Source organism: Tachypleus tridentatus, chromosome 10 (genome assembly GCF_004210375.1).
Source record: "Tachypleus tridentatus isolate NWPU-2018 chromosome 10, ASM421037v1, whole genome shotgun sequence".
In the NCBI taxonomy this organism is placed as follows: Eukaryota; Metazoa; Arthropoda; class Merostomata; order Xiphosura; family Limulidae; genus Tachypleus; species Tachypleus tridentatus.
The window spans coordinates 191,558,616-191,695,202 of NC_134834.1; the positions used below are offsets into that span (position 1 = coordinate 191,558,616).

Here is a 136,587-nt window from a genome sequence, read left to right on the forward strand (position 1 = left end):
TATCACAACGGTTAAATGCATGTATTGTTTTTTGAATCTCGCGCAAAGCTACACGAGGGCTATCTGTGCTAGCCGTCCCTAATATAGCAGTGTAAGAATAGAGGGAAGGCAGATAGTCATCACCACCCACCGACAACTCTTGGGCTACTCTTTCACCAACGAATAGTGGGATTGACTGTCATATTATAACGCCCCCAGCTGGGAGGGCGAGCATATTTGGTGCGACCGGGATTCAAACCCGCGACCCTCGGATTACGAGTCGAACGCCTTAACACTCTCGGCATGGCCTTAAATGTATGGATAAATATTTCATGAAGGCCCAGGCCTCTATCAAGGCAATGTCCAAGTACTATTCACCAATACATTTGGTGCAAATATACTCTTCGAAAAAAGAAACGCAAAATGGATATTTTTGTTATTTTAAAGATAAATATATGTAATAACGTTACAAGCTCAGAGTATGTGATGTTACACGTGTTAAGGCACTGATTGTCAGACCAAAATGACAATAAAGTTGTGCACTTTGAAAACGGAGGAAAACATCGGATTTTTCGCCAAAACGCATTCGTGTCCAATAAATTTGTTTGAGAGATCTGCATGTTCTGCAAGTGCAACATGTGCAAAATCACTATAAAAGTGACGGGTTCTCGGTTTCCACAGCTCAGTGTTAAGCCACCGACACGCAATACAGTTACGCCAAGTCTAACTGAAGCACAACGCAACAACGCTATTGGTCGCTTGGAAGCAGGCGAATCTCGATCAGATGTTGCCAGAGCTGTGAATGTCCACCCAAGCACCATCACAAGGCTATGGAATCGTCACCAACAACATGAATCAACTTGTGACCGTCCACGATCTAGCAGACCTCGTGTGACCACGCCCGCACAAGATCGCTACATCCGGTTACGTCACCTTCGGGATAGGACCACCACTACGACGTCTATTGCTTCAACCATACCAGGGCTGCGTATGATTTCCGATCAGACCGTACGCAACCGTCGACGAGATTCTTAGGCCCCATGTGCAACCATCATGGTGAACGTCAACGACGTTTTTCAACATGACAACGCCCGTCCTCACACAGCCCGACTCACCACTGTCTTCTTGAGACACCACAACATCAACGTTTTTCCATGGCTCTCCAGATCACCAGATTTAAACCCCATCGAACATCTTTGGGACGAGTTGGACCGACGTCTGCGACGGCGACAACCTCAACCGCAGACTCTACCTCAGCTTGCAGCAGCTTTGCAGGCTGAGTGGATAGCCATTCCACAGGAAGTGATTCGTCATCTCATCGCTTCCATGGGCAGGAGATGCCAAGCAGTTATTGATGCTCACGGGGGGCATACTCGTTATTGACGTTGAGTGACGTTAAACTTCAACTAGTGAGCGTGGACTTCACCTTTGGAGACTTTGGATGTTCAGCAATGAATGTGCAAAGTTTCACACATGTCATACAGAATTACCCGGAATAAACTTGTTAACAATATGTCTCAAATTTTGCCTTTTGCGTTTCTTTTTTTTGAAGAGTATATATTATTTCTCTCTAAAGTTCCATAATAAGTCCACCTTCAATGTTTATTAGTGAGTTACTGACTAATGTGATGGCTACTTTGTAGGTGGTATTTTTTTTAATACTATTTATTTTTTTAACGAATAAGCCGAAAGAGAGAGAGGAAAACGTTCGTGAAGATAGCCCTAAACACCTCTCTCCTGTCAAAGAGCACCTGACCTCTTCATCCTTCCTTTACTTATACAGTCATGCAGTGTTGGATGGTGTTAGGTACTGCTTTTGGGTCAGAGTGGTCTGAATTTACTCCGACCCTTTTCAGGGCAATGTCCATGTACTGGTATACACGTATAGACATTCTTTTGCCCTATCAGTAAGATGTCTTGTTTGATGGTGGGCTTTATATATATATATTACTTTATTATTTGTATATTTTTTCATTTATTTAGTTTTATGTTTAAAATACATGTTGATCGGGGATAGATGTTTAGGACTATCTTCATCATGTATGAGGTACCTGTCTAGTTCGCATAATAATTTATTTTCTTCCAATTTTTATCAAAATACGTTATTGTACTATGTAGGAGTCTATCTGGTATGGTTGAATATTTATGTATAAATTGAGATGATGTTGCTCTGGGAACTCTGTATACTGTTATGAGGAATGTGTTTTGTATTGTTTGCAACTTGGTTTTGATAACTTTGTCACTTAACAGTAATCTAAGCCGGAGCTGAATTGTCAGTTACTGTTCTAATGTATGTTTTGTAAATTTTAGTATGTTGTCTGTAGATGCTCCACTATTCTTGCCAGTTAGACTCCTAGCATAGTTGATTCTTCAACAGACTTTATTTTTAATTTCTTTTACATGGTTAATCAATGTTAATTTTGAGTCATAGGTTAGACCAAGAAATTTTGCCCATGTGACAGTCTGAAGTAGTGTTCCATTCATATACATTTCAGCCTGTAGTTTTTGTATTTTGTCAATTTTGCAAAGAAGACGACAAGTTGTGTTTTATTATTCTGTATTTTTGACAGTATTCGCTTATTCTATTTAGTTGTGGCTGCTATTGTTGGTGTTGTGACACTTTTCCAGATTGTCACATCATCAGTAAACTGTGAGGATAATACATGATTAGGATCCTTCAGGCATATTGTTTACATACATGTTGAAGAGTATAGGGCTAACCACTCCTCCGTGAGGGACGCCAGCTTCCGGAGTAAAGTAGTCAGGAAAGGTACCCTCTACATTTTCTATTTTCCAAAAAGTTAGATAACCAAATAACAAAATAGTCCCATTTCATTCATACGGATCCGTAGACCATTGTATCATACAGTGTCGAATGCTTTCTCATTGTCAAGAAAACAATTACATTGTTTTTTGTTAAAGTTATATATTATTTCTTCAGTTAGTCTGGTTAAGTGATCTGTTGTTTGTCTAAATTTTCTGAATCCATTTTGTTCTTTTGGTAATTTTGATGTTGTCTCCAGGAATGTGGAGAGTCTATTACTGATTATTCTTTCAAGAATTTTGTCTACACAGCTGGTCAGGCTGATTGGTCGGTAGCTATCAGGTTTATTGGCTGACTTTCCTTCCTTATGGAACATTAATAAATTAGCATGCTTCCAAGAAACTGGTATGTATCCATAGAATAGAGATAAGTTGAAAAGTGCTTTTAGGTGGTCAAACAATTTCAAAGTGCCTTTTTTTTTTCTTTTAGAAGGGATGGCTTGTATCTCGTCTTTACCTGGAGCTTTGTTTTTTTGTGTTTTTCATTGCTTTATGGAGTTCATGTATAAATATTTCTTTCGTTAGCATTGTATCTTCGTAGTTTGTTTTGTGTCTTGTATTTGTCTCAGATACACTTGTTGGAAAAACTGGTCAAATTGTTCTTTACTGTACGTTTCCCGCTTCTTCTTTGTGGGTATTTGGGTATGTTGAATTTTAAATACCAAAGAGGGTCAGGTGCACAAGACCTCTTCCTCCATCCCTAGCTTTCATGTCGGCTACTACTATGTTGTAGTTGTAGTACTTTTGGGCTAAAGTATCCCACAGTACTCCGGCCCTTTTCAGGGCAATGTCCATGTATTGTCTTCATTTGCCCTTTTTTATTTGTTTTACTTTTTATTTTTTTTCATTATTACTTTTATGTTTTTATTTTTTATTTTACTTTATATTTTAATATATATATTTAACGGTAAAAGAGAAAGAAGGAGGAAAATTAATAATAATAATACACACATAAAAAAGTATGAATATTATACTAGCTTTAACTGTCTACCGCATGGTGGCCAGCTTGATTTATATTTATTAAATATACATTCATGGGAGAGAGGTACTTAGGACTATGTTCATCATGTATGTAGTATTTGTCGAGATCAAATAATAAATCATTTTTATGCCAATTTTTATAATAATAATTTAGTACATTATGTAGAGTCTTACAGATATTGTTTCTATGTTTGCATACTTTAATGTGGATGAAGTACTTCGTGGTACTTTATAGGCTGAAGTTAAAATTGAATTTTGTATTTTCTGTAGTTTCTGTAATTGTTTATCTAGGCAGGAGATACGTATTCTATTATAGGTCTAATGTATGTTTTGTAGATTTTTATTACATTATCAGGTGATGTGCCTTGATTTTTACCTGACAGACGTCTTGCATAATTTGCTCTTTTCCAGATTCTAGTCAGGATATTGTTAGTATGGCTGTATCCACGTTAATTTGGTGTCGTAAGTTAATCTTAAAAATTTAATCGAAGTAGCAGTCTGTAAAAGTGATCCGTTCATGTACGTTTTCCATGGGTTCCTAAAGTTTATATTTGAATTTCGCGCAAAGCTATGCGAGGGCTATCTGCGCTAGTCGTCCCAAATTCAGCAGTGTAAGACTAGGGGGAAGACAGCTAGTGATCATCATCCACCACCAACTCTTAGACTACTCTTTTACCAACTAATTGTAGGATTGACCGTAACATGATAACGCCCCCACGACTGGGAGGGCGAGCATGTTTGGTGCGACCGGGATTCGAACCCGCGACTCTCAGATTACGAGTCGAGTGCCTTAACACACTTGGCCACGCCGGGCCAACAAGGGTGTTTTAAACTAGTACACACACACACACACACACACACACACACACACACACACACACACACACACACACACATATATGTTTTTAGTCATATTTTATTTAAATGCCATAAATAATTAAAGTAATAAAACAAAACATATTTAAATCAGTTATACATAATTATACAACGGGATGCTACAGGCAACTCACTTTAACAAAGAGTTCGTCGACGCTATGTGCATCTCGCAACTTGTGTTGGTCGACGGAAGAACCGTAAGACGGTGGCAGACTTTCTTCGGGTTGTCAGCTGGAATATTTATCCTAATTACCAACATTAAAAACGCTGAATATACACATAATGCCACAATAATTTATAAGGTGTTTCCAATCTGTACATATCATTTATTATTATCAATAAATGACTGAATTACACGTTTTTGTTTCATTATTTTACTTTTATTATTTAAAATACGTTTTACAAAACGTTCCATTTTTTTGTACACTCATGTATGTGTGATGCTATCACACGTAATTTGTGTTGTCAGTGTGTAGAAGTAGTACACTGACAGTTAATAACTGATTTAAAATATTGTCCTTTGTTTTATTACTTTAATTAACATTTAAATAAAATGTGACTTCATTTCCTTTCACCCGGTAAACATGTGGATCGTTAAGCCTAATCTGTACACGTGCTCCAGTTAGTGTTATAATTTTTTCCCCTGTTATTGTTGCAAACAGACGTTACTACAGTATTTAAGTCGTCGTCATTGTCACACAGCAGGTACATAGTGGTATAGAATGATTTATCTTTTCCAATAATAGGCAGCGGCACAAATTATTAATATTATTTTTTGGTGTGGGGGCACTTTATTTGCTATGTTAACCCTGACCATTGAATTCAGCACCTTTCACTTATCTCTATGTCCCATTTAAAGGGGCACGTGCTCCCCATTTCCCGTTCCGTCTCTTATGTTTAGAGTTTAAATAAAATGTGATATACTAAAATGTTTAATCAACCCATTCACAGTTTATGGAAAATACGTGATTTGTTATACTATTTTATTCATTTCAGTAAAATAAACGAGATATTTACATAAAACTGTTGGACATTCTTATTAATACGTAACTATAGGCAACGCAGTAAAGTAGAGACGGTGATAGGTTGATGTACGTTTGTTTTACGTAGGACGATATCGATTGATTCATTTTATCATATTCGTTGCCGTCTAGCGGGCGTTACTTGAAACCTATGAAAAGCACCGTCAACAGGGCGTTAGTTAGCTGATTTCTGAAGTTGTTGAACGGCTTCTAATCTTCCTTCAGAGAATATTTGATTGTCGAACTCTACGGTCTTCACTGTTTTATGTAAGTTGGTACATTTTTTGTTAGCACTGTATTTCAAAAGTTAAAATATTCGCTTGTTAAAAAGTTTTACAAAATGTAAACAATGTCTGATACGACATAGTTTACAACGGCAGTACTAGCTGATACAGAGCTATACAGAATTTGTTGTTCAGAACGATTATGTAATTTTAGTAACGTTGAGACCCAGAGTTTGTTGTTTGTTTTGATTTCTCCAAGTTATATCTCTGTTTCAAATGATACTTAGCTTTAGTTTTTAATTGTGTACTTGATCTGTCCGCAGTATAGTTTCGAGGGAGAATCCAGAAGAAATGTAAAACACATACGTCGCCTTAATTAGCCAAAAAGATGAAATCTATATTGAAATCCGACAATACAGACATTTTTGAGCCTGCTTTTAGTTCATTCGTCTCTGGAATTCAGAAAGAAGGAGAAGGTAAGTTAAAAAAAGCATAATTAACAATTGTTTCCCGTTTACAATTAAAACAAATCATAAATGTTAAAAAGTAAATTGATAATTTTGACACAATGCCTGAATTAATTAGTTTTAGAATTATATACACGCCTTTTTATAAATATTAAGAGCTCATGGTGCATAAATATTTGTGATTGGTATACCACTGGTACGAAAATATAATATTTATTGCGCTTTAGTTGTAGATTTCAGTTTCACCTGTGATGTTGCCGATGACATATGATCCAGGATCTTTAGTTAGGAAACGTTTTTTTGTTTGCTTTTTTCTTCCATCAGCTCATGACACTTTGAGAAAAATTCGCTTTCCGTTAGGCCTAAAGATATCTATGTTTGTTTGTCTATTTGAAGGGGGAGCATTCTTTGGATCATTTCTCTCTTTTGTATGATTTCACCAATGCATATTTTAAAAAAATGACAACTAGTTTCATAAATTAATCGTTAAAACTTTGCTCACAATTATCTTCTAAATTCGATCTTTGAAAAATCTAGCCATTCTATTGGTTCTTAGATCACTAGGGACATTAGTATTCGCTGATAAGGTAACATAAACATGACAGGAAACTTAATATTAAATTATGACTATTTAGAAATATGGAAAGTTTAACTTAAATAACATATATGAATACACAATAGTTATATATTTATATATATATCGAGCAGGAGACACAGTTAAATAACTTTAACCGTTAAATTAAAGAAAATCATTAAAAACTGCCTGGTCAAACCTTTAAAGATAAAGAATTACTAATTTAACAAAAACCTGTTTTTATAGAAAAAATAAAACAAAGAAACAGTAGCAACAGAATAAGAAATAACCGTACAGATCACAAGTCTATCCTAGTGTACGGAAGTAGGATCCCCATGACGCTGGAGATATACTGTCTACTAGACTGTCAATCCCCACAGCTACCTCACAAACTGTAACAATAAAATAAGTAAAAATGAGTGAACAGATGTTGTGAGCTTAAAGGTCAGGATGTCTTATGTCCTTGCCACCATTCGTCTAGGAGTCTTCTGTTGTGTTTTTTTAAGGGGGGGGGTTTAGAGCGACAGGAGAGGTCCCCCAAGCTGTACGTGTGTGGCATATGACAGTTTTTGAAAGCGATAGCCGTGTTAACACACAAATGCAAATTACGCCATAACGTAGGGGAACCCACGCTGTTGCAGCTTGTGTAACTCTACCTCTCAGTCCTTTTGTGAAATAATGCTCCAGTTTTTACTGTCTTAATCATTTCTCAGAAGGTGGAAGCTCTCAGAAGGAACACAAGAATATCGTTATTAGTAGTAGGAGGGGGGTAGGTAAAATATTATCTCTCCAGGTTGATATTCCAGGACATGTATATTACATATAAAATACTGTACATAAGTAGAGTTGTCGAATCATTCAAATTGTTTTGTTTGTTTGTTTTTGAATTTCGCGCAAAGCTGTATGAGGGCTATCTGCGCTAAATTTGTTTTGTAAAATGTACTATTCATTAACTAGATACATTCGCTTTTAATTATATCAGCGTCATATACAAATTATTATACATGTATTTCATAATAAACAAACACGTAATTTTAACAGATCTCGCCTCGCAGTTTGAAAAGTACTGACTTTCCATAAGAGGGATTGGTATATTTAGCGTTACGTCACAGTAATAACCAACACAGAAAATGTGTGTTATTTTTCACTGTTTTATTTTATTATTCAAATATATTAAAAACAAACACACATAAAAGGTAATCTGGAGGGATTTGTAAGCTTAGTACGAGAGCTCCATTTCTGTGAAGGCGCAACGTAAGTGAACTGTCGTGCGAAACACAAAGAAGCTACGGCACTGGAATTTATTACTTTTATTTCAAAATAATCATAAAGCTCTGTACTGACACTTTCCTTATAAGCGCGAGATTTCTGCGTGCACTGTCTATCAGTGACGAAAAACGTCTAGCGGCCTGCGAACCTTACTGTGGTTTTGTTACATAATGAATGATAATTGAATGCTGTGGGGTTGATTCAAAATTTGTCTAATATTTCATTACAGTTTGCGCAAACTTTAGCATTTATTTATTTATAATATATGCCAGTAAAAGCGTTCATTCACAGCAGTGTCACATGTCAGTTTGACGTGGTATAGACAAATGTTAAAGTTGAAATAAGTGCTCAGTCGGGTTTCTACACGAACTATAAAAACTATTATCAGGTTCTAAGTAATGATATTTTAAGTGTATTATCGTCAATTGTTAAAATATAAATATTACATTCGAAATAATTTTTTTTTCTGTACTTATGAACAGTTACATTTCCGAGTAGCTAGCGCAAGAACTTTTATAAATAATTAAAATCAATGTTGATTATGTAATTTTACGATATACGATATTTTTTTCATGCTTTTAATATAAGTGACACCTGATTTACTGGCGATAATACGAAGGCAGAACACTGATGTTTTATTATTTAATCGGCAGAGAAAGACCCGTAGAACATTTGCGGTCAAATTAATATCTATATTTTAACAGTTCTTTATTGAATACAGGATTTATATATGTAATAAGATGATATAAAATTACAGACACCGAAATCAGCGGCAGACTTTGCCTTTAGATAGAAAAGCTATAGCTTCTAACCTTACCCTACAGTGAAGTTGGAGTTAGGTTCAAAAATAGTTTAATTTCTTCTTTTTAATTGTGGGTAGGCCCCTCAAGCTAGGCTAAGCTTACGGCTTCAGCATGTCTAAGTCCGTGATGACGAGAAACCCACTTGTTGAGAAATTTATATGCAAAAACGGCTCGTTTGGGCTGAGAAAACACTTTACATAGAAGAGCGAACAACGTTTCGACCTTCTTCGGTCATCGTCAGGTTCACAGTTACTCGTCAGTTACCTCTTTCTTTGTGAACCTGACGATGACCGAAGAAGGTCGAAACGTTGTTCGCTCTTCTATGTAAAGTGTTTTCTCAGCCCAAACATGTCTAAGTCCGCCACTGACTGAAATTTGCAAGCTCACTTGTCTTAGGCCTAATGTTAAATAGTTAAGCCTTTATTATGTATGACATATATCCGTTAGATATAAGTTAACTAAGTCATTTGTGTATGTTTTTTTTTTTGTTTTTTTTTTAGTTTAGTCAGGGTTAAACTTTACCGTACTTAGTACTGTAAAGATATAGACTTACAATCTAATGTTAGAATTTTTAGATGTTTTTGATAAGCTTTCAACGAGTCGTTATACAAAGTACATATTAAAGAATATTTGCATTACGTTTTGATTACATCCGCTGAAAATTAATAAACACGCATGCATATTTAAATACGAATGTGTGCGCGCATTTTCAGAACAAAAAAAAAATTCTGTGTGTAATTATAACACATCTATATAAATATTATAGTACTGTATGTTGTATGTCTATGTAACTATTTCGCAAGGTTTGGATGGATCGTCACCAAAACTGGTATGGAAGTTCATTATGTCCATTAGTGGGTACATGCAAAAATTCGGTTTTGCGTTTTTTACCACAAATTCATCTCCTATGGATAGATCTTTATGAAATTTAGCATGAAGGTTTGTTAGGTCAATGTGTTAGCTGACTCGCTTGCTTTACACAAGTTGATTTGGTTTACACTAAGGCCCCGGCATGGCCAAGCGTGTTAAGGCGTGCGACTCGTAATTTGAGGGTCGCGGGTTCGCATCCCGGTCGCGCCAAACATGCTCGCCCTTTCAGCCGTGGGGGTGCTATAATGTAACGGTCAATCCCACTATTCGTTGGTAAAAGAGTAACCCAAGAGTTGGCGGTGGGTGGTGATGACTAGCTTCCTTCCCTCTAGTCTTACACTGCTAAATTAGGGATGGCTAGCACAGATAGCCCTCGAGTAGCTTTGTACGAAATTCAAAAACAAACAAACAAACATCTGCCGTAGCTCCACTGTTTTTGTCAGTTAGACTCCCAGCATAGTTTGTTCTTCGCCAAATTTTCAAGGGGGACCACTTTTTCATTCACTCCCTGTATCTGTTTTTTCCATCAAGGGGAATCTAACCCAAGGTTTTAGCGATGTTAATCTGAAAAACTCATCTAGTGACGATTTCAAGATTTCTGTTTCTGCACCAGGATTGTCATTCTATTGTATGAGTGATTCATAAGATCCGTTTATCAGTTCTACTGTTATTAATAACAGGGGTTAAAACCAGAGCCAGTGCTAGTGGTGGGAGGTTTAAAATGTCGTTACACCCCAAGCTGATTCTGTCAATTAAACTAATCTTAGATTTGGTCATATTATATGTCTTATTGTCCCCCTCCACCTCGCTCTTCTTCAAGTAAGAAAAACTGGAGTCAGGATTTGGAAAAATCCAACAAAAAGACATTATACATTAAATGAAAAAAATTACAAAATACGAACCTACCGTTTTGTTAATATATATATATGAAGTTCACAGTTATTCACAGACGCTGAAATTTTGCTCGAGTTAAGAAAAAGTCACACTGCCCTCTACAGCATTTTACTATAACTACAAGTTAATCACCTCGCACACGTACTAGGCTTAGGAGACTTACTAAAGTTATCTCTCCTGTTCAGTTTATTGTAAGTAATCAGTTTTGTAGGTAAAAACCAGTTAACTCTTAAAACACCCTTATAGATTTTGCGACACTCTTACCACCCAGTACTAGATTAATACAGCCACGCAGGGAGCGAGAACAAGGAATAAAATATGCACAGTTAGAAATAAAATAATAAATGTATTTGTTTCACCATTTTGATTACCTGTTTCGACTAGTCGCAGAGTTTAATCTGAGTGGCTAAAGCTAGAAACTTGTCACATCGTTACAAGGGAAAGCAGTTTAATAAAATCTTCCAGTGAATGAAAGCACGCAAGGTGCATTTAAACGAAAATATTTAAGTTTGAGTCTTTGAAAAAGAAAATTGTTAGAGAGTGAAAGTATTGGGAAATTACCATTGTGAAGAGCATATGTGTTCGTTGAATGAAAGCCTACAGTTCTCAGAAGTCACTGTGTGACGGCTGTCTCTTTCAGCTGAATCCATCATACTTAGTCTGACCCAACAGTATACAGGTTCTGAACAAAGTGTTAACATCTGGACGTGTCACTTCACTTGTAGTATGTTTCAACTTGCTGGTGAATTTCTACATGATTTTTATTCTACCTAGGAACGCAACTTTAAGAAACAAGACAGCGTTTTATCCAGTAAAAAGTTTATACAAAATGTGACTTTATCCGTTTCAAGGTTTATACCAAATGTGAATTTATCAGTTACAAGGTTCATACTAAATGTGCATATAACAGTTACAAGATTCATACTAAATGTGACTTTATCCATTGAAAAGTTTATACAAAATGTGACTTTATCCGTTTCAAGGTTCATACTAAATGTGACTTTATCCATTGAAAAGTTTATACAAAATGTGACTTTATCCGTTTCAAGGTTCATACTAAATGTGAGTTTATCTGTTGCAAAGTTCATATTAAATGTGATTTATCCGTTGCAAGGTTCATACTAAATGTGACTATATCCGTTGCAAAGTTTATACTAAATGTAACTTTATCCGTTGCAAGGTTCATACTAAATGTGATTTTGTCCGTTGCAAGGCTCATATTAAATGTAACTTTATCCGTTGCAAGGTTCATACTAAATGTGATTTTATCCGTTGCAAGGCTCATATTAAATGTAACTTTATAATTGCAAGGTTCATACTAAATGTGACTTTATAATTGCAAGGTTCATACTAAATGTGGCTATATCCGTTTCAAGGTTTATACTAAATGTGATTTTATCCGTTGGAAGGTTTATACTAAATGTGATTTTATCCGTTGGAAGGTTCATACTAAACGTGACATTATCCGTTGCAAGGTTTATACTAAAGTGACTTTATCAATTGCAAGGTTTATACTAAATGTCACTTTATCCGTTGAAAAGTTTATACAAAATGTGACTTTATCCATTGCAAAGTTTATACATAATGTGACTTTATCCATTGCAAAGTTTATACATAATGTGACTTTATCCATTGCAAAGTTTATACAACATGTGAATTTGCCTTTTGCAGATTGAATATGTAGCTGTATATGTGTGTGTGTGTGTATATATATATACATATATATATATGTATATATTTCTCACAATATCTTCAAAATATTTTGTTTTGTTTTACATCAGTATAGATGGTCAGGTGTGGACTAACAGTTCACGTAATCGGATTGTGAGTCCAATGCGCATGGCTGCTTCGTGTTTTGTTTTGAAAAAACATGCTCCGCACTTTGGGACTGTGATTACATTAGAAAAATGACCGCCAAAATCTCAGATGAGAGCAGCTTAAGAGTTGGCGGTGGGTGTTGTTGACTGCCTGCTTTTTTTTTTTTTTTGGTAGCGTACTATTTCATAATTAATGACGGCTGTGCAGAGATACGACCGTGTATAGTTTTACGCGAAACTGTAAATAAACAAACACACAAATCTTATTTATGTTCAGTTACATATAAATTTTACAGTCATGTTGTTGAAACCATATGTAGTAATGACTTACCTATCTATAGCATAGATGCTAATACAAAAACGGCATGGATGATGTGTCTCTCTCTATATATATATGAATTATTCAGTTGTTTGTGTGTGTGTGTAAGAGAGAGAGAGGGGTTTTTGGTTTAAATTTTGCGCAAAGCTACACGAAGGCTATCTGCGCTAGCAGTCCCTACTTTAGCAGTGTAAGACCACAGGGAAGGCAGCTAGTCATCACCACCCACCGTCATCTCTTGGGCTACTCTTTTGCCAATGAATAGTGGAATTGACCGTAACATTTTAAAGCCTCCACGGCTGAAAAGGCGAGAATGTTTGGTGCGACGTGGATTCGAACCTGCCACTCTCGGATTACGAGTCGAGTGCCTTAACCCACCTGGCCATGCCGGAGATAGAGAGACTGACAAACAATTACAAACCTTGACTTAATAGTATATAATAGAATACTATACAGACATAATGGAAAAAAAAAACTAATATGATAAAATAAAGTAAAAATACATTTTTAAACTCCTCAGAAATCTGGTACTTTAACTAAAACTCTAGATCGAATAATTGAGGTTCCATAAAAATTAAAACTAACAAAATAGAGTCCCTCGTTGGAATAGCAATAAGTTTGCAGATTTACAATTTCAAAATATGCTTTTTAATTCTTCGCATTGGACACGGCAGATAGCCCAATGTGGCTTTGCTCTAAAAACGAACAAGTAAAACATATATCATTTTTATGGTTACAAAGGTCATTCAGTTATGTGATCACAGACGATGGAACTGTCTGTTCAAGCTTTGGCCTAATTGAAACTCAAAACCAAAATTTCAATTGATATTTGCGACTTGTTTGTACGTGAACTGAAATATCTTTTGTAATTAGGTTTAGATTTTATGATTTGGAAGATGAACGATAGAAAGAGACGGTTGACTGAGTGATATGTTTCGTACAAAATTTGTAATTTGTTCTATACAGAAGCTATCTGTCTAAGTATCCATGTCTGTCTTGTATCTATTTGTGTATATTGTATGTACTCCAATTGATCTGATATTGGGGGACGACCTCTTCAACACATAGATGCAGCAGATATAACGTGACTGATATTCACTTTTATTTAGACTCACAAATGATTAGAATATCTAGCTATTCATAGTTTATTTTTTAATTTGATTTTATCTTTTTGAGATAATCGAGTTTTGATTGTGACAGGTTTACTATCCTATATTTATTTTAATGCCTATATTTGTTTCAGTTAAATACATATTTAGAAATGTGTGTAATTTATATTGTTAAATGTTTATTGTGAAATTCTATCCTATTCACTAAAGTCGAAGAAGATTCTCGAGTGTAAGAATCAACAATATGTATGTGTACATAAACACTAGTGTATAGTCAGTATTGTTGTACAGGCTGAAATTTCTAAAATTTTTCCTCACGTCTATAAATGTAAACAACACGGCGCTCCAAGAGGTAGTACATATTATTTGTTTGCTATAGTTGGTGTACTATAAACCTCGGAAGCTATAACTGTGACCATCGCTTATAAATCGTGAACTTTAGATATTTGACCAGGAATATTTATTGATTTCGAACATTATAAATCATTTAACTTCAGAGGATTCACAACAGACATTAGTATTTGTACAAAGACATTATATAACCTCAGCGGGGAAAATTCGACGTTTAGCGAGAAGCAAAGAATGCAGAGCTAGCTAGCTCCATGCTAAGTGAATTGTACCTATATCAACTCAAAATTAACTCGCTCATCATGAACCCTCGATAAAACATCAAGGAAGTTCCAGTTCAGATAGAATGCTTGATATTGTTTGTAACTTTGTAAACCTTTTGTACATAGATCATTATTTTTAATAGTCGTTGCCGTAAATTATGTTATTGTTACATATTAAAATATATTTGTATTAAAAAAAAGAAAGTGTGTGTATCAGGCTTAGCAGCAAGTATCATAAACTGAATATATATCGACATCTATTTTACTTCTAAATTTAAATTATCATGTAACTCAGTTTCAATTGTAATACGTCGATCAAACGTTGTTTAGTTAACATTAATATTCAACTGTGTTTTTCTTTCACATAAGCAACAGATAACCTATTGTCGACCACCAGTAAAGAAGAAGACGCAATAAAATTGTCGCTGAAAGCTCTAAAGTATGAATTGGACACCAGAGTTGAGGTAAATAACTTATGCATTACTTTAGGCTTAATGCCTTAACTACTCTCAGTTACATTTCTGTTATTAATTAATACCGCTTCAAGACTCGTTACTTACATCGATGCATGATAAGTTACCCAAATTGACCAGCTTTTTTAGTTACCATTGTATTATGATTGTCTTTTATTGGATTTTATTTTTCTTATAATAATTTTTAGGTTAACATTTTGCCCCTGACACTGTTAGTAGGTAAGTATAGTCTTTCCTTTCCAAATGCCATCCATTCTAATGCCCCCCGCTAGTACAGCGGTATGTCTTCGGATTTACAACGCTAAAATCAGGGGTTCGATTCCCCTCGGTGGGCTGAGTAGATAGCCCTTTGTGGCTTTGCTATACGAAAAACACACACACTCCATTCTAATTGTACAGCCCTTGTAGGTCTTCGGTCCTGGAAGATTACCTCTAACATTGTCTCTCGTTTCATCTTTGTTTTATTCATCATAAATGTACTGCCTAAACCATCTATGACAGCACAAAAATTTTCTCAACCCAAACGAGCCGTTTTTACATATATATTATCTCGACAAGTGGGTTTTCTCGACATCACTGATTATTGTGACAGCACTGTTGATCGTATGTTAGGAAAAAAGATAGACGCTTTTCAATAACCCGAAATGTAATTAAATATACGATTCCTTTACAGGAAAGAGTTTTTCAAATGTAACATTTTGGAATGTTACAATGACACCAACAAAAAAAGGGTTTTTCTGGTATTTATTAAGACGTGTTCTTTGAAATCATTGACATCCAATATAATAAAATACCAGGTGGCGTATCGTTGCTGCCCATATCTGTAGAATTGACAAAGACAGCTTTCAAAAAATGATGTTGAGAAACTATGACAACCACTGAGCTGACGTTTTTTTGATTCATTTCAATCTAAACCTAAACATCCACGTTTTGTTATTTGTTTCTCTTCTCTTGTTTTGTGTGAAATCAAAACGGGAAATAAATCTGCTTAGCCTTGCTGACCGGAAATTAAACGTTTTATTTGTTGCGTTGTTTAAAGCTTTGGTTGGACGAATAAAGTTTATTCATCGCAGCAATGGGACGATTTATTAATAACTTTCGGAGAGAGGTAAGCTATACTCTCAACAAAATCGAAACTGTTTGTGATAAAATTTAACGAAACCAGTTATGATGAGTTTAGTATGTTTGTTTCGAAATGTAAATGATGTTCGTATTGTCACGAATAAGACAAAATGTTTAAATAACCCGAAAAACTTGGAAATTAAAATTCTTTGAATTATCAGTTACAGCTATACTCCTATCTTGTGTTGTTGTTGTTGTTTGTTTTTAATTTCGCGCAAAGCTACTCGAGGGCTATCTGCGCTAGCCGTCCCTAATTTAGCAGTGTAAGACTAGAGGGAAGGCAGCTATTCGTCATCACCGACCCTCAATACTTGGCCAATTCGTTTTACCAACGAATAGTGAGATTGACCGACACATTATAACTCCCCCACGGCTGAAAGGGCGAGCATGTTTGGTGCGACGGGGATTCGAACCCACGACCCTCGGATTACAGAGCAGATGAATTCAGGGAAACAATTAATATTAATATTGTGTTAAAATCTACTGTTCAAAAATCCTTACACTAAATTGTTTGGGTTATGAAATAAACAAAAAATGATGAAAAACAACATATAATGTATTTTACACCGTAACGGTTGTAAAGCGGTTAGCTAACATAAATAACGTTTCACTCACTACTGTAACTGTTGTAATTCCAGCTGGCCTGAAAAGCCCTGGGTATTGGCGAAAGGCCTCGTCGGCATCAGGTGTATCAGGTATTGTGTCATTGACATATTATAACACACTCGTCTTTACTGCCTCACCCTCATCACAACGGCATGTCTGCGGACTCACATTGCTAGAAACCAGGTTTAGATACCTGTGATGGACAGAGCACAGATAGCCTGTTGTGCAGTTTTGTGTTTAATTATAAACAATGAATCAGTTCTCTTTACTTTCATTCGTAAATTATTATTGATAATTACGAATAATAAGAATTCTGAGAAAGAAACATTGAAGTGATGCAAAATCAGATATTTTTATTTATAAATTTCATCTGTACTTGGCCCGGCATGACCAGGTGAGTAAGGCACTCGACTCATAATCTCAGGGTCGCGGGTTCGAATCCATGTCACACTACAAATGCTCGCCATTTCAGCCGTGAGGGCGTTATAATATGACGGTCAATCCCACTATTCGTTGGTAAAAGAGTAGCCCAAGAGTTGGCGATGCGTGGTGATGACTAGCTGCCTTCCCTCTAGTCTTACACTGCTAAATTAGGGACGACTGGCGCAGGTAGTCCTCGTGCTGCTTTGAGCGAAATTTAAAACAAACCATCTGTACTTGTGTTCTTTTTAGTGTTTATTTCCCCTTGGTCTGGAGCCTCACATAATCACAATCCTGAGATGGCTTGGTGGGTCAGATAGAACAATACGTGCTTCTGTACTTTATTTTAATTAAAGTACTAATACCCATACCAGCCATCTTGAGAATACATCACTATACGCTTCTACACGGCCTAATTTTTAATTAAATCCAGCGTTAATATTTTAGCCCTATAAAAAAAACAGCTTAAAGCCTAACAACAGACATCTTAAGAAAATGCCTGAGAAAAAAAATACAGTGGTCTAGTTCATAATAAATTTTGGTCAACTGGTCTTATCTTTCCTTCCTGATTCCTTAACCATCGAAGATGTTTCCCACTTCTTTTCCTACATCATATCATGTGTATCAATCCTCTTTCAGATGCCTCGCATTAGATACCATCGATTAATCTTCATGAGTGAAGGTACTCAGTTTACTGAAAATCGACTTTATAGGCATCATACAGAACTACTTTAAAGGAGTGGTTCCCAATCTATTTCTAACGTTAAACCAACTAATTCGGATCCCAAAATATTCACGGAACACCTCGCACAATATTAGTTTTTAAAGTAATTTTAAGTCACATTGTGTAGCAATGTAATTCTGTGGATATACTTTAAAAGAGATATATTTTTGTTTTGTTTTTTTACAACCACTTGAGGTCTCTTTGTGGACCAGAAGTTAGGAAACAGATTCTGTTATCACACGCTATACCCTTTATTATAGAACGTCTACTGTTTTTTTACCCATGATCGAAGGTAACACTAATTTGTTAAAAGGTTTTTTTCCCTGAGCTTATTGATTCGTGTATCATTTTTCAATAAATCTTCCAGTAATTGTAATTCTTCTTAAGCTGATTACGTTTATTATTTTTATTGCGTGGTAACAAGTTCACTCCGATTGTGTTACATGCTAACAATTAAACCAAAGTTTCACGCTCGGCTTCATATCCGTATTACGAAACAATATTTTGTTACGGTTCAGAAACAGCTGTAATAAACTGTTTATGCTTTAGTGGAATTTTATGGGCACGTTTAATCGATAAACCAAATCTGATAAGAATGAGATATAATATGTTCTAGTCGGTTGCTTTCTCAGTTTGAGATCCAGTAAATCCAGCGACTTATGACTCTAAAAGCGTGTTTCAGTATATAGGCATTACAGAGATATCCCATTGTGCAGCTTTGTGTTGAACATGAACAAACTAACTCATCTTATGTTGTGGCTCAACGGAAATGGTAACGTTCTTAGAAGACCATGGTCAGGTGGTTAAGGCACTCGACATTGTAGCTTGTGTCCTAGGTTGTTGTTGTTTTTAATTCAGCGTATTTTTTTTAAATTTTAATGTGTTTTGTTTTGGCTTTTAAAAAATTATGGTCACGTGTGTATACAATTAATTGATAAAGTTCTTGTTGTTTGTAATTGATCACAAACAGTATAAGTTTTGTGCCACGGAGGAGTGATCGAGAAAGACCTTGGTTATCCTTCTTGGATTTTTCTTCATCCAACACTTCAGATTTAGTTCAACAAAACAATTTTTTATTGCTACTCACGTCAGCGATGTTAAATTTTCACCACGCATTTGCAATAACTTAAGGATTTAAGTGCTGCAGATATTTAGAATACCAAACAATAATTTGATTAGGAGTGAAATTCCTAATCCTTATTCCCTAGTGACTGTTTTTTCTAACTTTGAAACTTTTGACAGTTTATTATAAACATTACAGTTTGTTAAACTACAGTTATAACTTACAAGCTACTTATCCTCCTTATAAAATGGACGTAACATGTATGTCAGTATCTATGTATGTAACCAAAACTCTTTCGCTATCTATTGAATGACACCACAAACAAAATTCTATTAAAACTTTCACACTTTGGGTTTTAAGATTTAAAAAATCTTGAATATATTTATTAATATAGGTGTAAAGGGTTGACTTTTTGATTGATTTATATCAATGCATTGTTAGCAGGTTTGACTTCCTGATTGAGTTATATCAATGCGTTGTTAGCATATATATTTAAACATCTAATACCGCCCTCTACATTCTGACACTCAGTTACACAACCCCTTTCAAACATGTGGTCAGCTTCCGGTCAGTTACCTCTTTCTTTGTGAACCTGACGATGACCGAAGAAGGTCGAAACGTTGTTCGCTCCTCTATGTAAAATATTTTCTCAACCCAAACGAGCCGTTTTTGCATACAGATTGGAAATTAGTTAATATCACTCCTATCTTCAAGGGAGGTAATAGAAGTTATCCCAGTAATTATAGGGCTATCAGACTTACATCAGTTGTAGGAAATGTTTTGGAAAGTCTGGTAAACGATACTTTGCAAAATCATTTAATGAAGTTCAGAATTTTACCAGGTAGTCAACATGGTTTGAGTAAGGGAAAATTTTGTCTTACAGATCTTTTGACATTCTTTGAAAATACATATGTAGGTGAGGGTAAGGCTGTAGATTTGGTATATCTGGATTATCAGAAAGCATTTGACAAAGCACCACATAAAAGGCTTGTAAAGAAACTTATCTCTCTAGATGTGGAGGATAAGTTAACAAACTGGTTAGAAGAGTGGGTCGATGGAAGAAAGCAGGGTGTTATTGTAAATGAAGTTTAGTCAAACTGGATTAATGCTGCCTTGGTCTACCTCAAGACTCAGTCATTTACATCAATAACACAGATGAAAGAATGGTCAATATATTACTTAGAGTTGCAGATGATATTAAGATCTTCGGTGTTGCTGGCTGTGAAAATGATGCTGTTGCTTTACAAAAGGATTTAGATCATTTAGTGAGTTGGTCAAATAAATAACAGATGGGTTTTAATTATAATAAATGTATGTGGGTTATCATCATTAAAATTATAAGTGTAATTTGGATGGGAATAACCTTAACAGTGTCATAACAGAAAGAAATCTTGGTTGATCAATATCTTAGGTCATCCAAGCAGTGTGACGTTGCTGGTGGTAGAACAAATAGGATTTTAGGTTGTATCTACAGAACTATTAAAGACAAGTCTAAAGGGGTTATAATTTTATTTTATAGGTCACTGATTAGGCTACATTTGAAGTATTGTGTTCAGTCTTGGGATCCTTACCTTAAGAAAGACATTAAATTGTTGGAAAGGTTTCATTTAAGGGTTAATAAAATGGTACTTGGGATGGAGAGTTATCAAAATCCTTAAAACTGTTTTCTCTTGAAAAAGAAAAGATGCGGGATCTGGTTGAAGTGTTTAATATTGTAAAAGGAATTAATAATGTTTATGCATCAACATTTTTCATACTTAACAGCGAGAATTATAGAACTAGGGGACACAAATATTGATTTGTGGAAGGTAGAAGCCGTCTTCAGCTTAGACAATTTTATTTTTCAAATAGAGTGCTTGGTCTATGGAATGGATTATCTTCATATTTTGTGGAGATAGTAAATTTTAGTAAGTTTAAACGAAAGCTTGATAGATATATTAATGACAAGGGCTGGATTTAATTTTGTAAATGAATTAATTTATTTAGTTTAGAGGATGGGACAACCGAGATGGACCACCAGGTCCCTTGTTGTCCCCAAACATTATATTTTGTTAAATAAAACGAAGCTATGTTATGTGTCTGTTGAAGTATCTCGTTCTTCGAGTCTTATCTCTTAGATTTCGTGTATATTGAATATTCGTATTACCCAAGATCTGCCACTTTTTAACTTGGTGTCTACTGAAAGTTTGTTTTTCCGACATCTTGTTTAGGGGAAGCGGAAGATGAAGGGGCTGAAAGCATGGTAGATAATTGGAGTTGGGGGCAAACTTTTTATTTTAGTTTTAAAGATAAACACTTGAATGTAAAATTGTTCTTGTATTCTTAAGACAGCTGGTATGGTCATCTTCAGGTTCAGAAGGTCCGGCTGGTATGGTCATCGTCAGGTTCAGAAGGTCGAAACGCTGTTTTGTAGGTTATTTTAATTAAAGTTTTAATACCCATACCAGCCGTCTTGAGAACACATTTTTATTTCAAGTGGGTTTCTCGTCATTATAAAATTATTTTTATTGTCGAATATTTTCACGGATTTTTTTTATGAATTTATTTTAAATGAAACACTCATAACCAGTTCCTCCGAAACAAACTTTATCACACCAGTTTTTATAATATATCTTAGAACAGCGATTTGAAAGTGGTTTTCTCTAATTCCGTGAAATTATTGTGCATCTGACAAAGATGTTTTTACCGTTCTTTGATCAAAACTTCTCCTAATTGTTAAGGTAATGTTGGCTGTTGAAATTTGCTTCAATGGTTGGTTTCAAGAACTGATCATAGAAGATCGATAACATTTAAATCTGATAAGCGTAGTGGTCAAGTTAGGTGTCTAGACTATCCCTCGAATTCTCTGACAGTTTCGGTAGTGTGAATTGTTCTTACGGAAATATATCAGCTACATTTATGAATAAAGTGAACCTGCTCTCCGGTGAAGGTTTGTTTAATAATTTGCCGTCACTTAACCTTTCATTAAAAACATAGGCCCTAAACTATTTCAACGTAAAACTACCAATGTAATTACTGTCTCCATCATTCTTAGCTGATGGCATTAAACATTCTGTATAATAGGTTTATTTTGGTTTTCGTCACAAATTCGTTTAATGTTAAAAATATAAAATAAAAGTCAGACAAAACCATTCTTCTATTGATCTTTGGTTCAATTTCATTCGAGTCTTTGCATTTCTTGTTGTTTTTTAAGCTTTTCTCAATGCTAAATCCACCGTAGTAATACATCTTGCGTAGTTACCTTCGAACTGTTAACCTCTGCGCACACTTTTAACGCCACAGTATTTTGTTTTCGTCTCATGATCGTGTTCGTGTTAGTTATTCGCGATTTATCAACCTGGATTCTCTACGACTGTTACGTTTGCCTGATGTAGTTTCACTTTTCTATATCCACGCTGGTATCACTTTTAACATTGACCCTTGGGTGCTTCTATAATCATGGGTATCTATGTCACTAAGAGTCCAGATAGATGTTTACCAACAATATCGCTTTCGATATGTGACATCTTTTAAACCCATTAGAACCCATTTCTGAAAAACAAACAAACGAATACGCGTTAATCCACTACATGTCTACATACAGTTCTAATAACATAGAATATTAATTTAATAATACACAGTTAAATCATTATTTTTACATTTCACTTCTTAAAGATACCAGAATTTGGAATTAAACAGTGAAGTTTTTAATTTATTTTCTAAACAGATAGTTGTGGAGTTTTACTCTCTTATTTAGCCGTATAAACTTACGAAGTTATTTCAAACAAGTTAAATAATATTCGAAGTAAATATAAATTGATAGTATTGTTCAAACAATAACATATTTTTCGCTTAATTTTACAACCTCGGCAGGATGACAGTATTACTTAGCATAATTATTTTACTACAGTAAACAGTTTTCATCCATACTCGTTTCTCCCGGCCGAATAAAATTAAGATTTGTATGCGTTTAAAATTCTAAAATCCTAGATTCGATTCCCAGCGAAAGACAGGGCAAATAACCTGATCTGGCTTTCCTGTAAGAAATAAACAAACGATTCCTATTCTCCATATAAATAAATCAATAATTTTTGTAACAATACTTACTCATTAATTACAATAACAATACTTGCGTATTGGTTAACACTATTGACAGACTAATTATACAGGCCAGTGAATTTATAATTCATAAAAATTATTTTGTTTTAATAACGGATTTTCCATAATTCAGCTACGCAGGCTTCGAAAATAATATTATTATTTTTCTATCATGTACAATTTTTTTTACAAAACGGGAAGCAATAAAAAACCTTTTACTTAGATAAAATCATAATTTCGTTAACATGAATGTACACGTAAATCGTACGTTTTTTAATTACTACATTTAAATATTACTTATTTCTTTGCAATAAGTAGTCAAGTTACTTGGAAAGGAAAATATGTTCTTTATTACTTGGTGGTTCTCATATTTTATTGCATTTTTTTCCTTAATGATTAGGGTGGTTTCTCTGTCATCATTTCTCTACTAGATGGTACAACACTTCACGTCACAAGTGCTATTACCGAGGCTTTGGGATATCCAAAGGTATGGCTTTACTGGTGTTAACAGAGTTTTAGTTATTTGATTTATATGGGTGTGTGTGTATTACAGTACAGAAAAACAACTTCAGAATTAGATGCTGTTCGCAATTTAGTGGTAAGAAGAGTCACAGGAAAATGATATCCTTCCAATTATCTTTGAACAGCAGAATCGACTACAGTACACTCGAGATGTAATGCACTGTATTAATTTTGTCATCTGAAGATGTTTTTTTTTTTCTCTCTAAAATGCTGTAGAAAATGCGTTGAGCGATTTCAGAATAAAAGTCTTCATAGAAGGAAAGATATTTTGCAAATTGTTGCGCAAAGAGCGGTTATTACATTTTTGCTGTAAATAACTGCATGAGACTTTTGTACGCAACTTGTACTCTCTATCTTGACCTAAAAAAGAGGGGGGTGAAATTTCCAAAGAGTATGTCCTCTGCTGGTACAGCGGTAAGTCTTCGGATTTACAACGTTAAAATCAGGTGCTCGATTCCCCTCGGTGGATAGAACGGATAACCGTTAAGTATCTCATAATTTGCCTCCCGTGTACACAACAGTATGATTGCAGACTTAAAACGCCAGAAACAGGGTTTCGATACCCGTGGTAAAATTACTTGCACATATTTTAGCTGAAGAAGTTGTTCAATTAAAGATTTTTATACCAACTGGTTGCGGGTTCGCATCCCCCTCGTGCCAAACATGCTCGCCCTTTCAGCCGTGGGGGCGTTAACATGTGACGGTCAATCCCACTATTCGTTGGTAAAAGAGTAGCCCAAGAGTTGGCGGTGGTGGTGATGACTAGCTGCTTTCCTCTAGTCTTACACTGCTAAATTAGGGACGGCTAGCATAGATAGCCCTCGAGTAGCTTTGTGCAAAATTCAAAAAACAACTAAACAAAACAAACCAACTGGTATCCAATTTCTAAGTGTGAAGCAGTGGGACATTCACTGGTATATATATTTAGGTCGAGTTTCATTTATACAGATGCAAAATATGTGTAATTTGGTGGTCAGAACAAGAAAAGTATATATAAATCACATTTTCAAAATTCCAACAAGTGATGAATTAGATTATATACCTTTAACTCCTGCAGGTTTTTTTTTTTATATTAAAACAACATGTCCGACTCTAACGCATAAAATACCAGTTCATAGGAAGTAAAATAAAACCAGTTCCTCCCTCATAAATGGCTAACATGTGTTTTAATAGCGACCATAGTCTGTGGTTTTTATAATTCTTTATTTTACGTTCAGTTACATTTCCCGATAGGTCAATCCTAACATCTATGGCTCGATTCCCCGTGGTGGTCGCAAATACACAGGAAGTTTAGAGAAGAACCATATCGTTAACCTTTTTTTATTATTTGACGGTATTAACAAAAAGGGCATAACCTCCAAAAACGTATTAAATATTGATTGAACAACGGTTAAGTAATTTGTATTTATTGACCATGAATTATATTGGTCCTACTATTTCTGTTTTTTGTTTAATATTTTAAAGAGTACAATGTTGAATCAGCGTCAAAATGAACAAAATAAACGTATTCGTAAAATATGAAACTTAAAGTGAATAGATGTTAAATGGGAAACATGTTGGTCTGATTAACATAACGCATTATCTCATAATGCTGATGATCTACGAGACTGAATAGTAAGTAAAGTACTGAATGTCTCTGTTCTAGGACTTCCTAATTGGACAATGTCTTACGAACTTCATTCATCCCCGAGATCGGGTAACGTTCCTCAGTCACTTGACCGAAGGACTAAATGTTCGTTTTATCAAAGAAAACAAAGGTAAGATATCCCACAGTTTAATACGTTTTATAGTATCGCAGGATAGTCGTTTTTTGCATGATCGTTTTGTAATATGTTAACATTTCACTGTCAGGAAACTAATTTTTTATAGTTTTGTATATAGTAAGTATATATAGGCGTGTCGGGCTAAGGATTCTTCTACAGTAGGTGTATGTGATGCTTTGACGATAAATTAAACAATCAACGAAAAGCACTCACTTCATTTTTTTCTAACAATAATGTATATAGTCGGAACTAGTTAAACGTATGTATAACAATGATTTACTCTATAGAGGTCATGGGCATATTATAAACACTATATAGTTTTCTTCTTGTTGTCAAAAGTCAGTGTAGGTCTATTTAATTACTTTAGAATTTCAGTTGATAAGCCAAACGATTCTTCTCTACTTACTTGCTTTATTGTCGGGCCCGGCATGGCCAAGCGTGTTAAGGCGTGCGACTCGTAATCTGAGGGTCGCGGGTTCGCATCCCCGTCGCGCTAAACATGCCCTTTAGCTGTGGGGGCGTTATAATGTGACGGTGAATCCCACTATTCATTGGTAAAAGAGTAGCCCAAGAGTTAGCAGTGGGTGGTGATGACTAGCTGCCTTCCCTCTAGTCTTACACTGCTAAATTAGGGACGGCTAGCACAGATAGCCCTCGAGTAGCTTTGTGCGAAATTAAAAAAAAAACCAAAACCAAAAAAATATTTTATCGTCGAGTTACCACGGTTGTATCCTGTACTTTTAAAATCGTCTTCTCTTTTTTTTCTCTCTTTCTTTGCATTTTCGAGGATCTTATGAGAGTAGTTTAGATGAAATAAACTATTGTTCCTATGTCTTTCAACATCACTAGTCTAACTCTAAAATATAGAACGTTAAGCCTTCCACTCCTACGACGATACACGTTGCGTTTAACTTTACTTTGGTCTGATTCATCACTCGAGGTTGATTACTATACGTAATGAGGAGACCACCCAGAGAAGGTTCTGTACTTTCACTTTGCCTCCTCTGGGATCTGAACATCCACATACATGTTTGTCATGCGTAGCGACCAGTGGAAGGGCGGAGAAGATGCTGGTGGATCACTTTGGCCTTGAATTCTTATAGACAGGTGGCCTTGGAGTGGTCCAACCAGAATAAATCGGCTGGTTCTCTTGGGCTATGGTCAACGAAGTACCAGTGTTGGACGTTCTCAAGAGGTATTGAGGACATTGTGTCTGATGCTGGTACTTGGGTATAGTGTTCACAAAACCCTTTTGTAGGGCTTAAAGGTGGGTAGGGACAGTTAGCACTGAAATGTGTATTATATTTATTAATGATACCCTGATCCAAGAAAAAAGGAAAAAAAACAGAATAAAAAACAGATAATTGGAAAACGACCACGTATGGACGACTCCGTTCAACAGTTACCATCATAGCCTGACTCAACACCTCGATTTATCATTCTGCATTCATTCTCTAAGAAATTATTAAAGCAGATGTTGCCCTTTTTTTATTGAAAAGGGATTAGAAGGGCTTGCTAGCTCCCCCAAGTTAATAAGGAAGCTGCACTCAGGAGACATTTTGATGGAAACCTCTTCACCACAAAATACAAAACTCCTCTTGAAATCAAAGGCCATGGGGAATATACCCATTAAGGTTACTCCCATGCTACTCTGAATTTTCAAGAGGAATTATTGTTATTGAGAGGGATTTAAAGAACATTTCCGAGTCGCATATCTTTATTGGTTTCTCCAATCAAGGCATTTCTGTGGAGTTATCTCTACCTGGAGGGATGGAACAGTGATACTTACAAATGTACCTATTTTGACGTTTTCATCGCAACGTCTACCTGCCACCATCAACACAGTTTAGTTAAACTGTAAGGTATGAACATATATTCCCCACCTTCTCCAATGTTTCAGTTCCAGCTGTTTGGACATTCAAAGACCTCTTGTCATGGAACTTTAACGTGTGCTTGTTGTGATAGCAAAGACTATGACGCCGACGAGAGCGAACTGGAACCACACTGTATTAATTATACTGGTTCATACCCCTTGTACTTTCGATCTTGCCCTAAATAGGTGAAGGAGAAAGAGGTGCAACATTTAAAAACTGTAAACAATATTTCGTATCTCGAGACTTAGAAGTTACTGTCTCCAACTCCATCTCGGACATATGCTAATTTACTCTGTTCCAATGCTACAGTGGAAGTGCAGACAGATCTTTCCATGCCTGGACCAGAGTCATTCTCCAACTACGTGAAGAGGATTTTGCCCTCCGTGGTTAAGAGAGTGTAAGAGTCTATGTCTACTTCAATCTCTGTTCCCACCAAGCCTTCCAGAGACTGCTCGGGTCTACTTACTTCATTCCTGGCTTCTGGTGTATGCTCGGGCTAATCTTCTTTGGCTCCGAGATATTTAACGATTATTCGATCTCTACCTCAGTCACTGGACTCTACAGTTACTAACAGAGACTTGCTCACTCCATCCAGGGCAGAATCCATGGAGATCAAAAGACTTCCTTCTACTAAGGAAAAACAACGTGGTCGTAAATCGAAAGGCTCTCCACCTAAATAAAAATGGCCACATTGATACAGTGGAACTGTCGAGGTTTCCATTTGATTATAGGTGATATTAAGATTTTGGTTGACTCTTATCATCCTGTGTATCTTTCTTTACAGGAAGCGTTTCTGAAACCTGCCGACACAGTCACATTTCAGCATCTTCCTTTATATCAAAATAACAGGTTATGTGATGGACGAGTACATGGCAGTGTGGCACTGCTGGTCAGCCAGCGCGTGCCTTCCCTATCTTTGCCACTCGATGCACCCTTGGAGGCTGTAGCCACCTGTGTTTCCCTGGATCATGCCATCACTGTTTGTTTTCTTTATCTGTCTCCTGGATAGACCTATGATTAATCAGGCCTTTATGTTCTCATTGAACAGTTATTGTCTCCCTTTGTAATTCTGGGGAACTTTACTGGACATAATTCCCACTCAGGAGGTCCTGATATTAATGTGAGGGGTCGCTCCATAATGTATGCTCTTAGTTCATTACTTTTCTCTCTTCACTACCAGTGTTTATAGTTATTTTCATGCGTATAATCAGTCTTTTAATGCTAGTGATCTCTCTGTCTTTTCCACTTCACTTTGCTTGGAGGGTTGACAGGGACCCACGGGGCAGTGATCATTTTCCTATAATTTAGAGAGAGACTGGCCGTGATCGATACCATCCAACTCGCGTGCCTCAATGGAAACTGGAATAGGTCAGCTGGCCCTCTTCCACTATTCTCTTGGAACTTGATGCTGTCACTGTCTGTAAGCCATCGATAAATGCATCCTTTAGGCAGCTGCTTAATGCACTCCTAAACCTCGACACGTTTTTCTTGGTATCCTCATCCGTGGTGGAATACTGCCTGGAATACCGTTTGTACGTATTCCACATTTTCAAACTTCACCGTTTGTCAATGGGTCCGTGCATTTGCTCGGCAGGTGAGACTAGAATGAGTTTTGAATTAAGTTTACAACCAACATCTCTTCTACCACCAGTTTGAAAGTCATACGTAAAAGCTTCAGAAGGTCCTTGGGCATTATACTTCTGCCCCTTTTTTATCTTGGTCTTCAATGGCCAGGAAGTTGCTGATGCCCAAAACATCGTCTCTACTCTCAAGAAAAGCTTTTTCCAGGCGTATACCACTTCTGTTTCATTCCCCACCTTCTCGGACATCAGTCAGACCTGATCATATTCACTATGAGATATTGTGCCATCTCTTTCTTACCTCTCTTGCTATTCTTCTGGTTGTTTTAACTGGATCTGACAAGATAATGCTCTTCCTGATGCTTGGCGCTGATTTATTGTCCTCCCTTTCTCTAAGCCTGTGAAGTGGTATCTTAAGATTCTTTCAAATTACCATCCAATTGTTTTGACGAGCTGTCTCTGTAAGATGTTAGAGAGGATGGTTAATGCTCGTCTTGTTTGGTTCCTGGAATTAAACAACTACCTCTCGCCTCCCTGATTCGGCTTGAAATATCAGTTAGGAAAGTCTTTCTCAAGCAATAACATTCTGCTTCTGCATTTTTGACCTTGGGAAGGCTTATGATACTACGTGGAGGTATGGCATTTTGCGAGACCTTCACTCATATGGGTTGTGTGGTTAGTTGTCCATTTTTATCAAAATATATTTAAAGGACTGGTAATTCCAAGTTCTTGTGGGTTCAACACTTTCCCATTCTTTTCCATAGAGACTTGAAGTCCCTCAGGACTTTATCATGAGTGTCACACTTTCCAGGATAAAGATTAATGCTGTCACTGAACAACTCTCTCCTACAGTTGCAAATGAACTCTATGTTGATAACTTTACATCTCGTGTCAGTCGTCAAGCAGGAGGTTTCTTGAGCGACAGCTACTGACTGTCCTCAATCTCTTACTGAAGTGGACCACAGCAACGGGTTTTATGTTATTTTCTCTTGAAAACCGTTTGCATGCTCTTTTGCCACCAATGGAGTATTCACCTCAATCCCGAGGTCTGTCTCAGTGAAGTTATGCTTCCTGTGGAAGTACCATCTTCTATTTGCCGAACATCTTTCGAACCATCCTTCCATTTCCATTTATAAGGATGATTCAAAATCAGATGACTCTGTGGGCTCTGCCATGGTTTGTTGTGGTTTAGCGGTTGCACACAGTTTCTCTGTTCACTGCCAAACTGTATGCCATTTATCTTTCCCTGGATCATGTAGAAGTTATGTAGTACATGAATTGTACTGTTTATACCGATTCGCTTAGCTCTTTACTGGCCCTGGAATCGCTTCACATTAGTTCTCTCCCTATTCATGTCAATATTCAAAACCGACTGACCTATTTCTCTTTATCAATCTTTCTGTTGTTCTTTGGCTGTCTTCTTTCTTGATGCACCAATGTATGGTCTGTGTGACACTGAAGTCACGATATCCCATATTTTATTGCCGTGTCGTTGTTACAACCATGTGCGACGGCACCATTTTAGACATGTTTTTACCATGGGTTCATCCCTCACATTGGACAGTGTCATCGCCAATGACACTGTCCACATCAGTTGTGTTTTTAAACTTTTAAGGGCCATTGATATTTTTAATTTGAAAATTGGCGTTTGTTTTGTTTTAATGTAGTTCCTTTTTATTAATTTTAATAATTTTATTTTTATTTTTTTACCAGTTGTTTGGCGCAGACAGACTTATTGTTTTACGCCAGTGAACCCCAAACAACCAACCAGCCTAATTCATTCTCGTAACTTTACTTTACTACTCGTCTGCTCTGTTTTTGTCTATCTGTTTACTTTCCCGCTCATCTCACACTATTCATATATTAATTATTTGATCATCTCCTTGCTATATCCTCGACACCAGTAAATTTCATGCGACATTTTATAATATCTACGTCAGTGAGTTACAAAAACAACGTACGGCTCTTATGGAGTAACGTAACTACACTTTTCATAACCTTTACTTTAAAATCAATGTTTCTAACTCTCTTGTTATGTGTGTGTGTGTGTTTTCTCATAGCAAAGCCACATTGGGCTATCTGCTGAGCCCACCGAGGGCTCTCTTGTTATAAACAAAACTAAACAGTCGTAAAATATTCACTCACAAAATAAATAAAATAATAATATCTACATTAAGCAGTCATTAATATTATTACATTCACTTTATTCAAAATGCCTTAATCAGATATCTTAGTGTTAAGAATCACAGTAACAGTATGCAAGAGTCGATGTGTATCTTATGTCGAATTATCTTTCTCAAGAATGAAAGAGGGCCTCACATGATTAAGTGATTCTGAATTTGGAAATTCATTATTTGGACTTAATTGTGTAAAACAAACAAAAAATAAAACTGCACTTTGCATTTGGAAGCCGTAAGTGCATTATAAGAGTGACAGTCAAATCGCACTATTCGATCAGACAGGAATACCCAAAAAGCTAGTAATGGTTACTGTTGACTGTGTGCTCTCTGTCTGATCCGTCTATTTAGAATAGGGGATAAAAACTATCTACAGTATGTATTTAATTCAGCCAATATTTACCTGTAATTCTTTACGTGTAGGTCAGGAAACAGAAAAAAAACCCAACAAACCCAAAACAATTTGAAAATGCTTATAAATATCACGAAAATTGTGCCACCTATTACTATTAACTAGTCATAGATACACTTTACCGAAAGCTCCACGAAAGAGTTGACCTACAAGTTGACCTTCGATTTCGAGGTCAATAATATGAGAGAATATGTACACCCCTTCTTGTAATGCCTTTTCGCCTTGTCTTCACGTTTCGTTTCTCACCCGTAACGCCATCTTGCTTTCCATTACGTCTCATCATGTTTTTCTTGCCCATACATTTCTCTTGTCATCACGTTTCGGTTCTCGCCTAAAACGCTTTATTGTTTTACCACCGCGTTTCGCTTTTCGACCATTATGCCTTTTCGCTTCTTCTTTTGACCTCGTTTCATTTCATTTTTCGATACTTGTTCATAACACCTGTTCTTCCCTGTCTTCATGTTTTGTTTACAATATCTATGGGCTTTTTTTTTTTCCTCTGTGCCATCAGAAAATAAATCTATTTTAGAATAGTTTGTCTTAATGCGATCAAAACTGATTTAGAAGCACCGCTTACAAATAGAAAGAAACGCTGAATCAACAAATAATAATAATGCGAATGATGTACATATATATATTTATTGGTCCATCGTTTCTTCACCTCTTTCTTTAAATGAGTTTCGATGTATGAATCTTAGTTTCTTGAGAACAAAGCCGCCACATTCGACCGCCAGCTGTGTGTAGACCTCGGAGAATCTAACCCCAGCTTTTAACGTCTAAATCCGTAAAATGTTTAACTCAATGTACGAGAAATGTTTGTGCACGACCAGCTCGGTTATTGAATTTCTATGTAACAAAATACTTTATAGAGAGAACTTTCCAAAGCCCATCTCACGATCTTTATTTTTGAATTTCCACATCTATTTTTCACTAAGATTTCAATTTTCTTTCTTTAAGTTCATTTGCCCCTGTTGGCTCAGCGTTAAAACTGAAGGCTTACAACGCGAACATCATGGTTCGACAAACCATTCTGTATCTGTTGAAAACTAAACAATCAAATCAAACAAAGCTTTAAGCTATTTAAAAGACGGATCCGGATTCCTTCTTTTGTTGAACTAAAATAAATCAAAATCGTTATTTTACGTGAATCCTAAGTTAACGAGATTCGAAGCAAGAGACGAAAATCTTTGAAAATTGTTTGAATTGAAAGTGCTCTTAGTAATACTGTTTATTATCCAATCATACTATTCATAAAAGCAAAGCTTTGACCATAAATAGACTTGCATCTAGAGAGCTTGTAAGACCTACAGTCTCACGTTGCTATATTTTCATTAGTAGTTTACAAAAATAAAATTTTCATGTTTACAGGATGTACGTTTACAAAAAAAATCATCTTTTTCCTTTCCTGCTTTCCACAGGGAAACACTGTGTTGGTGTTGAACTTCCAAAATGTGATATTATAATATATAATATTATTTATTATAAATGTCAAATCGCGAAAAAGTCAAATTCTATCCACTTTTATTTTAATTTCGCGTTTTAAAAACTTTTTTTACTTGTAGACAGTAACATAGTGATTTTCACTTATTTTTTATTATTACAAAATAAATCAAATTGAGCATGATATTTTCAACTTCAGGAAAACTCACGATAAAACGTTTGCTTGTTTGTTTCCTGAATTTCACGCAAAGTTACACGAGGGTGATCTGCGATGTCCATCCCTAATTTAGTAGTGTAAGATTAGATGGAAAGCAATAATTCAACCTCACCCACCGCCAACTCTTTTAACAACGAATAATGGGATTGATCGTTATATTATAATGCCCCTACGGCTAAAAGGACAAGCATGATTGTTGGGACGGGGATTCGAACCTGCGTTCCTCGAAGGTTAGATTTCACATGGCGATGGTAGTCTGTTTTGTAGATAAATAAACAAACAAATAATTATCCTAAAAACACGGACTATGCGCCACTTCAGAATGTCACACGAGAGCCAATAATAGTAAACATATTGAGCAAATTTTTGTTTGGCCCGACATGGCTAGGTGGGTTAAGACGTTCGACTCGTAATTTGAGGGTCGCGGGTTCGAATTTCCGTTTCACCATATATGCTCACCCTTTCACGTCTTACGGCCTGGCATGGTCAGGTGGTTAAGGCACTTGACTCGTAATCTGAGGGTCGTGGGTTCGAATCCCCGTCACACCTAACATGCTCGTCCTCTCAGCCGTGGGGACGTTATAATTTAACAATCAATCCCACTAGTCGTTGATAAAAAAGTAGCTCAAGAGTTGGCGGTGGGTGGTAATGATTAGCTACCTTCCCTCTTGTCTTACACTGCTAAATTAGGGACGGTGAGCGCAGATAGCCCTCTATTAGCTTTGCGCGAAATTAAAAAAAATGCTGTTTTTTATTTCAATTTTTTTGTGTTATCTTAATTTTTAAGTATTATGACTTTTTGTGATTCGTGTCTCACAAAATTATTTTGATTGCTTTCTATTTCGTGAAATAAGATCGTGGCAGTATTTACATTGTGTTAAACTCAGTTTATTTTTCATTAGAGAAGATTTGTCATACTGCTTTTATAGCTACATCCATAATTTGCCTAAATATAATTTCTAGCATAAAATAATTGGTTTCAACATTACACATATCACATTGCGAATAAAATTACTGAAATCTGCTATTGATAACTGAATATATATTTAAAATTAAGCAAATATTTTTGTGAGAATCAATTTTGTGGATATTGTGTACTCATCCTCTACATTTGATTTTTAAAGACGATTTCTCTAAATTGTGCACTGATTGTTAACTTACAGAAATCAATAGCATAGTCTAGAAAAACTCTGTGTGTCTTTATTAATTGATTTGGTTTGTTTGGAATTTCGCGCAAAGCTACACGAGGGATATCTGCGCTAGCCGTCCCTAATTTAGCAGTGTAAGACTAGAGGGAAGGTGGCTAGTCACCACCACCCATCGCCAACTCTTGGGCTACTCTTTTATCAACGAATAGTGGGATTGACCGTAACATTATAACGCTATCACGGCTGAAAGGGCGAACATGTTTGGTGCGACGGGGATTCGAACCTGCGACTCTCAGATTACGAGTCGAGTGCCTTAGTCACCTGGCCATGCCCGGCCTTATTAATTGATCAAAACACATTAAATGATAAATTAGAATTATTAAAACCAGTACATTGTGAATAATTCCGTTGCAACAATGGTCGTTTCTAAACGTTAGATGGGCTGAGTACTTACGCGTAACCAGTTATTGAAGAAACTTTCTGGACTTCGCCACCATACAAGTTTGTTTTGTCTCGTAGGTGTATCACTAGTAGGATTGCTTCATTATACTTGTAGGAAGTTTTATAAATGAAAGGTTTGGCCGTCTAAATTTAGCAATACGTGGGTGTTTATACTGTAATTGTATTTTCTTATATGTTTCAAGTATATATTGCGCGGACGTCATTGCAATAACCTTAAGGTCGCTACTGCTTACGTCTCGTAGTGACACTAATGGAGTGGATTCACTATTTACACAGTACGTCACAACGTATGTGACTTAATGAGATCTGTCGGCAGTATTACTTCCATAATGAAAAAGGATCTATAATGGAAAATTACTTGAGTAGCGACAAAGAATAAACGTATCGAAATATGAAAAGGCACGTGCTTCGTGAAGTTATTTTCGCCACATCACATCGATGACAAAACAAAGTTTCTCAAGCGTCCGCCTGGGTAGCTCTGACCATAGATTGTGAACATCTTTCGAAACATTGGAAAGTTTTTTTCGAAAGCGAGGTTTGAAACTTTACGTTTCAAAATATTCTACTTTTATTGGTCACTGAAGCTTTTAACAACCAATGTAAACTTACATAATATTTTAAAATGAGATTGGAATTAGAAATGATATTAATTTTATCGGTAGTGATTTTTGGTTTTCAGTTATTAGCCACTTTCTGCAGTAAATGAAATTTTAAAGTGTTTGTATTTTCGAAATATTATTTGTTAGCCTGTTGAATTTTGCGCAAATTTCTCGAAAACATTTAGCACATAAAGTTCAAATTTCCCAAACGTTTTATGCAAAAACTATGAGCAGTGCCCAGTGTTTCATTATGTGACTTTTTCATGAAGTTTTAGTTGACTATTGTACCAGTTGGTTCATAGTTTATTATTCCATTTGTAGGTGAATATGGGAATCAAGGCCAAGCTACTTTTTATTGTCGAATTAGGTGAGTGTTATTCTTATTTATGTAATTAGATTGTTTGTTTGTTTTTTGAATTTCGCACAAAGCTACACGAGGGATATCTGCGCTAGCCGTCCCTAATTTAGCAGTGTAAGACTAGAGGGAAGGTAGCTAGTCATCACCACCCACCGCCAACTCTTAAGCTACTCTTTTACCAACGAATAGTGGGATTGACCGTCACATTATAATGCCCCCTCCTCGGCTGAAAGGGTGAGCATGTTTGGTGTGGCGTGGATTCGAACCCGCGGCCCTCAGATTACCAGTCGAGAGCCTTCACCACTTGGCCATGCTGGGCCTTTGGATAGAGAACTGTTGCTAATCGCACATACACAGTATCCAGAAAGAAATTCTTGAAAGAGAGCTCGTTTTTAACATTCGTTCAATACCCTATAAGTAAAAGGCCTGTCTTTGACGTTACGTTAGATAAAAACTTTCTAAAGGTTTCAATATAAGTTGTGAAGTCAATATGTGGTATCATTTTTTTCTTCTTTTCTGCGACACTATTTTAGAGTACCGTAGGATATTAATATTTCCACCAATTTGTTTACTAACCATAATAAAAATAAATAAATAAAGATATTTCAAACCATTAGCAATCAAATTTCCAATGATACATTTCACTTGTGAAAGCCCCCCAGTGGCTCAGCGGTATGTTCGTGGACTTACAACGCTAAAAACTGGGTTTTGATACCCGTGGTGGGCAGAGCACAGATAGCCCAATGTGTAGCTTTGTGCTTAATTCAAAACAACATTAACACTTGTGAAGTGTTAAAGGGTTATATTAACAGTAAGACAGAAACTGTCAAAAAATATTGTATGCAAAAATCTGTTTTCATCTCGCAACTTCATTCTGGGAAACCTACACCCTTCTAAGTACAGGCAGATTGATTTTCACTGGTATATAAATAACTTGTGAGGTAAGGGTCAGAACGGTTTTTCAGTACAGAATTGCTTGAAATAACCCCAACAAATTTTCTATATATTTTCAACTTACATAGATGTAAGCACTTACGTTCCTGACACATTACTCTATAATCAGAAATCTGTATTCTAATCAAATTAACAATACACCCCCCCCCGTCGAGGTGGATTCTTGTACGTGGGGAGTCAACCTCTCAGAGAAGGTTCTGTAATTTTAGTTTACCTCTTCTGGAATCTAAACATCCACCCACATGTTTGCTGTGCATGTAAACCTGTGAAGGGGAAGAGATGACCTAATGGTTGAAGGGTCCAACCCTCACACACCATTTTGGCCTTGAATTCCTGTAGACGGGCGGCCTTGGGGTGATTCCCCTAAATCAAGTGTCCACTTGGGCTAGGGTCAACTAAGTACCAGTGTTGGATCTCCTCAACAGGTGTTATCGACATTGTGTCTGATGCTAGTGTTTGGGTATAGTGCTCATGAAACCCTGGCGTTGCTGCAATGTTCTTGTTTGGCAGTGTAGTATGTCCCCTTGTAGGGCTCCGTAGTGGGTGGGAACAGTGGGCACTGAAAAGTTCTTGTTTTATTATGGATACCACCTATTCATGAACAAAAAAAAACAGACAAAAGAAACCAGATTATCGGCAAACGATGACGTATGGACGAGACTGTCATACAGTCACTACCAAAGTTGGACTCAATACCTCAATTTCTCATTCTGCAATCATTATCTGAGAAATCTTAAGGGCAGATGTCCCCCTTTTTCATTTAAAATGGATTAGAGGGGCTTGCTGACTCCCTCAAGTCAGTAAGGAAGCTGTGCTCAAGAGATATCTTTGTGGAAACATCTTCACCATAACACACCAAACTCCTCTTGAAGTCGAAGGTTCACGTTACTTCTCATACAAGTTTGAATTATTTCAGGTGATTAATAGTTGAGAGGAATTTAAAGAACACATCCGAGTCGGAGGTCCTCGCTGGTTTCTCCAACCAAGATGTTTCTGTGGTGCGCTGTCTCTCCACTCGGAAGGACGGAATAATGCTACCTCTTTTGACGTTTACGTTGCCACGTCCACCTGTCACTATCAAGGCAAGATACTTAAATTACACGTAAGGTAGGGCCATATATTCCTAACCCTCTCTGGTGTTTCTAGTACCAGTGGTTCGGACATTCACAGACCTCTTGTCGTGTATCTTTAACGTATGCTCGTTGTTGTAGCAAAGACCGTGACATCTATGAGTTCAAATTCGAAGCACACTGTGTTAACTGTAATGGTTCACACCCCGTCGTATTTTCAGTCTTGCCCTAAATGATTGGAAGAGAAAGAGTTGCAACGTTTAGATAGTGTAAACAATATTCCTTACCCCCAAGGCTTAGAAGTTACTATCCCCAACTCCATCTCGAACATATGCTGCTGTACTCCATTCTGCCACTACAGTTGGAATGCAGGAAGATCTTTACGTGTCTCCAACGGAGTCGTCCTCCAATCATATGAAGAGTATTTTGCCCTCCGTGGTTAAGAGAGTAGATGAGTTAACGTCTACGCCAAAATTTGTACCCACCAATCCTTCCAGTGACTACTCGGGTACACTTCCTTTGGCCCCAGGATGTCAAACGATTATTTGTTCTCCACCTGGGTCCAATCCAAAGAAGTCGAAAGACCTCCTTCCAATAAGGAAATATGACGTGGTTGTAAACAAAAAGGTTCTCCACCCATATCTTCATCTAAACAAATATAGCCACATTGATACAATGAAACTGTTGAGGTTTTCTTTCGAATACAGATAACATTCAAGATTAGATTGATTCTTATCATCCTGTGTGTCTCTCCATACAGGAAACGTTTCTAAAACCTGCCAATACAGTCAACTTTCAGGAGTTTTCTGTGTACAAAAATGACAAGTTGTGTGATGGATATGTGCATAGAGGGATGGCACTGCTGGCATGTGCTCACCCTATCTTTGCCACTCGATACACTCTTAAAGGCCATAGCCATCCGTGTTTCCTTGGGTCGTACCATTACTGTATGCTCTCTCTACCTGTTTCCTGGAGAGACCTACGATCAATCAGACCTTGATGCTCTCATTGAGAAGTTGCCGTTTCCCTTTTTAATCCTGGGGAACTTTAATGAACATAATCCACACTGGGGAAGTGCTGATAGGAGGGGTCACTGTGAAGAGCGTAAGCTCTCTGGTCACAACCTTTCTCTTTTCAATACTTTTCTTCTACTTATTTTCATGCACCTAGTCAGTCCTTTACTGCTACTGATCTCTCAGTTTGCTCCCCTTCACTATTCTCCCATTTTTCATGGTGGTTTCACAATATTCCATGAGGCAGTGATCATTTTCCTATAATTTTGAGAGCGACTGGCCGTGCTCGATGCCACCCGACCCACGTGTCCCAGTGGAAAATGGATCACGCAAACTGTCCCTCTTTCACTGCTTTCTCAGAACTTGACCCTGCCGTCGTCTGTAAGCCATCAATTGACAACAGTGTGGCAGCAGTAACTGAGTGTGTTATCCAAGCAGATTTCTAAAATATCAACATGTTTTTCACAGTGTCCTCGTCTGTGGTGGAATCTTGCCTGTCACATGACATGGAAGGTTCAAATATTACCTAGGATACCTTTCATAGGTATCCCACACTTTCAAACTGCATCACTTACCAACAGGCCAGTGCACATGCTCGGCAGATAAGATGTCAAAGCCAGAAGGAATATTGGATTTAGTTCATAATTAGCATCTCTTCTACCATTAGTTCCAAAGTCATATGGGAAGAACTTCAAAAGTTCATGGATAATATATTTCTGCCCCATTTCGAAAAATGATTTTGCTCTCTGATGGCCAGGAAGTTGCTGATGCCCAGTGCATTGCCAATACTCTTGATAAAACCTTTTCTCGTATATCTAGCGCTTTTGCTTCATCTCCCATCTTTTTAGCCATCAAGACTCGGGCAGAGCAGTTGCCTCTTTCCTTTTGGGCTGATTGCCTCTGTGACAATAATTACCCCTTTACACTGGTGGATCCCCATGTTAGCTCTTCATTGGTCTGGTAGTACGTCATTCAGACCTGATGATATTCACTAAGAGATGCTTTGTGGTTGTTTTTAACTGGATCTGTCAGGAGAATGCTTTCCTGGTGCTTGGCACTGATCTATCGTCCTCGCTTTTTCTAAGCCGTCCAAATGATCCCAATATTCCTTCAAACTACCGTTCAACTGCTTTGACGAGTTGTCGATGTAAGATCTTAGAGAGGATGGTTAATGCTCATCTTGTTTGGTTCCTTGAATCAAACAACCTTCCCTCGCCCACCCAGTGTGGATTTCACTGACAGCTTTCCTCTGTAAACCACATGATTTAACTTGAAACATCAATCAGGAAAGCTGTTCTTAAGCGACAACATCTTGTTTCTGTAATGTTTTACCTTGAGAAAGCTTGTGGTACCACATGGAGGTATGGCATTCTGCGAGACCTCCACTCATATGGGTTGTGCAGTCTTTTGTTCATTTTTATTATACAGTGCTAATGGACTGGCGATTCTAAGTCCGTTTGGGTTTGACACTTTCTTATTCTTTTCCACAGGAACTTGGAGTTCTTCAGGGCTGTGTTTTGAGTGTCATACTTTTAATTATAAAGATTAATGCCATCACTGGACAACTCCCTCCTACAGTTGCAAGTGGACTCTATGTTGATAATTTCCACATCTTGTGTCAGTCGTCGAGCATGAGGTTTATTGAGTAGCATCTACAGACTGCCCTCAATCATTGATTGAATTTGATAACAGCAAACGGTTTTACTTTCTCTTTCGCTAAAACTATTTGCATGTAATTTTGCCACAAATGGGGTATTCACTCCAAACCTGAGCTACGTTTCAGTGAAGTTATGCTTTCTGTGGTCCCTGAGGCAGTGTTTTTGGGGGCTTATATTTGACTGTAAGCTGACTTTCATTCCACACATCTAGCAGCTACATGTCAATTGTACAAGTGTACCGAACATCCTCTGTACCCTCTATTTAATCTTTTGGGGAGTGGATCGATGTTCTATGCTAAAGATCTCTGGTCCTCATTCACCGAAACTGGACAATGGATCTCTGGTCTGTGGCTCTGCCAGAACCTCAGCCTTGAAGATGTTGGACCCCATTTACCATCTGGGGCTTCAGTTCTGCACGTGGGTTTTTCGTGCTTCTCATGTCCAGAGTTTATACACTGAATCTCATGAACCTCATTTACACCTCTGCCATATACAGCTGACTTTACTGTAAATTCAAACTTCAATCCTTACCATAACACCCCACCTGAGGTTGTGTTTTTCTTCCTCAGTGGGCCATGCATGCTTTTTCATAATAGACAGCCTGCCATTGTTTCTTTGAGCCCTCGTATCCAGATTCGGCTGGTTGAAATGGGTTTGACCTTGGATAACGTTGCTTCCCCCACTGGTGAGCCGATCCAACCATCGCTTATTAACATCCCAAAATGAAACTTTTGTTTAAGTCATTTGAGGAAGGCAGATATTCCTATTTGGAAGTACTGTCTTCTATTTGCCAAACATTTTTGAACCATCATTCCATTCCCATTTATACCAATGGTTTGAAATCAGGTCGCTCTGTGGGTTCTGCCATGGTATGTGTGATTTGGTGGTTGCACACGAGATCCCCTCTACAGTTTCTGTGTTCACTGACGCGTTGTACACCGTTTCTCTTGCTCTAGATCACGAAGAAGCTGTGCAATACACGAATTGTATTATTTATACCAGCTTGCTTAGCTTTCTACTGGCCCTGGAATCGCTTTACGTCAGTTTTCACACTATTCTATTCTCGTTGATATTAAAAACTAACTGGCACATTTTTCTTCATTATCCATTTCTATTCAGGTATTCTGGATGTCATGCCACATGTATTCGCGGGAAAAAGCTCGCTGACACTGCAGCTAAGTCTGTCTGCTCTGGTGCTATCACAGACTTGCCTGTCCCATACATAAACTATGGTTTACACCTCTGTACAAAATTATTCCTCACTGTGTGAGGTCTTACACTAGTAAGACAAGTATTTGGAGTGTCTCATGAATGTACCTATTCATGAACATATATATATATATATATACATATTTACATTATTATTATTATTTGAGCTTAGTGTGCTATATATTTGGAATGATCTGATACTGTGAGCACATATTGGTTGCTCTTGTCAGAAACATATGCTTAGTGGTTTCATCAAGTCCATAGCTACTCTACTAAATGGCTCTTGTATAAAAGACATCTTAGCTACCTTACCTCTAAATATTGTCCTTTAGCAGATGTCACATGAACTGCAGAAGATGATCATATCTCTAATTACCCCACCCAATGGAAGTTGCTGGTGATTCTGTCTGCCATTTTCTTTTCTCCTAGGTGTCACCCCACAATTGACTCGTGAATTAGTCAGTTTAACTACCATGAGAAATCCAGTACAACACCATCTTCCAGTCCTCTATTCTGAAAATCTTTTCCCCCTTTGTCTTGTACTCAGCTTTTTCCCATGAACTGTCCCAAAGTGTTTGCAGTGGAGGATTTTTATTCTGGGCTTCTGTCAGTTCCCATAAACCTACATTTGGAGTGTCTCATTTTGATACTTGCAGGGGATTGATGTCTTGCTGGTTTTTCTTTGCTTGAGCACTAGAAATGACTGCATATGCCTCATCAGTCTTGTTGTTGTCTGGTTCTTCCAAACGTCTACTACTTGATATAATTATAATCACCGAGTTATGGATGGTTGTCATTATACACATGGTCTCATGGACTCTCATTTGTTATAGAGTACCTACCTTTATTTTTGCTCCAAGAAACGTTCTCACTGTTCCATGAATCAGTGTACAAAGGTGTACTTTGCCTATCATCTGGTCATCAGGTATTAGATTGGTTCTCACTGCTGCTACCAGCATCTCAAAGAACCTTCACTTTCTTAGTCTTCTTCCTATTGGCATGTAGTGATTTGTTGGCACCTCTTAATTTTTCTCACTTACTCCAATCACCACTGTCACTGTTGATCCATTAGCTGACCACCTGACGTTCACTGTTTAATCATTGAGATAGCATTTCCTTCATGTTGTCTCTATTCTGGCAGCAGCATTCATGGTGAGGTTTTTATAGGGTAGGATTTTTTACAGTAGATGCTTGTGACTATTTGATGATAAATTTCTACATTAAACACACAGCACACATTCCATTTATTTTAAAATAATATACATTCAAAACAACTCAAATGTATGCATAAAAATTTGTTACACATAGATTATCACAGTTGTGTTCAGAGCTTTAAATAATTCTCTTTTTTGTACCATCAATGTTCATACAAGTGAATTCAATTATTTCAGTATATCCTTTGTCAAGACAGTTTTTCTTCTCTGTCTCTGTTATTAGAGTATAATGTGTGAAACTCACTTTATAAATTACCAAAATATGTTCTTTATAGCTAAATTTAGAATTATACGTTTTCCACTTTTACTGACCTACATACATATTTGCCTGCCTGAGGCCTAGAAATTTCCACAGACTACAAGACGTTATGATGTAACAGTACTCACTTGAAGCAACAAGAAAAATTCATAAGGTTTAAGTAACATGACTTCTATTGACAACAATTCACCCATGCAACAAACGATTCATAATCAGTGATGTAAGCAAACTTGAGATAAATTATAGCTTCAAAAAATACTAATTTTAACATTCATGCTTCAAAACTACCTAACTACTTAAATCCTATTACTCGGTAATATATTTAAATTAAATAGTTGTGTATATCTAACAGTGTCAAATGATTGATTTATTGTTCAGCTTGGTGAAGTGCAACACCTTTTAACACCTTCAACTACCACACTACATGCCAAATTAACATAAGTCAAAGTATATCTATAGTAAGACAAGTTTAATCTTTGAAGGCGTGTTGGGCCTGGCATGGCCTAGCTCGTTAAGGCGTGCGCTTCGTAATCTGAGGGTCGCGGGTTCGAATCCCCGTCGCACCAAACATGCTCGCCCTTTCAGCCGTGGGGGCGTTATAATGTGACAGTCAATCCCACTATTTGTTGGTAAAAGAGTAGCCCAAGAGTTGGCAGTGGGTGGTGATGACTAGCTGCCTTCCCTCTAGTCTTACACTGCTAAATTAGGGACGGCTAGCACAGATAGCCCTCGAGTAGCTTTGTGCGAAATTTCAAAACAAACAAACAAACAAAGAAGGCGTGTTATCATAAATAAATATAAATAGTTTTATAATCATTGAAAAAAAACACTTGTGGTTTTGTATAAAATAAAGTGATTTACCTTTCATGCTGATATTCTGTGTTATTGTGGTATGAACGAGAGACAGAAGCTATTCATTTTACACACATTTATAAAGTGGACTTCCTAATTCCACTTATTTTCACATACTGATATAGTGTGTTGTTCTTATTAAGTATTCATTCTCAAGTTATTTGTTTTCTTGTTCCATGGCTTTGCACTTAGTTAAACTCAAAGTTAGGCTATTATGCTTCTTTCATTGCAGACAGTACAACAGTCTGAAGATGGGGTTTGAGATCTCAAACAAGAAACCACAGTACAAACCTTTCAGCTTCACTTTTCACCTGAAAGACTTGGTGAATGATGATACCAGTGTTGAGGAAAGCAATCACAGTAGTTGTTTGATAGCCACAATTGTTCCCATCTGCTCTGCATACAAAGGTGGGTATCTTATTTGATGTTTACATTATCATATTAGTTTTAACATTTTGAATTTAGTATATATATATATATTTCAAATTACCATGTGGTAATAATACATAGTATTGTGATATTAGAATGTGAGTCAAAGTTGGGAATTCTTCCCCATACTGAAAGATATTTCTGTGGTTGTGAAAGTATCGTTAATATGCTGTTGTTAATTACCAGAAATAATCACAGATTTTACAGAACCAACATTTTTTTGAAATTGAATTTTTAAAGTGAATTTTAACACTAGCTCCAAATAAAATTAACCTGTCTTTTGTAGCAGTTAATTTATAGAATTGTGAAGCATCATTCAAAACATATTTTTAACCAAAGAGAATGTTTCTTACACAAATCTTAAGCACAAACTGCATGACAGTGCTATTTATTAACTGAAGTATAATTTCTCTAAATTAGTGTTTCAACTGAAATGTGTAATTTGACAGTGTTTCTTTGTGTGTATATTAATCTTACAGTTATTCTTTACAGTACCAGAAGAGGTTCCTGCTATGACAACTTTCTCCACTCGCCACACTTCTTCTTGTCACTTCAGTTATATTGATGAGAGGTAAAAACCACATTTATTAACAGTGATTAGAAAGTTTGTCAATTTTAATGGGGGTGAGCAAATACAACTACTGTAATCATAGAATTACATTTACACCATTATTATTACTATATTTTTATGATGTAGCTGCCTTGTACATATTGCATTTTCATCTGTCTAGCATTTAAAACTATAATGTGTGGTTTGAATTTTTTGTTGCTATGAGCGTTATGTAATATATACACACCCTGTACCTATTTAATTATTTTTAAAACACTTTGAAAAGCAATTTTCTTGTAAATGTACACATCATACACAAATAGTTTATGATATTTACTGAAACAAAGAGTTGTTTCATTGGAAAAACTCTTTATTTTTATTTTGTGTTTTTAAAGTTTTGCTGAATGTATTCATTAAGCCTTTTCTTTTATATAGAGCTCTACCTTTTATTGGTTACCTTCCTCAGGATATTATTGGCAATTCCATTTTTGAATTTTACCATTCTCAAGATCTGTCACAGCTGAGAGATGTCTATGAATTAGGTTTGTGATGGTAGCTTGTATCTTTAACTATGAGAAACAAAGGAAGAGACTGGGAATTAGGTTTGTGACGGTAGCTTGTATCTTTAACTATGAGAAACAAAGGAAGAGACTGGGAATTAGGTTTGTGATGGTAGCTTGTATCTTTAACTATGAGAAACAAAGGAAGAGACTGGGAATTAGGTTTGTGACGGTAGCTTGTATCTTTAACTATGAGAAACAAAGGAAGAGACTGGGAATTAGGTTTGTGACGGTAGCTTGTATCTTTAACTATGAGAAACAAAGGAAGAGACTGGGAATTAGGTTTGTGATGGTAGCTTGTATCTTTAACTATGAGAAACTAAGGAAGAGACTGGGAATTAGGTTTGTGATGGTAGCTTGTATCTTTAACTATGAGAAACAAAGGAAGAGACTGGGAATTAGGTTTGTGATGGTAGCTTGTATCTTTAACTATGAGAAACAAAGGAAGAGACTGGGAATTAGGTTTGTGATGGTAGCTTGTATCTTTAACTATGAGAAACAAAGGAAGAGACTGGGAATTAGGTTTGTGATGGTAGCTTGTATCTTTAACTATGAGAAACAAAGGAAGAGACTGGGAATTAGGTTTGTGACGGTAGCTTGTATCTTTAACTATGAGAAACTAAGGAAGAGACTGGGAATTAGGTTTGTGATGGTAGCTTGTATCTTTAACTATGAGAAACAAAGGAAGAGACTGGGAATTAGGTTTGTGATGGTAGCTTGTATCTTTAACTATGAGAAACAAAGGAAGAGACTGGGAATTAGGTTTGTGATGGTAGCTTGTATCTTTAACTATGAGAAACAAAGGAAGAGACTGGGAATTAGGTTTGTGACGGTAGCTTGTATCTTTAACTATGAGAAACAAAGGAAGAGACTGGGAATTAGGTTTGTGATGGTAGCTTGTATCTTTAACTATGAGAAACTAAGGAAGAGACTGGGAATTAGGTTTGTGATGGTAGCTTGTATCTTTAACTATGAGAAACAAAGGAAGAGACTGGGAATTAGGTTTGTGATGGTAGCTTGTATCTTTAACTATGAGAAACAAAGGAAGAGACTGGGAATTAGGTTTGTGATGGTAGCTTGTATCTTTAACTATGAGAAACAAAGGAAGAGACTGGGAATTAGGTTTGTGATGGTAGCTTGTATCTTTAACTATGAGAAACAAAGGAAGAGACTGGGAATTAGGTTTGTGATGGTAGCTTGTATCTTTAACTATGAGAAACAAAGGAAGAGACTGGGAATTAGGTTTGTGATGGTAGCTTGTATCTTTAACTATGAGAAACAAAGGAAGAGACTGGGAATTAGGTTTGTGATGGTAGCTTGTATCTTTAACTATGAGAAACAAAGGAAGAGACTGGGAATTAGGTTTGTGACGGTAGCTTGTATCTTTAACTATGAGAAACAAAGGAAGAGACTGGGAATTAGGTTTGTGATGGTAGCTTGTATCTTTAACTATGAGAAACTAAGGAAGAGACTGGGAATTAGGTTTGTGATGGTAGCTTGTATCTTTAACTATGAGAAACAAAGGAAGAGACTGGGAATTAGGTTTGTGATGGTAGCTTGTATCTTTAACTATGAGAAACAAAGGAAGAGACTGGGAATTAGGTTTGTGATGGTAGCTTGTATCTTTAACTATGAGAAACAAAGGAAGAGACTGGGAATTAGGTTTGTGATGGTAGCTTGTATCTTTAACTATGAGAAACAAAGGAAGAGACTGGGAATTAGGTTTGTGATGGTAGCTTGTATCTTTAACTATGAGAAACAAAGGAAGAGACTGGGAATTAGGTTTGTGACGGTAGCTTGTATCTTTAACTATGAGAAACAAAGGAAGAGACTGGGAATTAGGTTTGTGATGGTAGCTTGTATCTTTAACTATGAGAAACTAAGGAAGAGACTGGGAATTAGGTTTGTGATGGTAGCTTGTATCTTTAACTATGAGAAACAAAGGAAGAGACTGGGAATTAGGTTTGTGATGGTAGCTTGTATCTTTAACTATGAGAAACAAAGGAAGAGACTGGGAATTAGGTTTGTGATGGTAGCTTGTATCTTTAACTATGAGAAACAAAGGAAGAGACTGGGAATTAGGTTTGTGATGGTAGCTTGTATCTTTAACTATGAGAAACAAAGGAAGAGACTGGGAATTAGGTTTGTGATGGTAGCTTGTATCTTTAACTATGAGAAACAAAGGAAGAGACTGGGAATTAGGTTTGTGATGGTAGCTTGTATCTTTAACTATGAGAAACAAAGGAAGAGACTGGGAATTAGGTTTGTGATGGTAGCTTGTATCTTTAACTATGAGAAACAAAGGAAGAGACTGGTTTACTATAATTATACTCCGGTAACTTACAGACTAAAATATACAAAGAGATGTAACATACAAACTTTAGACAAATAGATACAGTTAGTTTCATCTCATTAAAGTAATCTTAGTACAAAAGATTACATACGTTTATGTGATATGTCTCATCTTGCCAGGGTAATGTGACTACATAAATGCCATCTCATCAGGGTAATTTTTTCATAATTTTACAAGTGATGCCGTGTCAGAGTATGTTACTTCATAATTTTACTAAATGAAATGTGGTGTAACAAATAATAGCCATATTTTACACATTACTTTATAAATTAAATTAATAACTCTAATGCATATTAACATATTTTATGTAGTTTCGCAGTTTTTAATTTTGTAATATTATTTGTTTTGCTTCCTACTTATTATTTTCTGTTGAAAAAGTACCACATAATGTCCATTTCTATTTATCTCTTTTGCATGATAAAGTTTCATTTGATAATTTTTTAAAAGTCTCACATGCATAATAGTATTACCATAATTATGGGCATGCATCATATGTCTTTGTTTTCAAAGTGTTATTACTCTTAACTGGGTTTTTACTGGCACATTAGACAAAATTATTAATTTCTGTAGTGTTTTGAGTTGATTTTAATTCATCATACAGAAATGTAATTCAACATATAATCACTAAAGTGTTATTAATTTGTTTATATGCAACTACTTATGTTCTTTATTTTGTAATTACATACCTTATATTTTATTGTTTTTTACACTTTGCAAAACAATGGAAATTTAATATATAAATATAATTGTAATATTAAAGAGTAACATTATTTATTTTGTATTACCTCAGTGATAAAAGAACAAGGACATTCATTCTGGAGTAAGCCATATCGTTTCCGAGTCCTCAATGGTTGTTTTATTATCCTGGAGACAGAATGGTCCTGTTTTATCAATCCCTGGTCCCGAAAACTTGAGTTTGTTATTGCTAATCATCGAGTTCTGAAGTAATTATCACTTACTTTTTCTTCCTTGTACCTCAACAATTTGTTTATACTGAGGTTACTATATTGAGTGTCTACCACCTGTTACTTTATTCCACACTATTGACTTTTTAACATGTTGGTGGACAAAAAACATTAATTGATAAAACATTAAAATTTATTTTTATTTTTAAATAGGTCTAGAAGATTTCCTTGTCCCCCTTTCACTTTTTTATTTCTTCTGCTTTTGTTAGGGAAGAATGTTTATTTGAGTAGACAATAAAATGATTTATACTCATTAAACTTATGAGTACATTAGAGAGATCCTTTGAATGTGCAAGTCCATTTTTACCATTACAAAAAAACGTGTAAGCTCATAACTTGATGTAAATTTAAGAAAATAAGATAGGTAGTTTTGATTCAAGTTAGTGTTGTTGAACCAAGGGTTGTCAAAATATGACTAAAACTCAGTTTGGTATTAATATAGTGTTATTGTAAATATACAAAGAGTATTACCCAAATGCAAAAGATGTTTTATGGTTATAAATTAACATGTCAGTTATAAGTATAATAGCATATGGTACTCGACAAGTTGTTTCTTTTTTAGTATAACATTTGACCATAAAATAGATTTATTTGAAAATGGATAAAATGCAGTATAAGTAAGATATTGCTGGGTGTGAAGTTAAATGAAATCTTAACTTAAATGTGAGTGAAAATGTTTTATGTACTTTTTAGTACAAGGAGTTGGTTTGAGCATAATGTTAACAAAGGGACATAATATATAGTAAATATTTGTTTTTATTCTCTTCAGAGGTCCTGAAGATCCTGACGTATTTGGGGAAACTTTTCGAGAGGAAGTAGCATCTTCAGAAGATGGAATGAAAGAGAGTCAGAAGATTCAAGATGAAATAAGACATATTCTTTCTCAGGTATAATTTTATGGCAGTTTCTTTTAAAAGTTTTATTTGTGTTTAGATGTAGTTTTTGTGTCTACTTTAGATTCCTTATAACTGTAATTTATTCATGTTCCTTCTTCAGAAATTAGCAGTAATCTCATAATGACCTTCAACTGAATGAACAGCTGATTTTACAAACATTGGAAAAAAAATAGTTAATTATTATATTTCTCCAGAACTCAAGTTTAGAAAGATTTACTACTGAAGTCCAATTGTATGCTGTTTTAACATTAATTATATGCTCAATGAAAGAAGGTACCATATGATCAGCAGTTCAAATTAATTCATTCACTTTTTGAAAAAAATATACTCATTAATTTAAACTTGTGAAAATAGAACTTCTGTGATGTCCAGTATTGATTATTAAATTTCAAGTTTTTTTGTGACACCATCATTTTTAACAAACTTGGTTTTCATTATTTATTATGAATTCGTAGATTTAATTCTGCTTGTGGCAAGTTTTGGACTCTTTGTAGTGATGATTTTGTTTTCAAAACTATTATGTGAAAGAAGCTTATAGAATAAGATTGTTGTGTTGATTTCTTTCTGTTATAAATACTTATTAGCTTTATTACCAAATAAGCATAGTGAAAGTTTTCTCCAGGACAGTCTAACGATCCTAAAGGTAGAGAGACAACTCTTTAAGTTGACATTTTTGGAAGCATTGGTCTGCCGTTATGCAGCATTATGTAAGCTTTCATAAATCCTTTATTTTGTTTAATATTCTCTTATATTTACAGCTATTAAAAATAAAATAAGGAGTTGCATCTCATCCTTAGTTACCTGAATACTCTTTAATTTTATAATACCACTCTGTTATTCCTATACTCAAACAATAATACCACTCTGTTATTCCTATACTCAAACAAGTCCTGACTCTGATAAAAGTCATCTACTTGAGTAAAGATGTGGTTGCAAAAAATTCATATCAACTGAATAATGATGATAAAATCTTTCCACTTTAATGATTTGTTGTGTAAAACAGAAATATAAATGTTGAGTGGAAATACTAAATATATCACTCTCCCTTAGTGTGTATTTCATGTATCCAAACAACTTGATAAATTTCTAGACTTTAGTTTGAAATATATTAAATGTGCCAAATTTAGCCTACAGTGCTATTTTTATATAGCTATCTATTGTTTCCAGGGACAGTCGTATTCTACTTGACCATTTATGTAAAAGACAGAATTGTGATTTTCACATAGAGCAGAAATAGAGATACTTCAGAGTTCTTGTGATTAAGTTTTCTGATTGATCAGAAATAAAAATGACTGAATTCTAAATGTAGTTTCTGTTAGGCTTACAGCAGATTCCCTTCTGTCTTCATATTAAGACTTAGAACAGATTTGGTTCTCCTAAAATAAGTAGTTAATAGTTAATGTAGTTAAAGTAAGTCTCATCTCAGTTTTTAACCTTCTATCCGTTAACTTTAGGCCCAGCATGGGCACATGGTTAGAGCACTCGATTTGCAATCTCAGGGTAGTGGGTATGATTCCCCACTTCACCAAACATGCTTGCTTTTTCAGCTGTGGGCTCATTATAATGTGATGGTCAATCCAACTAGTTGGTAAAAGAGTAACCAAATAGTTGGCAGTGGATGGTAATGACTAGCTACCTTTTCTCTAGTCTTTCACTACTAAATTAGGATTGACTAGCATATTATTAGCCCTTGTGTAGCTTTGCACAGAATTAAAAAAACAAAGAAACTCGCGTGTTTGTGTTATCTTTCCTAACTTTTGAATAAAGTTTATCTTACTTTTCATGTAAATGTATCACAGTGCAGTAGTCCATTCCAACTCTATGAATCACTACATCCATCCTTTAATATACTTAGTCCTCAAACCTCTAGTTGCTGTAGTGATCTGATAATTGTTCTTGATTTATACTTTAATTAATTGCCACAAAAGCACATTAATAAACTTCTTTGAAAGTTAGAAAAATTTCATACCTTTTTATAAGACCATATTACATCAATTAATTTGTAAGTTAGTTTTAGTAGTTCTTATCTAAGGAAAACCTATAAAATGTATGTTTTTCTTTGTTTGTTATTATGATAGACTGTGAAGAGTTATCTTGATTACTCCAGTAAAAGTTATGGAAGGAAAAGAAGACAGTCATTGGCATCTCTTGTCACAGGACTTGTAGATGGAATGGAAAAAACAAAGACAGAAGGTGTGTGTGTGTGTGTATGTGGTAATATTATTATTTTTGTCTCTCTTTAAAGCAGTAACAGAACCAATGATTTCGTACATGCCAAGACACACACTGTTTCAACTAAGTTAAAGAGATAATTCACTAATAATGCACATTGTAACAATTCAAATTATCACATTTTCTTTCACAAACAAAGGCCAGCAGCTCTGATACAGTATTTCAAGGTCATGGGGTGACAACTAGTTAAGTGCCAATTTTTTGTGGTAATTTGACGTTTTTATTTACTTGACTGAGGTTCAAATCTCTCCCCCACATCAGGCATATACTCTACACAAAGAAGTGCATGTAGTTTATGGCAAAGTAACTAAAAATTAGAAACTTATTAATCTTACTTTTACATCGTGTACCTTGAAATGACTGATACAGGTGCCAAGTTAAAGTAAAACTGTCTGAGAAATTGTATATCAAAACAACGTTCGAGTGGTTTGAGAAATACATCTCACAGTACTGAAACCATATTGCTATTGGTCCTTTGACAGTTGCTTGTTTTTAACTCGAAACTTATACCATGAGTAATCTTCTTGAGAACATAATTACCTATAGGTAGAAACATAACACGAGACTTACATGATTAGCCATTGTAAACTATTTTGTTTTTGGTAAATAAACATTTTAATTTGGAATACAATTCCTCTACATTTTGCACATGCCACAACTTGCTCCATATAAAGCTAATTTAAAACAAAGAAAAGAAAGAACACATCAAAACTTAGCACTGATTGTATAAAAACTATAAAGCATTTTTTTAATTATATTCTTCATCAAGGGCACTCACAGAAATATTTCTAAGGGGACCAAAACATGTATGTGTAGAATTATCTCTTACTACAGTGTAATTCGAAATACTAAAAGAATATGTGTTTTATGTGCTTAAGTGCAAACAAAAATTTACAATTTTAATAAAAATTACTGAAAATATTTAATTTCACTGTGGTGTAAAATTTACATTATATGATACTTACAGTTTTTTGTGAAATTTAAAGGAGGTAAATGGCTTCTCTTGGCCCCTTCCTCCAAGAGCTCATCTGTTATCTGTTCTTGATAAAACATTTTATAGTTTGTTTGTTGTTAAGAGCAATGCTTTGTAATTCGCTGTCTATGATTAGCTCCCCATAGATATGAAAACCTTCTTTTAGTGCTGTACGTCCAAGCCAAGGACTTGTCTATGAACCACTTTGAAATAATAATTCAGACCACGTTAGTAGCTGTATAATTCTGTGTTGTTAGAGGATAATGTTCGTATTTTAATGTTTTTAAGTGGTATTAGTTTTTAAAATATTCTGTGAATAAAGAAAAAAAGAAATTTTTACAATGACTTAAATAAATTTTTATTTTGCCCAATAAACAAACACTTACAGAGCATAGTAATTACTATATCCAATGTTAAAAGATAATTTTCACTGAAAAGGCTTTGACAAAACATCATTACTGTTAAAGTTGATTGCAAGAGTAATGTTTTGGTATGTCAGTGTTACGTTTCTTAAACGTATTTAAATGTTTTAGAGGAAAAGAAAGATCCAAGGGAAGACTGCAGTTGTTCAGTAAGTTTCAAAAATTAAGTTTTTTTTCGTATCTAATAAAGTGACAAACTTGATACTTTTCTACACATAAGGTAAGCAATTTTGGTTGAAGAGATTAGATGACACTTCAATCTTAAACAAACTTGAGGTCAGAACCTACAAGTTAGGATACGTTATCCTTCTAACAAACTCATGAGTGAAGCTAACTACTGATGCATTTTTGTAAAATCAGGATAGTAGTACTTTTATTCAGTTTTTTATTTAGTCCAGACATAAATACAGTTCTAATAGTTTAGCTGTTTAGATGGTCTCCAAGTAATCATTTTAGATTCTCATAGCAAATAGTTCAAACAAATCTTATAGAATAATATATGGTCAGCTGATTCATATTCAACTTAATTCACACAACAACCAACGATGGTAGCTGGTTATTTAGTCTAAAGAACCAGGTTACATATTTTAGTACTAACTGTATGATATTTCCATCATTTTTTGTTACATCATTATCAGTGTTTATTTTAACAACAGCAAAAAAAGGTTAATCACGTTATGTGTAATTAATCTTATTAGTTGTATATAATTTATCCACAGCAACTGTTTAAGTGTTGCTGAAAAAAAAAACTGTAACAGATGTTTAAAAAGTATATTCATCCATTTTGCAGGAAAATACAAGCAACTGCAACAAATGTGAACAAATTATAGCCTTGTATTTTGAGAGGAAATTCCTAACTTTATGTTTAATTCATTTTAGTAAACTAGTGTTTTAATAATGAATGTATGTCTTTAGCTTTAGAGAAAGAAAGAGCTTAGCACAACAACATATTAACTGATAGTTTTAAATGCTTATGTGTAATAATGTGTTTTCACTTACTTTAGAGAGCAAAGTTTTAACAACCACACTCATTACAAAATCAAAGATATTATTTCAGACAGTTCTCATTTGTGCTATATTTCAAGTTTTGGAACTCTGATGTAGTTAGTAGTATTTTTCCACATTTGAAACTAGAGAAGTTTAGTACTTTTATGGTATGAATATTTTGATAATTGAATAGATGAAACTGATAACGAAGTTCTGTTTTAGTTGTTGGTGATACTGGCTCTGAAATTCTAAAATTTTATTTTTCCAAAGTGCAAACTGACTGTAAGACTATTACAAACATGAGGCAATATTAGGTTATGAAAAATATGTAATTAAAATATAGAGTCTTTTTTTTTTTTAAAGTGGTATACTGTTTATTGTAATGTAGTGTTAGCTTTAATAACTGATAGTACACAGTTGGAGTTTGATGGTTAACAATAGATACTTCATACTTTGTAATAACAACAAGTTCATTCTTCCATCCAAGGATCATGGGTATGTGGTAATGGGTGAAGTGTCTCCCCATCAAGAAACAAATGAATCTGACCCTTCTACTGAAACCCCTCCATCTGTAGAGGACAACTGGTTTGAAGAAAACATTGAAAGGTAATAATACTACTGGCTTTTGGTCATGACGATGGTTTATTATTATGTCAATGTTTTATTGTCTTTTAGTCATGATGGTGAACCTGTGTTTATATAGGATTTCAAAAAATATGTAGCACTGATCAGCAAGTGTTGTAACTTTCATTTCTAAGTCTTACTATTTTACTGAACTTTCTAGGTAATTATTATATTTTCTTTATGGTTTTACAGAAGACCTAATATTATCTGTTACTTTCTGTAGCCAGTGCTACGTGTTTTGTTAAGCACCAGAAGCTAGTTAAAGAGTTATAGTGTTAGACACATTGCAAAATGAGCTTAGTATCTTTTTTTTTGTATTATACTTAAAACTGTTACACTTTTATAGACAATTCAGGTATACTTTGTTTCAGAAGATACAAAATAATTGGTTATCAGTTGTACTACAGGATAATTATTTCTATTAATTTGATACAGTTTAAAGAAATGTGCTATCGTAATTTTTTTTTACAAATTTAACTTTCTTTTAACATTAGTTGGCAGGAGTGTCTGAATAAGTTTTCGTTGGTCAAATGATATATTAGAGTTGAGGAAAATTAAGCATGTTATACTAGATTATGTTTTTCAAGCCAAACAATTAGTCTTCCTGTGCTTCCTGAGTAAGGTACACTATATTATTTGTTTATTGTTTCTTTGATTAACAGTGCTGGTTGTACTATTTAATATATTAAATATCCTTACTTTTTATTATAATAATTTTATTACTATGATTGTTTTGCATTCTTAGCTTAATATATGTATCTAAGATTAACCTAAATTTCCTAAGCTGACCAAACTTTGTGCATTGTTAATGAGATTACAACTGAAAATATTGTTAACAGTTAAGTTACTTAACTGTTGAAACAGTACAAATCTTTATAAGAAATGTAAATTAACTATAATGAATGTCAAGTTAATTTTAATTTTCACTGTAAGTATTCTAATTGGAAGCTAATATTAAATACGAATTTATTTTACCGAATTATTCAGATCACCTACTGAACATATTAACCACCAAGACCAACGAATCACTACTTGTCAGTAAGAGCAATCAAAGAGAAATATGAACATTTTTCATGATAACATGATATATTTTGATTATGTTACTAAGTAACCAACTCACTCCAGCATGGTGAAGAATTAAACTCATGGTTAAACTGATATACATTTACTTCTCAGTGTCAGATTTAATGCTGTACAACCAAAATACTTTAAATTTGAATGTCAGTACACTTGTTTGACTAGAAATAAAAAGTATTCACTCTGAAGTATTTAACAGTAAATGATAGTGATCGAGAATTTTTGTTTACAATTATAGGTAATCTAAAACTGTCTTTGAGATCCAGCAAGTGATCTATAATGACATATTACTTACCTGTAAATTTGATGCTTGTCATGCAAATGTTCTAAGCTACTTATATCCAACAATGATGTACAATGACATATCTATTACTTATGGATTCTTTGCTAGTCAATTAGATGATCAAAGCTACTTAAATCTGACAAATGATCTATAATGACATATAAATTACCTGTGGATTCTTTGCTAGTCATGTAGATGAACTAGACTACCTTTGAAATCCAAAAGTAATGAACTGTAATTACCTATTACTTATCTATAGATTCTTTGCTAGTCAACCAAAAACCTACTCTGATGGATCAGGAGAAAGTAAAGGTGAAGAAAAACAGACATCTGGTAGAACCACTGACGAAGAAAATGGAAAGAACTATGGTCAGTTTCAAGTTGGAATCTGTTGTGTTAAACACGGTCGTTTGAATTTAATTATATCAAATATTTAAATTATAAATTGGATGTCATCACGTTGATACAGTAAGTAGTGGGTTCCATGCCTATAAAATAAGCACAAATAAGGTTCAGTATTATTTTTTAAAACTTTAGATACAAATCTTTGTACATGTTATATTGTTCAATGTTTTTCAATTTTTTTGTGCCATTTTATTTTAATGATTTGAAATGAAGAATACTGTTAAAATATATAGTTAACAAGTATGATAAACATTGAAATTCTGAACAATCTAAAGCATGAATAGTGTTTACAGTATATGTAAACAATACCACTCGTTACAACCCTCTTAATACACGTAGGCCAGTGTGTGAAAGTCAAAACTTTTTATATTTATTCAAAATTTAGTTAAATTACGCTCTCCTAATAAATCCTGTTTTTCCAAAACTGTTAATAATTTTCTCTAACAGTTGCTGCTAGATTGTTTATAACCAATGTGAAGAAAATATTTTAAATTTGCTGAATTTTTGACAAGACTAGCTCATTGTAATTCACACTGACCATCCCAAAAAATTATTTTAAACCACTTTTACCTTAATTAGAAAGTCAGTTAAATAATAATAATTATAGAACATTATATTCATTGGGCCTACTTACTTTTCTAAATTAAATTTGTGTGATAAATAAACATTCAGTAAAGTACTAAATACAACCTTCAAAATTAAGATTAACCTTTTTTTCTGTTGAAGTCTCAAAAATAAATACTAAATTTATTGTTATAAACTAACTAAAATATGAAAAAAAACATAAAAGCTGCTTTTTTTTTAGAAATGCATGCAAACTCCTTGTGTATGGTGTAATTTAGAATTTGTTTATATTATAACTTGCAATATACTTTTAGTGGGTAATTTATTAGATTCTGTTGTTCTAGTTTAGCAGTTAGACATGGTTTAAATAGTCATAACACAATAAAATTAAATGAAAGCAATTGTAAAAAAGTTAGAAACTGAATATTTTAAGTGATTATAACTGTCTGTAATAATAAGCAGTTATTCTAGAAAGAAAAAAAGTGATTTATATCTATTTTATGTTTTTATATGGTGGCTACAAGGTTGACCAAATGAACTGAGCCCATGTACACCATTAGGGTAGAGGCAATAACAGATAAAACAAGAAGCTTTAGTAAAAAATAAAATAAACTGATATTTATTTAGGAAATTTTAGAGGATATGTAAATGAAATATGAAAATTTAATAAATATAAACGTATTTCTATTCTTAACATGAAAATATCTTTTACCCAGACTGGGTAGAATCTGAGTCAAACCAACTAAAGTAAATTTAGACAACTCTTTAGTTGGAATACTTTATTTAAAAAATCTGCTTTCTTTGTGTACAACAGACTAAATGTCTCGTCATGTGTTTTAGAGATACACTTAGTAAATTCAGAGTCATAATGCTACTTTATATACTTTAAGAGTTATTTAAGGCCAGTAAAAATGACCAAGGCTCTATGACGAAGGTTAAACATGTTCTTAATAACCAGAAATTAAGTACATGACATGAAGATATTATTGTCTGTCCTAATAAGACCTAAGTAGCATCATGAGACTTTGAAAGAAATGTATTTTTGTTGGGTATATAAAGTTCAATCAGTTTAACCAAGAATACTTTACATGTATTTTATTTTGTGAATGCTGTACCTTTTCTGTATTAGGTTCATCTGAAAATCAAAGTAAGTCTTCAGTTTCGCACAAGTCAACAGCTGGGTATGGAATTACAGATTATGAAAGCAGTTCTTCTTCTAAACGGAAAATGTCATCCATTATCACAAGAGACTCTGGTCTTGGAACTCTCTCTTCTGTACAGAGCAACACGGAGCAAAAGATGGACAATAGTTTTGAAGAGTCTGAAAGAAAGGAGGTCACGCCCCCAAGAAAAGAACAAAAGACTTCCAACCAGTGCAGGTACCTCACGGCTCATGCTCTGTCTCAGCACAATCGAAGGGGTCATAAATTCCTCAAGCAGCGTAAAGATAGACATGTTGCTAGTGCTAATTCAGCAGCTCGTAAAGAGGCATGCAGGCCAAAAGAGAACAGCAAACTGTTTTCCAAACCAAAGTACTTGAAGACAACACGTCACCAGAAGTCTGAAGTTAAGGCCGTCATGAACACCTGCACTCAAACTGATCAGATGCTGAACAACATGATGCCTGTTGCATTTAATCTGAACCCTCCTTTTTCATTAACTTCACTGTCTTCTGTTTCTCAAAATACACTGATTACAACAACAGCCAGTACCAGTTCAACATCTGTCACATCCAGTTCTGCCATTCCACCTGTTTATGCATCGACACCAGCTAACATGAGTCATCCCTTTACCCCATACTTTTCTCAACCGGGTTCTTCAAATGGAATGTCTAGCCCTTTCTATTTTCCAGGTAAGGGTATGTGAGGTTAATGAGAGAGTAGATTTTAACCTATGTACAACTATTGCAAATGTATCTTTGTTTATTACGTTATGTGACTGATATAAATGTTTATAAGTAGACCAAGGTTTGGCAAGACAACAGTAATGAATGTGATATTTAAATTGTTAAGTATGGTTTATTTGTTTTTGAATTTTGCGCAAAGCTACTCGAGGGCTATCTGTGCTGTGTTAAGTATGAAAGGTCTGTTTGTGGACACCTAGCAGAATTGTCATAATATACTTGAAAGCATAGTGAACTATATTGAGTTTCTTTAACTCTGACCTTTCAATTTTGGAGGGTAAAATTATGAAAACAGTATGTAGGAAAAAAATGAACCTAGTTTGTTCTTGCAGATACAATTATAGTAAAGCCCTAAATATATTACTGGGTATCTGAAATGAAGAAATACTTAGATAAGGAAGTTCTAATGATATAGAGAGTTAGAAATTTGTGAAATACTTACTGTTTTGATATTTTTATATGGTGATACAATTTGTGATTGAATGTGACATGATTGGCAAATTGTTTTTTCGGTTATAATAACTACTTAATTCTAGTGCATGTGAAAGGAACTCACAAAATATTATAACTAATCTATATTTTAAGGGCCTCGTATTATTCCTCTACATGCTATATTATGCCAGATGTCTCAAATGTTTTACAGTCCCTTGTTAGTGGGGAAAAGGTATGCAACAGAAACAATGCAAGTGGGTTAATTCAAAAAGAAAGTGTAATACTTTGTAATTGGTTCAAATTAAAGATGAGTTTATTGTACTTTGCTTAATGAAAATTTTTGTTTGTTTTTAGCAATGATCTGTTTCAATGCATTTCCTTGTTATGCGCCTCAACCATCTCAGTCCACATCAGTGTGGCCATTTACACCAACATCTACTGTAAATACCAAAACATCAGTTGGTGATGGTGATAAGATAGTATCTCCAGAAAATATCCAACGACTTACTCCATCTGTAGTCACAGAGGGCATTGCTGTCAATAGCCAGTATAGTGAAACTGCTGGGGAAAAGTTAGCAGGGACACTGTTAAATGTAGACCTAAAGTTTGAACTATCACACAAGAGACAGGTATGTTTCTTTCATCTTTTACATACATCCCTCTTCAGGAACAAACATGAGATTAATTAGAGTTTGTCTTTAAACACAAAAGCACCTTTATTTGTTGCAGGGTAAAGCAGTTTCAGTGAAAACAGACAAGAACAGTAATAATTTTCAATCTTACAAACTAATTTTAGCATACTATGGGTTTACACATAATAACAGTAAGAATTTAAACTTTTGAATAATCCCTCACAGTCAACAATCTCATGCAGGTTGTTCTAGTCTCATAAAGACATAAAGGTAACAGAAAAACTGTGGACAAGTATTTTGATATTTTACTTTCAAATATTTGGCTTGAAGTAATATTGTGTATGAAAAACAATATAATAGTATAATGCCCCATGATTTAACTCAGTTGATAACACTGTGTAACAAAATTTTTACTTTTTCTTGTTTCTGGGCATAAAGTGTTATTTCACAATTGCTTATGCCTAAAGTAAATGGAAAAGACCAATTTTTCTCTTCAAACTTTGCTTTTGTGACCTGGGTAATGAAATTTTCAAATTTACCCATTTTCTAGAACATTCCATGTAGATTCAGTGTTGAGTAGCTGATAGAAAATTTTCTTGAACTTACAAGAATTTTCAAGAACTTTCCATAGTAATATATATACAGAGGCTCACCACTCGCAACTTCAGTTTAGTTCTAGCTGCATAAGTGAACACATGATGTCATCTCTGATAAAATCAGATAGGTCTAAGAAGCTGCAAGCATTCTCCAGACGCATTATGCTATGTATGTGGCCAATTTATCAAGACAAGAGTGAAAAGGTAGCCTGTGAAAGCATCTGCTAAAATGTGTGAAGCCTACAAGGTATATTTCGGCATGTTTGTCGGGGATCAAGACAAATCCTGGGCACCTGATTTTACCTGTGAACACTGAAAAACAACTCTAGAAGGTAAGACGGTCAATTTTTACTTGCTTGAATAGTAAAATTTTATATTATACAAATTTTAAAATTTAAATACAATAGGAATACAACAGCATCCAGACTTTGCTAGAAGCCTTGAAGTATGACAAGTATGGCTGGGAGGTTATTGGAGACTTCAAAATGGTGGCATTCCTGATGGGTCTCCAAGGAGGCTTTACCAAGTTTCCCTGTTATCTTTGCCTTTGGGACAGCAGAGACATTGCAGCACACTACAACATGAAGCTCTGGCCACAATGGACTGAGTTCTCTTCAGGGAGGCACAATGACAAGTGTGAGCTACTAGTGGACCTCCAGAAGATGTTGTTCCCACCACTGCACATAAAATTGGGTCTTATGAAACAATTTGTCACAGCTCTTGATAAGGAGTCTGTAGGCTTCAAGTACCTTCAAGACTTCTTCCCTAAGCTGCCTAAGGCAAAGGGCAAAGCTGGTGTCTTCGTTGGACCACAAATAAAGAAGATCCTAGAGTGCACAGAATTCCCCAAGAAGCTAAGTAGGAAGGAAAAAAAAAAGCTTGGAACAGTTTTGTTGCATGGTTCAGGACTTCTTAAACAATCACAAGGCCAAAAATTATGTGGAACTGGTTGAGGCTCTGAAGAACTATGGCAAAATAGGCTGCAGGATGTCCTGAAAGTCCATACCCTTGATGCTCATCTTGATAAATTCAAGAACATAGATGTATACTCAAAGGAGCAAGGCGAGTGCATCCACCAAGATATACTGGACTTTGAAAGCCGCTACCAAGGAGCAAATAATGAGAACATGATGAGAGACTATATTTGGGGACTGATACGTGAAAATGATTTACACTGCAGTCGCAAATCTCGGAAAACTAATCACTTCTAAACATTTTTGTTTATTTTGAATAACTTTAGAATAAATACATATAAATCTTGGTTCATATGTTGTTTTAGTCAGACCTTATGTTAATGAAAATGAGCAAATTTGCCCGTTTTACATAGAAAATAGGTTAATTTCTAACTTTCATTATCCATATCTCAAAAGCAAAGTTTGAAGGGAATAATGGCCATTTTCTGTACTTTTACAACATAATCAATTGAGAAATAGCACATACTATCCAGGAACAAAATTTGTGTTGCATAGTGTAATCAGATACAAAATATACTTAATAATAAAACAGAAATAACATCAGTAATTAGACAAAAACTATAAGCCCACCAGTGTACAACACTATAAATCAGGTTTCAATACCCATGGTAGGCAGAGCATAGCTCATCCTATAGCCATCTACTTAACTACATACAAGCAAACACAGACTGTAAAGATATTTCATCATTTAATAAGATTTTGTCACGATTGATTTAAACCATTGACCTAATCAAAGTAGTTCAGTAACAAATCAAATCAAAACCAGTTATTGTTCCTTAAACATGCCCTCTCATACACAGAATTCAACTTCCAAGTTCTAATTTAACATTTGTTTATATATATAAACAGCAGAACAGCAGTAATTTGTATCAACAGAAGAACACAGAATATTTCCTGTTTCTTCCTCCCACATAACTGATATAAATGTTGTTTGTATAAACAGTTGAACACAGAATATTTCTTGTTTCTTCCTCCCACATATCTGATATAAATGTTGTTTGTAAAAACAGTTGAACACAGAATATTTCTTGTTTCTTCCTCCCACATATCTAAAAGAACTATTATATGTATGAACAGAAGACCACAGAATATTTCTTGTTTGTTCCTTCCAGATATTTGATATAACTGTTATTTGTATAAACAGTAAAACACAGAATAATTTTTGTTTTTTCGTCCCACATATCTGAAAAAACTGTTATTAGTATAAACAGTAAAACACAGAATATTTCTTGTTTCTTCCTCCCACATATCTGACTATTATTTCTATAAACAGCGTAACACAGAATATTTCTTGTTTCTTCCTCCTACATATCTGATATAACTGTTATTTGTATAAACACCAGAACACAGAATATTTCCTATTTCATCCTCCCACATATCTGTTATTTGTATAAACAGCAGAACACAGAATATTTCTTGTTTCTTCCTCCCACATATTGGATATAACTGTTATTTGTATAAACAGCAGGACACAGAATATTTCTTGTTTCTTCATCCCACATATCTGATATAACTGTTATTTGTATAAACACCAGAACACAGAATATTTCTTGTTTCATCCTCCCACATATCTGTTATTTGTATAAACAGCAGAACACAGAATATTTCTTGTTTCATCCTCTTCATATCTGTTATTTGTATCAACAGCATAACACAGAATATTTCTTGTTTCTTCCTCCCACATACCTAATATAACTGTTATTTGTATAAACAGCAGAATACAGAATATTTCATGTTTCTTCTTCCCACATATCTGATATAACTGTCATTTGTATAATCATCAAACAAAGAATATTTCTTGTTTCTTCTTCTCACACATCTAACTATTATTTCCGTAAACAGCAGAACACACAATATTTCTTGTTTCTTTTTCCCAGATATCTGTTATTTGTATAAACAGTAAAACACAGAATATTTCTTGTTTCTTCCTCCCACATATCTGATATAACTGTTATTTGTATAAACAGCAGAACACAGAATATTTCTTGTTTCATCCTCTTCATATTTGTTATTTGTAAAAACAGCAGAACACAGAATATTTCTTGTTTTTCGTCCCACATATCTGATATAACTGTCATTTGTATAATCATCAAACAAAGAATATTTCTTGTTTCTTCCTCCCACAAACCTGATATAACTGTTATTTGTATAAAAAGTAAAACACAGAATATTTCTTGTTTCTTCTTCCCACACATCTAACTATTATTTCCGTAAACAGTAGAACACAGAATATTTCTTGTTTCGTCCTCCCACATATCTGATATAACTGTTATTTGTATGAACAGAAGACCACAGAATATTTCTTATTTGTTCCTCCCACATATCTGAAAAAACTGTTATTTGTATAAATACCAGAACACAGAATATTTCTTATTTCATCCTCCCACATATCTGTTATTTGTATAAACAGCAGGACACAGAATAATTCTTGTTTCTTCCACATATCTGATCTAACTGTTATTTGTATAAACAGCAGAACAAAGAATATTTCTTGTTTCATCCTCCCACATATCTGTTATTTATATAAACAGCAGAATAAAGAAAATTTTTTGTTTCTTCCTCCCACATACCTGATATAACTGTTATTTGTATAAACAGCAGAACACAGAATATTTCTTGTTTCTTCCTCCCACATATCTGAAATAATTGTTATTTGTAAAAACAGCAGGACACAGAATATTTCTTGTTTCTTCTTCCCACATATCTGATATAACTGTCATTTGTATAATAATCAAACAAAGAATATTTCTTGTTTCTTCCTCTCACATATCTGATATAACTGTTATTTGTATAAAAAGTAAAACACAGAATATTTCTTGTTTCTTCTTCCCATACATCTAACTATTATTTCCGTAAACAGTAGAACACACAATATTTCTTGTTTCTTCCTCCCACATATTTGTTATTTGTATAAACATTAAAACACAGAATATTTTTAGATTCTTCCTCCCACATATCTGATATAAATGTTATTTGTATAAACACCAGAACACGAATATTTCTTGTTTCGTCCTCCCACATATCTGTTATTTGGATAAACAGCAGAACACAGAATATTTCTTATTTCTTCCTCCCACATATCTGATATAACTGTTATTTGTATAAACAGCAGAACAGACAATATTTCTTGTTTCTTTTTCGCAGATATCTGTTATTTGTATAAACAGTAAAACACAGAATATTTCTTGTTTCTTCCTCCCACATATCTGATATAAATGTTGTTGGTATAAACAGTTGAACACAGAATATTTCTTGTTTCTTCATCCCACATATCTGATATCACTATTATTTGTATAAACAGTAAGAAAATGAATATTTCTTCTTTCTTTCTCCCATATATCTGTTATTTGTATAAACAATAAGAGACAAGATATTTCTTGATTCTTCCTCCCATATATCAGATATAAATGTTATTTGTATAAACAGAAGACCACAGAATATTTCTTGTTTGTTCCTCCCACATATGTGAAAAAACTGTTATTAGTATAAACAGTAAAACACAGAATATTTCTTGTTTCTTCCTCCCACATATCTATTATTTCTATAAACAGCGTAACACAGAATATTTCTTGTTTCTTCCTCCCACATATCTGATATAACTGTTATTTGTATAAACACCAGAACATAGAATATTTCTTGTTTCTTCCTACCACATATCTGATATAACTGTTATTTGTATAAACAGCAGGAAACAGAATATTTCTTGTTTCTTCCACATATCTGATATAACTGTTATTTGTATAAACACCAGAACACGAATATTTCTTGTTTCGTCCTCCCACATATCTGTTATTTGGATAAACAGCAGAACACAGAATATTTCTTATTTCTTCCTCCCACATATCTGATATAACTGTTATTTGTATAAACAGCAGAACAGACAATATTTCTTGTTTCTTTTTCGCAGATATCTGTTATTTGTATAAACAGTAAAACACAGAATATTTCTTGTTTCTTCCTCCCACATATCTGATATAAATGTTGTTGGTATAAACAGTTGAACACAGAATATTTCTTGTTTCTTCATCCCACATATCTGATATCACTATTATTTGTATAAACAGTAAGAAAATGAATATTTCTTGTTTCTTCCTCCCATATATCTGTTATTTGTATAAACAATAAGAGACAAGATATTTCTTGATTCTTCCTCCCATATATCAGATATAAATGTTATTTGTATAAACAGAAGACCACAGAATATTTCTTGTTTGTTCCTCCCACATATGTGAAAAAACTGTTATTAGTATAAACAGTAAAACACAGAATATTTCTTGTTTCTTCCTCCCACATATCTAACTATTATTTCTATAAACAGCGTAACACAGAATATTTCTTGTTTCTTCCACATATCTGATATAACTGTTATTTGTATAAACACCAGAACACGAATATTTCTTGTTTCGTCCTCCCACATATCTGTTATTTGGATAAACAGCAGAACACAGAATATTTCTTATTTCTTCCTCCCACATATCTGATATAACTGTTATTTGTATAAACAGCAGAACAGACAATATTTCTTGTTTATTTTTCGCAGATATCTGTTATTTGTATAAACAGTAAAACACAGAATATTTCTTGTTTCTTCCTCCCACATATCTGATATAAATGTTGTTGGTATAAACAGTTGAACACAGAATATTTCTTGTTTCTTCATCCCACATATCTAATATCACTATTATTTGTATAAACAGTAAGAAAATGAATATTTCTTGTTTCTTTCTCCCATATATCTGTTATTTGTATAAACAATAAGAGACAAGATATTTCTTGATTCTTCCTCCCATATATCAGATATAAATGTTATTTGTATAAACAGAAGACCACAGAATATTTCTTGTTTGTTCCTCCCACATATGTGAAAAAACTGTTATTAGTATAAACAGTAAAACACAGAATATTTCTTGTTTCTTCCTCCCACATATCTAACTATTATTTCTATAAACAGCGTAACACAGAATATTTCTTGTTTCTTCCTCCCACATATCTGATATAACTGTTATTTGTATAAACACCAGAACATAGAATATTTCTTGTTTCTTCCTACCACATATCTGATATAACTGTTATTTGTATAAACAGCAGGAAACAGAATATTTCTTGTTTCTTCCACATATCTGATATAACTGTTATTTGTATAAACAGCAGAATATAGAATATTTCTTGTTTCATCCTCCCACATACCTGAAATAACTGTTATTTGTATAAACAGCAAAACACAGAATATTTCTTGTTTCTTCCTCCCACATACCTGATATAACTGTTATTTGTATAAACAGCAGAAGACAGAATATTTCTTGTTTCTTCTTCCCACATATCTGATATAACTGGCATTTGTATAATCATCAAACAAAGAATATTTCTTGTTTCTTCCTCCCACATATCTCTTATTTGTATAAACATAAAAACACAGAATATTTTTAGATTCTTCCTCCCACATATCTGATATAAATGTTATTTGTATAAACACCAGAACACCAATATTTCTTGTTTCGTCCTCCCACATATCTGTTATTTGTATAAACAGTAGAACACAGAATATTTCTTGTTTCTTCCTCCCACATATCTGATATAACTGTTATTTGTATGAATAGCAGAACACACAATATTTCTTGTTTCTTTTTCCCAGATATCTGTTATTTGTATAAACAGTAAAACACAGAATATTTCTTGTTTCTTCCTCCCACATATCTGATATAAATGTTATTTGTATAAACAGTTGAACACAGAATATTTCTTGTTTCTTCCTCCCACATATCTGATATAAATGGTATTTGTATAAACAGTAAAACACAGAATATTTCTTGTTTCTTCCTCCCACATACCTGATATAAATGTTATTTGTATAAACAGTAAAACACAGGATATTTCTTGTTTCTTCCTCCCACATATCTCACTATTATTTCTATAAACAGCGTAACACAAAATATTTCTTGTTTCTTCCTCCCACATAATAAAACACAGAATATTTCTTGTTTCTTCCTCCCACATATCTGTTATTTGTATAAACAGCAGGACACAGAATATTTCTTGTTTCTTCCTCCCACATATCTGATATCACTGTTATTTGTATAAAAAGTAAAACACAGAATATTTCTTGTTTCTTCTTCCCACACATCTAACTATTATTTCCGTAAACAGTAGAACACAGAATATTTCTTGTTTCTTGCTCCCACATATCTGTTATTTGTATAAACATAAAAACAGAATATTTTTAGATTCTTCCTCCCACATATCTGATATAAATGTTATTTGTATAAACACCAGAACACCAATATTTCTTGTTTCGTCCTCCCACATATCTGTTATTTGTATAAACAGTAGAACACAGAATATTTCTTGTTTCTTCCTCCCACATATCTGATATAACTGTTATTTGTATGAATAGCAGAACACACAATATTTCTTGTTTCTTTTTCCCAGATATCTGTTATTTGTATAAACAGTAAAACACACAATATTTCTTGTTTCTTCCTCCCACATATCTGATATAAATGTTATTTGTATAAACAGTTGAACACCGAATATTTCTTGTTTCTTCCTCCCACATATCTGATATAAATGTTATTTGTATAAACAGTAAAACACAGAATATTTCTTGTTTTTTCCTCCCACATACCTGATATAACTGTTATTTGTATAAACAGTAAAACACAGAATATTTCTTGTTTCTTCCTCCCACATACCTGATATAAATGTTATTTGTATAAACAGTAAAACACAGGATATTTCTTGTTTCTTCCTCCCACATAGTAAAACACAGAATATTTCTTGTTTCTTCCTCCCACATAGTAAAACACAGAATATTTCTTGTTTCTTCCTCCCACATATCTGATATAAATGTTATTTGTATAAACAGTAAAACACAGAATATTTCTTGTTTCTTCCTCCCACATACCTGATATAACTGTTATTTGTATAAACAGTAAAACACAGATTATTTCTTGTTTCTTCCTCCCACATATCTGTTATTTGTATAAACATAAAAACATAGAATATTTTTAGATTCTTCCTCCCACATATCTGATATAAATGTTATTTGTATAAACACCAGAACACCAATATTTCTTGTTTCGTCCTCCCACATATCTGTTATTTGTATAAAGAGTAGAACACAGAATATTTCTTGTTTCTTCCTCCCACATATCTGATATAACTGTGATTTGTATGAATAGCAGAACACACAATATTTCTTGTTTCTTTTCCCAGATACCTGTTGTTTGTATAAACAGTAAAACACAGAATATTTCTTGTTTCTTCCTCCCACATATCTGATAGAAATGTTATTTGTATAAACAGTTGAACACAGAATATTTCTTGTTTCTTCCTCCCACATATCTGATATAACTGTTATTTGTATAAACAGTAAAACATAGAATATTTATTGTTTCTTCCTCCCATATACCTGATATAACTGTTATTTGTATAAACAGTAAAACACAGGATATTTCTTGTTTCTTCCTCCCACATATCTCACTATTATTTCTATAAACAGCGTAACACAGAATATTTCTTGTTTCTTCCTCCCACATATCTGTTATTTGTATAAACAGCAGGACACAGAATATTTCTTGTTTCTTTCTCCCACATATCTGATATAACTCTTATTTGTATAAACAGTTGAACACAGAATATTTCTTGTTTCTTCCTCCCACATATCTGATATCACTGTTATTTGTATAAAAAGTAAAACACAGGATATTTCTTGTTTCTTCCTCCCACATATCTCACTATTATTTCTATAAACAGCGTAACACAGAATATTTCTTGTTTCTTCCTCCCACATATCTGATATAAATGTTATTTGTATAAACAGTAAAACACAGAATATTTCTTGTGTCTTCCTCCCACATACCTGATATAACTGTTATTTGTATAAACAGTAGAACACAGAATATTTCTTGTTTCTTCCTCCCACATACCTGATATAAATGTTATTTGTATAAACAGTAAAACACAGGATATTTTTTGTTTCTTCCTCCCACATATCTCACTATTATTTCTATAAACAGCGTAACACAGAATATTTTTTGTTTCTTCCTCCCACATAGTAAAACACAGAATATTTCTTGTTTATTCCTCCCACATATCTGTTATTTGTATAAACAGCAGGACACAGAATATTTCTTGTTTCTTTCTCCCACATATCTGATATAACTCTTATTTGTATAAACAGTTGAACACAGAATATTTCTTGTTTCTTCCTCCCACATATCTGATATCACTGTTATTTGTATAAAAAGTAAAACACAGAATATTTCTTATTTCTTCTTCCCACACATCTAACTATTATTTCCGTAAACAGTAGAACACAGAATATTTTTTAGATTCTTCCTCCCACATATCTGATATAAATGTTATTTGTATAAACACCAGAACACGAATATTTCTTGTTTCGTCCTCCCACATATCTGTTATTTGTATAAACAGTAGAACACAGAATATTTCTTGTTTCTTCCTCCCACATATCTGATATAACTGTTATTTGTATAAACACCAGAACACAGAATATTTCTTGTTTCATCCTCCCACATATCTGTTATTTGTATAAACAGCAGAACACAGAATATTTCTTGTTTCTTCCTCCCACATATCTGATATAACTGTTATTTGTATAAACAGCAGGACACAGAATATTTCTTGTTTCTTCCACATATCTGATATAACTGTTATTTGTATAAACAGCAGAACACAGAATATTTCTTGTTTCATCCTCCCACATACCTGATATAACTGTTATTTGTATAAACAGCAGAATATAGAATATTTCTTGTTTCTTCCTCCCACATATCTGAAAAAACTGTTATTAGTATAAACAGTAAAACACAGAATATTTCTTGTTTCTTCCTCCCACATATCTAACTATTATTTCTAAAAACAGCGTAACACAGAATATTTCTTGTTTCTTCCTCCCACATATTTGATATAACTGTTATTTGTATAAACAGCAGGAAACAGAATATTTCTTGTTTCTTACACATATCTGATATAACTGTTATTTGTATAAACAGCAAAATATAGAATATTTCTTGTTTCATCCTCCCACATACCTGAAATAACTGTTATTTGTATAAACAGCAAAACACAGAATATTTCTTGTTTCTTCCTCCCACATACCTGATATAACTGTTATTTGTATAAACAGCAGAAGACAGAATATTTCTTGTTTCTTCCTCCCACATATCTGATATAACTGTTATTTGTATAAACAGCAGAACACACAATATTTCTTGTTTCTTCTTTCCACACATCTAACTATTATTTCCGTAAACAGTAGAACACAGATTATTTCTTGTTTCTTCCTCCCACATATCTGTTATTTGTATAAACATAAAAACATAGAATATTTTTAGATTCTTCCTCCCACATATCTGATATAAATGTTATTTGTATAAACACCAGAACACCAATATTTCTTGTTTCGTCCTCCCACATATCTGTTATTTGTATAAAGAGTAGAACACAGAATATTTCTTGTTTCTTCCTCCCACATATCTGATATAACTGTGATTTGTATGAATAGCAGAACACACAATATTTCTTGTTTCTTTTCCCAGATACCTGTTATTTGTATAAACAGTAAAACACAGAATATTTCTTGTTTCTTCCTCCCACATATCTGATAGAAATGTTATTTGTATAAACAGTTGAACACAGAATATTTCTTGTTTCTTCCTCCCACATATCTGATATCACTGTTATTTGTATAAACAGTAAAACATAGAATATTTATTGTTTCTTCCTCCCATATACCTGATATAACTGTTATTTGTATAAACAGTAAAACACAGGATATTTCTTGTTTCTTCCTCCCACATATCTCACTATTATTTCTATAAACAGCGTAACACAGAATATTTCTTGTTTCTTCCTCCCACATAGTAAAACACAGAATATTTCTTGTTTCTTCCTCCCACATATCTGTTATTTGTATAAACAGCAGGACACAGAATATTTCTTGTTTCTTTCTCCCACATATCTGATATAACTCTTATTTGTATAAACAGTTGAACACAGAATATTTCTTGTTTCTTCCTCCCACATATCTGATATCACTGTTATTTGTATAAAAAGTAAAACACAGGATATTTCTTGTTTCTTCCTCCCACATATCTCACTATTATTTCTATAAACAGCGTAACACAGAATATTTCTTGTTTCTTCCTCCCACATAGTAAAACACAGAATATTTCTTGTTTCTTCCTCCCACATATCTGATATAAATGTTATTTGTATAAACAGTAAAACACAGAATATTTCTTGTGTCTTCCTCCCACATACCTGATATAACTGTTATTTGTATAAACAGTAGAACACAGAATATTTCTTGTTTCTTCCTCCCACATACCTGATATAAATGTTATTTGTATAAACAGTAAAACACAGGATATTTCTTGTTTCTTCCTCCCACATATCTCACTATTATTTCTATAAACAGCGTAACACAGAATATTTTTTGTTTCTTCCTCCCACATAGTAAAACACAGAATATTTCTTGTTTATTCCTCCCACATATCTGTTATTTGTATAAACAGCAGGACACAGAATATTTCTTGTTTCTTTCTCCCACATATCTGATATAACTCTTATTTGTATAAACAGTTGAACACAGAATATTTCTTGTTTCTTCCTCCCACATATCTGATATCACTGTTATTTGTATAAAAAGTAAAACACAGAATATTTCTTGTTTCTTCTTCCCACACATCTAACTATTATTTCCGTAAACAGTAGAACACAGAATATTTTTGATTCTTCCTCCCACATATCTGATATAAATGTTATTTGTATAAACACCAGAACACGAATATTTCTTGTTTCGTCCTCCCACATATCTGTTATTTGTATAAACAGTAGAACACAGAATATTTCTTGTTTCTTCTTCCCACACATCTAACTATTATTTCCGTAAACAGTAGAACACAGAATATTTTTAGATTCTTCCTCCCACATATCTGATATAAATGTTATTTGTATAAACACCAGAACACAGAATATTTCTTGTTTCGTCCTCCCACATATCTGTTATTTGTATAAACAGCAGAACACAGAACATTTCTTGTTTCTTCCTCCCACATACCTGATATAACTGTTATTTGTATAAACAGCAGAAGACAGAATATTTCTTGTTTCTTCCTCCCACATATCTGATATAACTGTTATTTGTATAAACAGCAGAACACACAATATTTCTTGTTTCTTCCTCTCACATATCTGATATAACTGTTATTTGTATAAAAAGTAAAACACAGAATATTTCTTGTTTCATCCTCCCACATACCTGAAATAACTGTTATTTGTATAAACAGCAAAACACAGAATATTTCTTGTTTCTTCCTCCCACATACCTGATATAACTGTTATTTGTATAAACAGCAGAAGACAGAATATTTCTTGTTTCTTCCTCCCACATATCTGATATAACTGTTATTTGTATAAACAGCAGAACACAGAACATTTCTTGTTTCTTCCTCCCACATATCTGATATAACTGTTATTTGTATCAACAGCAGGACACAGAATATTTCTTGTTTCTTCCACATATCTGATATAACTGTTATTTGTATAAACAGCAGAACACAGAATATTTCTTGTTTCATCCTCCCACATACCTGATATAACTGTTATTTGTATAAACAGCAGAATATAGAATATTTCTTGTTTCTTCCTCCCACATATCTGAAAAAACTGTTATTAGTATAAACAGTAAAACACAGAATATTTCTTGTTTCTTCCTCCCACATATCTAACTATTATTTCTATAAACAGCGTAACACAGAATATTTCTTGTTTCTTCCTCCCACATATTTGATATAACTGTTATTTGTATAAACAGTAGAACACAGATTATTTCTTGTTTCTTCCTCCCACATATCTGTTATTTGTATAAACACCAGAACACCAATATTTCTTGTTTCGTCCTCCCACATATCTGTTATTTGTATAGAGTAGAACACAGAATATTTCTTGTTTCTTCCTCCCACATATCTGATATAACTGTGATTTGTATGAATAGCAGAACACACAATATTTCTTGTTTCTTTTCCCAGATACCTGTTATTTGTATAAACAGTAAAACACAGAATATTTCTTGTTTCTTCCTCCCACATATCTGATAGAAATGTTATTTGTATAAACAGTTGAACACAGAATATTTCTTGTTTCTTCCTCCCACATATCTGATATCACTGTTATTTGTATAAACAGTAAAACATAGAATATTTATTGTTTCTTCCTCCCATATACCTGATATAACTGTTATTTGTATAAACAGTAAAACACAGGATATTTCTTGTTTCTTCCTCCCACATATCTCACTATTATTTCTATAAACAGCGTAACACAGAATATTTCTTGTTTTTTCCTCCCACATAGTAAAACACAGAATATTTCTTGTTTCTTCCTCCCACATATCTGTTATTTGTATAAACAGCAGGACACAGAATATTTCTTGTTTCTTCCTCCCAAATATCTGATATCACTGTTATTTGTGTAAAAAGTAAAACACAGGATATTTCTTGTTTCTTCCTCCCACATATCTCACTATTATTTCTATAAACAGCGTAACACAGAATATTTCTTGTTTCTTCCTCCCACATAGTAAAACACAGAATATTTCTTGTTTCTTCCTCCCACATATCTGATATAAATGTTATTTGTATAAACAGTAAAACACAGAATATTTCTTGTGTCTTCCTCCCACATACCTGATATAACTGTTATTTGTATAAACAGTAGAACACAGAATATTTCTTGTTTCTTCCTCCCACATACCTGATATAAATGTTATTTGTATAAACAGTAAAACACAGGATATTTCTTGTTTCTTCCTCCCACATATCTCACTATTATTTCTATAAACAGCGTAACACAGAATATTTCTTGTTTCTTCCTCCCACATAGTAAAACACAGAATATTTCTTGTTTATTCCTCCCACATATCTGTTATTTGTATAAACAGCAGGACACAGAATATTTCTTGTTTCTTTCTCCCACATATCTGATATAACTCTTATTTGTATAAACAGTTGAACACAGAATATTTCTTGTTTCTTCCTCCCACATATCTGATATCACTGTTATTTGTATAAAAAGTAAAACACAGAATATTTCTTGTTTCTTCTTCCCACACATCTAACTATTATTTCCGTAAACAGTAGAACACAGAATATTTTTAGATTCTTCCTCCCACATATCTGATATAAATGTTATTTGTATAAACACCAGAACACGAATATTTCTTGTTTCGTCCTCCCACATATCTGTTATTTGTATAAACAGTAGAACACAGAATATTTCTTGTTTCTTCCTCCCACATATCTGATATAACTGTTATTTGTATAAACACCAGAACACAGAATATTTCTTGTTTCATCCTCCCACATATCTGTTATTTGTATAAACAGCAGAACACAGAACATTTCTTGTTTCTTCCTCCCACATATCTGATATAACTGTTATTTGTATCAACAGCAGGACACAGAATATTTCTTGTTTCTTCCACATATCTGATATAACTGTTATTTGTATAAACAGCAGAACACAGAATATTTCTTGTTTCATCCTCCCACATACCTGATATAACTGTTATTTGTATAAACAGCAGAATATAAAATATTTCTGGTTTCTTCCTCCCACATATCTGAAAAAACTGTTATTAGTATAAACAGTAAAACACAGAATATTTCTTGTTTCTTCCTCCCACATATCTAACTATTATTTCTATAAACAGCGTAACACAGAATATTTCTTGTTTCTTCCTCCCACATATTTGATATAACTGTTATTTGTATAAACAGCAGGAAACAGAATATTTCTTGTTTCTTCCACATATCTGATATAACTGTTATTTGTATAAACAGCAAAATATAGAATATTTCTTGTTTCATCCTCCCACATACCTGAAATAACTGTTATTTGTATAAACAGCAAAACACAGAATATTTCTTGTTTCTTCCTCCCACATACCTGATATAACTGTTATTTGTATAAACAGCAGAAGACAGAATATTTCTTGTTTTTTCCTCCCACATATCTAACTATTATTTCTATAAACAGCGTAACACAGAATATTTCTTGTTTCTTCCTCCCACATATTTGATATAACTGTTATTTGTATAAACAGCAGGAAACAGAATATTTCTTGTTTCTTCCACATATCTGATATAACTGTTATTTGTATAAACAGCAAAATATAGAATATTTCTTGTTTCATCCTCTCACATATCTGATATAACTGTTATTTGTATAAAAAGTAAAACACAGAATATTTCTTGTTTCTTCTTCCCACACACCTAACTATTATTTCCGTAAACAGTAGAACACAGAATATTTCTTGTTTCTTCCTCCCACATATCTGATATAAATGTTATTTGTATAAACACCAGAACACCAATATTTCTTGTTTCGTCCTCCCACATATCTGTTATTTGTATAAACAGTAGAACACAGAATATTTCTTGTTTCTTCCTCCCACATATCTGATATAACTGTTATTTGTATGAATAGCAGAACACACAATATTTCTTGTTTCTTTTTCCCACATATCTGATATAAATGTTATTTGTATAAACAGTTGAACATAGAATATTTCTTGTTTCTTCCTCCCACATATCTGTTATAAATGTTATTTGTATAAACAGTAAAACACAGAATATTTCTTGTTTCTTCCTCCCACATACCTGATATAAATGTTATTTGTATAAACAGTAAAACACAGGATATTTCTTGTTTCTTCCTCCCACATATCTCACTATTATTTCTATAAACAGCGTAACACAGAATATTTCTTGTTTCTTCCTCCCACATAGTAAAACACAAAATATTTCTTGTTTCTTCCTCCCACATATCTGTTATTTGTATAAACAGCAGGACACAGAATATTTCTTGTTTCTTTCTCCCACATATCTGATATAACTCTTATTTGTATAAACAGTTGAACACAGAATATTTCTTGTTTCTTCCTCCCACATATCTGATATCACTGTTATTTGTATAAAAAGTAAAACACAGAATATTTCTTGTTTCTTCTTCCCACACATCTAACTATTATTTCCGTAAACAGTAGAACACAGAATATTTCTTGTTTCTTGATCCCACATATCTGTTATTTGTATAAACATAAAAACACAGAATATTTTTAGATTCTTCCTCCCACATATCTGATATAAATGTTATTTGTATAAACACCAGAACACGAATATTTCTTGTTTCGTCCTCCCACATAACTCTTATTTGTATAGACAGCAAAACACAGAATATTTCATGTTTCTTCCTCCCACATACCTGATATAAATGTTATTTGCATAAACAGCAAAACAGAATATTTCATGTTTCTTCCTCCCACATATCTGATATAACTGTTATTTCTATAAACATCAGAACACAGAATATGTCTTATTTCTTTCTTCCACATATTTGATATAACTGTTATTTGTATAAACACCAGAACACAGAATATTTCTTTTTTCTTCCTCCCATATATCAGTTATTTGTATGAACAGCAGAACACAGAATATTTCTTGTTTCTTCCTCCCACATATCTGATATAACTTTTATTTCTATAAACAGCACAACACAGAATATTCCTTGTTTCCTGCTCCCACACATCTGATATACCTGTCAATTGTATAAACACAAAAACACAGAATATTTCTTGTTTCTTCCTTCCACATATCTGATATTTGTATAAACTGCAGAACACAGGATATTTCTTGTTTCTTCCTCCCACATATCTGATATAACTGTTATTTCTATAAACAGCATAACACAGAATATTTATTGTTTTTTCCTCCCACATATCTGTTAGTTGTATAAACAGTAAAGCACAGAATATTACTTGTTTCCTCCTCCCACACATCTGATATACCTGTTAATTGTATAAACACAAGAACACATATTTCTTGTTTCTTCCTTCCAGATATCTGATATTTGTATGAACAGCAGAACACAGAATATTTCTTGTTTCTTCCTCATACATATCTCTTATTTGTATAAACAGCAGAACACAGAATATTTCTTGTTTCTTCCTGCCACATATATGATATAACTGTTATTTGTATAAACAGCAGAACACAGAATATTTTTGTTTCTCTCTCTTTCACATATCTGATATAACTGTTATTTGTATAAACAGTAAAACACAGAATATTTGGTTTTTCCAATCACATGTGTTATTTGTATAAACAGTAAAACACAGAATATTTATTTTTTCCTCCTACTTATGTAACTATTATTTGTATAAACAGTAGAACACAGAATATTTCTTGTTTCTTCCTGTGACATATATTGTAATTTGTCTTTGTTTATTTAAACAGGAAAAGATACAGAGTGTATATTTTGTAAGTTTTATACCTGTTTAGGCTATTTCAAAAGAAAACAAGTGCGAAGCACAAAAACAAAAAGTAAAGAAAAATTCATCTACTGGTTCCAAGATACATCTTAAACAGGCAAGTTCTTCCACAACCTTATGCAGTGATAACAAAGACGAACTGTCTCTTTCTTGTTACAAGCCAAAGGAAGACAGTTCTTTACATTTTGGCAAATCTGAGGTAATATGCTTATCTTAAATACTCTAATATTTTATTATTTATATTTGAAGTGTTGATCTTTATGAAAACTGTACGATTACAAAATATGAATTTCCATTTAGTTTTAGGTATCTTAAACCTGTTTCTCCTAAATTTACCATTTTGCTCCTTAGGTGAAGGAACCTAATTTGATGTCAAATTAAGTTACAGGAATAATCTGAAGAAATACATTATTAGGACCATTAAGAAAATATACACACGTACAGTCTTAATATAGTTTTCACATTAATACCTAACTTTTGTTAAGTATAGCCAAAGAAAACAAAGACACCAAATAGAGTAATCAGAAAAGATCCACCATGGCTGGAACGTGTCTGTCTGAGTTCAGAAGTAGTGTACCGCTATCAGCTGCCAGAGAAACAGATGGAAGATGTGCTGAAGAAGGATCTGAAGGCTCTTTTAGATTTGCAACAACCAGATTTAGTTACCCATCAGTTGGCTCAGCTTCATTCACAGTTTGAACAAGAACAGACAATAGATGATGCTGATGACAGAAAAGTGAAAAGCCCTTATAGCAGTAATTTGAGCTTTTCTGTTCTTGAAGAAGACCTTGATGAGGTATGTATAAATAAACTGAATACATCAATACAAAATAATGCAAATTGCTTGTAAGACTTCTAATTTACATCTCTAATATTTTTACTTCTGTAATGCATGAAAAGAACGCTTTCTTTGTTCAGTTATTTCTAATTTTCCTCTTGTATTTTTTATGCCATCTGTTATATAATTCATGGTGTGCATGTGAGTGATAACAGCATTTTCTCTCTTTGTAATAAGTTTTAATTATAGTTTGTTTAATCATTTTCAAGAAATTTATCCAACATTTCACATTTCTCTTTTCACATACTTCTTAGCATAAATCAAAAGTTCCACTTTGAGTGCATTTGTCGATTCTGTATCATTTTATTATAAGTTCCAGATTTTACAGTAAGAAAACTTTGATGCAATAATTTTGTTGATCATAGCCAGAGAGAACAAAGAACCCAAACTTGGTAATCAGAAAAGATCCACCATGTACACAAATTTTAAAACTATTGTATTTGACAAGGATCATACTAGTCACACCTATTCCAGAAGCAAATATTCCTTACTGTAAAAGCTTCAATTTGTAATAAAATAGTAAGTTGAAAATGTACTTCATTAAAAATTTAACTTAAAAAGATGTTCAATAACCTACAGTGATCCACAGTTTAAAAGTAGGCTTAAATTATTTTATACAACTACATAATTTATTTTACCATGCTTTAAGATTCATTATAAATGGCAGGATTTGTATGAAAAAATGTGCCATCTGGATCACAAAATCCTTATTATAATATATACTTGTACATATATTTTATAGAATTGGCAAATAAATTGCCAACTTCTGAAATTTGTACTAGTTTCCATTCTGATTCATTAATTGTAATTTGCAGAGTAGATTTAAATGTTTAATAGTTATAGTTGGAAAGTCTTAGACAGTGAAATAATTCAAAGATTTGGTATGGATTCAACTTATGTGCAAGCCTATTTATTCTTTAAAATTAAAAGTTTCCAAAGTTAGAATTGGCACTCAGGTATTCTTCACTTTATGATAAAAATAATTGCTAATATTGGATAACAAATAACATATCACAATTAGTTAAAGTGCAGTTTCAAGATACCTCAGCTCAGGTACATCAGTGTGGTCAAATCACACACACACACACACACACACACACACACACACACCACTGTTTGAGGCTATTTTGACAAAATTACAGTACCTAACATCAATTAGGCTGAGCAGTAGAGAACTACCATTATAACTAAAAGCATCATGATTCAGTTAGTATTTATGGGTTATTCAGTACATAATATTATAATCTATTCTTAATTTAAGTATACTATATTCAATAATGTCTTCATTTTAATTCTATTATACATGTATGTATTCAGGTGTAATCTTCAATGTGTTATATATGTTTCATTTAATGAACATCTTAATATGAAAAACAATTTTATGAAAAAATTATTTATCATTATGTGATATGCATTTCATCCTTATTCATGTACTTAACTAGGAGGGAGAAAAACAAGAAGAGGAAATGCTTGATTTTATATCTGGAGGAATGTGAGTAGAACAATGACGGAAAATGAATTTCAGAACATTTACCATCGGCCCTATTGTAGGTCTGTCTTTAAAAGGCATTGAAACCTAAGTCATGAGTGAAGCATTATTCATTCCACATGAAACAGCTCAGATGATGACACAACAATACAGATTTTAAAATTATCTGTTTTTGCTTTCTAACAACTAATTTTATCATGTAAAAACATTTTTTTCCTTGCAAATTACCAGTTCATAATAAGCTGTTACAACTGGTATAATTCAAGTAATATAAGCTATCTTTCTAAGCATGTTTTCATGTTGCACAGAATAAAATGGTAGGCTTTTATATACAAATTTAAGAGCAAACCCGGACTAGATTCTTGGGGGAAGTTGCAAGTAGTATATGATAATAATTAAAATTAAAAAATTAATTAATACATTTTAATCAAGCTACCACGATTATATAAGACCATGAAATCTGTAACATTACCCAATGATGAAACATAACATTACATATATTCTAAAGAATTATATATACATCCTGAATTTGGTAGTAATTCATCAGATTCTGCACAAAATTAATGGATAGACTAACTGACTAGAGATTTAACTGAAATGAAATGGGCCTCATTTACCTGTCTCCAATAAGCTATCAGACAGATACATTCTGGCCTTCTGCTTTCCGAGAAGTCTTGAAAACAGTTACTATCCTGGCTATTGAATAAGCTAATTTGTCAGATTGAAAAAAAGTTAGTGAAGAGGATGATACAGCCCACTCCCCCACCCTCCAATGTGGAACTGAATATCTAAGTATGCATGAATCCAAATCAAAAGTTGGTTTTCTTTTATTTTGATAGTATTTTATCTGAAGATTGTAGTTGTATGTTACAACATGTACATTGGTAGATAATTTATAAAATTAGTGCAATTACTATTTTATGCCTCTCAGAAAATTATGGCTCCTAAGACTTTATTACTAGGTTCTTTAGAGGTCTCTGCCACTTGCTATTAAGGATAGTTCAAATACCATTAAGCTAAATTAATTTTAAGATTAAGGTAAATTACATTTCAAGTTCTAATTCAGATTGTTTCCTACATAGGCCTAAGTCGATTTCTAGCAATGTAGAAGGAAATAATGGTACTATGGTGGCTTAATAACAATTTTCACACTACTTCAAATGACTTGGAGAAAAATTTATTTCAAAACTTGAATATATTTTCTTAATAAAAAGACACTGCTAACATAAATCAGTTTGCATCTAACTTAAGTAAAGAACGTTTTTCAGATTGTTCAAAATATTTCTCTTAAACTTGTAATTATACTTTAAACTGAAAGATGTGGCAACTGATAATATTTTATGATAGAATTTATGTAAATATCTTTGCAGATTGTTTTAAAAAGATTAATTATGCCTTAACATAAAATAACTTTCCAGATACACAAAATTTCCACAAAACTTTTTGAAGATCTTTCAATAAAGACATGGAATTACTGTTTAATGTTCTATTTTAATACTGTATAGTAAATTTATAAAAATTTACTGTATGGGGTGCTAACTGGTTTTGATAGATTAAAAAAAAAAAGGTTCCATAATTATCAGTTCAACTGTTTGTGAACTCTGAAATATTACACTGAGGTGTACCAGGTCCTGTTCAGTTGCTATATCGTATTTGTTTATTAATTGATAGTTGGATTTGTTAAGTTTATGGAGTAATCTTTTCGCATAACGTGCATCAGTGATTGTAATTATTTAGTTATCCTAATAATAAGTTAATGAATTTAAATGATGTTTATTTGGTACTGCTAAGTTGTAGTTTCCTTCACTGCTATCGAATCAACAGTATTTCAATAAAAAAACTAACCATATAGTACTATTAAGATAAGATAAAACCCAATTTAGATTTTATGTCAGTTGTAATTCTGACTTTTAACTTAAAATGTACTGTGAGTGATAAGGAAAATGGTTTACCAAAATACATTTAACCTGTTAAATTTAGTGAGGTTTTTATTTTAAAAGGCACTAATGCCAAAGTAAAAACATTTTGTATTCATTTTGAAATGTATTTCACGTGTATGTGTATTTCAGTTTTTATCAACTGTACATATCAGGTTTAAAGTGTAAAAGAGTTCACAAAATAATTCCAACATTAAAAGCCTTGAAGGCCAACATACTTGTAGGATGAGTCATTGTGGTCGTGATATTATAGTTACAGCTACTACTGCTGGCAAGGTTAGTCTTAAGATTACCTTCCCAATCAATTATTTATAGATTTGTTTTTTTATTCTGTGTTTTCAGGATAATAACGAATAATCTTATTACATATTACTTAGATTTAAGAATTGTTAATTGTCTTTGCACATGAATTTTATAAGTATAGATGAATGATGTATGTGAATATTTGTGTGAATTTTATATTTTATGTCTCTAGATAGATTGTTACATAAATTTACTATGAATTTCATTAATACTAAACATAATCATATTTCAGTCCTTGTTCAGTATTTATTAAAAATAGATATTTGTTAGTGTATCCAATGTGTCATATAGGCTTAAGATACTTCAGCTAAAAATATTCAACATGAGTATATGAATGTTGCAAGTGTAGGTGTATTCTCCTATGTATTATAATTCAAAAGGTTTAAGAGATTATTTTATAAACATACAGGTCAGGTCTAAATAAGATAATTTGAAAGCTGTATTTTTATTACAAATGACCAATTACTACAGACTAAATAGTTTTTATACTCAGCATTTTACTTTTACAGACAACATGAGATAATCAGCATTTATTAGCCATTTTTAATGTACATAAAGCTAAACATAAAGTGTTGAATGAAAAAATTAATTTGTTGTCATTCATAATGCCAGTGATGTCCTATCATCTAATGATAAAAGATTTTTCTAAGTTTTATTTTTAGGTAATTATTAGAGAGTAGACTTTTTTTCTTTGAGAAGATTAAATACAATTTCTTGATATTTGATTAAAGCAGATATTACCAGCAAGCTCTGACCTGCACTTGACAGTAAGATTTTATTTTAATAAAGTTCAAATAATTTTCATTATTCTTCTTTATAACATACACAAAACGTTTAGAACAATTATCTAACAAGCAATATGTTGTTTGGTATTTAAAATTGGTGACATATATATACAAATTAAATTTTCTCAATGTAAAAAAAAATAAAGAATCTAAATTACTTAATTTTGATTAAATAAATACTTGTCCTATGTATTACCATGCTAAAATTAGGTAGGCCATACTCAGATACCCATCTCCTAAACCACACTACTCACTATTAGACATGCAAGTTATCATTGGATTGCCTAATTATGCCTTTTTCTTGCTTTTTTTAAGAGGTACGATTGGAATTTGGTCTTTCAAAAATGTGTTAGGTTTCCAGATACATATGATGGAAAATTAGATATTACTTTACAAAGAAACGGATAAATTAGAGTAAGATATTGTAGGTGTATTTGTATATGTACTTCACCGATTCATAACAACTGTGTTAAATTTTAATTTATAGATTTAAGGTAGGTAAGATTTATGTAATCTTGTTGCTAAATTAATGTGAACAGAAGAGAAAAAACCACTTGATCTTTAACCGACAGGAAATAGACAGTCAATGAAAATAATTTCCTGATGAGTGCCACTTATAAACAGGTTCTATAAGATGGATGTTTGAAATGTACTGTGAAATGATCTTATTCAAACTTTGTGGTTGGAAGAAGAACCTGTAAACATTGTACAGCAAGTTTCACAGGTACATGCATGAAGATATAGTGATCTGAGCCTAAGGACTTGGAAGTATAGCTGTTTGTTTTCAAACAGAAGCCAGAGTTTACTGGGCACAGAGAGCAGGTACGCATCTACATGAGTATGTGTGAGTGTGTGTGTGTGTGTGTGCATTTCACTATTTTGGATGAAGCAGGTTTTCAAGTACAGTTCTTCAGTGACACATGGATGCAGCTGTAACGGGCACCGAAGTGACTGAACTTGAAGGTACTCATTCAGCAGTGATAAGAAAGGATGTGGCTATATTGTGTTAGGATTTTAACATTTATACATTTCTAGACTTTTTACATTTTACAGGTAATACGTGTTTGCAATTCTGTTTGATGTTTGAAAATATGTTTGACATGTGAATAAAATATTAAAATGTATTTGCTAGTGTCGTTAAATAATTATGAAACAGCTTGTAAAAAAAGAAAGAAAACGTAGATGAAACACACGACTACTGAAAACAGTTAAACAAATATTGCAATGTAGTGCAAACAATCTTATTGGAAAGTTTTGATTTGGAAATTTATTAGCAGTATCAGTTGGGCAAGAATATATGTTTATTTGTAAAATTTAAAACCTGCTTCTCATGATGTAATTTTAGCCTATTTTCAGTTTATCAAAACAGGATTAAGACAATTTCAATCAATGAAGAGAATGTAAAATGCTGGAATTATATGAATTTTAATTATGTTTGGAAATTGGTAAGGTTAGGGTTTATACTTGCAAAAGTACTGTTGTGGCATTTAAATACAGAGATTTCTAAACTTAAAAGTATCTCATTAGGTGAGACACTGCCTCAAAAAATGATTGCCACATAAACAAATTTAATCTAAACACTTAAATCTGACACTGTATTTAGTATATTTCAGTTACAATAATTTATGACAATGTAATAAATCACAGATATAGTGCTACTAAAGCTAAAATTATGACTTAATATTTTTGCTAAAGAAAACAGTAAATTCTTTAAAACTAAGAATACTGTGTGTACCAGAATGGTTTCTTACTTTGCTTTTGCAGCAGGAATGGCTCATACAAGCCACATATTGTTTAACTAGAAAATGAGAAACAGATGCTGTTCAGGCAAGACATTGCTGGTGGAAGTGTACACATTGATTTCAGTTAGTTCAAACTGTAGCCATGTATAACGTGTGTCTCACCTATAAAACATGTTACCAGCTACCATCATTCACAAGTGCATGCAAAGAATCAATAAATTTCCAAAAGCAAATGAAAACAAAAGAACTAGTGAAACAGTATATTCATTCACAGTGAATAACTGTGCAAGTTAATTAGTAAATATTCGGTACTACTTACAAAAGAGTGCAATGCAGATCTGTGTCCCTCTACCTAGTGCACATTGAATATAGATAATATCATTCTTCCTAATAAGAAATGGTAGACTTATATGGGACTGATTTCCAAACCCCTACCTAAATTTAGAATAACCATGACTTACAGCTTCATTTAAAAATATAATTACACAGCTCAATTTTTTTTTATTTTCAATAAACACATGGCAAATGTATGAACAGTGACAAAAATATGTGCAGTGAATTTGACTATTGATGCATCTGAATTTTTAAGAACTGGTCTTAAATACAATTACTTAAAAAATTAAACATATTTGAAACATTCCCAAACAAAGTATAACATTATCAAACTGCAACTGTATGTGCTGAGTAACATCAGCAAACATTACAGACTAGAGTAGCAGCTGATTGCTGAAAATAGAAGAACATCTGTTGTGTCGATTTCCATATACTGAGACAGGCATTCAACTCTAACATAATTATACCATGTTTACATCACCTGAAATTCATGACAGCAACAAATTTGAATATTTGCTTCATTTTGCATATAATTATCATCTAATCAGATTTTGGCAGGCTTGTTGATAAATGTAGACTTGCAGGTTAAAAAGAAATAAAAAATTAGGATATTTTTCAAACAGCTTACAGAAGATTTTTTGCAGAGCACATTCTTTGTTTTAAAGACACTTGAGTTGCAGCTCATGACCTTGTCACTGTCACAATTAGCTTTTCTTTCCATTGCTTCACAACAGACTTCATATCATGTAATGTTGTCAGAAACCTTGTTAACACTATTTAACAGTGCCAGTGGAGAGAATTGCAGCTAGATTGTGAGTTACATTTAACAGTGGCAGTTCTAGGAAACTTTGGGCCCCAGGCAAGAATTATTTCACAATGCCCATGCCTTACTGGTGGTAGAAGTAATTACTGCCCATGCACTATAGCTATAGACAAGTATAAAATTAGATGGGTCTCTGTTGGGTGGCAAATCTTAGTACTGATGAGCCCTAAACCTGAATTGCCACTGGCACTGAATATACTAATGTAGTAAGAATTTTTTAACCAGAGTTTTGTATGTTTCATTTGTGCATTACCATCTGAATTACATATATAAAAAAAATATTCCTGATTGCAAATGTGGAACTGCATTTTGTCTTTTTATGTAAAGCAATCAGTAAAGTTCTCTCTCTAACTTGCTTGAGCTAACTGTAGAAGAAACACAAAGACCTTAGTTGGAGTTTTCAAATCTTCTGAAAGTTTATGAATAGAGGATATGTGGACATTTGTGAATGTTCCAGACTTTACAAGATGAGTTAACCAGAAACCATTAAGTTGTTGTGGAAAACTGCTGTGTAGTTTCTTTATATTTCAGTAAACAGTGATACGTCTGTAAGATGTTTGGTAAATTACTAATTCCAGTTCATCCTACTCTTTATTAAAAACAATGTTTAGGTTGTGGCATTAAATGGTTATCATGTAGTTGTTGGATGCAAGGGTGCCGTACATGAGGTACAGCTCACAAAATTTCGATACTTGTTTAAAACAGCCACAGTCAAAGGGTTATGAAAAAGCATTACTTAACGTGCACTTTTGTCTGTAGTTATGAACAGACTACACAATGCTCCGCCCACCATAGGTATCGAAACCTAGTTTCTAGTATTGAAAGTCCACAGACATAGCAGAATTAAAGAAAAAATATAAAATTCTTTGAAGTTTATTAAAATATTTTTATAATTAATGTTAACTATTTTCAATTATCAAAATTTCCTGACACATCTAATGTTTAAACTAAAATGGGTAATACTTATACAGCAACTACATTACAAAGAAAATGAAAATTTCATAAAGTGCTAAATAAGTTTTTTGTAGTTCAAAATTTGCTAGCATTTTAAGAAGAAGAATTCAACATTCAATTGAATCTCTTCAAGTTATTCATATTGTTTGATTTACAATCTTAATGAGTTGATTTTGTCTCACTCTCTTGAATGGAGAAATAACAAACTTGGTAGTGAGTTGTGTTCTGATCATGAAAAATGTAGTTGTTAAATAAATGCCTTATTAGCAGTATTTAGAAGGTTAATCCTGGCAGAGCACTTATCCTGTGTGAAATGATGAAAAAAAAATGGATTACTATAGCCAACTAACATACAGTTGAATTCATGTGGAGGAAAAAAAACAAACATTAAAGAGGAGTAGCGTGACAAGGTGACCAACCAGACTCATGACACAGTGACCAACTGGAAGAGCCTTGTAAGTAAGGAAATTAAGTGCATATGTCACAGAAACCAAACTGTGATGAATCACGTCAACATATAAAAATCCAAACTTTCTTGGTATTACAGTTTCCATAAATTTCCCATAAAACTAAGAAAATGCACAATTTTGTTTTATCAAAAAAACATCACTGTCAAAATAATGGTTCTGAAGCTTAAATACTTAATTGTGAAACTTGAAAAATGTAATAACATTTTATCTTAAAATCCTCTGTTGTTTATTTTGTATATTCAATGTTTAGGATTCTATTTATTTACTCTAAATAGACTTAACACTGAATGAAAATACAAGTCACGATTGTTGTTTCCACGAAAAGGTGCAACTCCAACTCGGATTCTATCACGAAACTAAACCAGGAACTCAATAAGTTCATGAGATCAAAGTTATTTAAACAAAATATTTCTGCACCTTTGTTAGTAAAATCCATCTTGCTTGTATTTGTACATGTGTATGGGACCAAGAAGTAACTGTTTACCACGTAAATTGTCTTGCAGCATCAAAATTTCCTCACAATAAGACTGTAAGTGATGTACTCATCTGATATCAATTATAATCACTCCAGTAATGGCACACGAAATTATGCTGGCAATAAATGTATGGAAGATGAATTACATTATAAGAGTAACAACAAAATACACCTAATTATCTCAAGACTCCTGAAATACTCAGTCTGTTTTGACACTTGGATCCTTTACAAGGATAGTTTACCAAAGATCAGGTGAACAAACCTTCTAGTAATAGCAATGAAAATTCCAGCTTAAGATTGGTTTGCTGATTATTTATATCCATTAATATTTTATTTCCAACCATTGCAGTTTTGTTGTTCAGTTAGAAACGTCTTGTGCATTTTAACTTCCCCTAAAACTAAGTTCTAACATTTTGGAGTAAATAGCACAATGGAGCCGGAAAAGACTGAAATCTTGTAGAAGAGAATCGTCTAAACCTTCAACATTTTGAATGTGTGGAGAACGAAAGGTGATTTCTTCTAAAGGTAGAACACAATGATCTTCTTTTGTTTTAAATTTAAGAAAAGATAAGCTTTTAGTTAAATAAACAACATGATCTGAAGATTCTCAATACTCAACACTATAGTATGCATATAGTGCCAACTTTAATCATTTGAAAAGGAGTTGAGGAAAAAGACAGCCATTCCTACAACAACACAGGATAAACCATAATATTCTTCAGTTGTGTAAGGGATAGCACGCTCCATGGTAGTTAGATGTAACAGATGAGAGATCTGCATGGTAGTTAGATTTTGTAAGGGATGGCAATCTGCATGTTAGTTAGATGTTTTAAGGGATGGGAGATCTTCACGGTAGTTAGATGATGTAAGGAATGGGAGTTCTGCACGATGGTTAAATGATGTAAGGAATGGGAGTTCTGCATGGTAGTTAGATGTTGTAAGGAATGGGAGCTCTGCACGGTAGTTAGATGTTGTATGGGATGGGAGATCTTCACGGTGGTTAGATGATGTAAGGAATGGGAGTTCTGCACAGTAGTTAGATGTTGTAAGGGATGGCAATCTGCATGGTAGTTAGATGTTTTAAGGGATGGCAATCTGCATGGTAGTTAGATGTTGTAAGGAATGGGAGGAATGTTGTAAGGAATGGCAATGTGCACGGTAGTTAGATGTTGTAAGGGATGGCAATCTGCATGTTAGTTAGATGTTTTATGGGATGGCAATCTGCATGGTAGTTAGATGATGTTGTAAGGAATGGGAGCTCTGCACGGTAGTTAGATGTTGTAAGGGATGGCAATCTGCATGTTAGTTAGATGTTTTAAGGGATGGCAATCTGCATGGTAGTTAGATGTTGTAAGGAATGGGAGTTCTGCACGGTAGTTAGATGTTGTAAGGGATGGCAATCTGCATGGTAGTTAGATGTTGTAAGGAATGGGAGTTCTGCACGGTAGTTAGATGTTGTAAGGGATGGCAATCTGCATGTTAGTTAGATGTTGTAAGGAATGGGAGTTCTGCACGGTGGTTAAATGATGTAAGGGATGGGAGCTCTGCATGGTAGTTAGATGTTGTAAGGGATGGGAGCTCTGCATGGTAGTTAGATGTTGTAAGGGATGGGAGCTCTGCATGGTAGTTAGATGTTGTAAGGGATGGGAGCTCTGCATGGTAGTTAGATGTTGTAAGGAATGGGAGTTCTGCATGGTAGTTAGATGTTGTAAGGAATGGGAGTTCTGCATGGTAGTTAGATGTTGTAAGGGATGGGAGCTCTGCATGGTAGTTAGAGTTAGATGTGCATGGTAGTTAGATGTTGTAGGGATGGGAGTTCTGCATGGTAGTTAGATGTTGTAGGGAATGGGAGTTCTGCATGGTAGTTAGATGTTGTAAGGGATCAGGGACGGGTTCTGCATGGTAGTTAGATGTTGTAAGGGATGGGAGCTCTGCATGGCAGTTAGATGATGTCAGGGTGGGAGTTGCATGGAGTTAGATGTTGTAAGGGATGGGAGCTCTGCATGGTAGTTAGATGTTGTAAGGGATGGGAGCTCTGCATGGTAGTTAGATGTTGTAAGGGATGGGAGCTCTGCATGGTAGTTAGATGTTGTAAGGGATGGGAGCTCTGCATGGTAGTTAGATGTTGTAAGGAATGGGAGCTCTGCATGGTAGTTAGATGTTGTAAGGGATGGGAGCTCTGCATGGTAGTTAGATGTTGTAAGGAATGGGAGTTCTGCATGGTAGTTAGATGTTGTAAGGGATGGGAGCTCTGCATGGTAGTTAGATGTTGTAAGGGATGGGAGCTCTGCATGGTAGTTAGATGTTGTAAGGAATGGGAGCTCTGCATGGTAGTTAGATGTTGTAAGGAATGGGAGTTCTGCATGGTAGTTAGATGTTGTAAGGGATAGAACTCTAAACAAGTTATATGATTTGTGTACAATACTTGTGTTGTAAAAGCAGCAGTTTTCTTGTCTGGTATATTTCTTTTAGTACACATTTGATACTACAAATTAAATGCTCTATCTAATTTATAAACACATAGGTTGTATTTATTTGTGAAAACTGACAATATTTTTAAATTTTCTAAACCACAATGTTCTCAAAATGGCTTAAAATTTACATCATTTTCACATAGTTGACAATTCAGTTATTCTTCGGAATGATGACGTCATTATTATATACCTTTTTTTTTTAGTTTTATTTAGATAACTGAGTATTTAAGTATTATGTAAATGTAATTGTTTAACATTTTTGCAACAAGTCCAATGATATTAACATAATTCTACAAGTTTCCAAAATTAAGTTATTTGTGAAGCAATTAAAACTATATCTGAGCCAAATAAGTCAAGTAGTTTTTATTTTAATTTTAACATTTGGTTTTTATATACTAAATTTAAAAGTAAGGTTAAATCTAATGAAAGACTGACTTTAAGATTTAAACATCTCCAGTCTTGTCTCACTTTATCTCTGTGTGTGTGTGTGTGTTCTCTCTTAGTTAACCCAGATTTTGTAAGCTGAATGTAAAACTGCTGTAACTTACGATTGAATTTTAATAACTGTATTTATTATGCTAAACACATTAGCAAATGTACAGTTAAAAAAAGCCTTATATTTGTAGCTTTTTCAATAATTCTTTAAATTTATATTTATAGCAGAAGAACTAATGTAGTAATATAATTTCTATAAAATTTGTTATAGTATCTGTTATCATTACACTGGATTCTCAACCTTTGTAAAATGTGTAACATTTATGGCCAATATGATATAAACAGTATTCAGAAATTTCCATACAAGTTTTTTTGCTAACTTAGATTAATACGATATTAAGTAAGGAGGGGTTACAAAACAAGAACTTACAACAAGCTTAGCTGTCTGTCAGAACTCACGTGATTAATTAATTTAACATGTATATTAACACTTGCTTTGAGTTATTTCTAGTTCCTGGTTACCAGATACAATTAACTAAATTTTATTCCAAAACTGATTCTCACAACAATCTAACAAGACAAAACGTATTTTGCATGTACTGTAGCTCATAAACCTGATCTCACTGAAGCTCTAAACTACTAACAAATTGAAGTTTATAAAAATAACAGTATATGAACTCTAAACTCTTTGTTTTGCATTTCACTAAATACAATCTTATTAAACAAGTTACACCAGCAGTCTTTAAACCAAAGAAATTTAATAGTGTTATTTTAATGTAGAATGTTTCAGTAACATGTGGTCCAAAGCATTCTTATTGTTGTGTAAGCTGAAAAAAAAAAGAAAAAAGACAGATCTAAGTTTTCCTAAGCAGTGTAATTGAGTTGTACATTTAAAAAATGCAAGAAGCACCTGAAAAATTAGTAGAGATATATTGAGTTAATTTATTAATTTGATGTATTATCTACATATATATCTTACTGTTACCACAGACACAATAAAAATCGAACTAAAAGTAGCTTATTGTTGCTTTTCTGTTTACCATATTTAGTCAAATTTAATTTCAGTGACTGCCACTTGCCTGTTTTCTTCTTTTTACATTGAAGGTCATTGTTTCCACGAGTGTCTGAGGTGATGCTCATTTGGAACAGAACAAAAACTGCGAGTTTTTTACCTAACATCTTAATCTAACATTCATGGGCCTGCCACACCACCACTAATGGCTCTTTGCAACCACTGTGCACATAGTGACAGGAGAGTAAAAGCTGTTAAAAAGTAAACAAATATACCTACTACAGTTACAACAGCTCTTAACTCATTGGTGATGATTGGTTTGTGTTACTTAATGAGGACGATGGGTTGCTGACTACTTGGTTTTTCTCTGTGACCACTGATGCTGCCATGTCCTTTACAGACATTCTTGTTTTAATTTTTTTCAGCTCCTCTGCTGTTTGCCACTGGACCTTCTGCTTATGTTGTTCAACCGAATCCCATACCCTTTCCATGATCATTTTCTCTGTCAACACCCCATCTTCTGAAGCATAGGCAGCAGCCTAAATTTTATAGTAATGAGAAGCAGAAACTGTCAAGTTTAAATCAACTGTTTAAAGAAAACTAGATACATTTACTATATTTAATAAACATTAATTTTAATGAAATTAAAAAAATGCTTACAAAATATATATAGCATTTAATATTGTATAAAAACGTGTAAATAAATCATTATTTTTATTTGTATTCAATACATATAATTTTACACTATCTAAAAGAAGTCATTTTAGAGGTAACAAAAATGTTTATCTGAAGCCAGTGTATTGTTATAAAAAATGTTACTTTTTTACTGCTGACCTAAGTAGAACGTTGTATCTGAGAGAAAGATCTTATAACACAAGTATGTTTTTTATCTATACCTTACTGCAAATATGTGATCTTCATTTGTTAAAATGTTTAATAATAATAAATAAAGTCAGTACCAGCTTTCAAGTGTAGGATGATTCTATTAAAAAACAATAGTTTTTTTATCCATATCAAATATGCATATTAATCTGTTCAGACTGATATGAAAAATTGAAAATCCATGACTGCAGATCGTTTGTCACAATTCCACATAAATAAAAAAAATATGAACTCTTTGAAGATTTCTCTTTTCCAATGTAAAAATACTCCTAACTTCTTACTCAATGAGATGGCATAATTGAAACTGGCACATGACTAATTTGTATTTACAAATTCTATTGTGAAGTCAGCTTATTACTTTAAACTCAGTAATAGTCTGCCAGTAGTTGTTAGTATCAGTACTTTAATTTATATTTCCATAAAATATTTTTCACAAAATTTTATTAAATAAATTTTAAAAAATATAAGAAAGTCATGTACTGATAGATGAACGAAAGTAACATTTTTTTAGTATTTAAACAAATACTCCATTACAAAGTTTTGAAAGAGACACCTATACTTCTAACACTATCTAAATCTGTGAAAAGAACTTAATGCAATACGGAACACTGTAATTAACAAGTAACCACATACAACACTAAATTACTCTGCATGATCTTGACTCATTGAAAAAAAACCATTCCTTAACTTCTATCACACACACACTTCATGATCACTGCATACTTAGATAGTACTGAACAGAAAGCTTCTACTAATATTCATTTGTTGTTAATACTTCCAGCCTCCATAAAAATAATGAATATTTTATTTATGCTATTATTTTACAAACTACTGTATTAGATACCGATATAAATATAATTTTCCATTTTCAACATCTGCAACTACTAACTGTTCTTTCAGAATTCTTAGATTTTCTAACTTACGAACACGTCAAATTTGTAACTTACGAACACGTCAAATTTGTAACTTACGAACACGTCAAATTTGTAACTTACAAACACGTCAAATTTGTAACTTACAAATTTGTAACTTACGAACACGTCAAATTTCTAACTTACGAACACGTCAAATTTCTAACTTACGAACACGTCAAATTTCTAACTTACGAACACGTCAAATTTCTAACTTACAAACACGTCAAATTTCTAACTTACAAACACGTCAAATTTCTAACTTACAAACACGTCAAATTTGTAACTTACAAACACGTCAAATTTCTAACTTACAAACACGTCAAATTTCTAACTTACAAACACGTCAAATTTGTAACTTACAAACACGTCAAGTTTCTCGGTAATATACTTACTTGCCAAGCCACCCCTAACTTAGCGATTTCTCGACCTGATAATCCTTCTGTGACTTTTGCAATGTCACTACACAACTTACTGTAGTCAAACTGACCAATCTTCAAACGCCTAGAAAAATAAATAAAATTATCAAGTTGCAGTAGTTCTTAACTGCAGTAATAAATTTCATTGAGTATAATAAGAAAAAGTTAAGAGAAAAGAAATGTTACATTTCTGAAAAGCACCATGAAAAATTTTACACTACACATTTTCTAATAGAACTTTTCAATTTATTTTGTTATATAACTGTATTTACTTACTTCTATATGCTAAAAGAAATTCAGGATTTCATTTCAAAAACATCTATTACTAATTGTTTGTTACCCAAGATAAATTTTTGTCATCACACACAAAAACTGTACGCTGTAATAAACCAAAGTCAGTAAAGGACAAACAGACTTGTTCTCTAGCCAATCATAACATGGTATACATTTGGCGTGACTTCAAAATAATAAAAATGGGGTATGTGAGTAATAAGACGATGTCCTCTTTATATCATACACGTCAATAACCTTTAAATTCCCAGGCATTTCAATAATCTGACATATCTGTTGCAAGATTTTATTGAATTACAAAAAGAAAACTGCTGGATGAAACTACTTGAAATTATGTTGCTTCTGCAAGATAAAATATTTTTTAAATTGATACTTGTACAAACTCACAGATTTGAAATCTGTAAAAGATTTTACATCGTGTCTTCTTTAAACACTAACTAAAATTATTGTACCACATGTTGTATCAATGTGTTCACAAACCCTGCCATACACAAACAATTTTAATCATGCTAAAATGATAATCAAGCTGTCTTTCATGTTGTGTTTTTTTTTAAAAGACTTTTCTGCCCAATTAATCAGTTAATTAGGCCTAATCCAAGCATGGCCTAACAAACTTTGGCTTTGCTAGCAGAACAAAACATGATAAAGCAAAGTGTAAAATGATCTAAATAAGTATAACAATCCTAAACCTGATGGCAGCTACCTGTTATAGAAACACAAGTGCAGAGAACGACATTTCTAAAGTATTCTGCATTTTGTCTATTCAACTTAGTTTCATCGTGAAACAATCTATCAAGGAATTCAAAACCTGATCTTCATCTACAAAACACTTTTCTCATCATATTGCAACATAATAATTCTAAAAAAATATAAAATGATAAAGCAACTTTTTTAACTTGACACTATAAAAATGGAAGGCCAAAATATTTGAAAAAAGAACAGGAAAGAGAGCTTTCTTTACACATTTATAAATTTCTAAGCCACATTTATGGCTTATCAAAACAGGTAATGACATCAAGCTATAACAACCAAAACTGAAAAACCATCATTTACTAAAAATCAATAAAACTACACTTATATTGAAGTTAAAAGTTTCAAACTGGTATGGTTTTGTACAAAACTATTTCCACATGCCTTCCATGAATGTTGTATTATGCTCAGAAAACATTCAGAAAATGTATGGATGCTAGTATTTTTTATTCAGCTCAGCCCAAAACAAAATTTATTTATTTTAAAAGTTTTAAATAAAATAAACATTTTTGATGAACAAGTTAATTCTGAGTGTTCACTTTAAAACATCGTGAGGTATAATGACCATAAGTTTATCGACAATAATTATTTTAAACAGGAATGATCAAGTGAATGGAGTCAAATAAACTAAGCCTAAACAATCACAAAGTCAAACCTGCTAATAATGTATCAGTATAAATTAATCACAAAGTCAAACCTGCTTAGAATGCATTGATAAAAGTCAATCACGAAGTCAAACCTGCTAACAATGCATCGATATAAATCAATAACAAAGTCAACCCTTTATACCTATATTAATAAATATATCCAACATCTAAGCGTGCCCTCTAAATTCCTGCACTCAGTTACACAACTGCCTTCAAACATGTGGTCAGCTACCAGTCAGTAACCCTTTCTTTCTTTGTGAACCTGACAATGACTGAAGAAGGTTTAAATGTTGTTCGCTCCTCTACTAGTGCTTTCTCTACCCATACCAGATGTTTATAAATATATAAAAGTCAAACCTGCTAACAATGTACTAACATAAATCACAACCACAGCTACAAATTGATGTGTACAATATTTGTTTTTCCAAGAAATACTTCTGGACTCCCTAAATTTACTTCAGCAACTTAATTCAGCAATTTTTCCACTTTCTTATAGTCTGAAACAACCACTCACCTCTTGCCCTCTGTTGCTGGCTGTAGTACAAATTTATCAAAATATAACCTAACCATTCTCTCCCTTTCAGAAAGTTCAGGAAGTTCAAACTCAACCATTTCATCTAAGCGGTCATTGATGGCCCAATCAAACTGTTCTGGGGTGTTGCTAGCTAAAACCAACATGAACCTAAAAATAATAAAATCATCACTGCCTTTCATGGCAAAAAACTGTTATCTTATTACACTAAATAATGTAACTTTACATATGTATTTAACTTTTATTCACTATAGAATTATACAAAGACTTTTCTTGATAGTAAAATAGTTTTATTTGCATGTTTTCAGACCCCTTACTAAAGCCTTTATTGGGCAACAATGGTAATTTTGCCTAGTGATGCTCCAGTAAGACGACCGTTTTTTTTTTAAATTTCACACAAAGCTACTCGTGGGCTATTTGTGCTAGCTGTCCCTAATTTAGTAGTGTAAGACTGGAGAGAAGGCAGCTAGTCATCACTGCCCAATAACTCTTGGGCTACTCTTTTACCAACGAATAGTAGGATTGACCATCACAATATAACACCCCCACGGCTGAAAGAGCGAGCAAGTTCGGTGCGACTGGGATTCGAACCCGCAACCTTCAGATCATGAGTCGAACACCTTAACCCACCTAGCCATGCCTGGCCTCAGTAAGAACTGAAAACTCGCAAGTCAAGGAAAAGTATGTTAACATAGAGAAATATCCATGTATAATTCCACATATTAATTTGCCTGCATTATGAATATTAAAAACAACTCTTATATTTTCCTTTACTAACACCTTCAAAGTATTACCACATGCTACTTCCTAATGTATAATAGTTATTTTATAATAAACTGAATATTAAATGAGTATTTATGACATACTATTAAAAACAAATTGCTTTACTCGTAAATCACATTTATTTAAAAGTTAACATCAGTCTGAATTCATTTGAGATCAAACGTTGCAAAGATAACTATGACTGAAGCACAACACATTTCATTATTTTTCCCTATCAATGCATTATTTCTGTTCCACTTTAGAATGTTTAGCGACATGAGTTAAATGAATCACTTACTTGTTTGACTGTTCACCTGTCCTGTACAGGAATGCATTTAACGTTGCTCGTAAGTCCTCACTTATCATTTCCTAAAATAAAAATACAAATTAAACCAATTCGACAACATTCACGAACCTATAATTTATGGGCAGAAAGTATATGATTCAAGCAGCACACTTTATTTTAAACATTAAATATAACTTTATCAAAATACCCATCTCCACCCTACCCCCAAAGAAACCCGAGTAACAATATACCCCTCCTAAAAACCTCAGTTAATGACACACTTTAATCAACACTAGAACACACAAACATATTTGTTTAGCTTCCTATTAATAAGAAAAAAATAATGACAATATTTGTTGAAATATATTTTTCATTTAATATTAGAATATTTATTCACTTCTCATCCTGTATGACAATGAATACAGGCCTAATTATCTTGAAAGGTTATATATATATTGTTGAAAAACAAATTCTTTTATGTATTACACCTGGTAAATGTAAGTAACTATTACACTTATTACTTGCAAAGTTACAAAAGGAAATAAATAGTGTATGCAAAACACAGACAACGGAAGTATTATAGCATTACTTACTGAAAAATTAAAGACAGTATCAAATGAAGAATATGTAACTTAATACACATCGAAAGAGGTCAATATTTCTTCTACACTAAGCAGGTATTATACAGTGGCACGGACATACCGAGTTTCCTATACACTAATTTTACAAGTAAACTCAGCCAGCTCTCATAAAGACTTACTGAACTTCTCTTCCGTAGAAATGCATCTGCTTCATCAACAAACAACAGCAACCTATTTACAGAAAGAAAACGTTTATAAATAAGGATTATAAAACTTGTCATATGGAAGGGGGGAAAATTACAATATTATTTTAAGATACATTATGCAGTTAGTTGTCTGTAGTTCACCATTAACAAGAAGCCTGCTCACGTGGGACTACCTTTGGAACATTCAGAGCTACGACTTCTTGTACTGTTGATAAAGATGACTAATCCAGTACTTCTATTGTTTTTATGTATCTCACATGAAGGTGCCTCCTTTATCTTTCCATATATTCTAGTTTTTCAATTTACAGAACTACTCTTAAAAACCCTGTAAATTTTACATGAAAGAATCAAAAGAAAACATATATAATAAATGTAAAAAACATGTACATAGCTTTCTATACTTTCATTATACCAAATGTTTATACAAAAAAAATTATGTATCATGTCAGTTTTCCAAGTACATCAAAAATTATGTTTCTGAAGTAAAATATACACTGTAGACATATTATAAACCTTTCCTTCAAGTTTCAGTTATAAATAACTCCATCATTAATAATAACTTTTATTTGTTAAAATGTTCAGAGACCAAAATTTTGAAGCATATGCAACAAAAACAACCTCTCTGTCTTTTGTTGCATTCTTGACTTCTGAAGTAAGGTAAATACATTAATGAATTTATAAATGTACAAGAAAAAGCTAAAATTGTGATCATGTTCTTACAAGTAGTATATTATATTTAGGTTCATTTATAAGTGCACTATGAAAAGAGTAAAACAACTTTTATTTTCACCCAAGTCAGATCAAAAAATGAAATGCCTGTTCTTAAAGTCTGAATTACTGATACTTTATTATACCCATTAATCATTAGGACAAACTGTACATACCCTCGTCTGCTACTTCCTGCCCAATCAAAGAGCCTGTGAATAGCACTAACTCCTTCTCGTCCCATGGGTGCAACATCACCTCCGCTCATAATAGCATAATCCATACCAGAATGTTGGGCTAATCGCTAAATGAGAATAAAGTACATGTATTTCAGTAAATAATCTCAACAGATGTATAAAGCACTGCTTCACTGTGAACAAAATCCTCAAAAATGAAGTTCCTTGTTAAATGTTTTTCTTTCTTTATTATAAAATTACTAATAATTTGTAAAATTGAACAACTGAAATTATTTCTTGATAATCAAGTCTGCATTGGGTTAGTCCATTAAACTGGCTCTGTATCAGAGAAGAAATATAGGAATTCTTCTGCTTTTTGTGAACGTACAATGTGTATCTACAGAAAATGCAACAAACTGTTAGTAAAATGTACATGTCTGTTTTACACAAAAAGTCAGGCGTGTCACACAAGCACACATTCTCGAGTTGTATCTTTGAAGTAACAATGCTAGTCTGACTCAGACAAGTGAGAGTCAGAGCGTGCAAGTTAATGTTCACCTGAAGAAAAAAATACTTTTGTTCATGTAAAATAGGTTTATAGGGTTTTTTTCTCAGTATTCCTTTGTATTTAATCTGGTTGGTTGGTTGGGTGGTTTGGTGTTTTATGGCACAAAGCAGCTAGGCCTATCTGCACCAAACATCTGGTAAAAAGTTAAAATTAAAGTAAATTCAGTAAAATTCATAAAAGGAAATTAAGGTAAAACAAAACAAAGTTTAAAAAAAAACATAAATAGCATAAAACCAATGTTTACATCTAGTCTACAGCAGTAACACAAGTTGTAAAGTACTTTCTGTAGCATAACTGTAATCATCATAACTCACAAGGAAGACAAACAGTAAGTTCAAAACCACCGTCAGTCACCTGAAGTTGGCCTTTCCAATCCTGGTTCTGAGTTATTTCACATTATGGCCATTTTCAAAAAGTAATAAAAGTTTTAAAAGACTTCCAGCAAAATTTTAATAATAACTTACCAGGATGACTAACAGGTAGTTCAAACAGCAGCGTTACTCACCTGAAGTTGGCCTTTCCAGTCTTGGTTTCAAGTTATTTGATGTAACGGCTATTTTCTAATTTCAAATCGAACTAGATGGACTTTGATTCTTAAAAAGGAATCACATTAAAAAAGGTCTAATGCATAAATTTAAAAAACACAACTTAAATAGCATTAAAAAGTTTAATGGTCTTTAAAAAAACTAAAAAATTCCAAGGTGGACAGTGTCACCACCATTAATGACAAGGACACGTTTAAAATGGTGCCATCCTTGAGAGTCATAACGATGGCAAGACAGCAAAATGTAGCTTATTGTGACCTAAGTGTTACACAGACAACACACTGGTGCATCAGTCCCATATAAAAGAAAATCATGAGTTAAGATGCTGTGACCAATGCGTAATCTAGTTAAAACAACTTCCTCTTTCTGATCCTTACAGAAGCTACAACGGCCAAAGCCCAATACAGGGTTTTATTTGGAAAAGCTTGTTTTCATGTTGCTCACTACAAGTGGACTGCCAGCTGGCATGGAGCCAAGACTTGAATACAGGACCATAGTCCATGCGTATGGAATAGGCACAGTGGTGATAGTGTCAGAGCAGATGGATTTAGCTGTGGTGTCAGCGAGCTCATTCCCACGAACACCAACATGGCCTGGTATCTAGAAAAGCTGGATAGAAGTAGATGTTAAAGAGAAATGGGCCAGTCGATTTTGAATATCAGTGAGAACAGGATGTGAACTAACATGAAGCGACTCCAGGGCCAGTAGAGAACTAAGGGAGTCAGTATAAATAGTGCAGTTTGAATACTGCTTTGCGTCTACGTGATTCAGGCCAAGAGAAATGGCATACAGTTCAGCAGTGAACACAGAAGCTGTAGAGGGGATTCTGCATGCAACCACCAAACCACAACAAACCATGGCAGAGCCCACACAGTCACCTGATTTGGAACTATCTGTATAAATAGGAATGGAGACCAGTTCAAAGACGTTCAGCAAATAACAGACAGTATTTCCAATCGGATGTGTCTGCTTCTCTCAGATGACTTATAAATAGGTCACATTTGGGAACTGTAAAAAGCCATGGTGGGATGGGCTGACTAATGGATACAGCAATGTTATCCAAGAACAGACCCAATTCATCCAACTGCGCCTGGATACAAAGGCCTAAAGGAACAATGATAGATCATCTGTTCTGAAAAAGTATGGTCAACTAAGGTAGGAAAACACAACCCAAGATGGGATACTTTGGTAAGGAATGAAGTTTCAAAGCAGACAGTAAAGACAGTTGCAAATGGGAGAGGTGCAAAAAAGCTTCATGAGACTCAATGTATAAGCTCTGAACTGGGGAATTGCAGAAAGCCTCAGTACAGAGTTGAAGTCCTTGATGATGAATGGGGTCCAGTATCTTTCAGGCCGAGGTCCTGGCAGAGCCACATACCAGTGATCCACAGTCAAGTTTTTATTGACTACGAACACGATATATCTCTAGCATAGAACACTGATCCGCTCCAGAAACAGTGGAAGAGAGGACACAGAGGATGTTCAGTGCTCTTGTACATTTGACCTGTAGCTGCTTGATGTGTGGTATAAAGGTCAGCTTACGGTCAAAGATAAGCCACAAGAACTTGGTCTCAGGGACCACTGGCAGCGAAACTTCACTGATACGGAGTTCAGGATCAGGGTGAATACCCTGTTGGCAGCAAAAGTGCATGCAAGTGGTGTTAGAGAGAGAGAATTTAAAGCTGTTTGCTGTGGTACACTTCAATAAATGATTGAGGGCAGTCTGTAGCTGCCGCTCAATATACCTCATGTTCGACAACTGACATGAGATGTGAAATTCATCAACATAGAGCCCATTTCCAACAGTGAGAGAGAGTTGTTCAGTGATGGCATTAATTTTTATACTGAAAAGTGTGACACTCAGAACACAGCCCTGAGATACTCCAAGTGCCTGTAGAAAAGAACGGGAAAGTGTTGAACCCACACGAACTTGGAATCTCCTGTCCAATAAACAATTTTTAATAAAAATGAGCAAATGGCCACGCAACCCATATTGGTCTCACAAAATGCCATACCTCCATGTTGTATCATAAGCCTTCTCAATGTCAAGCAATATTGATACAAGATGTTGTTTGAGAAAGGCTTCTCTGATTAGTGTTTTTCAAGTCGAATCAGGTGGTCCACGGTGGAGCACTGTATTCTGAACCCACACTGGGTGGGCGAGAAGAAATTGTTTGATTCAAAGAACCAAACGAGATGGGCATTAACCATCCTCTATAAGGTCTTACAGAGACAGCTTGTTAACCATCCTCTATAAGGTCTTACAGAGACAGCTTGTTAACCATCCTCTATAAGGTCTTACAGAGACAGCTTGTTAACCATCCTCTATAAGGTCTTACAGAGACAGCTTGTTAACCATCCTCTATAAGGTCTTACAGAGACAGCTTGTTAACCATCCTCTATAAGGTCTTACAGACAGCTTGTCAAAGCAATTGGACAATAGTTTGAAGAAATCTTGGGATCCTTCCCAGGCTTAGAGAAAGGTAGGACAATAGCCTGGCACCAGGCATCAGAAAAAACATTATCTTGCCAAATCCAGTTAAAAACACTCAGACGAATAACAAGAGAAGCAGGAGATAGATGGCACAGCATTTCATAGTGTACATCATCAGGTCCAACTGATGTACTGCCAGACCAATGAAGGCCCAGTTTGAGTTCCACTAGTGTAAAAACACAATCATAGTCATAGAAACAATCAACTCGAAAGGAAAGTGGTGATCGCTCTACTCGAGTCTTGATGGCTAAGAAGGTGGAGGAAGAAGCAGAAGTGCTAGATACTCAGCAAAAGCTTTCACCTAGAGCATCGGCGATGTTCCAGGTATCAGCTACTTCCTGGCCATTTGAGAGCACAATCGAGAGGGAAACAGAATTATACTGCCCACTGACCTTTACAATCTTGCCCCATATAACTTTAGAACTGGTGGTAGAAGATATGCTGGTTGTGAACTTAATCCAAGATTCCTTTTGGCTTTGACATCTTACCCATCGAGCATGTGCATGGGCCTGCTGAAAAGCAACGTGGTGTGAGAGTGCGGGATACCTACGAAAAGTATCCCAGGCCCGTTTTTGAGCCTTCCATGCCATGTGGCAGGCAGGATTCCACCATGGACGAGGATATCATGGAAAATGTGTTGAGGTTTTAGCAATACATAGAGCAGCTGCTTGTATAATTCAGTCAGTTACTGCTGCCACACAGTTGTCTATTGATGGCTTACAGGCAATGGCAGGATCAAGTTTTGCAAAAGCAGTGAAAGAGGGCCAGTTTGCTGATCCAGCTTTCACCAGTGAGACACGGGTCAGGTGGCATTGACCAAGGCCTGTCTCTTTCAAAATTATAGGAACATGATCACTGCCTTGTGGATTATTGTCGAGCCTCCAAGAAAAGTGGGAGAATAGTGAAAGGGAGCAAATTGAGATCAATAGCAGTATAGGACTGACTAGGTGCATGAAAATAAGTAGAAGAACCAGTATTGAAAAGAGAAAGGCTGTGATCAGAGAGCATATGCTCTATGGAGCAAACCCCTCCTATCAATATCAGCACTCCCCAGAGGAGATGATGTCCATTAAAGTCCCCCAGGATTAAAAAGGGAGATGGCAACTGTTCAATGAAAGCATCAAGGTCTGATTTATCATAGGTCTTTCCAGGAGACAGGTGGAGAGAATAAACAGTGATGGTACAACCCAAGGAAACACAGATGGCTACAGCCTCCAAGGGTGTGTTGAGCGACAAAGACAGGGTGGGCACATGCTGATCAATCAACAGTGCCACCCCTCCATGCATTCATCCATCATGCAACCTGTCATTTCTGTACAAAAAAACCCACCAAAAAGTAACTATATTGGCAGGTTTCAAAAATGTTTCCTGTAAGGAAGACATACAGCATGGTAGGAAGCAATCAGTGTTTTGATGTTATCCAGATTAGAACGTAAACCAACAGTCCCATGGTATCAAGGTGGCCATTTTTATTTATGTGTAGGCAAATTGGGTGAGAACCCTTCTGTTTACGATTACGTCTTTTTTCTTTACTGTCTTTATTCGAGGGAGGTCTATCTACCTCCATGGATCCTGCAGGTCTTTGGTGTTGGAAGGGGATTCCAGCGATTAAGGACTTGAATGAATGATTGTTTTGCATCTTGGGGTGGGAGAAGATGTATCCAAGGAAATGCTCATACATGGAACCAAAGGAAGTGGATCTTAAGATTTGTTGGAATGTATGTAAGGGACAGAGATGAGTGTTAAGTTGATTCACCAACTTTTTTAACCATGGAGGTCAAACGACTTTTCATTTTTGAGACACAGAGAAATCTGTCTGCACTCCCACTGTAGTTGTGGAACAAAATGTGGCAGCATACATCTGAGATGAAGTGATGGACAGCAACTTTCGAGCCTCAGGATAAGTAATGTTATGAATCATTTTCAAACACTGCACCTCTTTTTCTTCCAGTCATTTAGGGCAAGAACAAAAGTGGAATGGATGAGAGCCATTGCAATTGATGCAATGAGGGCCCATTTCATACTCACAGATATCATGGTCCTTGCCACCCACCATGAAGCTCTACAAGGGAACACACTACAATGTCAAACAAAGACACTGCAGCAATGTCAGGGTTTCATGAGCACTATACCCAAACACCAGCATCAGATACAATGTCCACAACACCTGTTGAGAACATCCAATACTGCTACTTGGTTGATCCCAGCCTGAGTGGACCAGCCAATTGACCCCAAGCCCAAAATTCTGTCTACAGGAATTCAAGGCCAAAGTAGTGTGTTAGGGTTGGACCCCTCAACCACAAGGATCCTTTCCTCCCCTTCACAGGTCGCCACGCATGGCAAACACGTGAGTGGATGTTTAGATCCCAGAGGAGGTAAATTGAAAGAACAGAACCTTCCCTGGGAGGTCCCCTCACCACATACAACAATCCACACTGAGGGGGTTTAAGCTGGTATTTACTCTCCTGCACCACATACTGTCAGCATTATAGTGAAAGATGAATAATTGCTAGCTCTGACATCAATTATATAACAAAATGATTATAAAAAAATTGTTGCATTCTCACTTTGATAGGGATTATGAAAAACTACAGCAATGATATTATGGTTGCAAGTTTGTGATCCTCTAAACCATAACATCAATAATGTAGTTGGTCCTTAATATTTTATACAACAAACCACTGTAAAAAGACTATTTTTGATTGGCCTAGCAATGTCACTCACCGAAAATATAAAAGATTTAACAGAATGGAAATGTTACCTCATAAATAAAACTTTTACACTACATGTTTATGTAATTTATCAATAATAATAAAAAAACATTTTAGGTAGAATCCACTGTCTCAAAATGCAGAATAAATAAGTACTAACCACATTTTAATAACAAAATATACATTAAACAGTGTTTGATTACCTCTAGGTACAAATAAATAAAAGATAACATTGAACAATGACATTAGTGAACGTCAAAAAGATGTCCTGATGCTCAACTATTACAACTTTAAGAACAATTCACAAGGAAATTAAAATTTTTTTCTCTTTGTAATAAATCTTGTGAAGAAAAAAAACGATTTTATTTTCACAGTTTTTAAGGTCAGGAACATCTTAAAAGCCTATAATGATTTTCACTAAACAGTTTTGGTAAGGAATGTGTCAGAAAAAAAAAAGACTAAAAAAATAATTCACTATTCACCAAATATTACAAATTTATGTATAACACAACTTGATATTAATAAATGGAAAAATTGTTCTGTTATATGTATACACATTGTAGCACATTTCTATATATATCACAAAAAATTATTCAAAAATTATGCACATTTTACACACAAACAAAACTGCATTTGACTATTTCTACACGACTATTCATTACACAGATATCTTATAAACACACATTTACATTTCTTATGTTTTTTCAGATAATTTATTTCATAGTCTGAAGAAGACAGTACACTTGTAAGCAAAAATTTATACTTAAGAGTAGAAATGGAAGTATCCAAGATTAATACTGAACTTTTGTTGTGGAGTTTAAACCTTCACGTTTTTATTTTTTAGTTTTTAATTTGTATTACATTTCTAGCTCTAATGAGATATCTATGTGGAGAATTCGAATAATGAATTAGAACCATTTAGTCTATGATATCCTACAGTCATCAATTTTATTTTAATTAAATAAAATCACCAAAACACTTAAGCATGACTTAAGTAATACTTAAGTGAATTTGGCAAATTTACCAATGTAAGAAGCTGTACAAATAATTATAAAAAGTACGTTTGTGATGTTACAAAAACATGTAGGTTCAAGTGATAGAAATGAAATAAAAACCCTATAACCTAAATGCTTTAGGAAAGTGGACCTTTCAAAAGCACTCAGGTTATAAGGGTTTACATTTCATTTATAAAATGCATGTATTATAAATGCTTGTATATCAAATTCACAAGCACGGGATCTTTGTCTCACCATTATCCAAAATGTGATTTTCCTCAAATCAGTTTATAAGAATGAGTTTTAACAACCTTTTATGTCAACCTCTACATACACACACATATTTAGACTTTATAGATTGATAAGCATATTAGTATATTATTACTTTCAACTAAAAGTTCAGTTCCATTTGACAACTTTAAATTTTGTATGTAATATTTACAATTCATTTGTACATTTTAACTTTCCATATGGTAAACTGATATTGAATAATAAATTAGGTACAATTGCATAACATTATTCACACAATAAAATTAATTTAGGTCACTATATGGTAAGGTAAAAGGACTCGAAAACCCCATAAATATTGTATAAGTATCACCATTATCCTAGGCCTGTGTTTCTATGGTAATGAGCCTCGAATGAGATGAAATTGCAATCTATACCACAAGGTGGAGCAATTTAAAGAATGCATTACTTTTATCAAGTTTTCATTAATTATTTAATTAATTCTCTTTTTCTGTACCTAAAGACCATTTATCATAACAAAAACTAATAATACCTCTCACGTAACCTAGTTTAACAACAAATGCCTAAGCTTCTTAACTGGCAAAAAAGATAAAATCTTATAAAATGTGAACCTTTACTCACATAAAAATAACATTAAACGTTCAGGTGCATTACCATTATGGTTTGGTATATGTGTTACCCAGAGAAAGAATTTTCAGCTAATCATATTTAAAAACTATTTACCTTTGCAAATAAAGTTTTGCCAGTGCCTGGAGGTCCATACATAAGAACATTCCGATACATTCCTTTATTTTTCTTTGTGTTGCGAGTGGCAATAGCTATGTCTCTTAACCTTTCTTCTAAGGAAGGCTGAAACCAAGTTAGCAATAACTGAGAAAATTACCAAACAGCAAGATAACCATAAAAAACATAGTGGTGTTATAAAAAACTAAACTTAGCTTTAATTAATTTACCACAGGAAAGAACCCACAAGAACACAGTTTTCAAATAGAAAACATGGTGATGTTACAAAAAACTAAACTTAGCTTTAATTAATTTACCACAGGAAAAACCCCACAAAAAACACGGTTTTCAAATAGAAAACATGGTGATGTTACAAAAAAACTAAACTTAGCTTTAATTAATTTACCACAGGAAAAAACCCACAAAAAACACAGTTTTCAAGTAGAAAACATGGTGGTGTTACAAAAAACTAAACTTAGCTTTAATTAATTTACCACAGGAAAAAAACCCACAAAGAACACAGTATTCAAATAGAAAACATGGTGATGTTACAAAAAACTACACTTAGCTTTAATTAATTTACCAAAGGAAAAAAAACCCACAAAAAACACAGTTTTCAAGTAGAAAACATGGTGGTTTTACAAAAAACTAAACTTAGCTTTAATTAATTTACCACATGAAAAAACCCACAAAGAACACAGTTTTCAAATAGAAAACATGGTGATGTTACAAAAAACTAAACTTAGCTTTAATTAATTTATCACAGGAAAAAACCCACAAAAAAACACAGTTTTCAAGTAGAAAACATGGTGGTGTTACAAAAAACTAAACTTAGCTTTAATTAATTTACCACAGGAAAAATCCCACAAAAAACACAGTTTTCAAATAGAAAACATGGTGATGTTACAAAAAACTAAACTTAGCTTTAATTAATTTACCACAGGAAAAAAACCCCACAAAAAACACAGTTTTCAAATAGAAAACATGGTGGTTTTACAAAAAACTAAACTTAACTTTAATTAATTTACCACAGGAAAAAACCCACAAAGAACACAGTTTTCAAATAGAAAACATAGTGGTGTTACAAAAAACTAAACTTAGCTTTAATTAATTTACCACAAGAAAAAAACCCACAAAAACACAATTTTCAAATAGAAAACATGGTGTTACCAAAAACTAAACTTAGCTTCAATTAATTTACCACAGGAAAAAAACCCACAAAAAACACAGTTTTCAAATAGAAAACATGGTGGTGTTACAAAAACTAAACTTAGCTTCAATTAATTTACCACAGGAAAAGAACTCACAGAGAACACAGTTTTCAAATAGAAAACATGGTGGTGTTACAAAAACTAAACTTAGCTTCAATTAATTTACAACAGGAAAAGAACCCACAGAGAACACAGTTTTCAAATAGAAAACATGGTGGTGTTACAAAAAACTAAAATTAGGTTTAGGTAATTTACCACAGGAAAAAAACCCCACAAAAAACAGTTTTCAAATAGAAAACATGGTGGTGTTACAAAAAACTGAACTTAGCTTCAATTAATTTACCACAGGAAAAGAACCCACAGAGAACACAGTTTTCAAATAGAAAACATGGTGGTGTTACAAAAAACTAAAATTAGGTTTAGGTAATTTACCACAGGAAAAAAACCCACAAAAAACAGTTTTCAAATAGAAAACATGGTGGTGTTACAAAAAACTGAACTTAGCTTCAATTATTTACCACAAAAAAACAAACAAAAATAATAGTTTTCAAATAGAAAACACATTGATGTTATAATAAATTAAACTAATTAATTTACCTGACATATTTGTTTATCATTAAAGTTTTATTTCCCAACAAATATTTCTTCAGTGTTAACCCTGTCAGTAAAGTGTTTGATATAAAATAAAACTGACATATTAAATAAATAAAACTCAATTTAATCAGTCTGGTAAGAACATTACGTTACTGCAGTGAGTGACAATTATCTAGCTACTACAAATGCAGACAATATTGCTTAAACAGCCACAAGTAAGCAAGAATTCACAAACTGTTCTCTACACATACATACCCCCCTCCCATTTCTGAAGGACTACAGAACAAAAGTAACCTTAGATTTAATAAAGAAAGCCAATTATTTCAAGAGGAAAATCCCCAACCCCTACTAAAATTCCAGTACCCACCCCTGTATACATAAGCATGTCAAGTTAAGACTCTGTCAAACATCACTCTGTAATTCAGCTGTCATTATCCTCCACCTGACATATTAATAAATATACAACCAGAAAATAAGTTGGTAAAATAAATATTGTTCTTTGTTTCCAAATCTCCATCACTAATAACAATAACACAGTTTAACTAACTGAAGTTAACTTATTTTTAAACCTGCAAACCTTGCATCTAAATTTAGTTATTTGCACTTTTCTTCTTTAATTTTCACAATTTCTGTTTTAACTTCTTCACTAAATACTATGAAAATACTTTAAAAAATAATAACAATATAGAAAAAATTATGTAATCATAAAAGTAATAATGGAAAAAATAACCTCTAAAACAACTCCTTGCAGTGCATCAGTTGCTTTACTGAATAACCTTCGAGAAGTTTTGATCGGGTGCTTAACAGCTTCAAAAGCAGCAATGCGAGAAGTTTCTCTGACAAGTGATGGTTTCCCAAGGCGTGCTTCAATGTACCTTGCTGCAACACCTGTCCCCATCTTTGCTGAGTATACACCAATAGCTAATAATGTAAGCCCAGCAGCCTAAATAACAATAAAAGTAAATGTTTTTTTACTAACAACCATATTTCTACCCATAAATATTCATTAAGAAAAGGGCAGAACTTTAGTAAATCATGAGACAGCATATTTTACTTTGAAAGCACAGAAAAGGCATAAAACTATATCTGTAAAGTTTTGTAATTTCCTTAAAATTTTACTTATACGGGGTGTTTAGAAAGTCACTGTGCAGTTTTGTAATCATACATTCATTCAGTCTATTTCAAGCCAGCAACTGATAGCGGTGTTTAGAAACAAAATAAGAAGGATCCAGGCCTGTAATGATGCTAACGGTGGTCACTTTCAACATTGTTTATAACATTCATATTTATCTCCTGTATTCTATATTGAAACATGTCTGTTAATAAATATATAAGTGCACAGTGACTTTCCGAACACCCTGTAGAATAATAGGCTGGTGGTACTGCAGTTAAACTCTGGAAGAGGCCCAGAGAATATATTAAGATTATTTTTCACACATACACAAAAAAATACATTTACAGATTTCAAACACTGCATGTATTTCATAGTGAAATTCTAATCATTTTCAAATTTTTAAAGTAATCATAATTTGAAATTGTTTAAAAAAGAGGTTATAAAAATTAATTTTTTTCACTTCATTGTTTTTTTACCACAAAGCTACACAATGTGTATCTGTACTCTGTTCACCAAAGGGAATCACAAACTTTGGTTTTTAGCATTGTAAATCCATAAATCTACTGCTAACTCACTTGAAAACTCTTTTAAACAACCCAATACTAAAATACAGATACTTAAACATGCACAAAGAGTCATATGCCTGGTAAATGTGTTTAACATTCCTAAACCATAAACATCGGTTACTTTTCAGAAGTGAAAAACTCCACGTTCTAGTCCTCGTTTTAATAGTAGAATTTTGAAAAAAAAAGAAGCGAATATTGCTTGTTGATTTGAATAATTATATTCTGTGTTCTGATGAGTTTCTCTTTCACCAAAGAGCATCAGTGAATGCAAAAAGTACATTATAAACAATATTACATCATCAAATGATGTATTCATATTTTTCTAATTATAATTTAAGTTTTTGGTTTCCTTATTTTTTTTTTTTTTGCTTTAACATATCAGAAAATATAACATCGTGGTACAACAAACTAACTGATACACAAGTCATGAAAGTGATAATAATAATAATAATAAAAAAAGACATTAAATTCATTACTCCAAAAACATTACAGTTAATATTCAATGTTCGTGTTATTAATTTATATTTACAACATTTGTAAAAACTATACTACGAAATATTCATTAAAGGTTTTATGAACAACATTTCTCAATTGTCAAGTTCTAAACTTAAAAAGACTTGGACATTTGCATTTGAAAGAAAAAAATATTGTGTATCTTAAACATATTCTATAACAAGAAATACATATGACACTTTAAATACACAAGAAATACACATGACACTTTAAATACCATACCGTAGCAGAAACTCTGTCCCAGTCTGTGATGAAACTCTGAAATCCAGCTCCAAGCACTGATCCAGCAGTCCTAAATATTTATGAGTATCATATGTATATGCAGGTAGATATTTTTACCGGTAAAATATAAGAATTTCATTATCACGTGTAACAAAGAAATATACAACAAAAAGCACAGCATGAAACAACTCACACTGACTGTTGAGTACGTTTGTTGTTTTTTACAACAATTAGTGACTCCTCACATCATTGAACAAATTAACAGTCACACACAAAAATACGCTAATACAGTAAACGTAATAAAAACTGGAAGAACTATAGAGAAACGATGGAAAACAACAATTCAGCAGTGAAAATGGATACAATCATCTATCTATTTAATTTAGCTTTTTTTTTAAACCTTTTTCAAAATTTAGATTGCAATCTCATAGAACAAAAAAAACTTCCACAGAAAACTGTTATGTTTCAAAAAAATACAGAACAGCATTTAACATGGCTCTGTGCAACACCAACATGTTCTGTTCTGTAACATGGTTCAATATAGTACCTATGTGTTTAGTAAAATGATTCTATATGGTACCAATATGTTTAGTAAAATGGTTCTATGTAGTACTCATATAATTTATAAAATGGCTCTGTACATCACCAATACATTTTGTAACATGGTTCTCCACCACACCAACGTATTTTAACAAATTAACAAGTATTAAAGGGTGAGAAAGAAAAGTTTTGTTTGTTTTTGAATTTTGTACAAAACTACACGACGGCTATCTCTGCTAGCCCTCCCTAATTTAGCAGTGTAAGACTAGAGGGAACTCTAGTTGGGCTACTCTTTTACCAACAAATAGTGGGATTGACCGTAACATTATAATGCCCCCATGGCTGAAAGGGCGAGCATGTTTGGTGCAATGACGATTTCAACCTTCGACCCTCAGATTACGAGTCAAATGCCTTAACCCACCTGGCCATGCTGGGCCTTGAAAGAAAATTTAAAAAACATACTTAATGGATTCCAAAACTGTTGTTCTGTTCTCGGCAGCTTTAAGCCTTATTTGTTCTAAGTGTAGATCTTGATTTTCCCGATCCACTTTTGCTTTTGCTTTCATCTCTGCTTCAACTCTTGCCATCTCGTTCTTTTTCCTGAGCTCCATCTCATGTTCCAAGGTAGCTACAACCAAAAGTGATAAAGGAAGTCAATATATACATACGTGAAAATACACAAACAAAAATCTGAAATCTGTCTGGTAAATATCACAGTCTTACCTTTTCGTAATGCCTCTTGTTTGGCTACTGACTCTTCTTGTTTTCTAAGATTTTCTTCATTTGCCTTTTGCTGAAGACAAAAAAATGAATTTAAAAATAATAAATTTACAAACACTAATTCTAAATCTTTTTAAATTACTAAGAAGATATTACTTTCAAGAGACAACTTATTATTTTATTCCAAGCTTAAAATAAATATTTCTCATTACAGATGTTTGAACATAAAATAAGAATCTACTGCTAATTTGAGAAACCTGTTCAATAAACATTTTAAAAGCATGACATTTTGATGTTTCTGGAGATGAAAATATTAGAACTTTTCATAACTGAATCTACTCCGTAAGTGTTTTCCAAATAAAATAATAACTTTACAATATGAATATCATTCATTCCAGAGTGAATTATGTGTTATTGAAAGGCAAAATGTAGCACAAAATATCCACATTAAGGCAGAACTTACACAAAAACAGTTTATTTGACTTCACTGTTTGGTGAAAATGATATATTTTTATATCTATTTAGCCATAAAAATACTGAGTAAGAGACTGTTCTGTATCACTTGAGAAAAACCTATGCATTATAAATGTTGCACAATGTACTAAAAGTAAACTACTTATAACCTGCCCAGTTACTACATAACAAAATGTTACTGGTGACTGATGCTTCTTCATTTGTAATGTAAATTTTCTAATAATCTAATTATAAGAGAATCAGTGTTTAAAAATATAGCTATTTTGTGTGAAGAGATAAAGTATTGTCTTGGAATTATCAAATTATGAATTGGACATAACACATTTAAAAGACCAATTCACAATTTGATAATTCCAAGACAATACTTTATCTCTTCATACAGAGAAGCTTCAGATACAAGTTCAGTAATGAATAGAATACAATTAAAAATGTCACGAGTACAGTACTAGTTTAATGCAAAAGCATTCTAATAACATGTAGTACTGGTGCTATTAATGTATGCTTCATATTTGTTCAGCAGGCAAGCAGCTCAAAATACTTAAATATAACACAGTGACAGACAGTAAGTAGAAGATTGGTTTTCATGTTTATTTGTTAATAACTTAAACCAATAATTTTTTGTTGCATTTCTTTCATTGAGTACAAAATCTGTTAAAAACTTTCTTTTAATAAGTTTCAGAAGTACTTTGCATAAAATATATTTAATTTTTAAAAATTGTTTGATATACAGATTCAATACGATTCAAAAATATTAGTAAAAATCTTCCATTTAGAAAAATAAGTCTAGAATCTAACAATAATTTTACAGCTTTAACACATTTAATTTTCAAAATGTTTTATTATTATATTTATCGTCCACTGTTACTTCTTAAAAGCAGAAAAAAAGCTTCCATGCATTCTCAAGACTCATAAACAGTATCAAAAAAATATATAAATTTTGTTCCTTGAGTCAAATATTTCTCCCCTACATACAGTGGTAGTTCTAAAGTGACTCTATTTAAATACTACCAATTTATATTTTCACCATAGATCATCTTCTAACTGATGTAACATTAACGCTCGCAAGTGCAAAAATCACTTGTCGATTTAGTACTATTCAATAAACAAAACCTTAACATTTATTACTCTGTAAAAAGTCTGACATCGGAGATTACTTTTTGTTTTATGCAAAATAATGAAATGTTTATATTTCATTACCACTAACTTGTTCTTTGTAATTTTTAAACGAGTTTTTATACTAAATTTTTGTATATATTTTAAAGTACATAGTTTGTTGTATTTTTTAGTGAAGTGACAATGTTCTAAATTGGATTCAACACAACAGAAAACAGAATTACAATTATCGTTACCTGCTGAAGGAGTTGATCTTCATAACGCTTTCTCGCTAACTGATCTTGGTATTGAGCTCTCTAGAAGAGATAACATAGAAACAAAATTACGTTTTCATTAAATTCCAACTCGTACGAATGACACTGATTTTGATGGTTAACATTGTGATGTTTCACAAGAAGGTTTTGCATATTCTATTGTAAAGATAACACAACATACTTCACAAGGGATCACAACAGTCAGTGAATATTTAATATGATAACAAAGAAAATGTCCCTATTTAAAGCCTAAATATTTAAAAAGAATCGACTATGGACCAACCTTACTTGAGTAACACTTTTAGAATAATTATGCAATACAACTTAAACTATCTCCATTTGTAAACACTGATGAATTAATAAGTTAGCCTTTAAAGTGTTTACTAGGCAAACTTTCATAGTTAGTTGTTAACTTACAATAACTTACCTTACTTTGCTTGTTATTAAATGCAAACTCCCACGATAGACTACCTGTGCTGCACCCAACATAGGTATTGACACCCAGTTTTTAGTGTTATGAACCTTCAAACTTACCACTGAGCACTGGGAAAGAGGGCAACAAAGATTGTAACAATTTAGTCATGTCACTTATGTTGTACCTCAGACTCTATTTAACTTCTGTTATAAATATTTGAAACATCAAAATTAGAATTACTTTTGTACTTAGTGAGGAATTTTCAAGCAACAATTTTTGTAGATTACCATATAAATACAAACACTGTGTAACTATACAAGGTATGATATCTTTGTTGAATACCTGCTGATGTTGTTTTGTTTCCTCGGCTATAGTTTTACGTCTCTCCTCCTGCTGGATTCGGGCTTGATCCATCTTAGTTTGTTCAATTTGTAGTTCATATTCCTTGATTAGTTTTTGATGCTCCAGTTGAATAGTATGCTCCTGCATTTTGGAAAGGTCTAATGCTTCTTTGGAAAACCCTGGGAAATAACAGCAATGCTTGATACCTCTTTGACAACAAGATATAGACAAAAAAACTTTGCTTAAATCACAATGCCATTATATCTCTTCAGAACTGACACAATGGTTTTCAACAGCTAATTAAATATACTCTTCTTATGTTATTGCTTATGAAGATTAGAGTGCACTGTTTCATCAGTTTTGTACTCTCGCTGTTAATGGTATTTTTCTTCACATTAACCATCACAAATTTCAACCTGTTTCAGTATGCTATTTTTGAAAATAACAATTAAAACCTGAACTATAAATTTTTATTACAGTTTTTGTAGTTGCAATGTTTCAATATAAAAACAGTTGTTAAATATACTTATTTATTGATGTGATTAACGAACTGAAGGAAAAATATGTCGAAATGAGAAGAAGACAAAATGATGAGAAAATTTCTGAGCAGATATTCAACAAAAAACCGTAAAATGGTTAAACATTAGAGACGTCAAACAACATTCCTGCTCTGGTCTTATGGGAAAATATCAAACAACTAGAAGACATTTTACATCTGACAAATGAGTCAATATTTAAGTTATATACATAGGAATAAGTTACATACAGTTAAGATTGAATATTCTTAAGTCTTTTCTGCATTGAAGGGAAGCCTCTAAAATAAAAAATTTACATGACAAATTGTTGAGTTTATATAGACTAAAGTGGTCAAGGTTTGTTATTTATAATATTGTTTGTATTTAAGTTAATAAAATATAAACATTTTATTCTGTATTACACATTTTCCATGTTTTAGCCAATTTCTTAGTACTGCAGAATTATTGTTCTTATTGTCTATAGTACTTACAATATTATCACAGAAAACATTATAAATAACTGAAAAATGCAGAATAAATAACAATTACATCAGGACAAGTCAAACTTTACATCCACTCTTCCTACATGATGAGTTGATAAAGAAACAATTTTGAGATCTGTTAATACATTAATCAGTTGGGCTGAACAAACTTGAATCAATTGCAAATAACAATAACAAATTATAATGATGTCACTTAAGTTATTTGGCTAGTTGGAATTATCACAAACACTAATTTGATCAATTAATTATTTTCAAAAACTGATTAATTTAGCAAAATTTTGACTAATCAGTAATATGTGAAACTATTTCATCCAATCAATGTACATAGATAATCCATATAACAGTTAATCGTCCAACTCTACAGAAAATTACAGGGGTTTAAGAAAGGAATCGACTTCCTGGAAAAAGTGCGTTTAAAACTTATTTTTCCAAAGGATGAAAAATGTAAGGAAAGTTTATATATAATATATAAAGTTTATATAACATTTACAGTAAAACAAAACGTATAAATTAAAACACATGACAATAACAAATTATTATTAGTAGTAGAACATTTTTAAAAAATCTCTAAGCAATGTTTTTGGTGAATTAATTAGCAATATTTAGGAAATATTTGATTTAATAATAGAAGTAGCACCCCATAAACAATAATGGTTTGAATGCTCTGACGTAATAATCGTGTGTGTGTGTGTGTGTATATATATATATATATATATATAAACACCTTTAAAAATTGAAACATTCTATGAAATATTCATGCACCATGATAAAAAAATTTTAACTTAGTGACCTAATCATAAAAATAAGTGTGAAAACTAATGTATTTTGGCTTATTTTTTTATTCTTTAAAGATTTCTCTATAGTCCATGAAATATTAAATGTGTTTTACTTGATCTTTCGAGGTCTTTTGCTGCTTTGGCTGCTCTTTCTAATGCTGTTGAGTCAAATCTGTAAGCTTCCATTTTTCCTCCCTTAATTTTGTCATCTCCTCCACCACCTTTATCGCCTCCTCCTTCACTACCAGAAGACATTCCTGCAGCATCGCTGGGAAACTGAGGAAGTTCTGGAGGTTGTTCCTTTCTTAGTCCAAATAACCAAGACATACTGACTGATCCCAAACAAAATGAAGACTAGATTTTAAGCGGTACTAAAAGTAAGACAATATAGCACTTTCTTTCACAATTAACCTTACTCAATCCACGTGCTATCTACAAATGGTTTGCTCAGTTTCGTCAGTTGGTTGCCACTAACAGGTGAAACAACCAAAAACGAATTTAAATGAATATAATTTTAGCGAAATAAAACACCAGTAATATCAGTTAAATTCAGTGTTATACACATATGCATACTTTTTACCTCTACACACATAATTTAAAACTGCTTTTATTTTTATTACAGGTTTTCTTGTTGACGAGCTGAGTTATTGATAACATGCCCTCGTTTGGCTAAACATGTGTTAGGCCTACGTTTCGTAAATAGTGAATGTTCTTATTTTAAATTACATATTTGAATAACTCATCACTTATGACGACTAAAATTTCAAAAGTCGATATCATAAAGCAAGCGATTCAATTTCAAAAGTTAACAACAATGTTTTGTATTAATTTTCAGTTATAACAAAGAAAAGCGATGTTCTATCCAAACTTCACCAAGAAAAAAATGTCGAACATAAGTCTGCCACTGATCAGTGAGATCCATTCATCGGCGTTACTTTTCATTTACGAGTTTTTTGTTTTCAAAAAAATAATATTGTTAAGTACAACGCTTTAGCATAGTAGATTATTACTAAGTGGTACAATTTTGTGAATATAATATTTGCACTAAGTAAGCAACTTTTTGGCTGAAAGTAGTACTGTATCTATGCAGAGAATGAAAACGAGTTAACTCTACCAAATCACAGTTCTAGCATCTAGTCACTCTTAAAAAATTTGATTGAAATATTTATTATTCCCCTCATTTCTATAGTATATGAATGGCTTTTTTTAAATGTAACTGAACCACACTTTTCAGTTTTCAATTTTAAACAATTATCGTCAACAATAAAATCACACTCAAATAAAAATAATACAATATCTTATCATGAAAAATTATAGTATTATTTGAAACGGTTTACAATTCACCTAAATCCACTTTCATATGGCACAGATCTAGACCAAATATACCATTTAGAAGTAAATTAAATAATCTAAATGCAGTTTAAGGTGTAGAAAATGTTAGGAATTGTTCAAGTTGTTTATTAAGCTAAAGTAGAAAGTTTTATTAGTCCTATTAAATAACACAACTCCAAATCTGCCGAGGGCTTAACTGAATATTTCATTACAGACTTACATTACAGAGTATGAATGCAACTGAAAGTGTAAAGATTATTAGGTGCAGAGTGGTTTATTACGCTAATATTTGCTTTTAATAATTAGTTTTTCAGATGTTTTATTCTGTCATTGATGTTTTCTACTTTTTTGACGTCTTTCTTTGTATTGTTCATGTCTTTTTTTTTACGTTACTTTTGACTTGGTCAGTTTTATCAAAATAGATGTTCAATACTTTTCAAGCCAATTAATGTAATATCTCAGTACATCTTCAATAGATTCATTGATCTTGTCTTCAGTCAGGGTTATTATCATTTATAACTGTTATTTTAATTGTACCAAATAGTATGTCTCTAACTTTTAGTTCCACCTATACATTTTTGTCATGCTATAATGTTCTCCTAATTTTCTCTCTTCTTTATTGTTTTATTTTTCGGTCTCATCCTACTTAATCTCCTTATAATTGTTAATTTATTGTATTTCTTCTTTTAATTTTTAATTTATTTTTATAATATACTGTTCCATTCTTCCTTCTCTTCTCTGAACTTCTTCCTTCCTCTAATTTCTTTGTTTTCTTTAAACGTTTTATCTCTTTCTATATGTTATTCGTTTCTTTGTCTTATCGGATATAATAGGTTTCTTTACTCATTCTGTTGTGTTCAGTTTTATACAATTTATATGCACATAATAAAATGCGACGCTACAAAAACAATAGAACACAAATAGATGTTGTGTGGCTCTGTTTTTGACAACAAACAAACAAAAACAGCAATTTGTAATTAAGGGAACACAATTTTGGACTGAAAAACACACGTCGTTTGTATTATTAAAAACAAACAAACAAAAAAAAACAACAAAAGCATGTGTTTATATCGTTACAAAATTCATTGTGTAAAAGTTCACGCGAATCTGCGTTTGGGGAGCATAATGTAGGTTGTGAAATAATAATGTTTGTGTTTATTTTTCACCGCCATGTTTTTTATTTCTGCAGGGTGTCTTTCTTGTAGTTTTGTGTGAGTCGAGCACCCTAATCACCTGGCCATGCAGGGCCCAAAAACACATCAGCTTAAACTAACTCGTAGAAAAGCAACTGTAATAGTGTAAAATAATGAAATTCTCGTTCGTTACCTCTCCCCGCGTCCTCCACTGGTACAGCGGAAAGCCTACGGATTTACATCGCTAAAATCAGGGGTTCGATTCACCTCAGTGGACTCAGCAGATGATCTGATGTGGCTTTTCTATGAGAATATACACGCACCCCTCCGCGCTGTAAGCCGTTGATGGGAAAACTTGGTACTAATTAAGCCTAATTTACATTTTAAAAAATATTACAACTTTTTTCCCTGTTAGATCACTGGGAAATTTACCGATATCTCGGAAGTCCGATTCGTCCCTTGCCGTCCAGTTGTCGATGGCTTTAAATTACTCGTGATTATTATAATAATGTTTCGAATAACAATGACATTCTTTCGTCTGAGTTTCAACGTTAAAACAACAAATTTTCTTTGTTCTTACCAGGTTCCTTGTTGGTACTATCGTGTTTAAGAGATGTAACTAGGTTTAAATCGTTACATATTGTCGTACTAAGTGAACCATTAGCCTTCCTAAACTTAACTGAACTGTAAATTAGGTTAGGAATAACCAGTTTTTAATTCAGTTTGATTGTCTTTTTTTATTATTATTATTTGGCGTCCACAACCAGTAAACTCTGCACAAGGTCTATAACAATGAAACGTTCAAGTTCTACAGTGCCTGGGATGGTATAATGTTTAAAACTGACATAACACCATAATCAGATGTATCATTCAGTCACTTCCAAGAACTTTTACATTTCCATATACTGACTGACTCGTTCATAACCCTATACATATTTAAAGAGTTTGTTTGTTTGGGAATTTCGCACAAAGCTACTTGAGGGCTATCTGTGCTAGCCGTCCCTAATTTAGCAGTGTAAGACTAGAGGGAAGGCACCTAGTCATCACCACCCACCGCCAACTCTTGGGCTACTCTTTTACCAACGAATAGTGGGATTGACCGTCACATTATACACCCCCACGGCTGGGAGGGCGAGCATGTTTAGCGCGACGCGGGCGCGAACCCGCGACCCTCGGATTACGAGTCGCACGCCTTACGCGCTAGGCCATGCCGGGCCTATTTAAACAGAAAGCAGTTATATGAAACGCAAGTAAGCGCCACCTGTTTTTGTTGTTGTTACTGTATATTTTATCGGACAACGTATTTTGAATTGTAAATTTTCTAATAATGTTTCTTTCTTGGACAAGTGCATCTTTATAAAAATTAACAACTGCTGTTGTATATATATTTTGGAAACACTGTTTACAGTTAAAACTTATCAACGGAAAATTAAATAAAGCTCTTCGCTGCTGATAGAACAAGTATAGAGAGAGTAAGTTTACAGCAATTTTAAAGACGACTGGAGTTCAATCTATTGAATTCCATCCCGTTTGTATTAATATATCTGTTTTAGGACTGTTTGTTTGTTGAGGTACCTGAAGTCATTGACTAAAGAGGTAGAAGCCACCTGTCACCAACTTTTGGGCTTTTCTTTTTGAGACTGAATTGAGGAATTTGATTGTTACTCTTATAATGCACCCTCAACAAAAACAAGTGCAAAGCACGTTTTTTACGTGATATTTTTTGTGGTAACGGGACGCAAACTTGGATCCTGATATTCACAGCTCTGCACGTTAACCTTTCTTTCTTTCTAGGCCCGGCATGGCCAAGCGTGTTAAGGCGTGCGACTCGTGATCTGAAGGTCACGGGTTCGAATTCCCATCACACCAAACATGCTCGCCCTTTCAGCCGTTAAAGCGTTTTAATGCGTGGTCAATCCCACTATTCGTTGATAAAAGAGTAGCCCAAGAGTTGGCGGTGGGTGGTGATGACTAACTGCATTCCTTCTAGCCTTACACTGCTAAACTGGGGATAGATAGCGCAGATAGCCATCGTGTAGCTTTGCTCGAAATTCAAAACACAAACAAACTAGACCACAATGTGATGTGGCTTATATTACTCCGTGTACCGAGTTCGTACCGTATGTATCTGTTGTACTTTCATCTTTTTATTAATTCAGTAATTAAATTAAATAGCAAAATATATAGTTTCCCCAATAATATGAAATCTCTCCTAACTATATTTATTTTATTATAGATGCTTGTTTAACTTAAATTTATATCTAGAATTGTGTTAACTTATACTCTTAAACGTGTATTGCGAGATTCCCGCCTATTTTCTAAATTTATAGAATATTCTCAAGTGTAAGAAACAACAATATGTTTTACGAATGCACTAGCGTGTTGTTGGGTGAACTGAAATTTCTAGAACTTCGCCCTAGCATTTACAAAATGACACGCCGAGAGAAAACTTATGTTGGTTTGCTACAATTTCTATACTATAAACCTTAGAAGCTACAACTGCTTCAACGCTTATTTATTGGGAAGCTACAGATATTTGACTAGAAACACTTGCAGATTTTGAATATTACAAACCGATTAACTTCAGTGGATTACCATCAGACGTTAGCATTTCCACGAAAGCATTAGATAATTTCAGCGGTACAAAACTCACTTTTGATCAGTGAAGAGCTAGTTAGCTCCCCGTTAAGTGAATTGTACCTACATCAACTGAGATTTAGTGCGGTCGTCGTGAACCCTCGACACGAAATCAAGGAAGTTCCAGACAAGATAGCAAACTCAAAACTGTTTGTAAGTTTGTAAAAGTTTTATATACAAATCATTATTTGTGAGAACTGCTCTATTATAAATTGTATTGTTGTTTGTATGTTAAAATATAATTGTGTTAAGAAAGAAAATTGTGTATATTACTCTTGTTGGCAAATATAAGTTTGACCTTTCTCTACGTTTAATTAACTTCTGAATTTAAATTACAATTTAACTCAGTTTTAGACAATTTTAAATTGTAATACCTAACATTATAAACTGGAGGCTTGTCCGAGATAAATTGTAATATGTATTATGTTTTATATTAAATTTTTATAGGTCGAAATTCCAGTGGTTAGCGTAAAGGTGCGTGAATTTAGAAATCCTTGGTTTCCGTCCCATTCCCATTACTGTCAAAAATTAACCTCTCTCCATACTATGAGGCTGTGGACGGGTTATAAACATAATGTTCACATCTCACTATTTGGTCTTACAAGCTTGATCCAATGGTTGGTAGTCGGTTATGTTGACTAGCTGCCTTCTTTCTAGACCATCACTTCAAAATTAGGAACAGGTGGCACAGATAATCTTCGAGTAGCTTTGCGCGAAATTAAAAAAAAAAAACAACCAAAGAGAGTTCGGCGTGAACATTTGAACTTCCTTGTTCAAACATAGAGCCCTAGGGTATCGTTTATAGCTGAATATTTTATTTCTTCTGTCGATCATTTCAAGCCATGAAAACATGTTTCGACTAGCTAGCAACTGGTCTGTTACGAGACTTTTGAAGTTCGCCTAACCCTATCAAAGAGTGATATATTACATAAAACTGCTGTCCTTATGAAACCTAAAATATCTAGGTTTAAAATTACTAATACTGAACGAATAACACAGTTCTTCATTATTTAATTTTCTACACATTACTGTGTTAAATTACGTAGAGGCTTAGTTCATAAAGATCTATATTTTACACGGAATTAACACGCAGCTGCGTCATAAAATAATGGTGTTTTTTTTTTCTTCAAGGCCAGAGGTTGAAAACGTCAATACGTGGTTATTGGGTATATGATTTAGTTCTAGTACGTGAGATAGGATGGCGCTGCGGCAGGTCTGAAGGCTTAAATTAAGACACAAAAATCGGGTTTCGATACCAGTGGTGAGCACAGCACAGATATCTCATTGTGTACCTTTATTTATAACAAAAACAAATATTGATGAAGCGTTTAAAATGGTAAAAAATTACTTGGTTTTAGTTTGTTTGTTTTTGAATTACGCGCAAAGCTGCACGAGGGCTATCTGCGCCAGTAGTATAAGACTAGAGGGAAGACAGCTAGTCATCACCACCCTCGCCAACGCTTGGGTTACTCTTTTACAAACGAATAGTGGGATTGACCGTCACATTAAACGCCCTCACGGCTGAAAGGGCTAGCATCTTTGGTGCGATGGGGATTCGAACCCGTGACCCTCAGATTGCGGGTCGAGCGCCTTAATCACGTGATCATGGCGGGCGCGTTGTTAAAGAATATCTTTACTGCTTATATCCTAATACAAAACTTTCGAATCACTTTTACCACGACTTTTTTCAAACAAAATAATTTTGAACTAATAAATATGCGCATAAAATATCGATATTTATCTATAATGTTTATCGTCCTCCGATGGTACAGCGGTAAGTATATACAACGCTAAAATTATGGATTCGATTCTCTTCAGTGGACTCAGCAAATAGCTCGATGTGACTTTGCTATGAGAAAACACGCACACTCACAGGCTCGGCACGGCCAGGTGGTTAAGGCACTCGACTCGTAATCTGAGGGTCGCGGGTTCGAATCCCCGTCACACCAAACATGCTCGCCCTTTCAGCCGTGGGGGCGTTATAATGTGACGGTCAATCCCACTATTCGTTGGCAAAAGAGTAGTCCAAGAGATGGCGGTGGGTGGTGGTGACTAGCTCTCTTCCCTCTAGTCTTACACTGCAAAATTAGGGACTGCTAGCGCAGACAGCCCTCGAGTACCTTTACGCGAAATTCAAAACAAACAAACACACATCTACACATAATTGTTATCGCCTCGTAAATGGTTAACAATAACGCAGAAAACTGTTTAAGTAGGTTCATCTGCACTTTCGTCCTCATGGCTCTTAGTTCAGTAACTAATCAATTAGATTGAATGATACACTGACCTTTATGGTTCTTCATTAAGTAACTGATTAGTTAGGTTCAACTACACAATGGTGCTTATGTCCCTAAGTTCAGTAGCTGCTCAACGTGATTAAACTGCACATTTGCCTCTATGGCTCTAAATTCTGTAACTGCTCAGTTAGGTTTAAGTGCACTACGTTCTTACTGCTAGTTAGGTTTAAGTGCGCTACGTTCTTACTGCTCAGTTAGGTTTAAGCGCATTACATTCTAACTGCTCAGTTAGGTTTAAGTGCACTACGTTCTTACTGCTCAGTCAGGTTTAAGTGCACTACGTTCTTCATGGTTCTAAATTGAGTAACTAATTATTATGATCCTTTATTTTTCCTAAGAAAATTTTAGGATTAGTTCAAGTTATCAATTCTCTTCACCAGTGTTACCAGTATATGAAGTTTTCCTTGGACACTGATTATTCGAAGCGCACAGACTTTCTGTGCGCTGCCTTCTAATGATATCGAAACACGAATTTTAGCGCAATGGGTTCTAAAGGTTGCCAATGAGTCACCAGGTGGGGTGGGTTGCTTATAATTTAGTTTTCGCTCTAAAGTCTTATAGATTATACAAGACTCTATTGTATTGTCTAGTTGAGAAAATGTGTATGTTGTGGAAAATAAAAGATATGTTTACTAGTGGTTATTATACAATGTAAATATAAATACAGTAGAGTATATATGCATTTTTTATTCGTGTCGTTTTTGAAAAAAATGATTGTTTTACACGTCTTGCATTAGAAAGAAGTTTTGTGACAAAGTTCATGAAAAACGTTATATTTAAAGATTATTAAAAGAATCACACAAAGTGGACAGGTGGGTTAAGGCGTTTGACTTGTAATCTGAGGGTCGCGGATTCGAATCTCCGTTTCACCATATATGCTCACACTTTCACGTCTTACGGCCTGGCATGGTCAGGTGGTTAAGGCACTTGACTCGTAATCTGAGGGTCGTGGGTTCGAATCCCCGTCACACCTAACATGCTCGTCCTCTCAGTCGTGGGAACGTCATGATGTGACGATCAATCCCACTATCCGTTTCTAAAAGAGTAGCCTCAGAGTCGGCGGTAATGACTAGCTGCCTTTCCTCTAGTCTTACACTGCTAACTTAGGGACGGCTAACGCAGATAGTCCTCGTGTAGCTTTGCATGAAATTGAAAAACAAACAAAAACCATACAGTTGTGAAATGTCGGTAATATATTTATCGTTTGTTAAAATATTACATGTAAATTTCTGAATCAGATACACATTTTATGGTTTCATAGATGATCCAAAATATGGGTATGTATTTATACAACGTGTCTAACTTTAACGAAGTATATAGAGTTAGGTTTCTGAATTTCGCGCAAAGCTACACGAGGGCTATCTGAGCTAGCCGTCCCTAATTTAGCAGTGTAAGACTAGAGGGAAGGCAGTTATTCATCACCACCCACCGTCAACGCTTGGGCTAGCTACTCTTTCACGAACGAATAGTAAAATTAACCGTCACATTATTACGTCCTCACGACTGGAAGGGCGAGCGTGTTTGGTGTGACGGGGATTCGAACCAGCGACCTTCAGATTACGAGTCGAGCGCCCCCTAACCACGTGGCCATGAGAGTTAGGTTATTTTACTCGATTCGTATCCTTATCTAACCACACAAACTCAAATATTCGGTCACGATGAAACACTCTTTCATAAAGTTCTGTTAAATCCACAGAACATCTCCGCCAATGTTTATACTATCAGTAATCACCTTATCTTGTTAACAGCAGAGACCCTATTCTTTATAAAGGTCGAATTAGTCATTTACGTTTTTACAGTTCATAACATAATTTTCGGAACTCAACAAAACATTACATTTGTAAACAACTTTTAGAAGATGACACAGAAGGTTTATTCGAAACTGAAATAGTAAACAAAACACGTTCAAAATGCTTATTTCACGCGCAATTTCTTTAAAATATATAAATATATACTCTTCAAAAAAAGAAACGCAAAAGGGATATTTTTTTTTTATTCTAAAGAGAAATATATGTAATAACGTTACAAGGTCAGAGTATGTGATGTTACACGTGTTAAGGCACTGATTGTCAGACCAAAATGGCAATAAAAGTTGTGCACTTTGAAAACGGAGAAAAACATCGGATTTTTCGCCAAAACGCATTCGTGTCCAATAAATTTGTTTGAGAGATCTGCATGTTCTGCAAGTGCAACATGTGCAAAATCCCTATAAAAGTGACGGGTTTTCGGTTTCCATAGCTCAGTGTTAAGCCACCGACACGCAATACAGTTACGCCAAGACTGACTGAAGTACAACGCAACAACGCCATTGGTCGCTTGGAAGCAGGCGAATCTCGATCAGATGTTGCCAAAGCTGTGATTGTGCACCCAAGCACCATAACAAGGCTATGGAATCGTCACCAACAACATGGATCAACTCGTGACCGTCCACGATCTGGCAGACCTCGTGTGCAGGATGTTGACAGATTTGGCGGTGGCAGCGTCATGATGTGGGCTGCCATCGCCTACAATGCCAGAACAGACCTTTTGCACATTCAAGGGAATCTTACGGCTCAACGATACGTCGACGAGATTCTTAGGCCCCATGTGCAACCCATGATGGTGAACGTCAACGACGTTTTTCAACATGACAACGCCCGTCCTCACACAGCCCGACTCACCACTGTCTTCTTGAGACATCACAACATCAACGTTCTTCCCTGGCCCTCCAGATCATCAGATTTAAACCCCATCGAACATCTTTGGGACGAGTTGGACCGACGTCTGCGACGGAGACAACCTCAACCGCAGACTCTACCTCAGCTTGCAGCAGCTTTGCAGGCTGAGTGGATAGCCATTCCACAGGATGTGATTCGTCATCTCATCGCTTCCATGGGCAGGAGATGCCAAGCAGTTATTGATGCTCACGGGGGGCATACTCGTTATTGACGTTAAACTTCAACTAGTGAGCGTGGACTTCGCCTTTGAGTCTTTGGATGTTCAGCAGTGAATGTGCAAAGTTTCACACATGTCATACAGAACTACCCGGAATAAACTTGTTAACAATTTGTCTCATATTTTGCCTTTTGCGTTTCTTTTTTTGAAGAGTATATATTTTCTTTTTGATAGCTCAAAACGACACAAAACTATTTTCTGAAAAACGGCCTTTGTGAAGTCATTTTCATAACACAGCATCAGATGAAAATCGTGTTTTAAACATTTTACGGTGTGTTTTAGATTTGTAAGCATTCGGGGACAAAGTCTTGGCTTATTTAGTCTATATATATATATGTTGTTCTGAATTAAGCACAAAGCTACGCAATAGGCTATCTGGCCCATTACGGGTATCGAAACCCGGTTTTCAGAGTTGTAAGTCCGCAGGGGCCTACATATATGCATTGATATATGCTGACTAAAATATAATACATATATATGTGAAAACTAAGTTTAAACAGCTTTTCATTTCTTTGTTTAGTTGGAATTAATTACATATATAGGTTGTCTCACGCTCTGGATTAAGTACACTAGAAGTTTCGAAGAATTAAAGGATTGGTTACCACACATTTTCCATTAGACGTTTACAGATATAAGTCTCTCTAGTCTCCTATGTTTATCTCAAAATCATAACATTATCGCACGTGACTGTGTGCGTCAATGCAGCTCCGCTTGGAACAGCTTGTATTCAAAATAAATTACAACCCAGATGTCGTGGAAAAACTCGAGTATTGTCTACCAAGCTTTGAGAAAAGTTTCAACTGTAAATATCCGCATATTTCCTGATTAAACAAATGTGAAACGAATTAAGATAAATTTTGGACGTGCATGCAAAAATGTTTACTTAATGCACACTTCGCTTCGAACTAGTTTAATAATCTTAGGTTTTTATACAAGTCCCGTTTTACAAGCACATCTCGCTTCAAACTGGTTCAAAAAGAACTTAGTTAGATCTCTTTCTCTACAGACATCTCGCTTGGTAGTGGTTTAAGAGGTCCAGATGTGTGTTTTACTATTTTCAAATCTTTGCCATATTCTTGTTATTCTAACTTCGAATTTGATATAGTTTGTTTGTTTTTTGAATTTCGCGCAAAGCTACTCGAGGGCTATCTGTGCTAGCCGTCCCTAATTTAGCAATGTAAGGCCAGAGGAAAGGCAGCTAGTCATCACCACCCACCGCCAACTCTTGGGCTACTCTTTTACCAACGAATAGAGGGATTGACCGTCACATTATAACGCCCCCACGGCTGAAAAGGCGAGCATGTTTGGCGCGATGGGGATGCGAACCCGGGACCCTCAGATTACGAGTCGCACGCCTTAACACGCTTGGCCATGCCGGGCCCGAATTCGATATAAAGGACTTTTATGTTTTAATTTGAAATTAAATCAAGTTTCGTTAAATTAACCACACAAAAAGGGGATAATGTAAGTTATTGGCTAGGGCACGGGTTGGACCTGGCGGGTGCGTTATAAAGGCAAGTCAATCCATTAGCGTGGATTGTGGGTGGTAGGATACTGTTAGCTGTCATGTCTCCTCTCATCTAGTCAATAGCTAAAAATTAGAAGCATCTTCAGATAGTCTTAGTAGCGTCACAACTTTCGAAACACCTGGTTGCCAGGAGGAAGAACGGGTGTGATCTAGTGGTTGATGTGTCACGCTGTTATTAATCGAATGATTTGAGGCTCGAAATGTGAAGACACTGAATACGCTCAGCTGTGGACGCATTACGTAATTGATGTCCACCGCATTATTCAGATTAAAATCCGGACAATGTCTCTATGACAACAGGTACTTCTGGTTGGTCCTCTTTCCTCTGGTCAGTAGTTAAAAACTAGGGGTCTGTGGACTGATTATTGAGTCCAGGCGCGTGTTAGGCACAGTTTAGACTGAAATTTTAATCGCAAATTAAAAGCAACATCGAGAAATAATCGATTCATTAGACTTTTTACAAACTTAGAACCAGTCAACAATATTCTTGTAGTTACCAGGGGTGAGATGGCTCGATTGATGTCAGCTTATTGCTACACTTTGTTATCGTTGATGAATGGTTTTATATGACTCTTATACTAAAACTGGTAAGGCATGGCTAGGCGATTATGTCATTCGTCTTGCAATCTGCAGGTCATTCCACTACATGCTCACTATTTCAGCCGCGGGGGCGATATAAAGTAACGGTCAATCCCAGTATTCGTTGGTAAAAGAGTAGCCCAAGAGTTGGCGGTGAGTGGCGATGACTACCTGCCTTCCCTTTGGTCTTACACTGCAAAATTAAGGACGACTAGAGCAGATAGCTTTCATGTAGCTTTGCACAAAATTCAAACCAAACCAAACCACATACAAACTTTATCTCATAATTTCATCTCTTGATTGATTTGAGATCTAATTATAGCCGCGGTTATTGAGGATTACTTGTTGTATTTGTTTGTTTTCTTTTTTGATGTCTTGATGTCTTTCACAATGGAACAAGTTCAAGCGGAACCCCAAAGATTTGGAAAAGCCGCATCATAGTATTTAAATATGTTAATAGATATTTCACGAGGAAAAAAAACTTAAAAGGAAAAAAAAAAGACAGCATTTTGATAAATTGAAACGTAACTTATTTAATGCTCTTGTCTTCCGTTAGTAAACGCATAATAACAGGCCTGACAGTTATCAGAATTGCTAAAAGCACGTGATATTACGAGTATTTAAAATCTTGTTCTCAATTTGGGTTCTGTTCTTCGCGCCTCAAGCTGAATTTCCTTGAACTTGCGCGCATGTCCCGTTACAACATAATAGAACTGTTATAGGAAGCTCGAGGTGTACAGTGCTTGTTGATTTGTCGAGGAGATGTGACTTATGCATGTTTTATGACATTTGTTTAAAACGTAAAGATTGAATAGTGTAAAAATTATATAAAGCCTTATCGGGCGTTTGGAATTCAGGGTATAACATAAGTGCACATTGAGATTTGGGATATTTAACTGGTGAGATTTCGTGTATTTTAATATGGCAGAGCCTGAATTAGCTAGGAAATTAGCCCGTCGTCAGGTCATTAACAGCTTAGAAACTGTTTGTTCGCTTAACCAAACCTTCAACCCTTATGTGGAGTTTCCTGATTTTTCGAAAAAGGAAATCAAAGAATATGAAAAAATATTTAAGATGTAAGTTAGATCTTGTGTTTCTTCACTCTTTATATGGAAAAATAAACTAAGATTCGATTATTATTATTATTATTAGCTTGAAAATTGTTGGCAAGCCTAAATTTTGCCAAAAGTAAAACTTCAAATGGTCATGTGCATTAGGGCGAAGGGTATTCAGTGTCATAAGGTTGAGATTTTATTAATTACTATTAATTAAGTAAGAATGTTTGTTTTATTCGTGGATTGATTACAAACTTGAAAGTATTTGTAATTTCGTATACGCTTGTCGGCCCGACATTTGGCCTTGTGACGTAATTCAAAAGTAAGAATCTTTGAAAGCGATAAAAAAAAATAAGAAAATTGACATGAATAAATTTTAACTTGAATTTTTTTAAATTCCTGTAATCGGTTTATATTTTTTAGAATGTTTTAATTATATTAAACAAGTTTATTAAATTCTAGCCGTTTGGTGAAGGGGTTTGTATGAAATGGTTGTACTTCTATTAGTAGAAGACTTTTGACACGGTGGTACCTTCCCTGTATGGGGGTAATGGTAATGCAATGATGAAGCTTAAGGTTTAGGGAAATATAAATTGATAAAATGGATAATTTACAAAATGTCTGCTGCTAAAGATGCAGACGTACACAGACTGAAGTTGCCGAATATTTGAAATTTTTACAATTGCGGTGATTTGGGGGAGCATTGACGAAACGGTTTCCTAACGTGTGGACTATGTTAATTTTCAAACGGTTTCCTAACGTGTGGACTATGTTAATTTTCAAACGGTCTCTTAACGTGTGGGCTATATGTTAATTTTCAAACGGTCTCCTAACGTGTGGGCTATATGTTAATTTTCAAACGGTCTCCTAACGTGTGGGCTATATGTTAATTTTCAAACGGTCTCCTAACGTGTGGGCTATGCTAATTTTCAAACCTGACCGCAAGATGTTTTAAACTATTAAAATTTACACTTGGAAATTATGTTTATAATCATAGTTATACATTCGAAACGTACAAGCTTTTCCAAAACATTAATGTGATTTGAAAGAAACATGGTAAATTGTTAGGTGTGCATATAGAGTTTTGTTGTGTTCGAACTTAAAGTTGAGTGAATCTTGGATTTGGGTCACAGCAGGCAGTAATGTAATTGAATGTCGGCCCTCAATTAAGAAAACTGAGAAATGTACATCTAAAAGGATTCTGTTACTTCTGCTTGCGTATTATTGTTAACAGTTTAACCATTCTGAAAATCTGCTACTTGGATTTAGCTATAATAAACCTAAGTAAATATAAAAGTCGAACGCGTGGTAATTACATTTCTCGACATCTGTTACCATTAATCAACGATGTTCGTTTTTGTTCTTAAGTTTCTAACTTTGAATAATAATTCTAATCGACTGATACTTCTTGTTTCTAATTTCGATTTGTTTTTGCGCACCCTACATTGTAACTTGTATCTGTAATTTAAATATCTGCAGTAATCTTCTGCTCCTGTCTTGTAAATTTTACCCATTTTGTTTTCACTAATGAAGGGTAATTGTTCATGTAAAGTGTCTCCAGAAAAGCCGAATATTTTCTGCTGTGAAAGGTTACAAAGTGGCTACAAAGATAAAACCTCTTGTATAACATTACACGACTATTTGTTTTAAGTTGTTTCTTTACTGTTGAAACGTCTTCATTACTTTGCACATATTTTCCTTCTGTTCTTATTTTATTATCAAAACAAAAAACTGTTTTTTCCATCGTCTTCATGGAAGTAATGAGTTTTGTTACGGAAACCAGATTTCCCGGTTTCTTCAAGTTGGTACTTTTGTTTTTAACGATATATTTCAGTGGAAATCCCAGTAATGCCCCGCGAGATCCGACCAGCGTGGACGATTTAGGTTAAACCTAAATAAATATATTAAGTTACACAACGAAATGCGATGTTTATAACAAAAGTATATTAAAAACAAAACTCAAAACATCTGGACATTGAGGTAAAGTACCCCCTACATCAAAATTGGTTAACATGACTTTGGTTATCTTATAATGAGGAAGCGTACTACCATTATTGTAGATTACAGAAACCGCAGAACTGTCTCCAGGAACCTGGGCACAGTTTATTTAACATTCGTATATATTTCTATGAAAATAGGTATATCGTGCGTCAGATTTCATCCGTACAAGACTGGTAGTTGGTTAAACAAAATGATATAATAGCAAAAAATGTCAAATACTTACTGTCCGATTTAACTATCAGGTTCCTAAAATGAAGGCTATTTAGAGCCGACGTGTTGGACAAATGTCGCATTCAGGTGTCTAATTAGGTAAACCGCTTATCTTGAGTAGACTAGTTGTGTCTTTTATGCGGTTGCTAAGCTAACCAGTAATTAATTCCAACAAACTATGCGTTTATTTAGCTCTCAAATGTTGAGTGTTTATTTCAAAGTAAGAAAATATATGGCTGAGAAAATGTTTTAAATGGAATTAGTTGTTTTATCGCTGGAAGAAGGGATGAGGGAAGATCTCTGAACACTTTGACTGTAACCCTTTTTAAAACTCTGACGATAATGCACACAAAACTAGTTTAATATTCAACACGATACAGATATAAAAACCAATATTTATTTAATCTTGGTTTTCGTTCGTTTCGTGTGACTGACACCAAACAAGTGTCCTCAGATGCTGCTGAGCAAAACGTGAAAGTAGGTCGCACTGAAATTTGCTGGTAGAAAAAAACAACAACAAACGCACAACGCATCTGAATAGTGAATAATTTTTTTTTTTGTTTAATCGTCAAAGCAGTAAGTAAACCCGAGGGTTAGGTACATATGGTTAAAACTTCTTGTTTTCGTGTATTCACAAAACAAACAAAACAGATTGGTTATTAATGTGTTTGTCTGCTACATACACCCACATTTTTAACCGGCTCATAAACTCAAACAAAGTAAGATGTTTGAATGACTTCGTTATGATTATTAGAAGTTGACTCAAACAAAGCGAGATGGTTTGAATGACTTCGTTATGATTATTAGAAGTTAACTCAAACAAAGCGAGATGGTTTGAATGACTTCATTATGATTATTAGAAGTTAACTCAAACAAAGCGAGATGGTTTGAATGACTTCGTTATGATTATTAGAAGTTTATCGTAATTAGCTCTCCCTCTCCCAGTGACACAGCAACATGTCTGCGGACTGGCATCGCTAGAAACCAGGTTTTGATACCAGTGGTGGACAGAGCACAGATAGCCCATTGTGTAACTTTGGGGTTAATATTAAGCAATTATCGTATTCATAGTGCAATAAAGCTATTAAAGTTGTGCAATCAAAACACTTGGGCCTTTACTGAATATATTGCAAGTTAGTAACAATACATTGTTTTCAATGTTGAAAATAATTAGCTGGAAATACTGTGGTTATTAATTTATAGTGTGAAGAGCTTTTAGGTACCACTAAAAGTCAGGATGGCCCTGACTAAGAATGGCCCATCATGGCCAGGTGGTTAAGGCACTCGATTCGTAATTCGAGGGTCGTGGGTTCGAATCTCCGTTACACCAAATATTCTCGCCCTTTCAGCTGTGGGGGAGTTATAATACGACGGTCAATCACACTATTCGTTGGTAAAAGAGTAGCCCCAGAGTTGGAGGTGGGTAGTGATGACTAGCTGTCTTCCCTCTAGCCTTACATTGCTAAATTAGGGACGGCTATCGCAGATAGCCCTCGAGTAGCTCAAAACAAACCATACGTAAGAAATTAAGCCGTGTCCCAAAATGTGTGAACTTGCGCACGTCACAGTTTAAAATGGCGCACACCATGCAAGTTTGTGTGCCATGTGCACACATTTTATAGTCTCTCCTAAGAAAAATCCTAGCACAAGTGAGGTCTTACTTCGATAATCACTTTGTTGTTGCTAGAAACACTGTGCATCATCCTACCATAACTAGAATAGAATGTGCCTTTATTTAGGTCGATATTCTAACTTCCGTGCACATGTTCTACACGTAGTGAAGTCGTATAAACAATAAACATGTGGTAATCATGTTAGATTACATAAAGTGGTGTAAGCACCGTGCAAAATAAACCACAACTTGTAGGGGGAGTGACAGCTTATTTTTTTGTGATGAACCTTTATAAATATTTGCGAGCGGTGGAAGGGGACAAGGACTGTTGTCTTCTGTTTGTTGAATGTGAGCTGTATAGTGATTTGCTCACAAGAACTTGGGCAAGGCCCCAAACTTTGTGAAGATGTAATTTAATTTGTTCGCGACAGTAGTTGAATACTTCTTAAAATGTTTAAAAATAGTCTCTTAGAACATATCGAACAATATTTTCACCACCTTGAAAACTGTAGTTAACACGCACGTTGAGTTTTGAGGTTCTAGTTAATAGTGTTACTGTTTACAGCAGTGGTTTCCAAACTATAAGTCGCGGCAAGTCACCAAAGTTTCAGCAAATGAAATATAATTAGGAATATAAAATAAAACAGCTACTATAATAATAATAATAATAATAAAATAATATAATTATTATTATTATTATTATCGCATGTGGCAGTAGAGGTGTCTTTCAGGTCAAGGTAAGTATGTTAGGGTGCCGTCAGTGTAAAAAGTTCGAAACCTCTTGTTTTAAAGACCTCTTGATTGTTTATATTTGATAGTAATTATTATTGTTAGTGGTGTATTAACTTCAGCACATTCTCTCACAGATAACGTTCCCACAGTTTAAAGAGGGCAAACTTATGACAGTGTTTTTCTACTTTTAATACGACTCACGCGAGTTTCTCGAAGTTTCAATGTTCGAAATAGTTACGAGTTTGCGTAGCCAAATGTGGTATAACTGGATAGTTTTTGTTTTCTTTAGTTTAAAGTGTTTTTGAAAAAGAGAACGAAACGATTATATACTGATTAGGGTTTACAAGTGTTTGAACATCACGACACAAAATATGCTATGTCACTATTTATTGCTTGGAGTCGAACCCATGATTTTACGTTGTTAGTCCTAACCCTGGTTAATATAAACAATATCCTCGTTATTAAATTATTCTTGGTGAGTTGTGCTGAATATCAAAACTTACATGTTTTTTTTTTCTCTGTAAATAACAACAGTTAAACTTCTGTTGTTAATAACGACCTTAAACATTGAAACTTAAAATTACGTGTAATTATCTCGAGTCTGGGTTTAGTTTCAGCTCTAGTTTAGAAACTCTCGGATAAGAAAGAAAGAGTGTGTGTGCGTGTGTTATCTCGAGTCTGGGTTTAGTTTCAGCTCTAGTTTAGAAACTCTCGGATAAGAAAGAAAGAGTGTGTGTGTGTGTTATCTCGAGTCTGGGTTTAGTTTCAGCTCTAGTTTAGAAACTCTCGGATAAGAAAGAAAGAGTGTGTGTGTGTGTGTTATCTCGAGTCTGGGTTTAGTTTCAGCTCTAGTTTAGAAACTCGGATAAGAAAGAAAGAGTGTGTGTGTGTTATCTCGAGTCTGGGTTTAGTTTCAGCTCTAGTTTAGAAACTCTCGGATAAGAAAAAGAGTGTGTGTGTGTGTGTGTTATCTCGAGTCTGGGTTTAGTTTCAGCTCTAGTTTAGAAACTCGGATAAGAAAGAAAGAGTGTGTGTGTGTTATCTCGA

The 136,587-nt window shown here is 34.0% G+C and overlaps 3 protein-coding genes across 6 annotated transcripts in view; 2 read left to right on the forward strand and 1 right to left on the reverse strand.

Annotated features, from left to right (window-relative positions):
* Window positions 1-6,242: 6,242 nt before the first annotated feature.
* LOC143227846 (uncharacterized) lies at window positions 6,243-84,591 on the forward strand. Its single transcript, XM_076459167.1, has 19 exons — window positions 6,243-6,381; window positions 15,008-15,102; window positions 23,524-23,610; window positions 25,291-25,402; window positions 35,639-35,684; window positions 44,137-44,312; window positions 44,826-44,904; window positions 45,319-45,425; window positions 48,587-48,740; window positions 49,531-49,648; window positions 51,736-51,850; window positions 53,396-53,433; window positions 54,759-54,877; window positions 56,515-56,624; window positions 58,354-59,076; window positions 59,914-60,188; window positions 78,126-78,314; window positions 78,606-78,911; window positions 80,396-84,591. The coding sequence occupies exons 1-19, from the start codon at window positions 6,294-6,296 to the stop codon at window positions 80,447-80,449; spliced, it is 2,991 nt and encodes a 996-aa protein (XP_076315282.1). The 5' UTR covers window positions 6,243-6,293; the 3' UTR covers window positions 80,450-84,591.
* A 6,495-nt stretch (window positions 84,592-91,086) lies between these two features.
* bor (ATPase family AAA domain containing bor) lies at window positions 91,087-117,951 on the reverse strand. 3 transcript variants are annotated; one of them, XM_076459166.1, is made up of 15 exons: window positions 117,604-117,950; window positions 115,697-115,875; window positions 114,922-114,981; window positions 113,102-113,171; window positions 112,841-113,006; window positions 111,839-111,908; window positions 110,154-110,366; window positions 107,619-107,744; window positions 99,337-99,461; window positions 98,426-98,477; window positions 97,678-97,748; window positions 96,600-96,767; window positions 94,374-94,482; window positions 92,465-92,724; window positions 91,087-92,000 (listed from the first exon to the last, which is right to left on the reverse strand). In XM_076459166.1, the coding sequence occupies exons 1-14, from the start codon at window positions 117,815-117,817 to the stop codon at window positions 92,482-92,484; spliced, it is 1,866 nt and encodes a 621-aa protein (XP_076315281.1). In that variant the 5' UTR covers window positions 117,818-117,950; the 3' UTR covers window positions 91,087-92,000; window positions 92,465-92,481. The 3 variants fall into 3 exon arrangements, 2 of the variants coding, with proteins under 2 accessions (XP_076315281.1, XP_076315280.1); XR_013015106.1 differs by lacking the exon at window positions 91,087-92,000 and having other exon boundaries at window positions 92,095-92,724; window positions 94,374-96,135; window positions 96,178-96,767; window positions 117,604-117,951; XM_076459165.1 differs by lacking the exon at window positions 91,087-92,000 and having other exon boundaries at window positions 92,095-92,724.
* A 12,618-nt stretch (window positions 117,952-130,569) lies between these two features.
* LOC143227847 (EF-hand domain-containing protein D2 homolog) overlaps window positions 130,570-136,587 on the forward strand; it is a 16,174-nt gene continuing 10,156 nt past the window's right edge. The window contains exon 1 of one of the 2 annotated variants that reach the window (XM_076459168.1): window positions 130,570-131,006. In XM_076459168.1, coding sequence (XP_076315283.1) covers window positions 130,852-131,006 — 155 coding nt within the window. In that variant the 5' untranslated portion in view covers window positions 130,570-130,851. The remainder of the gene's footprint in view (window positions 131,007-136,587) is intronic. The other variant, XM_076459170.1, reaches the window with a different exon arrangement.

What these genes read in the sequence shown, in the direction of transcription:
- LOC143227846 (XM_076459167.1), top strand. Translation starts at nt 6,294, where the DNA reads ATGAAATCTATATTGAAATCCGACAATACAGACATTTTTGAGCCTGCT. An exon ending in AATTCAGAAAGAAGGAGAAG is followed by an intron (nt 6,382 to 15,007) that starts GTAAGTTAAAAA and finishes CTTTCACATAAG; the next exon opens with CAACAGATAACCTATTGTCG. An exon ending in AATTGGACACCAGAGTTGAG is followed by an intron (nt 15,103 to 23,523) that starts GTAAATAACTTA and finishes CTTAATGATTAG; the next exon opens with GGTGGTTTCTCTGTCATCAT.
- bor (XM_076459166.1), bottom strand. Translation starts at nt 117,817, where the DNA reads ATGTCTTGGTTATTTGGACTAAGAAAGGAACAACCTCCAGAACTTCCT. An exon ending in TTCTACGGAAGAGAAGTTCA is followed by an intron (nt 97,749 to 98,425) that starts GTAAGTCTTTAT and finishes TTTTTATTTTAG; the next exon opens with GAAATGATAAGTGAGGACTT. An exon ending in CCAGCAACAGAGGGCAAGAG is followed by an intron (nt 94,483 to 96,599) that starts GTGAGTGGTTGT and finishes TTATTTTTCTAG; the next exon opens with GCGTTTGAAGATTGGTCAGT.